We start from the raw sequence: 131,023 nt of genomic DNA, 5'->3' as shown, positions 1-131,023 counted from the left end.
GCGATCACAGTTTAACACATCTGCAAAAATAATTCATCAAAAACACAAAAATAAAAACTTTTGCGCACTTATCTCACTACTATTGATAGGATTGTAGGAGCTCCTACTTACATAATAAGGAAGTATTCTCCTTTTATTCATGATGTGTGCCATTTTGGCTTAAAGACTTGTTCTATTTGGGGCTTCTACTATAGTTGTTACACGTCATTTTCAACAGCTATTAGATCTCCTATAAGACAACCTCACCACCATCCATGACCATGGCTTCTTTTTTTCCTTAATGAACTTTGGACCAAATGTGGTTCGACCGACTTCATTATCATGATTTATATAGTATGGTCTACCTGCCTCAGTCTGATGAAAAGTTAGATCCCATTTAGAAAATTGCACGACATCCACCTATGAATTTGTTCACATGCCAAGAAAACAAGAGGTATAGATAAGTCTTGCATTTAAATTACTTTTAACTTTTGGAAGATTCTGGTATGACTTGACTAAGATTCTTGGCTTTGGATTCAATAGCATGACTTGGAGACCATGCTCTGGTCCAGCATTTGATTCCTTTATAGCTACGACATGCAATGTTGGGATGACCAATAAAGTTTGATGGGCGACATTTACTCTTTTCAACCCCATTTTTTTAAAATGCTGATGGTAGTTGTGCCTAAAGTCTCACTCAATTTTTATTATTTTCTTTTGCTCATAAGTTTATTCATAGCTTGTTGATGTGTGATATAGATTGCTAATCCTGCCATAGTCTTAGATTTAGGTCACTTTCCATGCCATCACCCTTCTCTTCAACGATACACTTAATCTTTCAAAGGGAGGAAAAGTTGGAAGCTCATCTAGAATGGAGTAGTACATCTATTTCTCTCTCTCTCTCTCTCTCTCTCTCTCTCTCTCTCTCTCTCTCTCTCTCTCTCTACATATGTGTGTGTGTGTGTTTTTAAAAATAGCCATCCCATATGGACAATCTTTTACAAGTTCCCATATGTTGTCACCATTATTCCTAATATGTTTGCAAATAGCGTTAAGAAGATGATTTTAAATTCAACTTCAAATGTAGTAGGTGGTTGAACCCTATAATTTATAAGTATCTTTTCCTATCAATTTGATTAAGTAAAAAAGTTTACTTAATTGCATCAAGATTTGAACTTTAACACAACTCCTTAACTCCAATCCCTTCAATATAAGCGAAAACAAGAAAACCCCACCATTCCCTTTACTTTGGACCATATCTTGAAGAATTCAATACCTCTCCCTTTCTCTCCAACTCAAGAACCCATTAAAGTTCATTTGGCCATCTTTTGGGTTTGTCTTGGCAATTAAGAATTTGAAGTTTAAGGGTTTAAAAGAAAAGGGAAAAGGAAGTGAGATGATTGATCTGCTGCACTAATTAGGTTTGATGTTGCAATCTTGGAAAACGCATAAATGGGATCATGGGATGAAAGAGAGGTTGTGGCCTTGTAGACTTTAGCATATGCGATTTCTGTCGGTGGGATAAGATTATGTGCTTCCAAGGGCATCTTTCTAACTCAATGAAAAAAGAATGGCTAGCAAAAGGATCCCCCTTTATGCATATGTTGTTTTTACCTTCCTGGATACTTCAGCTTTATTGGGTTTTGATTCAATTCAAATATGGAATTAATAATCCAACCCCTAGATATTATGCCCGACCTTTACTTCTACTCCACCATCTCTTTATATCCTACCAAATCCATCTTCCTAAAGCAAAACCAATGGCACTCCTCAAAATTCCCACTTAAAGGATGAGCTATTTGGAAGACTATCATAAACTCTCTCTCTCTCTCTCTCTCTCTCTCTCTCTCTCTCTCTCTCTCTCTCTCTCTCTCTCATGTTGTCATATGAGTGGGTGCAATGTTATAAAGGGAAAATGTGGTGTTGAGAGAGAGCAAAGGGAGGCAACAACATCAAAATTTTAAGGTGATGAGCATAGCTGGTAGCTGGATTGTGTCCCCTCAGGGCCCCACCTTAAATTCAGACTTGCTTGGCCCACAACTTTTGATGTAGATCCATATTTTATGCCAGGCTTTGTCCACTCCATCACCATCAAATTCCACCCCCACCTATGTGCATGGAATATGGATATATCTGCAAAGTGGACTTGCCTTCTTTATGACACACCTTTCCATTTCTTTACATTTTTACACTACTGGGGACCAATCCTTAATCAAACATTCAAAGACTAACTTGAGAGAGAGAGAGAGAGAGAGAGTAGATAGATACTAAGATCCTCCAATTTAGGTCAGCTTTCTTAGGCCCACTCTCACAAAACTATAATTAAAAAAAAGAAATGAATGGGGCTGTTGTCTGTGTGTGTCATTTTCATACTTGCTTGACAATACAGAGAGAGTAGATCCAACAAGCATACCATGTGGTATGAACTTAGAGCTTGTCCTCTTAACTTGTCTTTTCAATATGGACACACACGCATATATACATATGCTGTCAACCCATCAATTTCTTCTTTTCAATTTTTCTTGGGGAGCTCAGAAAATCATCTTATTGTTTCTTGTGTGTTTTCTGAAATTCAAAATTAGATTAGTATTCAAGTTCCTCTTTGACCAGGCCAGAAAAGAATATCAGCTTTATCTTTGTCTATATTTATTAATTTTTAATTAATTTTTTTTGGGTTTTCCTATGCCATACATGTTGCAGTGTTGCACGTTACCTCCAATTTATATAATTTTTGTGCAGAGTTAGTAGAAACGCATGAGTTTTGGAGATGATAAAGATGTGACATAGAAACAAAATTATTGATTTGATATTGTTTTGGTCAAGAACGGCACGTATGGAAAGCAACAAAGTTCGGTTTGCTATCTTTTATTTTTATCAATCGAATCGAAGGTGACAAATTGGGTGGTTAGTTTCTCTGAATTGCTACATCACATCTAGGAAAGACAACCCTAAATTATATATATTCAATCAAAACCAATTACTATAAGAACATCTCACAAGTCAAAAAACGCCAATAATCTTCACGTCTACAAGCAAGAAAAACAAGATAACTTGAGACCAAAAAAAAAAAAAAGAGTGAAATATTCTTCTTTAACCAAAATGGTGCACCACGTAAGTGGACATTATTTGTTTATTGGATGCGTGCCGATATATATGTATATATATATATATATGTAAAATTCATCACAAATATATTTAATATATTTTGGATGACAATGAGGAGATGGGTGATGGGTCGAGGCCACAACTTGTTCATGTCATCTAGTACATACATAAACAGCTGGTCATGGCCAAAAATTCCCACGCAACAAAGAAAGGCCAAAGATTCATTGCAGTTTTCAGTGGTCCGCGCCTTGAATGATTGTGCAGAATAATAGACCAACACAGAAAGTGAGCGATGCCTCTACGGAAAATTTTAAGGTCAATTTTGAGGGATTAAAGGTTAATTTCTTGCCCACAAGTTGAGGTTCCAAATTCCATTTACACGTTTATTTGCTTGGGGGATACTTCTAAGCTCTGAAGGCCCAATAATATCGAGTTCAAGTATTTCTTTGGCAGAGCGATAATTGTCAGAGAGATTAGTTTAGTTGGTTGTTAATGTGAGCAAAGTATTTTAGGGGTTACTTTATTGTTTAACTAGTGCACTTTGTGTTTTTTGTTCAAGTGATAATAAATAAGTAGAGATTTAAACACAGTATCTCGAGTGCAAAAATAACTACTCTTAACTACTTGAGCTACAAAATATTAAAAATTAAGAGAGCATTTACCGACATCTAATATTTTATACTTTAACAAGCCACGTAGGTTGGTCGATTTGATGTGTGACAATTCTTGAGTGATAAAATAAATAAATTTGTCACTGCACATTTAGAATCGAGTAAAAAGAAAAGAAAAATATTAAAAAGAAGAAGACGATTCAAAATATTAAACGGCCGGCCAACACAATCAAATCCAATTGCATGTGAAAGCAATGCGACCTTTTTATTAATATATTTTTTTTTCTTTTTCAACAGAAAATTAAATCATTGATCAAACTTGTCAAACATTCGTGATAATTAGAAAAAACGTGAGTGAAAAGGACTAATAATTTATCCGTTTTGGTTAGAGCTAGTATCATTTCAATTGAAATTCACTATACGACTTTTAAAACATTTCAAATCTCAATTTGGACTTTTCTTTTTGTTCTACTTTTTTTTTAAACATAAAATTCAACACCTATAGAAACCTCCCAAACATGCCCAATAATTATTATTAAAAGTAAATTTAGGTTTTAGCCATAAAAAAAATTTCACTTTTGAAAAAAGCCAAAGTTTTTTTAAAAAAGACAGAAAAACCTCTCAACTTTCAAATAAAAAACATGCAAGTGTAAATGATTTCTTAGGAAATCCAAAAATAAATAAGGGCAAATTGAAAATGACTAATATCATTCAAATTGAATCATCAATTGCCAATGACTAAGAATACAACATTGGGGCCTTTTTTTCTCGATGATACGACGGAGTGTCTTAGGATTCCCAAGCCGTCGACAATTCCAACAATGAATACTCATGGCTCGGAAACATACATGGTGGTCGAGACCGAAAAAAAGTTTATGCATGTTGTATTTCAGTTAAAATCTTAGGCCTCCTACTTCTATACATTTTGTCTTAATCCTTATGTTGTAGGGTTCTTTTCGAGGTTGTTTAATGAAAGTTCTTCTTATCGTAAACAAAAAACAAAAAAGCTAGAATAATTTTATCCTAACTTAATATGAAAACAACATAATGAATAAATTTCCATCATTACGTCAATCAAACAGCTTGTGATGTGATTTTTTTGATACATAATACGTGTAATGATGATAACAAATCATATCATAGGACCCATGTTAATTTTCAAATTAAATTACTGAATCCAATATTATATATAAGTTTAAATGTAATTAACTACATTTCTCTTATGGGTACATCCTAACTAAATTCAAGAGGGTTTTTGCACAATTTGGACTGATTTTTTTTTTTTTTTTTTTTCAACTTGATGACACATTAATTGCATGACATGTTATGGTCATGTTAATTAGGTCGACTTTCGCTTTCAATCCTTAACAAAAACAAAAAGAAAACACAAAACACAAGTGAAGGAAGCTTCTGTTTCAATTTCTTGTGAATAATAATCGTCCTTAGATGATAGCTTCATATCACGCCTTAATTAATGGAGGACGAGAGCAACATTTGGGCTTCAATGGCGTGGGAAGACCGTAATCTATACAAACATGTTTTTGTTTCGTTCTTTTGTTTTTGTTTTTGTCTGTCTCTCTGCTCTGCATGTCGCAATGAGTTCTCCACCTCACCATCCAATAAATAAATAATAAAACGAAAATTCATTTTTTTAATCACAAGGCTCACAAGCTCTGTGATATTATAAGATTCCGACGAGTCGGAGGAGCACTATTATTTTTATTTGGTTTTCAAATAAAAAAGAAATGGTGACAGTCACCATCCAAACATGCATGCTTTGGATAAACATGGTCATTCTAATTATATTTTAAATCCCTAAACAGAAAGGTTTAAAATATAATTAACTTGTTCTGAGTTTCCAATTAGTCTCATGCTGGTCACGGAGGGACAAAAGATCCCAAATAATGGGTCCAAATCCAGTTTTGGCAAAATCCACAGCAAATCTGCATCATCAAATTTTGCTTTCGAGTAGACCGTCCACCATTATTTATTAATTATTTTATATGAGGAATTTTATTCCCCCTTCTTACACCAAATTGGATAAGCAAGTGCTCCGGCTATAATAATCTATAGCAAAAACAAAAACAAAACAAAAAATCATTACCTTTGATTGAGGGTTTTCGCTTGATTGCGCAAAACTATCAATCGACAAAGCGTATCTAGCTAAACGATGAGTCACCCCATTACATTGACGAGACACATGAGAGATGATCACCTCCGATAGTTGACGACTCAAGAGATATAATATGACCAAAAGCTGAGAAGTCTAAGCTCCAGACACCACAACAAGCCTTCACATACGGCCAGCACCTCAACCTGTTCAGCCAAAAACACATCTTTGGACCTCCTAATATAGGCTGCAAAATTTCCACACCAAGCTCAAACCACGACATCCGCACCTCCCAAACTAAGGACTTGATTAAGAGCAAGGAATAATTATATAGTAAATTTGGCTTATACCCTTCAAATTCAATTTGCCGTACCTAAAACCCTTCACTTTTTGTTCCTATAAATAATACCCAATTTGTATAAGTAAAAACCCATGACTAGGATCCAACTCAGCAAGTTACCTAATTAAGCATAAAATCTGATTTATTGTACTTTTCAGATTTCAAAAATACCCCCAACTAAGCCATTATTGCATTTTGTATATTAATGTAGGAATCAATATGAAAACAGTTTTTAATTGGATTATATATAATGACAGATGTTGAATTTGGAAAGATCTCCAAATGGTTGTAATGGATGTAGGAATTAATTTTGAAACATTTTTTAAAAAAATTAACAATAAATTCAAATTTGGGTAATCGGTTTGTTTAATAAAATGTTTATGTTATTTTCTTTTTATGAATTATACATGACTAATAATCCACTTTATAATTGTTTCTGAATAAAACTGTACATACTAATTATGTTGAAAAAATAATGTACCTATTACTTGTTTGTTTTATGAAAAATTTAATTTACCTAGTATGAAAAGTGCACATAATTATCTATTCCAATATACCTACATTATACCACATCCAATATATCTACATTAATTTTAATGTACTTACAATTAGGATTTAGGTATTATATGTCATCCAATGTACCTAGCATTTGATTAATATACCTACTACGAATAAAGTACCTATTATTTATCTAAATAATGTACCTATTTTTTTCTATAAATAATATAGCCTTTTTTCTCTGAATAAAGTACCTATTATTTGTTTTATTAAAAGTAATTTTTTTTAAAATGAACCTATTTTCTCTCTCCAAATAATTTACCTATTTTTTTCCTCTAATAATGTACCTATCTTTCCTCTCCTAATAATGTACCTATACACATTTACAGGTATATTGTAAAATAATTTACTTGTGGGTAAATGATGTACCTATTTTTAATTATGAAAAATATACGCAATTACAAAGTAACTGAATTTTTTTTTGGGTAAATAATATACCTATATTTTATATGTATATATTTATATTATATTTTTCATAGGTACATTATTGGATATGTAATTTACAGATTTTTTTTTTTTTGTTTGCAATTTTAGGGGGTGAGATGTGAGAGGGAATGACAACTAAAAGAAATGGGGTGATTGATATGCTATTAATATGGAGTATATTAATTACAATTATGACAGTTAATGAAATGCTTGAAATAAATTATAAATAAAATATGAAGTTTAGTGGCAACAATGTAAAAACATAGAAATACTACGACCTCTTATATCCTACTAGTCATTTAAATTTGAAATTGGGTTTTACACGTAGATTTATAGAGTGATGGGTATATGTCTAGAAAATAGAAAATGTAGGGATCTGTAATGGACAAGCCCATAATTATATATCCACATTAGTTTATTAACTTATCTAACAAAAATGTCCACGCTTAAACCTATCTCCGACAATTTGAAAGAAATTAGCAAGGAATAATTAATCATATCCCGGACGTCACATGCTTTAAGTAATAAAATACATGTTTAATATGATTAATTCTCGAACGTTATGCTAGCTCCATGTTAAATCTCAAAAGTCTCTAGCTATTAGAACAGAGTTTCATTTGTTCATATTTCAAACATTGGTTATTTCATAAGCTTTTGTAGTAGGTAAAAAAATTCATTTATTTTCAACGAGTAAGATGCTATTAGGCAACAAATCATCGTATTATTCAATCGTTATTGACAATAATGCGATTGTTGGATCTTTGAACGTATTTGATTAGGGACATGCATGCTCGAAAGCAACAATATATTTAGTTTCCTCCTAAGTTAAGGGCATGTGCAATGTACGGAGGTTTGAAATATTGGGATTTGATTTAGAGTCAAGTAACTAGGCAGACGGTGCATGTGATTAGGTTTTTCCTGGAGCATATATAGTACTGAATTTATGTAAGCAGACAGACGTGAACTGACAGCTTGCTGTTCATGAGGCATGCATATCATTTTCTCAACTAATTCCATGATACACGAATTAGTTATGTCCTGCAAATTATGCTTTCCGCAATCATATACAGTGGAAACCAAGCTTCTAGCGTCATTCAATCCCAATGAAGATTTCGGAATTCACATTTCTTCTACACGGGAAATCTTGCACATCGCTTTATTTATAAACTTTGTTGTGTTATAGGAGAACGGGTATCTTCTTAATAAAGTAGACAATTATATATCCAAATTTCGGGCTAAATGCGTAGTCCGCTACTACAGTCGTTTATTCATGTATGGACAACGCAAAGTATATAGATTTTTCATGCATATTTGGAGAATTGTAATAATAGTACTAGCCTTTTGCAAAATGTAAAACCTAGTGCTATGTTTGCTATGGTTTTATCTGTCTCAAGAGAGCTCTGCGTTTCAACAAGTGACTCATTCCATTAGCTACACACATATTTTTAGAAATTGGTAAAAACTGTTTGTCCCGTTTACACCGCTCAAATCAAATTAATATGAGGCGAACCAAGCTGCAATTAATTTAGTTTTGGTTGGTTTGGAAAAGCTGATCCCTACTCTATTTGAACTTGACGTTTAAATCTGTCCGTGCTCATCCCACCTGTTTCTAACAAACCGAATGTATTATTCTTTTTATTTTGGGGGTGGGTTATTAATTTTGTTAATTAATTATTGTTGAGTACATTCTGATATTTAAATCAAAATATAAAATTAACTACAAAAATACTCTATCATACAACACCGAACTCATTCGAGAGCCCACTGCCGAACACTCCATCAGACCACAAACTCGTTGCCGAACTTGATGCTTCATCTGACAAACCTAAATTTTAATTATTTTTTTTCAACCTAAACCAAAAATACCAAAGTTAATACCTCTTTTGATGACTTCCTCGATATGTCTGAAGCATCCATGAGACTTGTTTGCATCAATCAATTACTAAATAACGATGAAACAAATTGTTTCAGTTAATTCTAAGGTTTTTGGAAGTAGGGCTTTTGGCTTACATGTTTGATTATGGTTGAATATGGTAAGTATGGTGTACTTATTAAAATTACATTTATTTCACAATTCAATATGTCATTTTTGGTCATCTTATATTAGAGTAAATTAGTAATTCAATAAATAATTTATTAGTAAAGTGCCCTCGGTTAATTTTAGGATTCGTTTGACAACACCCTTAATCATAAATTCAAAAGATTCAAATTTGGCACCGCTTTTTCGACTCTTATCATGTATAATATTTGTTAGTACAAAATTCAATAACAAGTCATTAGTTAGTCGTGCCCTAATTAACAATAATGTAGGCGTTCTATTTCAACCTCAAACACAAACATTACTTTTCCATCTTATTGCATGAAATGCATTTATATATATTAACAATTATTTGTTAAAGAAATGGGTATGAGCACGACCACATTGACTTGACATTCGGGATCCATCTTGGGCCGACAATTTTGTTTTCTGTTGGTCTTCAACTTGTGCCAAAGTAATAAATCTTTGAACTCGATGTATGGACGCAGACTAAATATATTGCATCTACTTTTTTCTCATCTTGTTGTCAAACATTAATAGCACCCACGTCTTCTCCACTTCAATTCTGAAATGCCCAACAAACAATTTATAAAATATAAAAATATAGTAACGTAAAAAGAGGACAAATTATAGAAAATTGGTCCAATTTCTCGTCATCTTGTTTTGTTTCGTTTCTTCTGTGATTTCTACGAATGCATATTTAGGTAATGTAGAAAGCACGGTGTGATATAAAAAATAATTGAAATAAATATAATAAAAAAGTTCGTTTTGTGAGTACGACTTTGTTTTGTTTTTATGTTGCACACCTCATCAAAAGCCAAAATCAACTTTGTGATTATTGTGGCATCGAAGGCGTCATAAAGGAGAATATATATACACATACCACTTCACCAAGAAGAGCCCGTGATTAAAAGCTTAATAATGTATCAATTTCTATATTTAAGTAGGTAATCTCTGACACCTGCTTATCAATAACTTAAGTAGATGTGAGTTATGTCAGTTGAACACGGAAAGTGTGTCTGTCCTTTTACGCTCGAGTTCGATCCCCCTCCTTTTACATTATAATAATTTATCGTGTTGTAAAAAAAATCTAATAAATTAGAATAAGTCATCCTCTTGCTTTATTAACAGCAAGGTTGTGCAGCTTTTAATTTTACCGTTGGTGTGTCACAAGAATCATAATGGATAGGTAGACCCAATCCATCAAAGTGGACATAGAAAAGGATGATAAGCCATGGTCGCTTTCTCCAGCAGCATACATATCTCTATGCATCATTCCTGACGTGCCTCACGCCTTCAAAAGTCATCAAATCCAAAGTGGGGGTACGTGAAATTGCTTTCAGCTTTATCTCTCAAAAACTCAACCCTACACAATGGTAATTTTTGTAATATATATGCTCTATTAGTAAATAAATATATTCATTTCTCATTTAGTATAATATCATCTTAATTAACAAGCTCCTCCTTGTGTCATAATGGGGAGAAACACTTGTATGCAACGGGATATCACTGTTTTACAATTCTCGTTGAATCACGCTATGTCACGAGTGATAATTTTTTCACTTAGCATAGCGTGATTAGCAGGGAATAATAAGTAAAACAATGTTATCCCCTCCTCATTTCATATAAGTTTTTCTGTATAATGGGGTGCAGGTGACATTCGTAGAAGAAACAAAATTGCATACTTTTTTTTTCTAGGTTTTTGATGCGTAGCAGAATGTGGTTGGAAGTTGAATTATAAAGGGATAATGCTGTGCTTTGGCTTTAAATAGCAAAGGCATGGGGACCCATTAGGCACATTCGTTTAAACAAACAAAAAATTGCTTGTCATTACAAGTTAAGGCTTTCTTAGTCAAAGAAAGAGACATTTAGATTGAGTTTTTGCTTGAAAAATACCAATATAAATAAACAAAAACTTCATAATATAATATTTCGAGGCTTTTCATTTGGACAAGACAGAGAGACATCAATTTTTGACTAGACCCCAAGATGGAATCAACCCTATTCAAAAAGGAACATAACCCCATTATTCAATCATATCATTGAGAGATTGAAAGCAAAAGATTTTGGCCCACAATTTCAGGGCAGCATATAATTTTGATAAAAGTACGTGACCAGTGACCACACTGTGGCCCTATATAATATATGCACAAATTTTCTCTATCCATCCCTGTTGTTTTGTCCTGCAGCCTCCAATGGAGAGAAATTCCAAGAAAACGACCTCCCCTCCTCACGTCTCCATCAGTTTGGTTCCATTTTGGTGTGTGTTTGTGTTGTCAAAGAGAATTCAATTTATTTTACTTAGCTGCGTTGTTTGTCAATTAGGCAGAAATCCAAGAATAGATTTGAGTGGAAGCCTGCGGTGCACGAAGTTGCGGCCAAGAATAATATTGAACCTATTAATGCCAAATGCAAAGTCGATTACTCGGAGGAGGAAAAAGATGGCAAAATATGGACTGTCGATGTCCTTTTCTTTATATAGACTTCATCTCATCTTGTGAAGGGAACAAGGATGAGTGGGAGATTTCAACTATTTCTTTGACAAAACATGTTATGGTGCGTCTAAAGTTGGGAATCAAATTCGTTGGATACAATGATTTTTCAACTAATTTTTTCTTGCATTCTAGACTGATCAATTCAAACAAACCATCATTATGGGAATCATGATTAAACAGTCTAACCAAATCTAATTATTTAAAACATGGGTAGAATTAGTTCTTTATTTCAACAGGTTGAAAGTGCCTTTAGGTGAGAACATAGGAATCTTCGTCCGGACTAATTTCCAATTTTTCTCTATAATAAAGTAATTCGCGAATTCGATAGCACGAGAGAAACTTTAACAATCCAAGAATGAGATATTTATAATTAAAATGTATAAATTGTGGTTTTACTTGTTTGTATTATTACATCAATGCTTGAAAAGTGCGTGTTGTATTGGCCATGCATATGCATATCATCTGGAACATCCGAGGATATTAAATTGAGCTAATTTAGGGAAAGTTCCACATTAAGCATTTGATTAACAATTGAGGCGGCGGCATTCATGAACACGACATAGTGGTGTCGAATCATCTGATCTCAATGACTGACCTAATTTTCACTAATTGGGTTGGTTTCATTGTCAATTAAATCAATAATCACATTTAATTAAGCATATGTCCTCAAATTACGGATCTTTGGACTTTTGGAGGGACCAAGTGCTCGTTTTTGCTTTAGCATAAAAGCATGATGACTTTATCATGACTTCCATTTCACTAGCTTTGATCATTTAGCTACCCACTTCAGAAAAGCTCCCCAATCCTACTTCACCTCTTCCTTGCAAAGGTTATATTTACTTCATTAAGTTAAGGAAAATACTCTCAAATATCACTTACTATTACATAATTCTCAAATAACATCATTACTCTGTCAAATCGACAGCACCAACAAAATATTGATACTTTATTTATATACCCTTTAAAAATGTTAGATGTCAACATAATACTTTAATATCGACAATATCGACATAATATGGAGATGATATCGATATAATGGAACTACATGCTATAGTGATAGTGTTATTTGAAAACTTTGCTATAGTAATAATGGTATTCGAGAGTATTTTTCTATAATAATTACGTTTTTTTTACGGGGCAATCTTACACATCATATTGTCCAATTATGAATCCAAACACATGGCATTCGAACAAGAGTTACTATATCCAATAGTTCAAATTCATAGTCACAATGCAAAATTATCAAGAAATAACATATTAAACAAGAATCTACTTAATTATTAATTTAAATTATTGTTTAGTTTTTGTCGAAATAATTCAAATTCATATGTGAAAGCCATCATATTTTCCATACAAAGCCAAATGAAAACGTCAATTCATTGTTATTCTTACTTTTATCATTTAGTTTTTAGCTTTTCGAACAAGATGATCCAAGTGGAAAGTAATCATAGTGCTTATAACATTAAACAAGGAGATATGCTTCTTGGTTATCAGAACCACCATACATATCTAGATGCTTTTGCATCATGACATATATTTTTTCTACTTGTGTGGTTCCCACATTTGAAAACTTTTAGAATCATCATGGGATCTTCCAAGTGGTTGGCATATAAAACCGACCTCTGCGGATATAAAAGGAGAAATAAAGGGCCGGCATGGCTGGCTAGTGGCCATTGATGCTTGCAACACTAGATGTGAAGTGAAAAGGTGATGCAATTCTAGGAACTTCATTGGAAACTTCTAAAATAAATCTAAATTTGAACCAGCTATAAATCAACTAAGGAAAATAAACAGTGGGTTTTAAGCCACTATTAAGACTCCGCGTAGGGCAAAGGACCCAATAGTGTAGTAATTTGGATCAAATGCTATTCCTAAGAAAGGTCATGGGTTCGAGTCCTAGCATCCGTATAGTGTGTGTGAGTTTAGTATGTTATCATCCTGCTCAATAGCTCAATAGAAAATGTCATTAAAAAAAACTCCACCTAGGAATCATAATTTGTGGAACAAACACAAAGCTAGAATATGCCATTATGTTCCATATTTTACAAAAAACTATATTATGTACGTTAAGCTTTTTCCGTCATGTGCTAGGAGGGTTTATTATTAGTATGTTTTGTATTTGTCAAATCGAAAACAAATCTGATAAGATAAGCATAACCACAAACTTTATCTTTATTTTTATTTTTAGTGCCTTTCATTTTTCACAGATTCAATTCCAAGCCAATGTATACATTCAAAGATTCTGTATTCGAATTTCCCCTCTCTCAATATCGTTTATATAAAGAAAAAATTCCGAACCGATATTTTACTAGTAATATATGCAAGCATTCTTAACAGTGCAGCATGCAATAGTCAATGCATGATTTGATTTTCCGTCCATCTCCTTGTTTCGTGTTTGCATGCCTTTTTCTTTGGTTTGTATTTTACCCTTATTTTCTTTTGAGGTGGTTAAAGTGAAGCATACGTTATGAGCCCAAATGGGATGATGAATGCAAAGCAATAATACAAGGAAGGAAAAAGAGGAGAGAGAGAGAGAGAGAGAGAGAGAGATGAGATAGTGGATATGGGAATCCATCTGTCTACATTTACATTTGCTATCTTTTTTCTGGTGGCAAATGCTTTTCTTTTCCTTCCTTTTCTTTATGCTCTCCTTTTCTTTCCTATTCGATTGTGCGTGTTTGTGAGGGAATTAAAGAAGATGTTAGATAGTTTCAGACAAGGTGGGGTTACTGTTCTCTCAAATTCAATTTGGTCAATACCCCATAATTTGGTTGCACATTTTGGCCCCCCAAATTCAATTTTGGTGCCTCAGAAATTTAGATGCCAATAATTTCACTTCATGCTGCAACTTTACCATTGACTTTGACTCTAAGTTAATGTTCTCTATATTTTTGGTACTGCAGGTTGTGAAAATTGGTAGGACTTTAATATTTCTTGTACCTGTTAGGAAAGAACTTAATGGGAGGATTAAAAACATATACGTGATTTTGACTATAAAAAAAATAAAGTAATGCTGTGAAATTATTTGTGAGTAATTAGAAAATTACTCCATATGATGCATTCCTTACGAGTGACCTGAATTCCAAAAATTGGAGAAGAGTTTGCATTTCATGTAAAATTGAAGATAGACAATGTGATTTGTATATGCATTATTTGTCAAACGGTAGGGAGATTGCATTCATAAAAAATTTCATACCATTAGCAGTCGGATTGTTCGGAGATTAAAATTAATTACGAGTTATATTAATGGCATGTTTGATTCATGTTTTACTCTTAATTTGAGGGAATCTTAGAAGGTATAACCTACTCAATATAAACTGAATTTGATGCTTGTTTAATGGGAAAGAAGAAGCCAAACTTTTATTGAATCCATTTTAGGAAGAGTTTAGTTTTCTTCTAATCACTGGTTTGGATCTACACCCCTCAAAAACACAAAAACAAAAAAGAAAAGTACTCACATGGCATGGGACAAGTTGTGTTTTACAATACAAGAGATAAGCATACAACTCAGAATGGTCTCATCATCTCATTGCATGGAATCTTTTTATGGCAAGTTTAATTTCTTCTTTCTCTCTTTCGGTTAATAAAAATTAACCCATAATTAGAAAATAAAAACAAAAACTAACCCAACCCATGAGTTTTGGCTCAAGTTACTTTCACTTCAACAAATGGTTCAAATCATAATGGAAGTTTTTTTTTATAAATAAATATATTAACCCTAATTGGCAATTGGGGAAATTAAAAAAAGTCTATGGAGTGTTACATACCTTAACCACCCTAAGGATTTGGTATCTCAGAGGGTAATAAAACAGCTAGGAAAAAGATTATAGGGCCCTTAAGCCAAAAGAAATCACATGTGCTTATGGGTTAAGCAATAATTAATTTCAATTGGCATGCACTTAATTCAACCTAATTTGTTCATCCATAGCTGTACTTCTTAATTAAGTGGTTCATGGGCGATCTAATTTCCTATTAATACGCAAATGTTTATGAATTAATTATTTTACTAATCAAAGATTATTATTGTGTGCACAGTTTGACTAAGAGACAGACAAATCACAAAACACCGCCCCAACACCACACTTGAAAAAAGTTTGGAAGCGATCATTAGTTTGTTGACAGTGAATGAAGGCGCACAGTACTGGTGGACCCGTGCCGCACCGGATCACTCACCCTCCACCCTTGATTTGTCCGTACACGGAGACCGCCAGTTAAAGGAAGGGGACAAGGTAGCAAAACGGGGAAACCGCTGCGAAACGGAAATGTTGACCCCACAATGTCTGTCCCCACCTCCATTCCAAAGGACAGAGTGGGGGCCCCATCCAGACGTGGCTAGTGGGTCAGCTTTATTGTCCTCACACGCACACACCGTCACACGTGGGACAGTGCCCAATGGGCCCCACTCTTCTCAAAATCCCATAATAAAAAGTCACGTACACAACGAGTGCCCTGCTGCTGTGCTGGTTTCAGGAAAAGTCCTTTGGCTCCATTTTGGTGACGTGGCAGCCTTCTGCGGAGGGCACCACGCCATCGGATACGTGGCGGATATGCTGCAACGCCATTAACTGCAGAAAATCACAGCGTTTTGGTATTAAAAAAAAAAACCCAGTCAGCTTCCAGAAGTTCCGTTACTATCCCTGGAAGTTTGGTCTAATTACGGAAAGACCAGATGAAATCCATGAGTAAATGCAATGTGAAGGGAGGTTTTTTCTCTGGATAAGGAAAAATCAACAAAACTTAAATTGGACCAAATCTGACAAAATCTGTCACTTCCATGTTTTACAATTAATTTTTTTTTTGGGATTCTTTTTTAAGTTTTATTTCTTTTTTCAAATTAAAAAAAAGTTTAAATTTTTTTATTGTATAAAAATGGGATTTTTCTTTGTTGGGAACACCTTTAACTTTTGCTCTCTCTCTCTCTCTCTCTCTCTCTGCCTCAGCCTAATAAATTGATTCAGGCTCTCTAGTCGCCACCTCTATTGCGTGCTTTCTGCCTCATTTCATCTTCATTCTCTTGAAGCTCTCATTCCATTTCTCTTTATATTTTCTCTCGAACAGCAACAACAACAACAGAGCAAGAAGAGCTAGAAGAATCACAAGAAAAGCATAGCAGAACCAACCAACCTTTCTTCTTCATGGCAGTTGAAGCTCAGCACCACCACCATGCGGGTCTTATCCCATCTCAGTTAATCCCAAATAGGTACATGCCAGCCCTTCAAATCACCTTCTTCTACATGGGTTTTCTCTGGTATTCAATTTTCTTACGTGGGTTGTGTTTGATTTTTGCAGAGATTTCATCAAAACCAACCAAGGAACCGCCAATATTTACAGTACACAGATGGACTCTGGCCTGCTTTTGTCCACAACAATGCCTGAAAATCTGCTTCCCATGTACCAATCGCCTTTCTGTGAAGCAAATAAAGCTTCAATGAACAAGCAGGCGGAGAGTGGTCTCACATACAACAACATATCTGCTCCTAGAAAGCGGCCTAGAGACCAATTAATCAACGACTTCAACAATTTCTCAGTCCCTCAGAAGAGCAAAATGTCCGTTGGTGCCTCGTCTTTTATCGACCAAGACATTGCCTTTCAGATCCAACAACAGCAATCTGAGATCGATCGCTTCATCGCCCAACATGTAAGTTTGATTCCTCTACCATCTTTTATATCTTCCCCTTCTTTTTTCTCTTTGTTCAATATTCCTCTGTTTCTCTCCCCTGTTTTAGGCCAAGTAAATTTTCACTCATGCTTTCTATAAAGCCTTGTGCCATTCACCATAATGAATGAAAAATCCAAAAACCTGGGTTTTCATTTTTTCTTATCTCCTTCAGTTTTCTTGGCCATGAGACAGAGCATTGTCATGAAATTTAGAAAATTTATTTTATTCCTCTGAGCTGATTTTGGTTTCTATGGCTATTTTGACAGACTGAGAAAGTGAGAATGGAACTCGAAGAGCAAAGAAAGCAGCAATCGAGATTGTTAGTGTCGGCAATCCAGGAGAGAATCGTGAAGAAACTGAAGGAGAAAGACGAGGAGATACAGAGGATGGGGAAGCTCAATTGGGTCCTTCAAGAGCGAGTCAAAAGCCTATTCCTTGAGAATCAAATATGGAGGGACATGGCGCAGACAAACGAAGCCGCAGCCAATTCTCTACGCACCAATTTAGAGCAAGTCCTGGCGCACGTTAGCGAGGAGCACCAAGCTGGTGGCGGCCCCGCAGCCGCCGCGGTGGCAGACGATGCGCAATCGAGCTGCGGCAGCAACGATTACGGGCGGGATGAAGATGCGGTTGATGGTGGTGATGCGGTGGTTGGAGGCGGCGGAAACGGTGGTTGTGGTGGTGGCGATAGGATGTGTAAGAGGTGTGGGGTGAGGGAGTCAAGGGTGTTGTTACTGCCATGCAGGCATTTGTGCCTGTGTACAATGTGTGGGTCCACCCTTCTCAATTGCCCTGTATGCAACTCTGTCATGAATGCCAGTGTGCATGTTAATTTCTCTTAGGATTTTTTTAGTCCTCAGAAATTGAACAGAAAAATATTGTCAAATACTTTTTGGACAAAAAGGAAAAAGAAGAGTAGGATTACAAATTTTGTTTCTATTGGGTATATTTAAATTTCCATAATTTTTTTTTACTTTTTATTTTCTTTCCATTTGAGCAATGTGCATGATGAGTTTCATACCTAATTGGTCTCACTGCTTTAAGAAAAGCAATTTAAGGGAAATCGCTTTTTTTTTTTTTTTTGGGCTGCATTGAGAGATACTGAGTTGTTAACCAAAAGCAAAGGCAAAAATAAATTGTCAAACACTTCACAATTGCGGTATACCTACCCCCAATTTTTTTTAAACTTGGATCCTCCTTTTCTTTTTAATCAGAATTTAACTTTTCCCATCTGGTGTGGCAAGGCATCCATCCACAGCTTTGGAAAGTTTCTTGGGCGGTGGGTTGAATTTTGTGCAGAACAAGATGCATATGGTGGGCATCTCTTATCTCTTCTTGTTGGGGTCTTGTTCATGCATTATGCAGCAATGCCAAAGCCTTTCGAGTTGTTGGGTTTGGACAGAGAGCTCAAAATGTCATAAAAAAAAGCAGCAGGTTAAAAATGTGTATGCCAACAATCGTGAGACGTCAAAATTAGCATCATATCGTCTTCTCCAATGTGGGGACCTCCATTATTATTATTTCAATTGCTCTCCTTCCTTTGTAGCTTTCCCAATTTTTCGTAGGGTAACTTTTACCAGTGTTTCATTTCTTTCTTGGGGAGAGAGTTCAATACTTTTATGAGCGTTTTTCGTTCTTTTTTCTTGGGGACCTCCATATTCAACTAGTACATCATAACCTTTGGTTTTTGTTCCACGTTGTTAATCGGTTTCACATGCACGTTTATGCCTCTAATTAAATGATTTAATTTGGGTTGGTTTACAATGATCTACTTCGAAGTTCACTCGAAATTTGAATTCATTTATATCAGTAGTGACAGTGGATTTGGTTAGAAGTCAAGTTAAGTATGTATTTACCATCTCTTAACTTGATCGAGATTGCGTTTAACACGAATTGAGACTGTTGGCAAACCGAACTCAATCCGAATCACTCAATCCTAATCTACAATTAACCCAACTTTGCTTAAACCAAGCTATATGTCACCTTGCATATTTGCCAAGTTTGAATCCTTTGCTTGATAAGAGAGAACTTTGTGCAATCATTCATCCCATAAAACCTATAGCTTTTATGGATTTGTTTACTCATGCGTCTTAGTGGCAAAATCCAGACCTCACTTATGGAATGCTTATGGGAACACCACAAACCACATTATTGTTTGCTTTTCTTCTTTCTGCTTAAAAAGCAGTGTAAGTAATTAGACAATCATCAAACATGCGCAATAGGATATGGAAAAAAGCATGATATTGTTGTACTTGTCAATCGAGATGAAATGAAATGATAATGTTTGATCAGATCCTCTACCCCTTTCCTTTTTAACTTTTTCCATGTTTGCTTTTGATTCTTTATATGTGACTTCTTTCTTTCCATTCAATGTCTCAGATTTCTCGCAAAGCAAAGGAACTATACTTAAAAAGCGACCCGTATCCACCATATTACTCATTTGTCTAATCAATTGTCACCAACCTCTCTCTCTCTCTCTCTCTCTCTCTCTCTCTCTCTCTCTCTCTCCAACTTTATTGTATTGTGGTCACTATGTCATCCGGAAGGTATTTTATACGTTTAATGTGAACCCAAATATTAAAATCGGGGAAGCAGGAGCAGGAACCTAGACTCATAAAAGTAATGGTTTGGTATCTCAAAATTTTATGACCAGTAGTATTCAGAAATGTTTTTGGTGATGCCATTAAGATTATGTCTGGATGCAATCAGAGGGCAAGTCAAACAGTTTGAATGATACTTACTTCAAATATAAAAATCTATAAGTACATTATCATATTTTGCGTTCTTCTGGCCCCTAAACAAAGGATCTAATATGGAACAGTTTGCATGTGATTCTGTGCAGTTTCATCTTTCTCTGTGTATAAACAATTGGAGAGTCGCACATTAATGGCAAATAAAGATGAATTTGATTGACAATGGAGGGGGACATATAATGCATATCAGTTTGTACATAAGAAAAAGTTAATGGTAAAATGACTAGTGAGTATTTATATTAGATCACGTAATTAATTGCGGAGTCTATATAATTTTAAAAAAGAAAATATTACGTCAAAACAATTTATGTATTGTTGCAACTACTTTATTTTTTCATAACAATAAATACGGATCTCAGTTCACAGCCACGCGTAACTCATGCTTAAAGCACGCATTCATTCTTTGACTACTTACAATAATAAAAATTAAATGATGTCATTCAATTCAATTCAAATGACCATAATTTTGACAATTAAAATAACGTCATTCATGCCGGGAAACTTCGCTTTTTGAAACACTCCATACCATTAAAAGAAAGTGTTCAATAGCAAACAACAAATCCATCAATAACTAGTTTTGAAGTTTTGAAATGACCATGAACCTTACAACTCAAGTGGCATGGCATGGCATGGCAGATGAGACTAGGTGAGATGAAAGGTAAATCATAATTCAAATTTTTTTGAATTACTTCCTAAACAAGCTGTAGAAGAAAAGTGCTTTCTCATAATTCAAAATCCATGCACCAAGAGCAAATTCATTCTCTATCTACTTACAACAACAAATTTGAATGATCGCATTCAATTGAATTCGCAAAAATGCTGACATTATGAGTAAGTGGTGTGAGATGAAAGGTAGATCTTACTTTTGATTCTCCATCAACCCAAAAGCACAAAAACAAAAACAAGATTTAGATCCTCTTTAATGATAATGTTTTTACCTAGTTACTTTTCTCTTTCTTTTTCTACAGAGAAATAATAATTTGTCCCGAATTTTACAGTGTGTCTATTTTTTACCACCACCATCACTCCATGCACGAAGAAAAAACAAGAAAAAGAGACGTGGATAAATAGTGGGCTTCTTCGGTCACTCAGAATTCACAAGTGTCCAAAATTAGTGGTGGGTGGGGAGTGTTGTTTAGCAATGACGTGGACATGTGGCAAGTGCAAATGCCCACCTGACACGTCAGACTGATGCTTACTAACATTAGTGGGACCCACAAAATGGACGGCCTCTATTATTTGTTAAATATTGCTTGGTTTCAGAGCAGCATCCATCATTCAGAAACAGCAGCTTCATCAGCAAATGGTGCAACTGCCTATCCATAAAGGATTTGACTATCCAAAGCATAAAACAAGAACAACCAAAGAGAAAATAAATTAAATAAATTAAATTTATATTATTTTTCTCTGTCTTGTAGCTATTGTAATACATTGTGGCACCGGCACGCCAACCCATGAATGAAAACTATACCAAAAATAAATCAGGTGTATTTAAAATGGTAGATAGTGAATGGCAGTCTACGAGTACGACTAGGTACCATATATATAATTTCAAAAAGTGTGACGTATTTCTAATTTTATTGATTATAGATAGGATCGAAAACCATATAAGCCTTTGTATTTAATTTTATACAATGTATAAGGAGAGGGATCGAAAACTACTATAATGTATGAGGAGAGAAATCGAACTGAAATTTAAAGCAACGAGCACGTTGAAACTCCATCTTCTTTATTGATTATAGATATTCCTTCTTTGTAATTTTATTGAGGCAGTAAATTTGGATGATTCACTTTCCAATTTGCATTGATCAGGTCACATCAGTGTTCTTTTTTACCTATACATCATTGAATGAATTCTTCTCTATTATTGTACTAACGTGTAGTACAAACAATAATAATGCATGCACCATGCACCCGATCTATCTATGTCGACGTACATAATTTATTTTCTTACTTTTGCAAACTCTGAGTTATTACCTTCTTGTTTTTTGTAACCTTTTTATTTTTTTTTATATATAAATATAATTGTTTCTTACTTTAATTTTACGAGAGTAATAATAATGTTTTATAAAGGGAAAAATGACAGTTATATAGGAAAATAACTTTAGACTTGAATATTAGGTATCTGCAACTCCACTTGGGCAACCACTTATGACATTTCCAGCAAATGGATCAGAAGAAACAAAAAACAGAAAAGATGATGTTATGTTAGGTTAGGTGCACAAAATAAAGCAAGAGCCTTGAGGTTGTAAATAACATGTGAGATTGCCCCCACCAGCTTTTACTCTCATGGGTCATGGGGTTCTGTGAACTCTCTCAGAAAAAGAAAGAAAGAAAAAAAAAAAAAAAAAGAGTGCAAAAGAAGAACCCTAAAAATACGCCAAAGAGAAGAGACTAGCAGAAAGCGTACGTTAATGGCTTTGTGTCAGGCTAGCTAGCATATATATATATATATATTATATTGATTTTTTTGTATGATAGGTCATTGCTTTAGTGAAAACGTGTACGAGCCATAGTTGGGCACCACTGGATTTTCTGATGATTTAGGGTTTGGATCAGATCAGATGAAGCAGAGGGTCCTGCAAAGCTGGAGGGTACAATACCGACAAAATTAGGGTTGGCAGTGCCACTGTGGTGTGGTCTAATTGGTAATCCAAACATAGTGAAATTTAGGAGTTATCGTCTGCCACCGACTGAGAGAGAGAGAGAGAGAGAGAGAACCTAGCTTTTCTTCTTTCTTTTCTTTTTCCTTTTTTCTGTTTTTTTTTTGTTGTTATTGTGACCACAGCAACAATATAACAATAATATAAACTATTGCGTTTAATTTCTGAGTGACACGTGATGGTTACGTTGGGTGATGCCAGATATATGTGTAGCTCCAAAAGCACAAGTGGCAGCGGACAAGGCCCCAACAAACGCAAGATTACAATAATGTGCCAAATCGGGAAGATTTGGGAAGGAAGTGGGGTATTTGTTTGGTTTAGGGTTGTCTCTTCCTCCTCGCAAAAAGATATTGTTCTTTGAAAACTTGCTCTCAATCTCAATCCCCGCGTTATATGAAGAAGAAGATGTGCATATATCTTGCTGTGGGGTCAAAAACTTGCTAATGTTAGATGTGGTTGTCTTTGCTTTTTCACACATGTACTCATGTTGGTCCTTTCACAATCCTGTCCCACAATAGCTAATGGTCAAAACAACATCAAAACCCAACTTGTATTTGAACCATTTCTAATGGTAAGCATGCTACCAAGTTTTCCTCGCTTGATGTTCCAAGTTTTGGTTGCTTTATAGAATATTTAGCCAATGTCATTGAAGGCTATCCATATATATTCTAAGAATCATGTTTATCGTTTTAATTTGTCGGTTAGGTCTGAAAGTTTTTACTCATGCATGTCATATTACTATTGAGATGACTCGCTTTACAATATCTACTTTGTACTCTTTTTTCTATTGAATGATTGAATTGAAAATTTGGAGAAGTTAATTATGCTGTTGTTTATTTACTTTCCAACAGGTTGCGGTGGATGCTATGCCAGCATCATCGTGACAATTATAATAAGCTCAATTCTAGGGCAACATGGCCACATCGACATAGACATGCCAACTGTGTATCTGACAGAGAACACACAACCTTAGGACCTATATGGTCCCTGTAAATTGCCAGTTAATGGGGTTTTTTTATAAAGATGGATGGAAATATGCTTCAATGTTTGATTTGATTTGATTTACTTAACCACCTAATTAATCTGTAGGTGGTATTAATTTTATGAAGTTAATTATTTTGTGGTGTTTGAAAGATGAGGCGGTGGACAAAACGATCTGCAATATTATTATAATATGTGGATCCAATGAGAGGGTTTTTGAATTGACTTTTTTGTCCACCTGCTAAATGTGGTCCATCGTCTTTAGATTTAATGGATGCTTCCTTTCTTCTCCAACACATTTTTCTTTATAGAAATGGGGCCAACAATTATGTATGCATGACAACTTTCAGAGAGAGATGAGAAAGGGGAGATTTTTTTTTATGCTTAATGACTCTGGCCATGTGTTCAATTTAAAAGGCTTAGTGGGAGAAACAGTATCCCTGCAATTCCTAAAGCCAACGGTAATATGCTAGTGATCATTTGCTTCACGCTTATCAAAACCCAATGACAATGTGAGCTGTTGGAAAAGGTATTAAAATAAACAAGCAAAGCAAGAGGAAACCCTCACTGTTGTTTGTGGGGTACTTGAATTATATGATATTTCGACAGAGAGAAAAGAAGAGTTGCATGTGATTAGGGTATATATAGTCAGTGCAGATGACCAAATCTCATCTTAACTTGAATGATTGTGTCTTTGGTGCCAGCACTCTTTGCTTTTGATTTGAACCTTCATGTTGGAAGTGCTCATAGCATAACTCAACTACCCTACATAGGAAAGATTTTAATATGCAAAAGAAAGAAAGAAAAACCACAACAACAAAAAAAGTAGGAAAATTTTAGTGGCACATAGTTTTTCCTTGGTGGGGAAGAGAGAGTTCAAAAAATGTAAACATTTTCTATTTGCTTTTGGTACAAGTAGGTGTTCTAACGTTTAGGTTAAGAATCATTTATTTCCCCGTAGGTTTTTTAGAGAATGAAAATACTTTCCTCCTCACTGTGTAAGTAGGAACTTTTACATTCATGTTAATAGCAGTATGACATGTGTGCATAAGTTTTTCATTTTGTGTTTTTGATGAATTATTTTTGCATATGTGTCAAACTATGATTCATAGGAAAGAAAAAATCTCTTTACAGCAGAGCCGGTCCATTGATTTTGGAGACCCTGTGCAAATATGGATGTCGAGGCCCTATATATACAAGTAGGAAAAAAAAAATCCATATAGAAACAAAAATTTCTGACACGGGAAGAACACATTCGGAAAGAGTTTGCCAGAAAAATTTCTTTAGTCACCATTCCAAATCACAGAGCTGATAAATTGATTTTCCAATTTCAATGCTTTGTGAATTCTCATGTGATAAGGGAGGGAGAAAAGAACTGTGATTTTGGGAAAGGGCTAAAGCTTGGGTTTTGAAAATCCAAAATTTGATGGAAGAGGGTGGTACACTGGTACTGAAGAGAAATGGCTTTATTTTGATGGAGGAGAGTGAGAAAAACTTACTGAAAGAGAAAAAAATATTAGAATGGTTTTGCAGCTTGAGAGTTGAGAAGAGGAAAACACAGGTTTCAAACCATAATAAATAAATAAAAAGAAGAAGTTGCAGTGTGAGAGTTGGGAAGAGGAAAATGAATTAAATTAAGGCCTCTACTCTCTAAGTCGTAGAATTTGTTGATAATTAATATTCAATTCAATTTTGATTTTGGTGCCTTACATGTGGTGTTGTGGGGTGATATTTAATATTTCATTTTTATTTTCATGTTTTAGTTAATTTAATGGGTTGACTTGGAAAAATTTGAAAGCCCCTAGATTTTGGGGGCCCTGTGCGGTGGCACACCTCGCACACCCTATGGGGCACCTCTGTTTACAGGAAAAGAAGCAAGCAGTATCCCTTAGAGAATGGTTACAATGTAATGTGAAAATAACTCCATGGATTTTGAAGAAGAAAAGAATTTAGCTTCACCTAGTTTATGAACATGCGTTGAAATGAAAAGTAAGGGGATATTTTAAACTCAAGTTGCCGGCCCGGTCCACCCCCAACAAAGCCTTTGCAGTTTGGACCAATTTGGGCTGAGCCTGCTTCATCCGATTTCATGAGGCCCCAGTTGCATGTCAGCGTCAAACTTCAGATGTGGGCTTATGTGGCAGTCCTCTCAAGTGACATAGGCACGTCCTTGTGGGCTTATGCTGCAGCCTGCTTGGTTTTTTTGTTTTGTTTTTTTATCGACACTGAATCGGGATTCAAATTTCAAACATTTTCCAACATTGTGAAGAGCTATTGAATTAGAACTTCTTTAGTATAAAAATCAAACTAATTAGTGTCAATTGACATCACTTTTACCATATTTGTTTCCTATTAGTCTTACTTTTGAACTTGATTCAACGGTTTGATATCACCTTTTTATTTTTGGCCATGTACGTTACAGTACGGTTCATTTCAATACAATAATTTAATATATTTGTGAAGATGATTGATGGTTTACTTTGCATTATCTCTATCTATCTATCAAGATAAACATTGGCTATTAGTTTAATTACTAAGTTAATTACATTTGTTAGAGAGAATGAATAAATTACAGTCTTTGCAGACCACATATATTTGACTTTCCAAGTCACAGATTATTATTTAAAGATGAAGAAAGCGATCGGAGTTTACTAAAGAAAAAAAAATTCGGCATTACTAATGCCTCTAATCAAACTATTTCTCATAGAAAAGGACTTACTAACTAATCATTTCCAGACGGTACGAAGAAGTACAGCTATTAAACAATGAGGATGTCTAAAATATATCTCACTGATAGAACTTTAAATTGTACAAAAGTCGACACTAGCTATTTAGCTCGATACCTAACATATTTTTTTATAAAGCAATATTAGGTAAGGGGGAATCGAACCTATGATTTCAGGTGTAGGAGTAAATATTTTTAATCACTTAAGCTATGCAAATTCCTTGTGCTCAATACCTATCATTTTAATTGTCCAGATGAAATATTTGATTTAAAAAGCGTAAATGTACATCAAGATATCCTTTTACAACATAAAACAAGAGTGTTAAATCACATCCCTCAATACTTGAGCTTATGAGAATAATGATAAACCAACAAATCTTATCAGAAAACTAACTTCAAAAATGATACATCTTAATGAACTTTGGCATTTTTATTTTCATGAAAGTATTATGAAATTTGTAATTAGGTGGCCTTAGCCACGTGTACTTGAAGAAGCTTAGCAAAACACAAGCCCCCACGAGCTCTACTCATTCACTGACAAACTCGAGCATGCAGCATGCCTCCTTCGTTTACTTAACACACAATCCTAAATATTTATATGCGACTTACAACGGAATCTATGCATAATATGCTTCGTTTACTTCTGGATTAGATATCCTACAAATCCTCCTTCTGTATCTTTTGACTTTTTATTTTGTTTTTTTTTTCTCAATATAAGCCCATACAACTTATATCCCCTAGACACAAACCCATCATCTATATAACTACGTTGAGGATTAATTTTGTGTTGCCACATCATTAATAGCACTAATTAAGAGTGAGAAATTTGCAAATGCAAATTTTATATAAAATATAGGTACTCATTATTAGATTTGGAGAGAGAAAATAGGTTCATTTAAAAATTACATTTGATAAAACAAATAATAGTACTTTATTCAGAGAAAAAGTTTGTAAAAATAGGTACATTATTTAGATAAATAATAGGTACTTTATTCGCAAATGGTAGGTGGATGACATGTAAGTACATTAAAATTAATGTAGGTCGAAATCATAAAACAAATAGGTACAGTATGTACGATACATATTTAAAGGTTATTAGTATGTAAATTCTCAAAACATTTTATTAAACAAACCAATTACCCAAATTTGTTCACACATCTATTACAACCATTTGGGTTGAATGAAGAGAAAATAAAAGTAGGAGTGAGTTGGATCCTAGTTTTTTTACTTATACAAATTGGGTAGAAAAAAAGTGAAGGGTTTTAGGTATGGCAAATTGAATTTAAAGAGTGTAAGCCAAATTTACTATTTTTTTTTCTCAGTCATCATATTCGAGTCTGTAAAAAGGAGGTCTCACATACATATTTGAACTGATTGAAAAGCCTATCTATTAATTCGATCTGGATGATGAAAGCCTAATTATGGAAAATTATGCTTGGAAATCAATATCACATATATAATCCTTGGCATCTCACAGAATTGGTTGACCTGAGAAATTAAACTGAAATATTCTTTATCTGGAATATTGGAAGCCTTATCCAACAGTACTAGCTCCATGTACGGCTGCTTGCATAATATATTCATGAAGAATAAAACTATTACGTACGTCAATTCTCCAAACCTGACTCTTCTTTTTAGAATGTAGCAAAACCTTTATCGTTGAACACATCAACAGAGCTTTTTCTTTTGACAAGTTGGTATAAAACAATATTAATCACCTTATTTATTTATTCTGTTCGCATCATGCCACTATTGATTGCTCAATCTCAGACCCCTCTATATAAACAAGATCCAAGATCACTCCAAATCATTGAGCCCAAAACTTATTTGAGTGAGCTGAAGTCAGAGTAAAAAAATGGCCACCAAGTCACATTTGAAGCTCACCCCAATTATCTTCATCATCTTCATCTCCATTCTCACTCCCCAAGTCCATTCACAGTCTGATGAATGCGGCTCAGAAACCAACTCCTGCAATGACAAGTCTGGAGCTGTGCCGCTCAAAGTCATAGCCATAACCTCAATTTTGGTCACGAGCATGATCGGGGTGTCCTTGCCTCTTGTTACTCGTTCGATACCCGCGTTGCACCCTGATCGAAACCTTTTGTGATTGTCAAGTGCTTTGCAGCCGGCATCATCCTTGCCACGGGGTTCATGCACGTCTTGCCTGATTCTTTTGACATGTTATCATCCAACTGTTTGAAAGAAAACCCGTGGCACAAGTTCCCTTTCTCAGGGTTTGTGGCTATGCTCTCTGCAATTGTGACTTTGATGGTGGATTCTATGGCCACTAGTATTTATAGCAAGAGATGCAGAACTGGAGTTATCCCAGATAATGGGACGGTTGCAGCCGTTGAGGTGGACCAAGAGATGGCTGCGGTGGGTGCTGGGCATGCTCATTTTCATGCTCACAGTCATGACATAGTCAAGGGAGGAAATGAAGACTCACAGCTTCCCCGTTATCGCGTTGTTGCCATGGTGAGAAATAAATTTTCATCTTATTATCTAACAGTTTGACGCGTCATATATATTGTTAACTTAAATCATTAGTGAAGTGAAATTTTTTTTTCCTGAATTTTGTTATGCATAGTTTGTTATAACCAATAGTGTCAGAAAATGTTAATCAGAACTATAGATGAGGTGAATTTTCGATTCAACGTGTAGTTGACCAGATTGACAGTTTGATAACATAGTACATGTATAAATATAATTACTTGTGTATTGTTGCAGGTATTAGAACTGGGTATCATTGTTCACTCAGTTGTTATTGGGCTTTCTCTTGGAGCATCAAACAACACTTGCACAATTAAGGGTCTTGTAGCTGCCCTTTGCTTCCATCAAATGTTTGAAGGCATGGGTCTTGGTGGTTGCATTCTCCAGGTATATATATATATATATCCATTTAATATATAAACAAAATATATACTTAATGACTTCAAACTTCAATTAGCTCATGAACAAATATAATTTAATGCAGGCTGAGTACAAGTTCATGAAGAAGGCCATCATGGTGTTCTTCTTCTCAACAACAACCCCATTCGGAATTGCTATCGGAATGGCCCTTACAAAATCGTACAAGGAAAATAGTCCAAGGTCGCTAATCACAGTAGGGCTGCTCAATGCATCCTCAGCTGGCCTTCTTATCTACATGGCTCTGGTTGATCTTCTTGCTGCTGACTTCATGGGTCCAAAGTTGCAGCGTAGCATCAAGCTCCAGATCAAATCTTACATGGCGGTCCTTTTGGGTGCAGGTGGCATGTCTGTATTGGCAAAATGGGCTTAATTATAAGACCAATAAATTATTCATGCCATGATCTGAAAAGCGATGTTATATATTGTACTCATATCTGTGTTTTGATTTCCTGAAGTTTTAGGTTTATGATCGTTATATGTTTCCACAGGTCGACCTTTTTGTGTTGTCCACTTCGTATTGTGATTCCCTCAAGTGCTATAAATAGCCAAACAAACTTGTTTCAAGTTTCATGAGCAAATAAAGAAACAAAAGGAAATTGAAATTATAAGAAATATGAAAGACAAGGAGAAGTTTATTCAAACTTTTTGCTTTCTCAATTTCTCATGGGTTTTCAATGGATTAGGAAATTAGGCCCAAATCCACAGCCTAAAGGATGCTAAAGAAAAGCCCTAGAATTGCAGGAGCAGTAGATTTTGGGTTCTAGAAGATAACCCAACACCCTTAAATTCAGGCTCAATAGAAATGACGTAAAATCGTGTAAATGCTATGCATAATTCATAAAGATAAACTTCTATCTTTTTGTTGAAGTATTTTATAAATTTAAAATTAAAAAAATAAAATAAAATACTGCTTTGACAATAGAGAGGATTAAGAAACTTTTTTTTTTTTTTTTTGGTAGCATTCTTCTTTGAACCATTTTAAAAAAATATATATATAAGGGAAAAGATGTTAAATTTTCCTGTTATCATTTTCCCTGTGCCTTCCTGGTACTTATCTAAACTCTTGACACATGTTCCTATATTGTTAACTTTTGATACAATTACAAACAAAAACAAAAACTAATTGTTAAAGAAAAATCAAACGATGCAATAGAACAGCTACCCAAGCCCCCAACCCTTGAATGTGCATATTATATGACGGCTCTTCCCTTGGTTGAGATTGACTCTAAGTTGGAAAATGGAATTATGGGGTTTTGGATTTGGAAGACATGTTCACAACTATTCTATTCTAAACCCGATCTTAACTATGTTGTTGGGGTTTTGGGTTTGGGAAGCAAAATGATAAAAGTGGCGACAGAGAAGGAAAAAGATGTGTTTCCGGCAAGCATGACGAGGGTTTCTGGCGAGTAAGGGTGGAGCTAGAATTGTAAAGTTAGGAGGGCCGAATTAGAAAATATAAGTATATAAAATACCTAAGTATTCAATAATTACATATTTAGAGCTAAATATTTCTAATTTAGTTATGTCTAATTTATTTTAGATGGAACTTTAACTTAAATTATAAGTGGTTTATTATAAATTCTATATGTTATATATAATATAATAGAGGAGAGATTTTAAAAAAAAAATTAGGGGGCCAAGGCCACTCCAAGCCTAAAAGTGGCTCTGCCACTGCCGGCGAGAAGGTGAGGAGTTGTCGGCGACGACAAGGGTTGAGTGGGTGCAGAGCTTTGGTAGCTGTTTAATAATTTGTTTTTGTTTTTGTCTTTAGTTTTAATTTTATTAAAAGTTAACATTGTTAACTTAGAGGTTAAGTGTAGGTATAGGTGCTAGAGTTTAGATAAGTAACAGGGGGCCACATGGAAAATGGTAATAGAAAAATTGGACTCATCCAAAAGAATGTGTTTGAGAATGTACATGAAAAAAAATCAAAATAATTTTTTTTAGTATAAGCAATAGTTTTAATTAAAGAGGAGGGAGATTTCTCACACACACAAATGATATCATAAGGATTCGAACCTGAGACCTCTAAGCTAAACTTCATTTAAGAAAAAAAAAACCAAAATAATAAAAGCTAATAAGTCAACTAGCACATAGTGCCACGTTTGGAACACCGAAAGTTCCAGTCTCTACCAGCTACTTGTCGTTTTGTTGCACCAGTCAAAACTTAAAGGACCCATTTTTGACAGAATAAAATTGCAGGACAAATGATGAGCATAGAATGGATGAACATTAACCCTAAAGACAAGTCATACACTATGCACCGCAGTTGACTGCTTTGATTCCTCTTCCTCATAGACGCGACTACTACCTACTTCACGGAACTTTTATTAACAAAAGGGTTTGTCATTTTGGAACTAATATTTTCCAAAAAGAGAAAACAAAATTGAACCGTCCATAATTTAATCCAACTTGAGTATTATATTTCATTTGATGTCTTCTTAGAGCATATTCTATTAATATTCTCTTATATAAAAAATCCAAAAATGTTACGTAACCAAATTAAACTTTCGATCTTAAATATGTATACTTTTTATTGATGAAAAATACATGTACATTTAAACAATAATTACCTTCATTTCTTCAAATTAACAGTTTGACAACATTTTATTATACGATAAATCACCAATGTCATAATTTGTGAATATTTCTCTATCATAAATTAGTTAGTTTCTTCTTTTACTTTTTTTCATAACCCTAAACCCTTAAATGCAACGACACATCGTTGTTGAGCAAGTCACTATTTGAAGGCAATCATAGAGTCAAGTCCCTTTCCTCTATAAGTAAAGAGTACCCCACCTTAAACCAAACTCTATAAGCAACATGATGATTTTTTTAATAGCATGATTGATGATTGATTGTCAACCTGTAAAGTGTAAAGCTGTACAAGAAAAGCGATTAGGTACAAACTGCAAAGAGGTACATTGCATTCACATTGCCACCATTTGAATTTTGTGGTAAATAGTTTCCACATTTGTTAAATTAGTCATTAAACATTTGTTAATTAACTCCTGGATTTTTAAGGTTAAGTCATATATGGATCTAGTTTTCAGATTTGAGCTGGCTGCAGACTGATGATGACTGGGAAAGGGTTTAAATTTCCAACCTCAGTCGTAAGAAATGGGTGAAACAGAAAAACATGCTTGGAACTTGGAAGTCAATTTCAGTAATTAAATATAAGAAGATAGGGTTTGGTAATCATTAATTCTCATTTTTTTAATCCATATATATATATATATATATATATATAATTGTCAGGAAGCTGAAAAAAGTCAAGAACAAAGTCACATTTTCTTCAGCAAAATAGACAAACACCATGTGCATACTGCATAGGTTTCTCCAACTCCAACCCAGCTTTCTGGCTGAGAATCTTAGGGGTTTTGTCTTAATGCGTTTATTTTTCTTCCAAGTTCCATTCAGTCATATTTCATACAGTAATGCTCTGAACAATTAGTGAAATATATGCAACGCTTGAACATTCCAGCCAAATGATGCTGTACTGTTTTAATTCTACGACTATAAACTGTTGAATAAGAAGAAGGATGGGAAAATGGAAGGAAAGAGAGGTCTAAACGTGAGAAAACGATCAAGGGAAAAGAAAGGTGTAAGATGTCCATCAATCAATCCAAAAGAAGACAAATTGGACTTTGTGATCCTGGTTTGGAGGGGTCTCATCTCCCTCCATTTTATTTACTCTCCTCTATCATCTGCTCTCTATGTGTTTTTTTTCCTCCCATTCTCACCGTTCTACTTTCCCTAATCACACGGCACATTTTGTCAAATATGCTACATACACAAAACCTTCGGGATTGGGCGTAGCTCAAGTGGCGAAGGAGGTTGGAGTGGCGTGTTAGATGGAAAGAGGGTTTTCGTTATGTTTTTGCATGTTAATACTTGTGTTTATGATAAAATGACGTTATTTTTAGTGTTTAAGATTTATATATACGTATCCTGTGAGTTAAATTTGAGACTTTCTCTAACCAATTGAAGATAAATATCACTAGATTATATTGAGAAAATTAAGTAAAAACTTAAATAATGTAATTTTATCATATGAAAAAAGGGAATCTTGATTTAATAAGTGTAATGCAAATATAATAAATTCAAGGATATATTTTGTATCATCTTGGGCATTGGAACCGCAAAACCGTAAAACCGAACCAAACCAATCCGGAAAAAACCGAAAAAACCGTGTTGACCGAAAAGTCAAAAGAAAAAATGTAGAGAATTGAACGGTCCAATAAAATTAATATATATATTTTTATATTATATTTGAAATTATATAAATATTTTTATACTTGGCTAAGTTTGATTGGGTGTCTACGCTACTATGACGCTGTGTTGAATTTCTTCTTCGTTCGTTCCTTCATTGAGACTGAGCCTCTTCCAAACCTTTATTTCTCAATTAACTGAAGACTTCCAATCTCATAATTTGGTTTTGATTATATCTGTATGTTTTGATTATATATGTATGTTATTATATCTGAAATTTGGATGTTTGCAGCTGATTTTGATGTTTTGCAATTGAAATTTGGATGTTTATATCTGAAATTTGGATGTTTGCAGCTGAAATTGGTTTTGATTATATCTGTATGTTTTGATTATATCTGAAATTTGGATGTTTGCTTTTGATGTTTTGCAATTGAAATTTGGATGTTTATATCTGAAATTTGGATGTTTGCAGCTGATTGGTTTTGATTATATCTGAAATTAGGTCATATTTTATCAACTGACAGAATTGAAAAAAATAAAAGGAAATTGTTTCAAGTTGAAAAGATTTAAGGTGGTGTGGATGAATGATCTTCATGGTTTATTTGTTATTCACAGTAATTGTGGTTTTGATAGTTATTAATATGTATAACTTGTATGATAATTGGTTTGTTAGTTCGATTGTATAATATTTAATTTTCTGTTTTTTTTTAAATTGAGGGCTTGTTTTTTGTTAGTATCTTGTTTAAGTTGCTTTTTTTTTTTGTTTCTTAAAGAAATCATGAATGAGTCAAACCCATTTGGAGAGGTACATGCCAACAATTCAAGAGATGGAGTTCTATGAATCGATTGAATTAGGTATGTCTTTGTAATTTTATATGCTTTATTAATGTATTATATAATGTGTATGTTTGACTAATGTTTTAATGGGTTTATGTTTTTTTTATGTAGATATTATGAGTTCATCCACACCTAGCACCATAGCTCCAACTACTTTTCAATGTTAGGAGGAATTTAATGAAGTTGGATTGAATTTGGGTTGTAATGTATATTTGAATTGAATTTGAGTTGTATTTGGCTAGTAATTTATTTTGGAACTTATTTTGTTGAAGTTTGATTGAATTTGGGTTGTAATTTATATGTTGAAGTTGGATTGAATTTGGATTGCATTTTTTGAAGTTTGATTGAATTTGGGTTGTAATTTATATGTTAAAGTTGGATTGAATTTGGAATGCATTTTTGTTAAAGTTAGATTCATTTTGATGCGTTGAAAGCTTGATAGAACCTCAAATTTGAGGTATGTTAGTATATAAATTCATTTTGGGCAGGTTTGTTTATTAGGCTTCATGTGTGTTGAAATTGAGACTTCATCCAATTAACTGAAGACAAATACCGATAAATTATATTGAGAAAATTAAGAACAAACTAAAAAAAAAAAAGTAATTTTACTAATTAAAAGAAGGGAATCTTGCATTTAATAAGTATGCAAATATATAAAAAAAAAATAAAGGATATTTTGTATTTTTTGGGTAAATATGGAGAAAATAAAAGGGCAAGTAGAGAATTGAAGAAATCCAAAGTGCATGTGTTTAGGAAGGAGAGAGAATGCCAACAAAGCAAAAGGCCAAAGGCATTCTAACTTTCCTCTCACGCCAATAACTGCAATAGTAAGTCTAAGGATTCTCTTCTCAGCTCTCACCATCCTAATTAGTAATAAAATCTTTCATCTTTCATCTAATCCCAGTAAAAGAACAGAATAAAAACAGCATCTTGTAAGTGGGTGAGGCACCAAAGGTTGAAATTTGTCAGATTAGGGTTTTTATTATTCTACCATTTTGCTACAATTACAAGACACCATTTCAGATTTCAGACCCCAACAGGAATCTGATTCCGGAGACTTTAGTTCCCTCCGGATAAGGTAATGGAACCTGTACTTCGTTCTTGCCCAGTCACCCTTCCAATATGATACCCTTTCCTATTTCTGTATCTTATCCTTTTCTTTTCTTCTTTGTGGTTTTCAAAAAATTGCTTTGAAATTTTGTACAGTTTTGGAGGGATGAAAATTAGCCCTCTCTCTTTCTATTTTGGGTTGATTTTTGTTTATGTGGAAGAGCTAACAATTATGTATCTTTTGGGATTTGGGGAATATATAAGGTAAAGCACGGATTTTTGGCTCATTTGGATGAATTCGTTGATGGGTTTTTCTTGTTTATCGATTTGGATTTAGTAGCTGAATGATTACTGTCTGAGATCAGTATTTCTTTGTGGTATTTATAGGTGGAGGTGATGCTACAATTGGCTGCAGTTCTGGATCGATTCCTTGGAGGGTGTTTTTTGTATGATGATTTGGAGATAGGCTCTGAAAGATCAGTGATTGAAATGAATTGTTGTTTGTGATTTTGAGAGATTTGACTGCTGAAAGTACAGAGCTTCAGATTGTTTGGTTGACGAGTTGTAGTTGGATTTTGGTAACAATCACAGCTTCAAGTTTTAGAAATCCAGAGCTGTTGTGTAAATGGAGGGTCAGGCAAGTTTTGGTGATGAGGTTTCTGTAAATTTACTAAGAGAGGAAGATGAAGAAGAGTTTCGTAGTTGTTGCGAAGATGATGAAGTTTGGAAGGAGACCGAAGAACCGGTGAAGGTGGATCCAAAAGATGATCTCGATGAATTTTCAGTGAAGATGTTCTTCAAAGGCATGTCCATAGCTGGGTATGGGGACTCAGGTTTCGGGCTTTCTGGAATTGGAGTTGTCATGGAAAGGTCAACCAATGTTCCTGCAATTCAGGTGCAGAAAAGGCTTGATTTTTATGTGGAGGAGCCTGTGGCTGACTATTTAGCCCTGATGGATGGCCTAATGGAAGCTGTGCAAAATAAAGTCCGCCGGGTTTATGCATTCACAGATTCTGAGCTGCTATATGATCAGGTGAGTCCTTATCTGTGAAAGAGTTAACTTTCTTTGTTCATTTTGGTTACCACTTTAGAAGACGTATTAAATATGAAGCCAATAATTTTGCTAGCCTTGATTTTTGGTGGCTGATTTTCATAAGTTCCTTGCCAAATTATCCATTGCAATTTCAGCGTTTGTGACCGCATGAATTTATTGACGAAAAAAGGGGTCAACATTATTTTTAACAACACAATTTTATAGGTTGAGTGATGGATAAAACCTTTTAACTTTCAGCAACACACTTTGAGTGATTGCTACTGAGGATTATTTCACCTTACTTGATTTGAGTTGTAGCACTAGCATTAAATTATTCAAATTGTCTTCTTTCATGTCAAGTTTGCTTTAATGACATGAGTTTTTGACAGGTATCACATGAGCAGAAACTTGAAATTCCACTCCTAGTAGCGCTGAGGCAAAGGATCCTAGAGCATGCCAGTCATCTCGATGCTTTTGTTCTGAAACTTGTCCCCACTGTAGATCTTGAGCGGCCATCAAAATTAGCCCAAGTGGCAATTGGAGTTGTCTCTTTTCCTGATAAGGGTGTTGAATCACTTGAAAACTGTTCCATCTGTTGCGACGATAAACCATCCCTAATGATGATCACCATGAAATGTTCTCATAAGTTCTGTTCGCATTGCATGAGGACATACGTTGATGGGAAGGTACAGTCCTCACAAGTCCCCATCAGATGTCCTCAGCCGAGATGCAAGTATTACATCTCCACTGCTGAGTGCAAATCTTTTCTTCCACTCACTTCTTATGAATCATTGGAGAAAGCCCTCGCAGAAGCAAATATTCTCCACTCAGATAGAATTTACTGCCCATATCCAAATTGTTCTGTCCTGCTTGATCCTCTTGAATGTTTGTCAGCTAGGGCAAGTTCATCAAGTCAGTCAGATAACAGCTGCATTGACTGTCCAGTTTGTCAGAGATTCATCTGTGTAGATTGTGGCGTTCCTTGGCATTCATCTATGAGCTGTGAGGAGTTCCAAAACCTCCCATTGGAAGAGAGAGATGCTGCAGACATTACCTTACATCGCCTAGCACAAAATAAAAGCTGGAGACGTTGCCAGCAGTGTCGTAGGATGATCGAGCTCACTCAAGGTTGCTACCACATGACATGCTGGTAAGATCACTTTCATTGCACATACTGTTGTATTATTGAAAACATTGACTGAGTGGGTTGAGAACCCCATATGGACTCAATTGACTATGAATTGTAACTCATACTTATGGTTAAAGTGTTAAACTCAAATACTGTGACAGTTGAACTAAATGGAAACTACTTAATCATTTCAGATCTCAGGCTTCTTTTTTGTTTGAGAAATTTTTTTCAAAATACAATTTTTTATACTCGCTTGGACAAAATGGTGTCACCCTATGCAGAGGGCAAAATGTGTGTAGCAGAACCTCTAGTAGTACCTGACTATGATTAAAGCTGATTGAATTAAGACAGCTTTAGTTGGTTTTATTGAATCATAACCTGACTATTTGAATACGAAAAATGTTCTGTAGTTTCACCTTTGGTTGTGATGCTTTCATCCGTTATGCATATGCACATGTAAACAAGGAGCATATGATGTTCTATGAATAAAATTTAAGTTTAATCACCTTTGTTTGTAATGCTTATGTCTGTTATACATTTGCACATGTTCAATACAGAAGAATGTTATGTTCACCATGTTAAGTCTACTTTTCATTAGCAGCTCTTGAATCTTTACTGAGCTTTTCATGTTGCTCATTTTCAGGTGTAGGCATGAGTTCTGTTATTCATGTGGTGCTGAATATAGGAATGGCCAACAGACTTGTCAATGTGCCTTTTGGGATGAAGACAACAACAACACAGAAGACTTGGTTACTCAGTCTATGCAAGAATCTGAGCAATGGGCATGGGAAACATTCAATTCGCTTCCCATGATAATGGACGCATACTCAGACCAAGAGAGATCACAGTTGGCACTGATCCAGAGGTTCCTAGCTGGGGGTTTCAGTTTAAGTGACCACCCCCCTTACCAATCCCCACCCCGCTGTACAGATTCCTACGTAGATGCAATGAAAGATCTTCATCAGCTTCCTTGGCTCGAGAGGTTCGTTTCTGTGATAAGTGATAACTACTATGAAGAATACATCCAATGAATTATAGGACTCCTGAAGTTGGAAAATAATCTGCATAGCTTCCCACCAATACTTTTCGTATAAGAAAGAGTAAAGAGTTCCTCGCTCTATTCACTCCAATTTCATGGTCATGAAGATAATGTACCTCTTTTCCTTTGTAGTTTCATGATCATTGTGTTAAGATAAAACTTGTGACCATCAAGGTCCCTTGTGTGTACCATAGAAGGGGAAGCATCTATTCTTGATGATCGCTTTCTTCTTGAAAGACAGGAAAAGAAAAAAAAAGATAGTGAATTGAATTGAAAGAACATTTATCATGTTAGTGAATTAAAATGCCATAAATGTATTTCCATTTTATATGCTCTCTCTCTCTCTCTCTCTCTCTGTGAGATGGGAAACACTGTAAATACTCATCAAAGTAAGAGTTGATTCTTCCCTTCAATTATTTGAAAGTCGCCAAAAATATGGTTGTTTTTCATGACAATATGCATTGAGCTTAGTTGTCCCATCTTGCTTCTTGCTTCCCATTATAAGAAAATGGGAAAGATACCAAACTCACCCACCACCATTAACAACAGGAACAAGTCATTATTGTGATTGTTGTAGTGGTGAATGTGTTGTTTGGTTTTGTGTAGTGTTTACAGGACACGTCTCAATTTGGATAAGGGGTAGCTATTAGTAGGGTGGCTTCAATCAAACCCTTTCCAGATGTTAAATGGAAATTTCGTGCAAGAGTGAGTGGCTTCAATTATATCAAACCTATAAGTTGGCATGAAAATGAGTTTGTTGGGTATGTTTGGGACCCATCTGCAACTTTTTCTCCCAAATATATTTTCACCGCAACATCTAGAGAAATTTTGAATCCCTACCAATGTTCAAGCACTTCATAAATTTTGGATCATTGTGGGCATTGGGAGTTTCTTTACTCACTTTGGTTGGACCAACTTCAACCCACAGGCCGACTCATATCTTGCTCCAATAATTGGGTTTGGCCCATTTTGGCCCATGCCAAACACCTTTTGCTTTTCGTTTCACCATTGGATATTTATAGATAAAATTCAGAAAGGTCCTTAATTAATTTTGGAGAAGATCATCTGTTCTGTTGTGTTTTTCTGCAATAGAAATAGAAACGAGTACCATGCAGCAGACAAGTTGTCCAATTTTAGCTTTCCAATGGCCAGTTAGCCAATTAATGCATAAAGATTACAACTTTGATCCAGAGTCCCTAAACTTTTTTCTCAAAGCCTCACAGGGTCTCAAGTTTTTGGCATTTAAAGCCAAAATTTGAACTTTGAAGTTGCCCTGTATAAAGCAATAGTGCCTAAAATGCCCAAAAACTTGACTAATTCAAAGCAAATTGCAAATTAGATTGACCCTTTACAGATCTTGATGTCTGAAGTTTGAGGGCTAATCAACAAAGAAAAAACAGCCAAAACCCAGCATTGAGGTCCCACTGGGGAAGCAAAGAAACATAATGAGCAAGAATTTTCAACAAGTCAAATAAATACACACAGATGATGGGCCAAAAAGGCTCAAAGTTGAGAGCTAAGGACATGACCCACCACAAAAAATAAAAAATCAAGTACCAAATAACTTAATTCCTTGCTTGTGCTAAAGACTGTCCCATTCCATTTCCTTCTGTCTTTATCTGTTTGTTTTGGTCATCTGTTCCATCATCCTTCAATTATGGAAAGAAAACAGGTGCAGAGAGACACAGAGAAGGAAAAAGTGGTTAGAAAGCTTGTAAAAAAACCCCATTTCCTGTTAAAATTTTATGAGGGCATGCTCTTGTTTTACTACAAACTCAATAAAATCAATATCCTACAAGAATTCATGCCAAGAGAATAGCAACATTCATTAACACATAGTGAGAAATCCAACCCGGAGAGGAAAAAAATATATGCCATCAAGATATAAAAAAAACCAATAGAATGGAACTTACATTTGAAATATAAAAAAAAGAAATTTACATCCATTCAACAGCAATTTTAACGTTCACTATAAAGGGGAAAAAGAACTTTGTAACTATACCGAAAATATTGCGCAGGAGGGGCTGGATGATGTAGAGTACAAGAAGTGGTGGAGCCTTGAACATGTCCACCAATAGAAAAACTAAGGATCAACACAACACGAAATGTCATTGGAGCCATAGCTAATTGCTTGAAGACTTGAGCCAGACATGTTTGTCATCCATCTTTGAGGGCCTTTTGCTTCCCCTAATATGTTGTATGCATAAGAAGGCCACCTTACATCCACACCACATGAGCTTGTGACGCCCATTCTAATGAGCTTCTGCGTTCGATCGAGAACTATAAGGTTCGAAAATGTGGAGAAACTGTTTCCCACAAAGACATCGGCCCTTAAACACACTTCATAGTCAATTGCAGACTGAATGAGATAAGGGAACTTCTTGTAAGTCCCTTCAAGCCCCAATTTCTTCTTCTCATAAGGAATCAAGCCTTCCTTCCAGCCACTCAAAATAGATGGATCATGAAGAAGACTGTCAGCCACAGCTAAATAAACAACGACTGGTGTTTTCAGGCCAGCAATGTTGCCCACTCTCTCCATGATCTCCTCCTTGCTGCTACAAATTTGAGTTATGTTTGATCTTTGCTCTAGCTTCTTACAATGAATCATCCAGTCTATCTCTATCCTCATATGTACAGCCACATAAGGCACTGGCTGCAAGAAAGGCTTCTCTGCCGGGTTAATGCCATTTGTGGAGACTCATTCTGGCTTCTTACTTGTGTTGCTCCTATATCTCTAATCCTGGACACAACTTTATCTGCTTCATTCATTATCTCATCAACCAGAACCAAGCACTCAAACACCTTCGCATAGTCCTTCACAGGCCAATGATCGTGCCACAGAAACGGGTTCTTTCCAATGATTCGAATCACGTCAAACTCATTATATGGATCCTCATTGTGCTGTTTCAACTGATCCAAATCTCTCTCAGGTGTCCACCTCCTTCCACTTCCTTTCTGAAGCTCAAAGGCTCCCGTTTGGTTTCTAAGATCCGAGAACTCGCCCAGTTGAACAAAGCCATTACAGAGAGAATTAAACGTCTTGAACTGGAACACCTTATCAAAGGAAATAGGCTCCAAGAGCTCGACTTCTTTGTAGAACAGGGAAGCACTCAAGCTAGGCATCAAAAGAGTCCGGCTCAGAAACTTTGCAGTTAAACAAGCTCTTGCAAACGCAATCTTTTGATTGTTTAAGCCCCATACAATTTGAGGAACCTCCAAAAACTTATCTTTTCTAATTCCGAATTTATGACCGAGTGACAAAGAGAGGTTACTGATGAAGACCAACTTGCTCTGTTCAGCTCCACCAAAACTATGGAACGTAGGAAGCAGAACAGCTCTGAGAATCAGAGCAATGAAAGCTAAAACAACACATTTGCATGCAAAGGAATTCAAGTGGCAACCGTGTACTTTGAAGTGCTTACAATAAGGAGGCACGTCCATTTAAGATTCAACCCACAAAATCCAGAATTTTAAATCATCCCAAGCACATAAAACTCATCTGACATAATCATCATGATCAATTTGCACAAAACCAGAGCAGCAATTTTTGTAGCGTATGAAATTCCAAGGTTTCTTATCAAGAATTGTTGCACCAGTTGAATTCAAAGATGACTGCGAGACATGAAAATCTACAGGATCCAATAAATATACAGAAATTAGAAGGAAAGAAGGAAACTCAGCAGAAATCAAATTCAATAAGGATTGCAGATAAAATTTTGAAAAGAGAAGTTACCTGTTTTTCACAAAATTAATCCTGAATTGGTTGAAGAAGCAATTTTTCACTCTGGCCCAATTGCCAAATTCAAAAACAGAAGGCTCCGAGAAAAGCACGCATGTGAACGGCAATCCAAATTCAATCAGGAAACCATTAAAGTCGTCTCTTTTTGACCCCACAATTCGATAGAAGAAAACAACATGTAATTCCAAAGCCTGCAGATGACCTGCAGATGATGCTATAAAACAAAGAAGAGAGAGAGAGAGAGAGTTTTCATAAATGAGCCAAAAATTGCATAAACTCACCTTGGGGAATTGAATTCCTGACAGAATCCCTACAAACAAATAATTCCACAGAAAAAAAATAATCAATAAGAGCTCAATTGTGACTCTGAATCCAAATTGGTTTATGATAAACTGTAACTGTCTGAATTCTGAGGACAACCCAGAAAGCAAAAGACACCTCACAGGAAGAAGATGAACATGTGTCAAAGAAATCTAGAAAAGCCAGAGTTCCTGCGAGCATGCCAACCCATCACAATCATGACAACAAAGAATATCATTTTTAATAAATAAAACTAATGAGTTTGTAAAGGTGATAATAACAACAAATTTATCAACAACAAAAAAAGGAAAAAATAAGAGGAAGAGGAAGATGATTCAAGAAGGGCAATAAAATAATGTAGAAAAAAGAGCAAGAATCTTGTGTGAATGATGTTATTGGGAATTTGCAAAATAGAAAAGGGTAGTGAAAAGGACCTCAGAGATGTGTGAGCCATGCAACTGTCCAATCAGCCAAGGCAAAGGACATAAAAAATCTTATTCCTCTGCCATACCTTATTCCTCTGCCATACATTGTACAAGAGAGTGCATCAGAAAATTCTATATCAGGTATAATAGTAAATCTCCTTAAATAAATATAAAAAAAATAACCTATAAATTCAAATATCAGAAGTTGAAATTACAAAACATTATCTTAAATTGGATTTGTGCATGTACAAAATTCGACTTTGTATAATAAGTATGTGATCCGCATGTGATTTATTTCATAACTTTTGACATGAGTAGTGAGATTTTCTTCCTACCATGGAAAAAAGTATGGAAAAAGGAAAAATAATGATTGAATATACAATTTATATATGTTCTTTAGGGTTACGGTTATCTATGTATATAGTTAGTTTTTCTTTGTACGTATATATAAGCCAATTACAATCAGAAATCACTCACACATAGAAAATAAATGTGTGACTAACCTAGACAAAATCCCAAAAAACAAAAACGTGGAGAGGGAGACCTTTGTCAGCTGGGATCTGAGGAAGGTATGTATGTTTATGATGTGACTTATGAGTCATTGTATGGCGTGTGGATGTGGAGGTATTTTTTTCTTCAACTTTTCTTTATAGTGGCCCTTCTTCTACATTCTTACTCCAAAACTTGAGACTCTTGACTGATCCACAAAATTAAACAAGTTGAAAGAAATCGGTAGCCGTTTCCAAATCTCAAGCAAAGTCGTTGCCAACAACAAAGCAACCATACATTATTATTATTATTAAATCTTTCTGGTGGCAATTTGCGATGTTCCCACATGACATGAGATAAGTTAGCTCAGCTGTCATCTATTTGTCAAATTGCTAGTGGGGGGCTTTGGTATATAATCATGGACGAAGATCATGATTAACTACAATAAAAACAACCAATCCGATGTTCTTAATTATTAATGAGATTGTTAAAAGCCAAAGTGGGCGGGGAAAAGTGCTGCAATTTGAGTAAAATACAAGTTCAATCAATCACTTCTTTGATTTAGTATGTACTTTTGGCTGCATGTCTTATGGCGGGTGAGAAATACTATGAACAACTCATTAAAAATATATAAAATACATATGCACTTTTTTATCCCTAAATATGCCAAGTAAACCAAGTACTTTTTAGAGAGTTTCACTAAAACACCTAAAATGGGGGTTGAAATTATAAAAAAATCCAAGCACTATTTAAACATATAAACACACCTAAAACCCATCATTATACACACTCAAAACCCATTTATAAACACACCCAAAAAGTTGACTTTGGAGTTGATTTTGGGTGTGTTTCTATGTTTAAATAGTGCTTGGTTTTTTTTTATAAATACATGTCTAGGATTGGGTTTATTTATAAATTTGTATACTTGTTATTATTGAAACTTCATTTGTAAATTCGCATTTGAACAACACATCATATACATACCATTAAATACTTTAACAAGGCAATAATAACACCGTTGAATAGTTGTGTGTTAGCATCATTGTAATGATATGTGTGGTATTTTTTTTTTTATCTTGAAGTTTTTTTAATTGGATTTTCTTTAAGAAAGCTTTAACGAGGCCATTTTTGTATATCGGTTTTGTAACTGTATTGTTTGATGAAAAATAATTTAACAAAAGACATATGAAATTCTAAATATTTGATCAAAATAAAATAACGAATAACAAACGTATTTCGCCAACTAATTATTTGTTTAGTGACATTTCTTTTAAGCAAGATTGAAAAAAGAAGAAGGAAAAGATAGATATGTCACATCACAAAACATGTATTCATGGTGCAGCTACCACTTCTTTATCACTATCATTTTCTCAACTGCCCTTCAAAACCTCCTAGTCTGTCCTCTTTAACTTTTGAGCGTCCACAAATTTAAAAGCTCTTACCCCAATAAATACCCAAAAAAGAGAGGAAAATTTCGGCTCTTCTACTTTCTCGTGACTTGTTTGTTTTCTCTTCATCCTTGGTGAAGGTTAAAGGGAAGGAGGATGCTTCAGTTATACAACCAAAACACAAATGGTATGAGTCTATGAGAAGGAAAGGTAGTTCTTGCCTATCCCGTGAAACTTGCCATTCGCAATGAACGTGGGATTTGATACCCTAGATAGGAAGCTAGCTTAGCTTATTTGAAAAAGTCAAGAAGATTTTTTCAAATAAAATAGCTGCACTTGCGCTCTACTACATCTTATGCAAATTTAGTCAAAACCAAAAGTTACAAGAGTAAATGACTTGATTAAAATTTGGTTTCTGAATTTTCATACAAAAATTAGTTTTGCTAGTTAATGATTAAGAAGATCATTCCCGTTTGAACGTTAGTTGTAGAACATTATTTTCATTTTATCAGTTCCGTTCTCTTGAACCACAGGGGTCCAAAAGACATGGTCACCCACCTTTGGATTCAATCCAAGGACTGAGAAAAATTTACTATAAAATATCTTTTTTCTTTTACTTTTTAAATTTCACTTAACAAAAAAAGGTAAAGTGATATTTAAAAGAAAAGAAAAAAGATATTTTAAAGTAAATTTTTCTTAGCCCTTTGATTAAATCTAAGGGTGGATAACCACAAGTCTCTTAGACCCATGTGGTCCAAGAAAACGGGACTATTCATTTTAGAGTTTTTCTATTTAAACCCCACACTTTTCTTTACTCATCATAATACTTAAATCATTAAGCTCTTAGAGCATCCACAATGGGCTATTTAAACCACCTCCTTAGACAAATTTGAAGGAGGAATTGTAAAAATGTAACTCCAACCATGCTCCCTATCCACCTCCTAAAATAGGGAGTCCTCTAGGAGCTCCTAAATCTGAGGAGAGAGAAAGGACTCCTAGTAGCTCCCTATAATTTAATGCTGCTTTATTTAATGAGTATTTCAAACTTTTATTTAATGCTAGCTTTTTTTTTTTTTTTAATAGAGAGGGACCAATCAAAAAAGAGTTATAGCATTTATAACTCTCCAAATTATGGAGTATGATTGGAGTTGAAATTTTTTAGAGAGCTCCTAAAATAGCTTTCTTATATTTTTAGCTAAGAAATAGAGAGCATCATTGTGGATGCTCTTAGAGCATTTACAATGGACTCCTTAAACCACCTCCTTAGACAAAATTTAGGGAGGAATTGTAAAAATGTAACTCCAACCATGCTTCCTATCCACCTCCTAAAATAGGGAGTCCTCTAGGAGCTCCTAAATCTGAGGAGAGAGAAAGAACTCCTAGTGGCTCCTTATAATTTAATGCTACTTTATTTAATGAGTATTTCAAACATTTATTTAATGCTAACTATTTGTATTTTTATTTTTTTAATAGAGATGGACCAATCAAAAAAGAGTTATAGTATTTATGACTCTCCAAATTAGGGAGTATAGTTGGAGTTGAAATTTTTTAGAGAGCTCCTAAAATAGCTTTATTATATTTTTAGCTAAATTTTAGCTAAGAAATAGAGAGCATCATTATGGATGCTCTTAAGTTTTAGTATTGTGTAAAAAGACAAAAAAGGTCATCCAATTTAATACTTAACCCAAGTACGTCTATAAACACACCTCACTACTCTTCCTATTAAATTTTAAAAAAACACAAACTCCTCTACACCTTTATTTTTTCGAAGATTATTAAAGAGAAGTTTGTTTTATCAAAAGATGTTAAGACCTTATTTTGGAAGAGATTTTCTATTTAAACCCCACACTTCTCTTAGTTCATCCCAATTTTTAATTTAAATTTTTACAATTTCTATCTTCCCAAACTGCCCTTGAATTCACCTCAAACTAAAAAAATAAGAACTAAAAGAGATTTTATATGTAAACCCCCACAATTTTCTTAGTTCCTAGCAAAAAAAAAAACACAAACAAATGAAACCCCAAATCTGAAATTTAATACTTTCTAGAGAAAGAAAACAACTTTATCTCTCCCCAAGAACTGTAACTGAAATTCTAACACTTGGGTCTTGTTGAGTTGAGAACTTGAGAGAGAGAGAGAGAGAGAGAGAGAGAGAGAGAGAGAGAGTTTGTAAACAGGAAGATGAAAGGAGGTTTCTAAAACTTAATATGAAGAGTGGTGAGTTGTGTATATAGATGTACTAAGGTTAATTATTAAGTTGGATGACCTTTTTTTGTCTTTGTACACAATAATAAAACTTACAGCTTAATGATTTAATTATTAGGGTGAACAAAGAAGAGTGCAGGGTTTAAATAGAAAATCTCTTTTGGAATTTAATAATAAAAAAAAAGAGTAAAGTATGACCACCACCCTTTTTTCCCATTTTGAAATATAGAATTGGAATATGAAATTATATTGTATAAATATCGAATTAGACAGTAGAAATATTAATTTGTTAGGTGGATCAAATTGACACATAATTTTTATTTTTTGAAGTAGCAAGATGCTCTTGTTACCTCTTGTTCATGCGTTTACTAATACCATCTCCAGTAGGGTATTTATCCATCTTTCGTCCTAATTCACTCTAATTTTTTTTAAAATAATAATAATAATAATAATAATAATAATAATAATAATGTTGCTACACATTTGACAACATTGTTTTTATCTCTTTAAGTAATGTGAGGTTGAGGTGAACTTAGAGTGGTAAGAGATAAGATAGCGAGGGTGTGGGGTGTGAGGTTAATGAAGTTTTTATTTTTATTTTTTCTGCTTTGTGTGTATTTAGGAGTAGTTTAGGAAGAAAGTGAGGTTTTCTCAGAAATTGTGAAAATTTGAATTAGAAGTTAAGGTAAACTTAGAATATGGAGTGAACAAAGAGAAGTGCGTGATTTAAATAGAACAACTCTTCATTTTATTATTTAGGAGAAAAATGTCGTTACTTCTAACACCACATAGCATGTTAATAACTTTAAATTAAACTCCCAAAAGTTACTATTTGAGTAAATTTGTTACACTAAGTGAGTATACTATGTCATCCTATGGTCAGTACCGTCATACAAAGGAAACCAGAACCCTTGGACTCTAACTTCCATTATCTTTAAATAAATAAGAAATTAACTTAACCTAGTAGACAAAAAGAAAAGATGATGTACCTTGGAGAAAACAAAACCCCAAAAAAAATAAGTGGAGATGATCATGTCAGTGATGGCTGTGGTCCATGTGTAAATTGTGATTGAATTGACATGCTCTCTCTAAACATAAATAAACAAATATGATCAGATCACCTCCTTCATCTGTCTCTTTATATGTTGTCGCATTTTGGCTCACATGACAAGGAGGAAATGCAGTGCAAGCCGGATATATGTGCAGTGAGAGACAGAAAAAGAGATAAGAGCGTGTGTGGTGTGGTCCACAATCACAATCACAACCAGCAATGCAGCATGGGCATCTCCACCCCCGCGGCTTGGAAGTTGGAATTTACTCTGCCTTAAATGGCAATGCTATGTTGTCTCACAAGTTGTTGCATGCGCTCATAAAATTTACAGAAAACACAAATCTCCTCCCCACGAGTCACAACTTCACAACACCATCAAACTTGAACTCACAAAGAACTAGAATAGAGTTTACGTTCACAAACTGAGGTATGAAGAAAATGTGTTCACCACGCTTTTGTACTCGATGTCTTCATCGACCACTATATCGACACCAACCTGGTGAAAGTCCTTTCCTTCTTTGGAGGCGGTGTCATTCATTCATCTACTAATACTTAATGACTCGATAATATGCACATACATAACAATATTTAATTGAGTCTGTTGATCATCATTTTGCTGAGTTAAACTTAATTATCTCTAAAAATCATTCCAAAATATTGTAATTTTTCCTAATGTAGGATATTGAGTCCTAACAGGCATGCAGTTGAAAAATAATCCTACATGTTAAACCCTTAAATGTGGTTTCAAATTAATACAATTTTTCAATCCCAAAAGGTTAGTTGTGTTGTGAATAAAATATGACCAAGTGACAGATCATGGTGTGGTAGAAGATTGGATTTGCAAACCCTAGCTGGTTTATTGGGGTTTGGACATTGTTGGCTTGGGTTGGGCTTATAAAAGTGAGATAGAAGATTGATCTGGGTCATCAAGCTCACCGCCCATATATATCTGTAAAGGGCATGAAAATCATATGCATGACCTAAGGCCATGACAGCAACATCACCGACGTCAACCATGATTATGTATACAAAACAAATTTTTTAATATTTATATTCGGGAAGTTGAATAAAACAAGGTAAATTGATATTGTAATTGAGTGGAGCTGTTCCAAACCCCCAGGATATTGTGTTTGCATTGCACCTACCTTTTTGCAAAACAGAAGGCCTAAGTTAAAGAATTAAATAAAAATATTTGAGTCGTATTTCTTTTTCAAATATTGAAAGAGATCCTAAATTCGAATTACCGATATTCAATTAATTAAAAAAACAAAAAACCACACAACACGCTAAATCCTAAAAAAAAAACCCTAAATCATAGTCTTGGCTTATGAATTTCCTGAGGGAAAAAATACAAAGAAAGGCATGCACGAGCTCGAAAATTCATATGCAGAAATATATAAAATTAACGTACCTTGTAATGGATGGATGCCAAAGGAGTATGAATATGATTTATGGGGGAAGAAGATGGTGCAAGAAGAAACACATACGGGTGCGTTGATAGTATTGGAGGGTGGAAAAAGAGTTTAGTGGTGTTTGAATTTAGTGAATGCTTTGGATATAATATACGGAGGGTAAGTGGGAAAATATTTTAGTATAAAAGCACTTTTATATTGGCATTCAAACAATAAAATGATTCTATGTAAAAGCGCTCCTAGCATAAAGTGATTATGCTAAAATTACTTCTACATAAACACTTCCAAACCAACTCTAAATTACGATAGCGTTTTACGTAATCTTTTTATAGCGATAATTAGTTATTAATTGAGAATAATATTTATGAAAGACTATAGGAAGAATTGCTCTTTCCTTGGATGAGGGATATAGGTTAATTGAATATTGATATAAAAAAAGAAGTTCTATTCTATGTAAAGTGTACTAAAGTTTTTATAATAATTTTGATTAAAAAAAGGTTTTTTTAATATATATATATATATATATATATATATATATATAAAGCAAAAGGTAGAGAATGTTGAAACATTCAAATACTAGAAAATGCCATTGGTTAATGTAAATATTAAAAAAATTGAAATTATTAATTAAATTAGGATAATATGGTAAATTCATATTTTTATATTAAAAATTAAAATTAAGAGAAAAATCAGATAATAGATCCTATTATTATAGAACACAACTACCCATTATCTTTTTTAATTCTAAAATAAATTTTTGAATTTTTCTAAAAAAGCTTTTAACAGGTGCGGAAGTGCGTGTTGAGAGTGTTAGAACCAAGTGCAACGACAAAGAACTTTACTGAAACAAAACACGATAACTTACAAATGCAGGGAGAACTTCACTACATTAATAAAGGAACCAACACAGCTATATATAATAGCTTTACATCAAACAGGAAGGGAAATAACAACCCACGACTTTACAGTCCTAGAGTCGTGGTACATGACTAAGTCTAAACAGAAAATAACTTGTCCCTTAAGAGTAGGGATTATTATGCATGACTTCAAACCACTACAATCCTAGAAACAAGGAAACCCAAACTCTATCAGCTAGAGAATCCTAACAATTTAACATCCTCCCTTCAATTGAATGCTATCAACATTCAGTTTATCCCTGGATATTCGCAGACACCCATAAGACCACGCATCTTCACGAACACCTCGAGCTTTAGTGGCTTTGTCAGAATATCTGCAATTTGCTCATGTGTAGAACACTGCACCAATTCAACAACTTCATCTTTGATGAGATTTTGAAGAAAGTGAAAACGCACATCAATATGTTTGCTACGACCATGCATGACTGGATTCTTTGACAGTTTAATGGCTGAGATGTTATCACAGTGAACCACCGTTGGTTTGCATTGACCATGATTAAGCTGCTCCAAGATCCTCCTTAGCCACACAGCTTGGCAAGCACTAGACGCAGCAGCGATGAACTCTGCTTCGGTAGTTGAAAGGGTGACTACTGGCTGTTTCTTTGAAGACCAAGAAACTGCACTTGAGCTCAGAATAAAAGCATAACCAGAGGTGCTCTTCCTGTCGTTTTGATCACCAGCGTAGTCGCTATCTGTGTAGCCAACAAGTTCCTTAGTTCCTCCCTTCTTGTAAAACAATCCAAAACTGATTGTACCCTTCACATACCTTAACACTCTCTTTGCTGTTTGCAAATGAGTTTCAGTGGGTCGTTCCATGTATCTACTAATTAAACTTACTACAAACATCAAATCGGGCCGAGTCGCAGTCAAATACATAAGGCTTCCCACGATCTGTTTGTAAAATGTCCCATCAATCCTTACTCCATTTTCATCCCTAGTAAGTTTAATGCCAGGAACTATTGGATTGAGCACTGGATTGCACTGGTACATATTGAATCTCTCCAAAACCTCTTGAGCATACTTCCGTTGACTGATGAATATACCATCCACCCTTTGCGAAACTTCAATTCCAAGAAAATATCTCATCTTACCAAGATCAGTCATGTCAAATTCAACCATCATGGATTTCTTAAAGTGTTCAAACATAGTCTCATCATTACCAGTAAATATAAGATCATCAACATAAATGCACACAATCAAAAGTTTACCTCCATCTGCCGTTTTTATGAACAAAGTGTGCTCATAAGGGCACTTCTCAAAGCCTTCTCGATCAAAATAGGTCTCTATTCGACTGTACCAAGCTCGGGGAGCTTGTTTAAGTCCGTACAAAGCCTTCTTCAGTCGATATACCTTATATTCCTCTCCCTTTTGTTCATAACCTGGTGGTTGATCCACGAACACTTCTTCATCTATCTTTCCATGGAGAAACGCAGATTTGACGTCTAGCTGGTAGATAATCCAGCTTTTCTGGGCAGCAAGTGAGATGACCATTCGAATAGTATCCAAACGAGCTACTGGTGCAAACACCTCGGCATAATCCACTCCATACCGTTGGCTGTACCCTTTCGCGACGAGCCGAGCCTTGTATTTGTCCACTTCCCCATGTTCATTGAGTTTTGTTTTAAAAACCCATTTTACTCCAATTGTCTTCACTCCAGATGGCAACTCGATGAGTTCCCATGTATCATTCTTCACAATAGCTTCGATTTCAGCGTCCATGGCATGTCTCCATTTGCTACTCTTCACTGCATCCTCGTATGTCAAAGGGTCACGGTCAGAGAATAAGGCTAGATGAGCCATATCGACATTTTCTTCATCAGAGAGGCCCTGCCCACTTTCATAATCTTGCATCCACCCTGGTGGTCTTCGAACTCGTTCTCCATGAAGAGGATTGCCATCACTTGAAGACTCTCCCCCTTCGAGACTTTGAACAGACCCTATGTTTTCAAGTTCATTTTCAGGAGTGATGTTTGCTGTAGTTTCCTCCCCAAAGCTTGCATTGGTACCTGTATTTTCATTTTCCTCCCATTCCAAATCAGCCAAAATAGTTTCCTTGTGACTGTCATCCCAGTTCCACCTTTGGTCTTCTTCAAAGACCACATCTCGACTCACAATTATTTTTTGAGAAATAGGATCAAATAATCTGTAAGCCTTGGATTCTTCACTTACCCCAAGTAATATGCATTTCGGACTTTTGGCATCAAGCTTTACTCTCTTGCTATCAGGTACATGAACATGGGAGATGCATCCAAAAACCCTAAAGTGATTAACTGAAGGCTTGAACCCACTCCAGGCTTCTTCTGGTGTCTTGCTTCTCACAGCAAGTGTCGGGCTTCGCTTCAAGACATGCACTGTCCAATTCACGCTTGGCCAAAAATTCTTTGGGATTTGTTTCTCTGACAGCATGTTGCGCACCATATTCATGATAGTGCGATTCTTTCTCTCTGCGACCCCGTTCTGCTGAGGTGTGTATGCAGCTGTTAATTGCCTTTGAATGCCATTCTCATCACAGAAGTGGGTGAACTCTTGTGATGTGAACTCTCCCCCACGATCAGTTCGAAGTCTCTTTATAAATGCACCGGTTTCTTTCTCAACTTTAGTTTTGTAGGATTTAAAGGTAGCAAACGCTTCTGATTTTTCAACCAAAAAATAAGCCCAAGTTTTTCTGCTAAAATCATCAATAAAGGTAATGAAATACCTTTTTTTGCTATTCGATATTGGATTTATTGGCCCACATATGTCTGCATGCACTAACTGAAGAACTCCAGATGCCCTCCATGTGCTTTCCCTTGGAAAAGGATCGCGATGTTGTTTTCCTATCAAGCAGTCTTCGCAGATCTTTAATGGAGCTTTCAACTGAGGCAATCCATCCACCATATTCTTTTGTTGGATCACCTTGAGACCATTCCAACTGAGATGACCATAACGGCAATGCCAGAGTTGAGTTTGATCTGTGGTCATAGAGGAGAAACAGTTTTCCTCCTTTGGTGGACAGCGACCAAGCACAGCGAACATTCTGTTGCATGCCATCTCGGTTTCCATGATTAAACCTTTTTCAGGATGATAAATCTTGCACTTTCTGTGTTGCATGAGCACTGTAAGACCCTTCTCTTGCAATTGACCAATGCTTAGTAAATTGTTAGTCAACGCTGGCACAAAGAAAACTTCAGTAATCACCTGCATGATCCCATTTATCTCCATTCGAATGTTGCCCTTCCCTTGCACAGTGAGACTCATATCATTGCCCAGCTTCACTTTTTCTCTGAAATTATTATCAAATTGTGAAAATAACTCTCTTTTCCCACACATGTGATTACTACACCCAGAATCAAGAAACCACAAGTGATCTCTTCCAGCCTGGATGCCATCCACATACGCCATTAAAAGCATCTCTTCACCGGTCTCGGCAAAGTTCACCTTTGTATCTCTTGCTCTTTTGGGACATTCCCATTGAAAATGACCCAACTCATGACAGTTATAACACTCTAGGGTAGATTTATCAAACCTACCCCTACCTCTTCCTCTTCCTCGGAAAGAACCACCACCTCTTCCTCCTGGTTGTCCGTGAGTGATCTGAAGGGCTTGTTCATCCACAGTGTGACGGCTGATCCGTTGTTCATGCACCAAAAGACTGCTTTGAAGCTCATCTATGGATAAAATATCCAAATCATTTGATTCCTCGATCGAGCATACAACATAGTCATACTTAGGAGTCATGGATCTCAAGATCTTCTCGATGATCACCACATCCTCCATCCTTTCACCGTGAATTCTCATCTTATTGGCTATGATGAGAGTTCTTCCAAAATAGTCATTCACCGATTCCCCAACTTTCATGTGCAGCACTTCAAACTCCTTGCGAAGAGCTTGGAGTTGTGCACGTTTAACTCGTGATGTCCCTTGGTACTTCTGCTTCAAAGAATCCCATATATCCTTTGCTGTGTCTTTTTTTAATATCGTCTCTAAAATGGATCGATCAATAGCTTGGAACAGATAGTTCTTAGTCTTCAGGTCCTTCAACTTTTGATCCTCAATCACCTTCTTCTGTCCATCAGTAAGATCTGTCCCTTCCGCTGCTGCAGAGATCCCAGTTTCTACCAAACTCCAATACTCCTTTGAACGCAGAAAATTCTCCATAAGCATGCTCCAGTGATCGTAGTGTCCATCGAACCGTGGGATAGCAGGCTGCACAAAGTTGCTCTCGCTTGTCATGTTATTTCTTCACGTTGATGTCTGTGGTACAAGCTGTTGGTCAGGCCCCGTGATGGAGCTCTGATACCAGATGTTAGAACCAAGTGCAACGACAAAGAACTTTACTGAAACAAAACACGATAACTTACAAATGCAGGGAGAACTTCACTACATTAATAAAGGAACCAACACAGCTATATATAATAGCTTTACATCAAACAGGAAGGGAAATAACAACCCACGACTTTACAGTCCTAGAGTCGTGGTACATGACTAAGTCTAAACAGAAAATAACTTGTCCCTTAAGAGTAGGGATTATTATGCATGACTTCAAACCACTACAATCCTAGAAACAAGGAAACCCAAACTCTATCAGCTAGAGAATCCTAATAATTTAACAGAGAGGCTACTAATAATTTAAGGAATGTGTCAATTACTTGATTAGATATAATATTCATTTCATACAACGAATAATAAGAATAAAACCTGAAATCGAATCTATCGTTTTTTTTTTGGTAGAAATCGGAATCGTAATAATAGGAAGAAATCAGTCCCAAAAAACATAATTGAAAAAAAAGGAAAAAAGAAAGATGAGATAGAAAGAGAATGTCATTAAATCCTCCGTCCTAAGGCAAGCATTCCTTTCCTTTGTCCGATTTCACAGCAAGTGCCAAAGCGGGACCCACCCACGCTCTCTGTTCCATCGAAGCTTCTGGACTTTACACCAAAAATCCAAGACCATTTTCCAACCGCTCCCACTCACACGTCTCCTTCCTGGTTGACTCCTTCGTGACTAAGACAATCGCGCAGGGACAAGATCGTCATTTCTCCCAACACCCTTTATAAAGGAACAACTCCCCCCCTTTACAGTCCCTACATTTTTGGTTTATGTGAATTCAGAGAGTACCGATTTGAGGCAAGTTTTCTCTTCGATTGTTTTTGAGTTTGCTCCCGATTCTCCAATGGAAAGAGGTGGCGGTGGAAACAGAGGTAGAGGAAGAGGAAGAGGTAGAGGCAGCAGTAATGGTGGTGGTGGTGGTGACATAGGTGATTATGGTGGCTACGGCAGAGGAAGTGGAAATAGAGGTGGAGGAGGAGGAGGAGAGAGAGGAAGAGGTGTTTATGGCGGTCATGGTGGTGGGTCCCAGTATCACCATCAACAACCACCTCCGCCGCAGCAGCAGTATCATCAACAACAACAACCGAATCAGACTTGGGGCCCGTCAGGGAGGCCATCTCCATGGAGCACTTCCGCTCCCAACAGAGCGTGGGGGCCCAGAGCGGCTTCTCCATCTCCGGCACCGATCAGCTCTCCTACTCCTCCTGGTATGGCTGCGTGGGGGCCCAGAGAGGCTTCTCCGGCATCTCCAGCATCGATCAACTCTCCTACTCCTCGTGTGGCTGCGTGGGGGCCCAGAGTGGCTGCTCCTGCATCTCCAGCCCCGATCAATTCTCCTACTCCTGGTACGCTTTTTTCTTGTTCATTCTGGGCCCTTTTTGAGATACAATTGGAACTTGTGCAACTGATAATATCGTAGACTGTGAGGCAATGTTTACTTTGGAGAGTAAGCCGTTGCATTTTGAATCTCTAATTTTGATTTGATCAAGTTTTATTGTTTTGAATTCATGATTTTTTTATCATGTGTTGTGTATTGGATGTAGATAATGAGATTGTGGTGATAAATCATGTGTTTATTGCTTACACTACTTTGCTTTAACTAAGAGATTATTTTGGTGATAAATCATGTGCTTATTGCTTACACTACTTTGCTTTAACTAAGAGATTATTGTGGTGATAAATCAAGCATTTGGTTGATTTTACTAAGAGACTGTTTACCTTCGATAAACAATTTGATTTCGAGTCTCATTATGTGAAAAACCTAAGAGTTCTGCATAAATGTGTTGAGTGGAATTTCTTTTTTTGGGTTACTATTTAATGTTAGCTTGTTGCTACAGAGAGTCTAACCATTTGAATTTACATAAATAATGAGGCTTGGTGATTATAACACATTTTGTTTGTTCTTTTTTCTTCACAGATACTCTTGTTCCCAGAGTGCAAGCTCTGGAAATTTTGAAACAGACACCTCCTTCATCTTCTTTGGACAATACAGACAAAAAACTCCCAGTGAAACGGCCTGATGATGGAGGCACAAAAGCTATCCGAACTACTAGGCTTCGTGCCAACCATTTTAATCTCTCATACAATCCTGAGAGTATTATAAGGCACTATGATGTTGATGTCAAGCCAGAGAACCCTGCTAAGAATGGCCGTCCTGTGAAAATGTCGAAGTACGAACTCTCTGCAATCAGGAAGAAGTTATCCTCTGATAATCCTTCGAATTTTCCCTTGTTAAGAACAGCATATGATGGTGAAAAAAACATCTTCAGTGCAGTGCCGTTGCCCACTGGATCATTTAAGGTGGAGGTTCCTGCGGAAGAAGACACACGGTTCAGTTCATACATATTTACCATAAAGTTTGTAAATGAGCTCAAGCTTTGCAAGTTGAAGGAGTACTTGAGTGGCCACGTGCTGTCTATCCCTCGTGATATATTGCAGGGTATGGATTTGGTGATGAAAGAAAATCCAACTAGGTGCTTGGTTTCTGTTGGGCGAAACTTTTACCCTGCTGAATCTAATGAAAACGATGACCTTGGACATGGTATTGCTGCATTTAGAGGGTTTCAGCATAGCTTAAGGCTGACTTCCCAGGGTCCTGCTTTGTGTCTTGACTACTCAGTCTTGGCATTTCATAAGCGCATGCCAGTTATAGATTTTCTCCAACAGCAGATAAGGGGTTTTACTTTAAAAGATTTCACTAGGTTCAGGAGAGAGGTTGTGGATGTATTGAGGGGATTGAAAGTTACTGTGACTCACCGGAAAACCAAGCAAAAGTACATCATCAAGGGGCTGACTGATAAGAATGCAGGAGATATTACATTTGATGCTGTAGATATAGATGGCCAGTGTCCACCTAGGAAACTTAGACTTCTTGATTATTTCAGTGAAAAATACAAGGAGATCCAGTACAAAAACATTCCCTGCTTGGATTTGGGGAAAAATGGTAGGAAGAACGATACACCGATGGAGTTCTGTGTCTTAGTTGAGGGGCAAAGGTATCCAAAGGAGAATTTGGACAGAAATGCAGCTATCAAGCTGAAGGACATGTCATTGGCTTCACCAGAGATTAGAGAGAACATGATACGTGGCATGGTACAATCTGAGGATGGACCTTGTGGGTAAGTAAATTTATGTCCTTTATTTTTTGTTTATTTTTGCCTAGTGAAGTTTGACTGTTATTGGACTTCCGCTGTTGTTTACTTGAGCTTTCATGACTTCATTGTTCCTTTTGCATGGAACACAATTAGTGTGTATGATATCAGTTAGCAGGCAGTTCACTTGTCTGAAGGCTGAGAACTAGTATTCTGCTCTAATACTATTTATGAACATGCTCGTGATAGTGGAATTGTTTCCCATGTAATTGTATTAACTTAATTAATGATAGTTTATATGTTTCTGTAGCTTGCACAAGTAAATGGGTTGTAGATAAACTCAGTGGTTGCAGTGAATCTAAGCATTTTGAATATCAACATCTTGTATGCACAAAAGATGCTTATTAATAGGGTGATGTTATTACCATTTTTAGTAGCTTAATTCTGCATAAGACTGCAGTGATTAATTATGAATTTTATTCTTTTGTTATTGGCAGTGGTGGCATCATTGGGAATTTTGGAATTGTAGTCAACAAGAATATGACACCAGTAACAGGGCGTGTCATTGTCCCACCTGAGTTGAAGTTGGGTCCTTCTTCTGATGGCAGGATGACTAAGGTAACAGTTGACCGGGAGAAATGCCATTGGAATCTTGTTGGGAAGTCTCTAGTGGAAGGAAAACCAATCAGTCACTGGGCTGTACTTGACTTCAGCAGTTATGATCGATTCTGTCTGGATCCTAATCAATTCATCCCAAAGCTCATTGCAAAGTGCAACAAACTGGGAATCAGAATGGGAGAGCCTGTTTTGTACGAAGCCACTTCCATGAGACCATTCGCTAGTGTTCAAATGCTTCGTCAGCTGCTTGAAAGCATTAATGAACAGGCATACAAAAAAAGCAAAGGCCATTTACAATTACTTGTTTGTGTAATGGCTCGAAGAGATCCTGGTTACAAGTATCTGAAGTGGATCTCTGAGACTCAAATTGGTATAGTGACGCAGTGCTGCTTGTCAAATATGGCTAACAAAGCAAATGACCAGTATCTTTCAAATCTTGCACTTAAGATCAATGCCAAGCTTGGAGGCAGTAATGTTGAGCTAAGTGATCGGCTTCCCCCCTTTGGGGGTGCAGGCCATGTTATGTTTGTGGGGGCTGATGTGAATCATCCTGCTGCACGGAACACGACAAGTCCATCAATTGCAGCTGTTGTTGCCACTGTAAACTGGCCTGCCGCGAATCGTTATGCTGCACGAGTCCGACCCCAGTACCATCGCACTGAGAAGATATTGAATTTTGGAGACATGTGTCTGGAGCTTGTTGAAACTTATGAGCGATTGAATAAAGTCAAGCCGGACAAAATTGTTGTCTTCCGTGATGGAGTCAGTGAGGGCCAGTTTGATATGGTTCTCAATGAAGAGTTACTAGATCTGAAGAGGGCTTTGGGAGGTATAAAATACTATCCCACCATCACACTAATTGTTGCTCAGAAACGGCATCATACTCGTCTCTTTCCGGAGAGTATGAGGGATGGTAGTTCCACGGGCAATGTATTACCGGGAACTGTTGTGGACACAATAATCGTGCACCCATTTGAGTTTGACTTCTATCTCTGCAGTCATTATGGAGCCCTTGGAACAAGCAAACCCACACACTATCATGTTCTTTGGGATGAACACAGGTTTACTTCTGACCACTTGCAGAAGCTCATATATGACTTGTGCTTCACGTTTGCAAGGTGTACTAAACCGGTTTCGTTGGTCCCACCGGTGTACTATGCTGACCTTGTGGCATATAGAGGGCGATTATACTATGAGAGTATGGAGGGACAGTCTCCAGCTTCAGCATCCTCCTCATCATCATCCTCATCCTCAGCATCATCACCACTATTAGTGGCTTCTCTAGAGGAAAGGTTTTACAAACTGCATGCTGACCTGGAAAACATAATGTTTTTCGTATGAAGGTTGAAGCATGATCCCGTGATCTCTCTTTTGTGGAAAATGAAGGATATGGTTTTGTAACTTCGCAAACCCGGGCGCAACTCCAACCTCCTCAAAAGGAGTTTGTGCGTGAATCTAATGGGTGTTTATTTCTTATGTGTGAATTTAAGGAGGAACTCGTCCTTATCTAGTAATGTGGCGTAATTACAAATTAATAGTGTTTTTTAACCTCAAAATTGGTGATGAAGGGATATATTTTTTTCGTTCTTGACCGTGATTGTCACTTGTGGTCATAATGAGACTATTCTAATTTTGTGTTCAGAAATCTGTTGATGTTTTTCATTATGTGTTTTACTCTCTCTGTCACTCAAAATTTGCTTGATCCAAAAATGTTAATGCCCATTTGGTAACGTTTTCGGAGAATGTTTTCTGAGAATATTTTGAGAATGAAAACAAGAAAACAAATTTGCATTTTCAAGAAATGAAAATGCGTCTGGTAGATTAATTAGAAAATATCTTTAGAAAACAAAAACAATGAAAACGTGTCTGAGTACAATTGTTTTTCAGGTGTATTTTTGCTAATTTCAGTTCTAATTTTTTTTAATTATGATATTTTTAGAGGCTAAAATTATTGTAAACAATGAAAAAAATTTAAGCTCAAAAACTACCTTATCTCCTTTTTTTTTTTTTCTTTTTCTTCTTTTTCTCCTTTTCTCTCTTTCCTCCTTTTTTCTTCTTCTTTTCCTTCACATGGCTGCTTCTTTTTTCTCTTTTTCTTCCTCTTTCCTACTTTCTTCCCCTTTTCTTCTTCCTTTTCTTCCCCAGGCCATTTCTTTTTTCTCATTTTCTTCCTCTTTTCTTCTTCCTTTCCTTCCCAGGCCACACCCACTCCTCCTTCCTTCCATGGCATGAATCCCATACACCCACCCATCTCTCTCTCTCTCTCTTGATCCACTAATTAATGGTTGTGATGGTTTGATTGGGTGATGATGGTGGTTGAGTTGGGTTTGTGGTGGTTCTTCTTCTTGTCTCTGTTTTTTTCTTCTTCTTCCTCTGTATTTTTTTTTTCTTAATTTGCAGATTTGTTTATTTTGGGTCGGAGAAGATGGGTGTTGTTCCTGTTGGTGGGTTTATTGGTTGTCAAGAGAGAGAGCTAGAGTTGTTGATGGGATGCATTCTTGTGTCTTCGGAAAACACTGAAAATGAAATCACTGAAAACAACTTTTTTTCATTTTCAACTTTTGTTCACAAAGTCAGATTTGTTTTCAGAAAACGTTTTGTGAGGGAAAACGAAAACGATGCACCGAACGTGTTTTTGTGAAAAACAGGAAACAAAAACAGAAAACAAGCTCTAAAAACATTACCGAACGGGCCCTTAATATCCTAAAATAAAATTTTAAGAATCCATAAGGTGTTAGTTGAATAGCTTCTTTGTTGTGCTCTCAAGTGATCATGAATTCAAGCTTTCATGTTACTATGTGTGAATTTTTTCCTCGCTACTTATTTTTAGCAAAACAAAAAAATACAAAAAAATATATATATATATATATATCATAAAAAGGTTATGTTCCCTATTGTTTTGGCTGGAGGGGGATTGTAAGGAGTTGCAAAGGGTCGCAAAAGATTTCAAATTTTAACTTGGGTAAGAAATTAAAAAGAATTGAGAATTAAAAAAGACACGTGGTTGTGGTTGAGCTAGGCAAGAAGGGAACCATTTTTTTTGTATTTTTAAAGAAGGGAACTTGGAAGCATTATCTTAAAAAAGAAAGGGCGGGACAAAGAGTGAGCGAATACAAGCGAAACGTATCAAATACAGTTCCTCATGCAACCCTTTGGCAAAAAAGAAAGATGAAGCAGATTCCTCTCTGTTCCATGGAAGCTTCTGGACTTTCCACCAAAAATCCAAAACCATTTTCCAACCGCTCCCACTCCCGCGTCTCCTTCTTGGTTGATTCCTTCGTGACTAAGGCACTTCGTGACTAAGGCAATCGCGCAGGGACAAGATCGTCATTCCACCCACCACCCTTTATAAGGAACCAACTTCTCATCTTGATCACAGACTCATTTCTGATTTTTGTGAATTGAGAGAGTACGAATTTGAGGCAAGTTTTCTCTTCGATCGTTTTTGAGTTTGCTCCCGATTTCTCCAATGGAAAGAGGTGGTGGTGGAAACAGAGGAAGACGTAGAGGCAGCAGTAATGGTGGTGAAAGAGGTGATTATGGTGGCGACGGCAGAGGAAGTGGAGGAGGAGGAGGAGGAGAAAGAGGAAGAGGTGGTTATGGCGGTCATGGTGGTGGTGGGTCCCAGTACCACCATCAACAACAACAGCCGCAGCAGCAGCAGCAGCAGTATCAACAACAACCGAGTGAGAGTTGGGGCCAGCAAGGGAGGCCTTCTCCATGGAATAGTCCCGCTTCCACCAGAGCAGCCTCTCCTGCTGTATCTCCAGCCCCAATCAACTCTCCTACTCCTGGTATTTTTTTTTCCTTCTTCATTCTGGGTCCTTTTTGAGATACAATTGAAATTTGCACTACTGATCATATCATATAGGCTGTGAATGAAGCCGTTGCATTTTTATTCCTAAATGTCAGTTTTTAGCTACCGTTGGTCTAGCCATTTGGATTTACATAAATAATGAGGCTTGGTAATAACACCTTTTGTTTGTTCTTTTTTCTTCACAGATACTCTTGTTCCTAGAATGCAATCTCTGGAAATTTCGAAACAGGCACTTTCTTCGCCTTCTTTGGATGAAGCAGACAAAAAACTCCCTGTGAGACGGCCTGATAATGGAGGCACAAAATCTATCCGAACTACTAGGCTTCATGCTAATCATTTTAATCTCTCGTACAATCCTGAGAGTATTATAAGGCACTACGATGTTGATGTCAAGCCAGAGAAGCCTGCTAAAAATGGCCGTCCTGTGAAAATGTCCAAGTCTGAACTCTCTGCAATTAGGAAGAAGTTATCCTCTGATCATCCTTCGGATTTTCCCTTGTCAAGTACCGCATATGATGGTGGAAAGAACATCTTCAGTGCAGTGCCATTGCCCACCGGCTCATTTAAGGTGGAGGTTTCTGAGGAAGAAGGCACGCGGTTCAGTTCATACATAGTTACCATAAATTTGGTAAATGAGCTCAAGCTTTGCAAGTTGAAGGAGTACTATAGTGGCCACGTGTTGTCTATCCATCGTGATATATTGCAGGGTATGGATTTGCTGATGAAAGAAAATCCAACTAGGTGCTTGGTTTCTGTTGGGCGAAGCTTTTACCCCGCAACATCAAACCAAAACGATGACCTTGGACATGGTATTGCTGCATTTAGAGGGTTTCAGCAAAGCACAAGGCTGACTTCCCAGGGTCCTGACTTGTGTCTTGACTACTCAGTCTTGGCATTTTATAAGCGCCTGCCGGTTATAGATTTTCTGCAAGAGCGGATCAGGGGCTTTGATTTAAACAATCTCAAGAGGTTTAGGAGAGAGGTTGTGGATGTACTGATGGGATTGAAAGTTACTGTGACTCACCTTAGAACCAAGCAAAAGTACATCATCAAGGGGCTGACTGATGAGAATGCAGGAGACATTACATTTGATGCCGCAGACATAGATGGCCAGTGTCCACCTAATAAAGTTAGGCTGCTTGATTATTTCAGGGAAAAATACCAGGAGATCCAGTACAAAAACATTCCCTGCTTGGATTTGGGGAAAAATGGTAGGAAGAACTATACACCGCTGGAGTTCTGTGTCTTAGTTGAGGGGCAAAGGTATCCAAAGGAGAATTTGGACTGAAATGCAGCTATCAAGCTGAAGGACATGTCATTGGCTTCACCAAAGGTTAGAGAGAACATGATATGTGGCATGGTACAATCTGGTGATGGACCTTGTGGGTAAGCTATTTTATGTCCTTTATTTTTGCCTAGTGAAGTTTGATTGTTATCAAACTTCCACTGTTGTTTACTTGAGCTTTCATGACTTCATTGTTCCACTTGCACGGAACACAATTAATGTGTATGATTTTAGTTAGCAGGCAGTTCACTTCTCTGAAGGCTGAGAACTAGTATTCTGCTCTAATGCCATTTATGAACATGTAGTGGTGTTAACTTAATTAATGAAGTGTACAGATCTCTGTGGCATGCACATGTAAATTGGTTGTAGATAAACTCCGTGTTTGTAGTGTCTAAGCATATTGAATCATCAATATCTTTTTAAACTAAAGATGAATAGGGAGATAGTTTTACCATTTTCATTAACTTAATTCTACATAAAAAAACTGCATTATTAATTATGATCCTGATTCTTTTGTTATTGGCAGTGGTGGCATCATTGAGAATTTTGGAATTGAAGTCAACATGAATATGACACCAGTAACAGGGCGTGTCATTGTCCCACCTAAGTTGAAGTTGGGTCCTTCTTCTGATGGCAAGATGACTGCGGTAACAGTTGACCGAGAGAAATGCCATTGGAATCTGGTTGGGAAGTCTCTAGTGGAAGGAAAACCAATCGGTCGCTGGGCTGTACTTGACTTCAGCGGTTATGATCGATTCTGTCTGGACCCTAATCAATTCATCCCAAAGCTCATCACAAAGTGCAACAAACTGGGAATCAGAATGGGAGAGCCTGTTTTGTACGAAGCCACTTCCATGAGACCATTCACTAGTGTTCAGATGCTTCGTCAGCTGCTTGAAAGCATTAATGAACAGGCATACAAAAAAAGCAAAGGCCATTTACAGTTACTTGTTTGTGTAATGGCTCGAAGAGATCCTGGTCACATGTATCTGAAGTGGATCTCTGAGACTCAAATTGGTATAGTGACGCAGTGCTGCTTGTCAAATATGGCTAACAAAGCAAATGACCAGTATCTTTCAAATCTTGCCCTTAAGATCAATGCCAAGCTTGGAGGCAGTAATGTTGAGCTAAGTGATCGGCTTCCCCTCTTTGGGGGTGCAGGCCATGATATGTTTGTGGGGGCTGATGTGAATCATCCTGCTGCGCGGAACACGACAAGTCCATCAATTGCAGCTGTTGTTGCCACTGTAAACTGGCCTGCCGCGAATTGTTATGCTGCACGAGTCCGACCCCAGTACCATCGCACTGAGAAGATATTGAATTTTGGAGACATGTGTCTGGAGCTTGTTGAAACATATGAGCTATTGAATAAAGTCAAGCCGGACAAAATTGTTGTCTTCCGTGACGGAGTCAGTGAGGGCCAGTTTGATATGGTTCTCAATGAAGAGTTACTAGATCTGAAGATGGCTTTGGGAGGTATAAAATACTATCCAACCATCACACTAATTGTTGCCCAGAAACGGCACCATACTCGTCTCTTTCCGGAGAGTATGAGGGATGGTAGTTCCACAGGCAACGTATTACCGGGAACTGTTGTGGACACAATAATCGTGCACCCATTTGAGTTTGACTTCTATCTCTGCAGTCATTATGGAGCCCTTGGAACAAGCAAACCCACATGCTACCGTGTTCTTTGGGATGAACACAGGTTTACTTCTGACCAATTGCAGAAGCTCATATATGACTTGTGCTTCACGTTTGCAAGGTGTCCTAAACCGGTATCGTTGGTCCCACCGGTGTACTATGCTGACCTTGTGGCATATAGAGGGCGATTATACCATGAGAGTATAGAGGGACAGTCTCCAGCTTCAGCATCCTCCTCCTCCTCATCGTCATCCTCAGCATCGTCACCACTATCAGTGGCTTCTCTAGAGAAAAGGTTTTACAAACTGCATGCTGACCTGGAAAACACAATGTTTTTCATATGAAGGTGTAAGCATGATCCTGTGATCTCTCTTTTGTGGAACATGAAGGCGTAACTTGGCAAACCCTGGCGCAACTCCAATCTCCTGAAAAGGAGTTTGTGCGTGAATCTAATGGGTGTTTATTTCTTTTTTGTGTCGAAATGTTATGATCAGCATTTTCTCTACTGCGTAGTGTCTGTGTGTTATTTAAGTATTTTAATTTGACTGTTTGTGTGTTGAACATTCTGTGTGCCCAAGGGGTTCTCAATTACTCTGAGAGGATCTAGTCAGTTGTAAGTCTTTGTAGTGTTGGGTTTCTTTGTGTTTCTTTCTAGTGTGTGATGTACGAATTGAGAATTACAAAATACTGTAGTTTGATATCAGGCTTTTTATATCAGTTTGAATGTTATTTAATATTGTGGTTTGAATATCTGTTCGAACCTAGGCAATGCTTATTTGCATAACTTATGAAAGTGCCACATAGTGACGTGAAAGGTAAATATTTTGACACATAAATTTTTTTTATACAGATTTTATTTTTTTCTTGAGAAGTTGATAAATTTTTTATTACTTTACGTTGTTGGTTTTTTTAGTGTCGTGTTGTTTCTAGGGGTGACAATTCTGCACACGACAGTCAAACTTGAATACGATAATTCGCTAATGCAATAACCATTTTATAATTCATTTTTCAATTTTCTAATATGCATTATAGAGTAATTATATAATCATAAGATTAATCTTTTTTAAGTATTTGATAACTATATTTAGGATGAAGTGAATTTTTATTGTACAAATATTGAATAAGTAAGAACTTGTAAATAAGTGAATGTTGATGTTAAACTTTCCGTTCATTTCATCCATTTGGGTCAACCTGAACACGATGATCAACTCGAAAATCTTACGATTATAACTTAAACAAAACATGATTATAATGAGCTAATACCTTTGAATGTTTCATGAGGTCTTGGATCCAAAACACAATTAATTAAGAATGGATATTTTTGTTTCAAGCTGTTCTTCTCATCCCATTTTATTCATACGATTGCAGGCTTTGATTCAGAAGTAGGGTCCAGCCTCTATATTTTGTCTTCAGGGCTGTTGTTTTTGGATCAGAAAGAAATAAAGACCACGTATTGATTCTATTAGCTGGCTTATTTCAAGTTGCATTGATATTATTGTATTACTCATTCCATGAATGCAGGGTGGTGTTTCAGGCTAATGCAGAGTTTCTAACCAGGTTTGGTACTTACCTTTGAAACTATAATAGTATAATATTTTAGAGTTCGGTTCTTTTCATGGCTCTCCCTCTGTTTTTTTTGCTTGCAGATCTGTTGGATTGGAAGTGTCTGTACTTGTGGTCCTTTCCTTGGATTCTTGGGAGTTCAAAGATGATCTAATTGAAACTGTGGTGCAAGTTAATGCATATTTTTTCACTTGTTTTTGAGATTTGGCCAATATGTGAAATTAAATTCCTCTTGGGGCTGGGGGACCACTGAAATGTGCAGGTTATCTACCGACATATAAGCTTGGAAGATTGTTGTTTCTGTTAGTTGGCATTGCCTTTTATGCCGTTGGCTTTCAACTTGGAGATGCCCTTTGTTATAATATAAGGACAATGGCAGAAAGATATATGTGCCATAAATTCACAAACCAAAATTGAATTTGTTCTTTGGGTTGCTTTCAGAGCAACTTATCAAGAACTGCAGGATTTCACACATACTCCAGACTCCTGTCATTGGTTGCATTTGGGATAAAAGATTGGATTGGGGTGGGGGGGGAGGGCCCAATGATGAAATCATAGAGGAACCGCTCTAAAATCATAGCTGTATGGGCCAACTTGCTATTTGGACGGACAGGTTGAGAGTTGAGATTGGGTTGTTGGTAATTTTGGGGACTTGCATCTGGTGATGGTTTAGATTAGTGAATTGATTTTTCTACTTATGTAACTAATTTTGTGGTTTAGTTAATAATTTTGAAAGAATAATAATAGGAAAATGACAATTTATACCAGGCTGTAAAACACCCACTAGTATAGTGGTTTGGAACAATTGCTCCCCTAGGAAGGTCCTGAGTTCGAGTCCTAGCATCCATGTAGTGCGTGTGAGTTTAGTATACTAGTTAAGAAAGGTCCTAAAAAAAAAAAAAATTTATACCAGGCTCTGTTCTGTACTCATCATTCTTGGTTGGATAAATAATCTTTTTTACCGCAAATATGCTGCACCATACAAAAATAGCCATTTATGGAACAAAGAAAACCATAACAAAGAAATATGGGGAGTACATGCACACACTCAAAAAAAGAAAAAGGAAAAAGAAAAAGGGACCCAGTAGAGAGACACTCCAATCCCAGCACTGCTAAACTTGCCTCCAAGGAAGATTCAATTCATTTTCTGGTATTTCATTCATGTGGAGCAAATTCTAGGTCTCAAAGTGATTGATGCCTTGATTAATTGCTTGTGATGATTGAAATAAGCTCATTAGCTGTCCATGTCACTAAGGAGAGATTTTTAAGTTTGCTGAGCAATTCTTTGTCTACTGATGAGAGCATGGGGACATATTCATGAGCTGCAACAAACAAATTAATTAAATTCTTGATTTCAAAACAAGCAAGAAAAACAAAGCATTAAGCTTAGGATTGCAAGAAATTTGTATGATTGTATCTTCCCTTGTGGTTTTCTGTATGGAAAAATGTACCTGAACTTTTTGCAAGACTCAGTAATGAGTATGAAGCAAGTACTCTTTCCTCTACATCTCTGTCATAATTCAGTGATTCTAGCAACTGAGGCACAAGAATTGAGCATGCCATGGTCCTCAAATTGTCATCTCCAACTGTATTTAGAAAGCTACTCATCCATGAAACAGTGACAAGGCTTGCTCGGGCTAAACTTGGAACGCCATTTGCTATTGAATCTGAAAGAGCCACCAATAGTTTCTTATTGCCACTTTTGAATAGGACAATGGCTGCTTTCCTTTGCCAATTTTCTGTTGCTTCTCCATCTTCGTTCTAATTTTTGGATCACGTAAAATTATTGTCAGTATTTGTTTTTTTTCATAGATTGATAAATCTCAGCTGGTTTAGTGTAATAGAAAGCTTACTGAGTGTACAAAACCATCTATAACATTTTCTTTGAAGTGATATGAAGCCCTTGGCCAATAACTGAAACCTGCTTGTTGTAAAAGCCTATGTTCTGTTGATGCCTCTCCTGTGTAAGAAAACCAGCCTCCCAACATTAAGAGAGCACTTGCTGATCTTTCCTGGACTTTTTCATGACATGTTTGACAATTTAAAGCTGCTATAATTGCTTCAATGGCTTCTTCTCTATATACACTGCTCCTGAAGGGGTCTCCCTGCAACAAAACTGCTACTCCATATGGGAACTATTCAAGATATAAATTAAAAGTCCAGAGCAAAGATTGATTTACTTAGGTGAACATTTTGGTTGCCAAAAGTTGAAAAAAGTTTAAATTTTAAGCAACCATTTCTATGAGAAGGATGCATAAACACTAACAATGGATTTACCATAAGATCAAGCTGTAGTAAAATGGCTGCAATTAGTGGACGTTCTTCAGGTGCAGCTCTTTGGAGATGGACCAACAAAATTTGCATTGTGTTAAACCCACCATATCCTTCTTTCAGTCCATCAAGGATTTCATTGATCTTCTTTCGTCTGAGAAGAATCATTTAGTTGATCAAAATGTAAATAGAACATGAAAATATAACCAGAAGACTCAAAAAGGTAAAAAGATAAAAAGATAAATCCATACCTACTAAGGCAGAGTATTTCGATCAATAAAGCAACTGCGGAGCCAGCAGAGTTACTGCCATTTCCAAGTATAATGAGTTCAAGAAGAGAAGCCTTGTTGAGAAAATCAGCTAAGTAGTTTCGACAGCTTCCATCAGCTCGAACACAACGCGAAATGATGGAAGCAGTATTGTTCCTCTCATGAGTATCCCCTCTCTCAATTTGTGTCACTAGAAGGCTCAACCCCCCTAGAGAAACCACCTGTCTAGCATTCTCTAAGTTTCTGTCTTTATCAAAACCAGTAAGAAGCTGGTCCAAGAGGTACAATGCTGCCACTTGAGGACTGCATTGAACCGTGAATAGGGTCTGCAACTGATCTCCGAACTCTAGCACTCGAAGGACTAGTGCCACCCAATCAATTGATATCATCTGTTTTGCCTTTGGCTTTAACAGGTAAAGCAGAATGGCAGCTTTCAAAAATAGACCACTACTTCTTAGAAGTCTCATGAAAATTTCAAGCTGTGGATCTGAAGTCAGTATAATATGTCTGTTCATCTCATTTCTTGCTACAAATTCAGCTAACACTGATATGACTAATTCCAAAATTTCATCGTCGGTGGAAGCAAACAACACCTCCAGCATTCCCTGGATAACAGGTGCCTTTGCTAACTCAGCTTCAATGACAGGATCACCATGTGAGTCCAACCAAGCTTTAGTAATTACACGAATTGCAATTTCGCAATCCATTAGATTATCCGAGGAGTAAATAGTGCTAATAGCACTGCTTAAATTGCTTGAAGGAAGATGGGAATTGTCTTCTTTCCGGATTGAATTACTTTTGACAATAAGGTTCCTGTTCACCAAGCATTCGGTTGGTCCATTCTGGCACCTAAAGAATCCAAAATAGTCTGATTTCTGCGTCTCAGGCTCAGGCCAAAACTCAGTTTTTGGATTTCTATGATTTTGGCTGGATGACCTTCGTCCAGTCCTGCCCCCTCTCTGCCAAAGTCAGAAATAATGTGAATTCTCCACTGCAACATTCAATTATTGCAAAAATGAAGGGTGGAGAATTGAGATGAAGACAGAGTTACCCACATGAACATAACTGAGATTGTTGTAATTATCTTCATCTGCCCACAGATTTCCCTCCTCCTCATGCAAACCCCAAGTAGCATTAGAAACTCCATTTCGATCATAAAGGAGGTCTAGTGATCTTCGTTCAAGCGTGGGGCCAAATACGGCTCGGTATCTTTAGTGATTTTAGAAATCATGAAACAAGATACACAATTACAACACAAACTGCAAGTTAAATATACTTTCTGAATGTTTTGCAAGAAATGATTAAAATGTATCCATGGATTAGTGTTACTTACAAATTTTTGTTTAATGAGGAATGTGAAGTGTAAGAATCAGATGATCTCCTTCTTGATGATCTGCAACTGGATATTGAAGGTATAGGTATATTAGGAGGAACAGGAGGAGGGGCCTCAACCCCAACTTTAAGCCACTCTTTGTAGTACAGAGCAAACTGTGTAGTTCCCATATCCATTTGGTCATTATAGACCTTGGTTATGGCTTTCATTTTCTTCTCCCTCTCAGGGTCCTCTGAGTTTGAAAGACCATCAGCTTCCTTGGCATACCAAATCTTCACATGAAGAAGATGTGGAAGAAAGAAATGCTCCCAAAGATCAGGAAGCAAATGGGTTCGAGCTAAAACCGGTGAATCACAGAACACTTGAAGTAAATGCCTAGCCGAAACCGGGTCATTTTTCTCAATCTTGTAAGCAATTGCCAAGTAGAGCTGAGCACAAGCAGAGAGATGTGAATTGGGTGTTCCACATGTTGAACCATTTTTGGACTTGCTAGAGTTTAAGGAAGCAACAATGCTCAAAACCCGAATCGAATTCCTTATTGTTTTCTTCCTTAATTCCTTATTTGATGACCATTGATCTTCCACCAACTTGTTAATGCTTTCAATACCCAATTCCAAGTTTGCAAACATCTCATTGTCCTCATCCTTTTTCTTTCTCTCCAAACAACAACTGCATTTTTCCCAGATTGTTTCCCGGAAAGCTTCATCCTTTATATACCGGCCTGCACAACCACTAAGTATAGAAATCACAGCTCTGGTGGCAACTTCATCAATGGCACGCTCATTAGTTCTGGAACTCTCTGAAACCAGTGACTTGGAATTTGATCTCTCTGAAGTAGAACTCACCCTTCTAGACGACCCTTTTCTCATGGCAGGCTTCTGAGCCTCGTGGTTGGAAAAGTCGTAACTTTTTCGACCATGGCAGATGTATATAGGCAGCAGACCTATAGATTCGTCTGGTGCAACTCTTTCTCTGTGTTTCACTGGTTTTGGGCTTTTTGGGTACTTTTTTCCAAGTTCAAGTCTTTCATCTGTGAGCAATTCTTGTAAGGAGGACATTTTTTGGTGGATAATTGGATTTGGGTTTGAAGCAAAGACGAGTTTGTGAAAAGCTTCACTGACATTCTCCCAAAACCAGAAAGTATACAAAAGACAGCTATTGCCATAGAAGATAAACAAGACAGAAATGAGGACAAAGACTGGTGTCGGCTGATTCTTTTTAGACGTTTACCGTCGACCTGCCTTTTAATTTAAGGGTGGGCACTGAACCGGTTTGAAATTGGACCGGGTTTTAGTTGTTCCATGAAAAATGTTTTATTTTAAGATCAAAATATCAAACAAGAATTCACCAAAAAAGAAATCCAACAAGAAAGAGCAGCATATTTTGAATTTTGGAATCTGTGAGCTGCTTAATTGAGTTGGAACACACAATTCAAATTCCAGCTGTTCAAATAAGTTATTTGTAAAGTACATAATTTAGGTACATTTTTAGTAATCAAACATCAAAATCAGAAAGGTTTAGATGAGATGAGAGTTGAGCTATTATAGATTGATATGTTGAGTCTGGACGAGAGCTTATAGTATTCTGTGTTGATGTTGCTTATATCCAATATTATTGCGTTAAAATTTTCATTTTACTCTAAGCTCAAAATGAAACACAGTATTAGTATAGAAAAATGTCACGTCTGATCTATTTTAATAAATACCCCATTTGATACGTTTATTTTCACAACAAATCCAATAATCTTGGTTACCTTAACCCAAATTTAGATTTTGAATCATTCGTGTTTTCTTGTCCCCCACAAATGAGATTTTAGGTGCTATAATCAAACTTAAACAAAGCCTCCTCATAAGATGAAAATGGATGTGCCTCATTATTTGGTGAAAATCTAACCATTCATATGTGTTTGACCTTGGAACATTGATAACATAATTGCAATGCATGACATGCTGCACAGTAGCTTAATGGAGTCATGGTCAATGTCACATGCAAAAGTTAATGTAAATAGACTAAGAAAAAACCATATAATATAATAAAAATGGAAGAAACAAAATAGAAAAGACAAAAATGGAGGCCAATAATGCTCATGATGAGTCATGGGGAGGAGGCTTAATGGTTTCACAGTCTTTTCTTCTCCTCCTTTCATTTCTCGATGTGCTTCCACTCTCTTACTCTCTACCATTGTCTTGTTCTTTGGCTTAGCTCTTTTGCCATGTCTTCATCTTTGCCCAACTTTGCCAATTCACTATTGTTAATTCTCCAACTTTTTACTTTATCTGAACCGGTTTAGTCCAACGGTTTTCCGGTTCATTCAGACCGTTTAAGCTTTTGGTTTGGGCCAAGCAAATAATAGCCGTTATTCAGACAATGTTCAAAGTCTTTAAATTATTTGAGGACATTTAAAAATAATAATAATAAGACACTAGAAATGTGACCAAACCGAATTTTCTTATAAAAACAATCGAGAATTCTTTAGAAGTCTATAGGAGAAATTAATTTACCCTATTTTTACTCCTATTTTGTTGTAAAGAATTTCGAGTCAATATTTCTTCTACTTGATTTATCTCCATTTGAGTCCCTTTTACTTTATTTTATTAAAAATCACACTGATTCAGGATTTTTACTCTACTCTACTTTGGGTCCCTAGTTATTTTGACAGTAGAAATTAAAAGTCAAGTGAAATAAACAAAATAAACATAATTTTTTTCTGAAGTATCTCCAATATCGCTTAAGTTTGAAATTAAAAACTTTGTGGGATATATGGGAGTGCTATGAAATATGGGAGAAGAGTCCTAGTCAACCGAAATTAAAACAACAGGTTGGAATAGCAAATAAAAGATGCATTGATGCCTAAAAATGGATAATCACTTTCGGTCTTGTGAGGCCTTTCGGCAGATGTGGATGATCTGCAAGATAAAGAGCAATGATAAGACCTTGAGTATTGGTGGAGTACCGGTGTGATACCGACTGAATGCTCTCAAATGTTTAAGTTAGCTTAAATACAAAGTGAATAGTAATTTAGACAGCATAAGAACTAAGTAGCCGAATATTATTGTTACCTTTTTTTGGGACTTGTGCCCTATTTATAGAGGTCCAAGGTGAGTGACCTTTAGTTATAGTTTTAATGTGCGACTGTGGGCATCGCTTGAGATGCCGCCACTTGTCCATATCGAGCTTGGTTCAACATGAGCCTTCTATAACCGGATCGACATTTTAGTTTGCCAAAGGCTAACCTATTGTTGATGATTGTTTTATGGGCCTCAGTGGGCTCCTTTTATAAATTCCATATAACCACATGTTGTGAAATAATTGGTCGGTCAAATATGATATAAAAAAGATGCTTCATAAAGCTAAACATTTAGCCAAGCAAGTCATGGAGGTGGTGTTTGTTGATGATGACCAAATGATGAAGATTTACATGCAAGTCACACAGATGCCTTTCACACTAGCCATTCATCACTCTTAATACCTATCTTCCACAAATAATTGTACTAATATCTCTTTTGCTAGACAAAGAAGTGATATTACTTAAAGTACATGTTGACTTGGTAGCTCTATAATTATGTAGCATTTCCCCAGTGTGCATGCAAATATATGTGAGAAAACTAAACCCCAACAAACTAATGGGTGAAAAGTTATATATATATATATACATATATATAATGTTCTTCTTTTTGTTCTTTTTTCCAGGGTGCCAACGTAATTTTTGTTGAGTCGTAGATTTGTATCATGCCTTTAGACAATAGTCAACTTAATTCATAATTCAAATTTATAGTCTAATAAGATAATATTTCTATATATATGAGCAGCAAACTCATGAATTTTTTAGCGGAGGTGCAATTTTGAAAGATTAAAAACTCTTTGTGGATTGTACATCTAAGGCTTTTTATTTAGATTGACCTTAGATCCCTTCATGCATTCATATCCTACATGAAAAATTGTTTTATATAGAAATATTGACTAAGAATAAAAATTAGTTTTTCGAAATAATCATTTTCTCAAGATAATTTTTTACGGCTTTTATTCCTTACACATCAAATAAGAAAACTTGATTTTATGGGATTTTATTATGAAATATATATTGACTTCATGAGCCATCATTTTTAGTCTAAATCGATTTTCCATATTTTGATTTGGTGGGAATTTGATTTTCTAGTATTTTTATTTGAATCCAAATAGGGGATACTTCCTTATTTACATTGTAAATTTATGTAATGGAGTAACATAAAAATAAATGAAAGTTTCAACGGAAATAAAGTAATCTGTACACCTAAAGTGCATCACCATTAACTGAAAATGGGCAATTTGAAACACTGTATGGTTTTTCTAGAAAGGAATGTGATCTGCACCTCCTTTTAATAGGTCCGTCACTGTATGTAAAAGTACTTTATATTATGAGATAACGTAGCCCCATGAAATAAGCGATAGATAGTGATTTCATAGAGAACATTTCTATGTGAGATATTTTATGGGATAACGTAGCAATGATAGTAATTTCATGACTTACTCCATTCAAAACTTGGAAAAGAAAAAGAGATGCAATGCTTGGGTATTGACTAGATAAGATTCTCTCATCTTTTGCAGCTTAATGTGGCCCAATAACATCATTACATACACTTACACATGTGCAATTTAATTGTACATGTTTATTTTTTGGTAAACAAGAAATAAAACTGGAAAGTTCTCAAAATTGGGATGCTTAAGCCCAAGGCACCATGCTTTCAAGAGTTTTCACACTATTTTCATGGAAGCAGTCAAGAATTGCTGTGGCTTTTCCTTTGCTATTTTAAATAGAACTGTGACATCTTTGCTTTTGATTCATTGGTCTGGCGCCGACAACCAAATCTGTCTTTGGCCTCTTGTCCCTCTCTCTTTCTCGTTCTCACCCAATTTATAAAAGAAGCAATAAACTACTGTATCGGGATGATGGTTTTCCCATTTTCCCACAGTGCAAATTGCAGAGAAAAAGAAAACAACTTCACTAATTTACAAGTTACAACAACTGGCTGACGACATCGTCTGCGTCACCCTAGCCCAGCTGGGATCGCTGATGCCATCTCAATCGTCACCAAAGCGACTTCATCTCCTCTAACGAAATTTCTCTCCTTCTTCTTACTCTCAAACCTCTCTCTCTGTTCTCTGACGCTGTTGCTTTGAAAACGAAAAATGAAATTTCGGACCCTCATTCGGACTTGGATATGACTCGTACCCTTTTGCATCCCATCTCTCTGTTGTTGTCCTCTTTCCTCTTTGTCGTCAATCTTGGGATGTGGTATTTCTGAGTGGTTGATATGGTTGAAAGTTTGCTTCTTTTTCTTGTGGGAAATTTTGGGTTTTTGTCACAATTGTCCTAAGATACGTCCTTCTTTGGTTTTAACTTGTTATCTTCATCTGGGTTTTGAAAATCAGGTGAGATTTGATTAATTTTCATACATCTCTTTTGTTGAATCTGTAGTATGTTCTGTTAGACAGTATTAAAAATACAACATAGAATATAGTGGATGCCCAATTTGGTTTTTACTGTTATTAGTAGATCTTTACCTTCCTTAATCTAGTTCTGTAGATTTTGTCTGTAATTCCACTTTGGAAGCTTGAGCATAGCAATTTTGAACCAACTTTTTTTTTAGTGGTATTGTGGTCAGTCAGTGTTTAGGCATTTGTCATAACAAACTTATCTCAGTTTGAGATAGTAGGTCTTGCTATTCAGCTCAAATTCGTGTATTATGTTTATGTCATTTCAATGATTCCAACCTTTCAAAATTGAAGAGTAAAAGTCCCAATTTGTGATAGTTTTATATTTCTTGAGTGTTAAAAATTGTAAATTTATAATTTGTCATCATATTGGATCTTCCCCTTTTATTTAGTTTATTTTTAGTACTCTGTTTCTCTTACTTTTTCCCTTCTTCAAAACACTTCATCTTATAGGTCTTTACCATATCAATCATCAGGATCACAAGAGCTTGTGTTCTTAGAATTAGAAAGCGTTTGGGGTCTTATTCTTCAAGGGCTATAGCTAGTTTAGATGTTAATATCTTCAATCAATGGGTTATGTGATTAAGCTTGACGCTGATACATCCTAGGCTCCACCTATAGGTCTGAAGTAGATTAATGGCTAATTCATCTGAACCATCATCCTCTTTAAGCTTTACTTCATCATCCCATATATCTAATGGTTCAATAAGCCACAACTTTTCTTCCTCTGGTTCTGAATCCGTGCCTAGTCTTGAAGTCATCAGTTTGAGCAAGCTTAGTTCTAATTTGGAGCAGCTCTTGGTTGATTCTGGCTGTGATTATAGTGATGCTGATATCATAGTTGAGGGGATTTCTGTTGGCGTTCACCGATGTATATTGGCTTCTAGGAGTAGTTTTTTCTGCGATCTATTCAAGCAAAAAAAGGGGTCTTCTGGGAAGGAAAGCAGACCAAAGTACTGTATGAGTGATTTGCTGCCTTATGGCGATGTTGGATATGAAGCCTTCTTGGTTTTTTTGAGCTATGTGTATACTGGAAAGTTGAAGCCTTCTCCCATGGAGGTGTCAACCTGTGTTCACAATGTATGTGCCCATGACGCGTGTAGACCTGCTATTAATTTCGTCGTGGAGTTGATGTACGCTTCTTCCATTTTCCAAATGCCTGATCTGGTTTCGATATTCCAGGTTGGTGTTCTGTTATTTTGAATTTCTGATCAAGATTGTTATCACATTATGCCATCAGTCAACTCTAGAGTTCATGATTTCTGTGGAGCTGGGCATGAGTGAAGGTCACTTTCTTTTTATTGATTTCTGTTGTTACTAATGGTTGAACCATTGTAGTGGATGAGGTGATTGAAGTCACCCCACAAATTTCTAATGGTTTAAACTGCTTGACTTTATTTTTTGAGTTCTTGGCTACAAAAGTGTAGAGCAGTTTTGAAAAGAATTAATCTTCTTTTTTACCTCGATTTTCTGGGGCATGCTAGTTAAACTAAAGTAATTGATGTCACCCCACGAATTGTTATCATCTCATGTACCTGGTACCATTAATCCTTCAATATCTATATATCACTTAATAAACCAATTTTTCCCTTCAAGCTTACATTAATGTAGTGGTAGGGGTATAATGTTGTTTTGGTGGCTTTTTATGAAACATGGTTTTGTAAATTTAGTCCTATTTTTTCTATCCAACTTGTTTATAGAATGTTAAGATAGATTGCTCATTTATTTGATAAGAAAAATGGAATTGTTCTGATTTGGTTATCTATGTATTGGCAGCGACGCCTTCTTAATTTTGTTGGGAAAGCTCTGGCAGACGATGTTATCCCAATCCTTGTAGTTGCTTTCCATTGTCAGTTGAGTCAGCTCATCGCTCAGTGTATAGAGAGAGTGGCACGATCGGATATTGATAGCATCTCGCTTGAGAAGGGACTTCCTGATGAGGTTATTGAGAAAATTAAAATTCTTCGCCGCAATTCTCAGCAAGACTGTGACCCAAACATGCCAGCAGTGGACCCTTTGCATGAAAAGAGAATCAGGAGAATACATAAGGCGTTGGACTCAGATGATGTTGAACTTGTGAAACTTCTTTTAAAGGAGTCTGCTATAACCTTAGATGAAGCCAATGCTCTCCATTATGCTGCGGCTTACTGCGATCCTAAGGTTGTGACTGAAGTGCTTGGTCTGGGTCTAGCTGATGTTAACCTCCGGAATTCTCGGGGTTACACAGTACTTCACATTGCTGTGATGCGCAAAGAGCCATCAATTATAGTATTGCTTCTGACTAAAGGAGCTCGTGCATCAGAGCTGACATCAGATGGTCAGAGTGCTGTTAGTATTTGCCGGAGGTTGACAAGGCCAAAGGATTATCATTCAAAAACAGAGCAGGGGCAAGAAGCAAACAAGGACCGAATATGCATTGATGTTCTAGAGAGGGAAATGCGTAGGAATCCAATGGCTGGAGTTACATCAATATCTTCCCAAATAATGCCTGATGATCTGCACATGAAATTGCTGAACCTGGAGAATAGAGGTAACATTTCTAAGGCCTTCCCAATTGATTAGTAAAGGCATAGTGGTGGCAGGTGATAGTCACTAGGTTTTTCCTCCAGAAACTCTTCTGTTTTTTTTTCTCCCAGGAAGGAAACATAATATTTGCTTTGAGATCTTAAACCAATGAATTTTTTCTTTTATCTTTTATTAACTCTCTTGTTGCAAGTTATATTTTTCCTGCACCCGGAGTGCTATCTACCAAAATGAGGTATTTATCCTCTTGTTATCTTCATAGTACAAGTTAATTATTGAGCCTCGTGTCAAGGGCACATATTGATATTTTTGCTTCGGTCCATTACCCTTCCTATGGCATATATCAATGCGTGGTTGACATAAAACATATAGCTTTATCCAGGCTATTATATTCTTTCCATTCTAGTTTGCAATGTCATCTCTTTTAGACTTTGGGTGTAGACATGTAGCCTTCTGAATTTCAACCTTTTTCCTTTCGTATTTCTTCTTTTGATTGGTTTAGTGTGCCTCTGAGTCTATGACATGATATCTTTCACTTGTTAGATAAGACCTAAATTGAATTATTTATTGCAGTGGCATTTGCACGATTGTTATTCCCGGCTGAAGCCAAGCTAGCTATGGTCATTGCCCATGCTGAGACAACCTCTGAGTTTGCTGGGCGCTCTTCATCGAAAGGCTCAAGTGGGAATTTGATGGAGGTTGATTTAAATGAGACTCCCACTGTGCAGAACAAAAGACTCCATTCTAGGTTGGAAGCCCTAATGAAAACAGGTAAATGCATGCTTTTATCTATATTCTGGTTGAATTGCAGAGTGTTGGTTGATTCTTCTTTTTTTCAGTGAACTTATGGTTATTAGAATTCATATCCAAGTTAGCAAGACTTAAAATTAGCCACGTCTTGGTCGAAAGAATAAAAAGTTCATACTATCATAGTTATTCTCTTCTGAGCCTTCTTGTCATATTGTGGCAGTCGATTTGGGTAGATTCTATTTCCCTCATTGCTCGGAAGTCCTGGATAAGTTCATTGAGGACGACCTTCCTGATTTGTTCTACCTTGAGATGGGCACCTCTGACGAGCAGAAAATAAAGAGGGTGCGTTTCATGGAGCTTAAGGAGGAAGTACACAAGGCCTTTAACAAGGACAAGGCTGAGTTGAACCTTTCTGGGTTGTCTTCATCATCCTCCACGTCGTCTCCGAAAAAACTTGGTGCAACTCAAAAAGTTAGGAAATTGTGAGGGCATGTAAATTGTATCTATTAAGCCTTCTGAGTACGAACAAATTTTTTTTGTTTGTTTCAAGGTTACTGACAGAAGCTTAGTAAGTTTTGGCTATTCTTATCAGTAAAATCTTGGCAGATGCGAATTGCCCTGTTAACTACACGAACTAGTATCTTAGTTTTGTAATTCTGTAGAGGATGTGGTTCTGGATGGTTGGGATATTTGATCAATGAAATTCGCCTTTGCCTTTCTTGTATGTAGTATTTGATAGCCGCAGATTAGTCGATTTGGGTAAGTGACACGTGTTTAGAAGGTATGTAAAAGTTTCTTTGTACATGAAAACCAACTCGCTATTGGAAAATGAAAGATTATCACCAAACAAAGCAGAATACGAACAGAAGTTCACATTAATGAATTTACAGAGAAATGCTTAATACAGAGTCAAGTGAGCATGGAGGCGTCAGCCTGTGTTCATTCAAACACTTCACCTACAAGTTGATGTAGGGATGCGCATAAGGGTCTTTTGGATGAATTATTTTTTAATTTTTATAATTTTTATAATTTTTATAATACAAACGATAGTTTGATTGGATGAATTTTTTAATTTAGACTGTATATTATAACATTCGTGTTACATTAGATGAAATCAAGTTTTTATTTATTTCTAATACAAGCAGTGGCGGACCTAGAAATTTTATAGCGGAGGTGCAATATTGACTAAGTATCAAAAATGGTTTTTCGGAATAATCATTTTCTCAAGATAATTTTTGGCGGCTTTTATTCCTTACACATCAAATAAGAAAACTTGATTTTATGGGATTTTAGTATGAAGTATATATTGACTTAATGAGCCATCATTTTTAGCATAAATCGTATTTTGCACTAAAACCAAATTTTCATATTTTGATTTGGTGGGAATTTGATTTTCTAGTATTTTTATTTGAATCCAAATGGGGGGTACTTCCTTATTTACATTGTAAACTTAAGTAAATGTCTTTGTCCTTTTACTTTTAAAAGGACAAAGACATTTACTTAAATGTTGAAAATGGAAATAAGGTAATATGTACACCACTTGAAAAGCAATTTGAAGCCTACAATGATTTTTCATGAAGGGAGGTGCAACTGCACCTCCTTGCACCTTACTGGATCCGCCAGTGAATACAAGCCATAATGAATCTTGAATTTAGGCATTTATGCATATATACCAAAGTGCTTTCTATTCAAATAATTCCTACCGATTCATCGGCAACATTTTAAGATTTTTCTTTCTCAGACTCATAAAGCCTGCATGAAGGTTGCTCAATATTCTTCAATATCAATTCCAGTGGATACGAAGGAAAAGGCCTTGAAATATAATGTACAAGTTCAAACCAGTAAAGGGAGCTTTTGATCGATTGTCCCAAGTAAATCAAGATGATCATGTGACCACTTACAAATATTACTTTATAAAAACGAATATTTATATCTTAGAATAAAATCCCTTTTTTTTCTTCTTCTGCAGAATGGAATATATATATATATATATATATGTATGATAAAGAAACAGAAGTTTACCATATGGAATAAAGGTATTTTCTGATATTCCAAAGTATTTTCCACCCAGTGGTTGCTAATTCATGCTTGACATCAGCATGAGAAACTGACAACTAAAGAAAAAAAAAAAGTTCACAGGACATCTTTCTTGGGTAGCAAGCACCTTCATCCTCACACAATGATATGAAAATCATAGGTTTATATGCATGCCATGTAAATGACCAACCAAGCCTTGTTTTTCTCTCGGTATAAGTAAAAACTAAGCATTGGACGGAAGTAGTGTATTGAAGAGATGGGCGGTCGGTCCTCAAAACGACGGAGGAGTCCTTCCCCACCCCGGCCTCCTCCCCCACCACCACCACCTCCGCCGCCTCCTCCCCACCGCCTCCTCCTCCCCACCGCCTCCTCCTCCCCACCGCCTCCTCCTCCCCACCACCGCCTCCTCCCCACCGCCTCCTCCTCCCCCACCACCGCCTCCTCCCCCACCGCCGCTTCCACACAACTATGAAGCTATTTTGAGAGATGCTGACTCACCCATCAACAAATCCTCAGTGGAAAACCTCCTTGAAAAGCTCCGTGCCGGAATAACCTTAAACCAAAAGAGAAAGGTAAGCCCAGCATCTGAAATTCAAACACTATGCTCAGATGATTTAGTTTTGTGAAATGTGATATTCCAGTTCGTGCCGAAATGCAGCTCCAAATCAAAATATATGGGGCTTTAATTTGATTTAAAGAAGGGCAACTTGTAGTTGTAAGTGAACTTAGAAACCAACCATCTTTGGTTATGTCATTATTCTGTTATTGCAGAAGTATTGGGTTGACAAGAAGTCCAACAACTGCTTTATGGTGTATGCAAGGGATCTCTCGATCTCTTGGGCTGAAGACGATCGTAACTGGCTCTGGCCCTCCCTGCAAGAAACCAGGTACCAAAAACTTCAATACATAACTTATTGGTTTCTCAGTTTCTCCAGTCCTATTGAAGTTGAAACAGATAAACGCAAATATACAAAAAATAATAATAATAAAATAATTATCATAAAATGCTATCAGTACTCTCAATCCTAACTCAGGTTTCATTGCAGTGGTGTCGTCATTGATGCTGCCGAAATGATTAATGAATGTTGGCTAGAAGTGCATGGACAATTTGAGACTACAAAGCTGTCACCAGGAACTCTGTATGAAGTTGCGTTTGTGGTCAAGTTGAAAGCTTCAGCTGATGGATGGGATGTTCCAGTGAATGTCAGTCTCACTCTTCCAGATGGTAGCAAACAATGGCATGAAGTTAAGTTGAAGGAAATCCCAAGAGAGCAATGGAAAGAGATTTTGGTTGGCGAGTTTAGAGCATCACCCGAAATACCTGGGGACATGGAGTTTTCGATGTATGAATATGATAGTGGGAAATGGAATAGAGGACTTGTTATCAAGGGTGTTATCATTCGGCCTAAAAATTAAGTTGCAGAATACTCAGCTTTGCTTATGAGCAGAGATATGATTTTCTGGGTTTTTCATATGAAGACAGATCTGAGAGAATTGCCTATGTAAGAAATAATAAGAACAGAAAAATGAAACAATGATACAACTTACATTTCTACTTCAATTAGAACCAGGCCAAGTCGAATTTTAATGGCTGGTAATTTAAGACATAAGCAGGAGCAGCTGTCATCACATATCATCATCACTTAGCTTAATTTGGTTCCACCACTATTAGCCCATTTTCAGCTTCATTTTCATTTTCATTTCATTTGGTGAGAATATTTGATGGCATGGGCAACGTTCTTACCAAGCTTCTCAGGTTTTCATCACCAATATCATTCCCACAACCACATTCTAACAAGACTCCCTCAGCACCTGAAAGTTGAAACCTTCTCAAATTTTCTCAAGATTTCACAACACACGTACAAACTTACCAAAAGCCAGTTTTATTTTAAGAAAAACTGATGCTGCCCATGATGAGCAACATGGCTCAATTGACCAAGCTGCCAACAAATGGATGATCTCATTTATTTTCCTTTCCTTCGTAAGTTTAATGTGTCAAGCAATGTAATAGATACAAATAGCAAGAGTCCAACACACTCTTCATTACAAGCAAAGCATATATGAAAAAAGTGAAAATGATACTTTATTCAATGGGATTAGCGTCAACGTCAGATCGTAGTAGATGATTACCTAACTACAAGCCAACTGATAAAAAGTTTTCTTATTTTATGTAAATAAATAAAATCAGAAGTAGTGGACTTAGAATAAAAAAAGTTGAGCCACATTTACAGCATATGTGGTCTTTTTACATGGAATAAAGTAGCAGAAAAGCTTGTATGAAACGGGGATAACATTATTTTGCTATTCCCAACTAATTACAGATTATCACGTGAAAAAGTTATTACGTGTGGCATTGTCGTGACGGGCCGAAAATAACAAAATAATATTATCCATATTTCACACAAGTGTTTCTCATAAAATGGGCCATTTTGGAAAATCAATCAACATCCACATAAATAGAATCCGTACCTCATTGAATATGAGGAAGCCCCAAGACAAAGTCCATACTGACATGTACCCATGATTGATCAGGGACTGGCAATGGCATATACAATCTTGCATTAGTTCTTGCACCTTTAGACAACTTGCACACCCTATAACCTTCCATAAATCTAGTAATGTAGCACTGTAAAGTTGGCCAAAAATAAGATCATCGACTGCGCAATGTCTTGTCTCGCCCCATATCCCCTTAATTGTGCAATTCACTAATAATATTCAAACGCAAACTAGAATTTGGAATTCAAAACTGATTCCCTTTAAATAGAAAACCATCATGTATGATAAAATCAAAGCGTAGGCCTGCTTCCACATCACGCAAAATAGGAGCAAAGTATGGGTCATCATCAGTAGATAACAAATCACGTATAGAATCAAAATCCAAAACATGGTTCTTCATGGTGAAGAGAAAAGTTTGTTCTCCTGCTCAGAGCATCTGCTACTCGGTTCAAGGCAGGCTTGTACTTGAGAACAAAAATAAATTGTTGCATATATGATGCCACTTCCCATTATTTTTCCTCATAGAGATGAAAACTCTCCGTAACTTTATTCTTAAACCAAGATATAACTCCCACATGTGAAGACACACTTATTTAGTATAGGTTATTAAGACATTCCTCATGCTTAAATGCGATTCCAACGGTCCATGTAGGTAAATGCTAAATGGTTTGCATGAAGATATCTTCAATTTTGTTTCTGATATACTTTTTCCTATACAAATATATGAGAACAATTAACTCAAGTCAATCGAAGTTCAAAGTCTCACAGATAATATATTGCAACCAATTTATTAAGCCTTACTCTTCGGAATGTTCCACTGTGGTACTTGAGACGCTACAAGAACAGAGGAATTTAGTGACAACCTTTTCAACTGCAGGGAGAGAAAACTCACCTCCAAAAAGAGATTTTAGTCAGCAAACTTGTCTCCCCATGTAATGAATCTTGAATTTAGGCATTTATGCATTATACATATATACCAAAGTGCTTTCTATTCAAATAATTCCTACCGATTCATCCGCAACATTTTAAGATTTTTCTTTCTCAGACTCATAAAGCCTGCATGAAGGTTGCTTAATATTCCACAATATCAATTCCAGTGGATATGAAGGAAAAGGCCTTCAAATATAATGTTCATGTTCAAACCGGTAAAGGTAGCTTTTGATCGATTGTCCCAAGTAAATCAAGATGATCATGACCACTTACAAATATTACTTTACAAAAACGAATTTTTATATTGGAATATTTATATATTAGAATAAAAGTCCTTTCTTTTTTTTCGGCAGAATGGAATATATATATATATATATATATATATATATAGTGCTTTTATTGAGGATCCCAAATAATTTTTATTTGAGGAACGCCCTTTTCTATATGGAATAAAGGCATTTTCTGATATTCCAAAGTGTTTTCCAACCCACTGGTTTCTAATTCATGCTTGAACATCAGCATACATGAGAAACTGACAACCAAAGAAAAACTAAAATAAAAGTTCACACGACATATTTCTTGGTAACAAGCTAAAACTTTCATCCTCATCCAAACCTTTAGTGAGGTACACAATGATATGAAAATCATAGGTTTATATGCATGCCATGTAAATGACCAACCAAGCCTTGTTTTTCTATCTATATAAGTAAAAACTAAGCATTGTATGGAAGAAGTGTATTGAAAACATGGGGGGTGGGTATGGGTCAGAGACCGAGACCCCACGGCCGCCTCCTCCCAAACCTGAGCCTCCTCCCAAACCGGAGCCCCCTCCCAAACCTGAGCCTCCTCCCAAACCGGAGCCCCCTCCCAAACCTGAGCCTCCTCCCAAACCGGAGCCTCCTCCCAAACCGGCGCTTCCACCCAACTATGAAGCTATTTTGAGAGATGCTGACTCACCCATCAACAAATCCTCAGTGGAAAACCTCCATGAACAGCTCCGTGCTGGAATAACCTTAAACAAAAACAGAAAGGTAAGCCCAGCATCTGAAATTCAAACACTATGCTCAGATGATTTAGTTTTGTCTCGTGAAATGTGAAATATTCCAGTTCGTGTCAAAATTAAGCTCCAAATCAAAATATATGGGGCTTTTAATTTGATTTAAAGAAGGCCAACTTGTAAGTGAACTTAGAAACCAACCATCTCGGTTATGTCATTATTTTGTTGACTATGAATTGTTAGCATTATCACTGTTATTGCAGAAGTATTGGATTGACAAGAAGTCCAACAACTGCTTTATGGTATATGCTAGGGATCTCTCCATCTCTTGGGCTGAAGACGATCGTAACTGGCTCTGGCCCTCCCTGCAAGAAACCAGGTACCAAAAATTTCAATACGTAACTTATTGGTTTCTCAGTTTCTCCAGTCCTATTGAAGTTGAAACAGATAAACGCAATATATACAAATAATAATAATAATAATAATAATAAAATAAATATCATAAAATGCTATCAGTACTCTCAATCCTAACTCAGGTTTCATTGCAGTGGTGTCGTCATTGATGCTGCTGAAATGATTAATGAATGTTGGCTAGAAGTGCACGGACAATTTGAGACTACAAAGCTGTCACCAGGAACTCTGTATGAAGTTGCGTTTGTGGTCAAGCTGAAAGATTCAGCTGAAGGATGGGATGTTCCGGTGAATGTCAGTCTCACTCTTCCAGATGGTAGCAAACAATGGAATGAAGTTAAGTTGAAGGAAATCCCAAGAGAGCAATGGATAGAGATTTCGGTTGGCGAGTTTAGAGCATCACCCGAAATACCTGGGGACATGGAGTTTTCGATGTATGAATATGATAGTGTGAAATGGAAGAGAGGACTTGTTATCAAGGGCGTTATCATTCGGCCTAAAAATTAAGTTGCAGAATACTCAACTTTGCTTATGAGCAGAGATATGATTTTCTGGGTTTTTCATATGAAGACAGAAATGAGAGAATTGCCTATGTAAGAAATAATAAGAACAGAATAATGAAACAATGATACAACTTACATTTCTGCTTCAATTCCCAGGCCAATTCGAATTTTAATGGCTGGCAATTTAAGAAATAAGCAGGAGAAGCTGTCATCACATATCATCATCAGCTTAATTAGGTTCCACCACTATTAGCCCATTTTCAGTTTCATTTTCATTTTCATTTCATTTGGTGAGAAATATTTGATGGCATTGGCAACGTTCTTACCTAAGAGTCTCAGGTTTTCATCACCAATATCATTCCCGCTAGCAGAGATCACCTCCTTCCCACAACCACATTCTAACAACAAGTTGATATATCTGATTCCCTCAGCACCTGAAAGTAAACCTTCTCAAATTTTATCAAGATTTCACAACACACGTACAAACTTACCAGAAGCCAGTTTTATTTTTAAAAGAAACTGATGCTGCCCATGATGAGCAACATGGCTCAATTGACCGAGCTGCCAACAAATGGACGATCTCATTTATTTTCCTTTCTTTCTTAAGTTTAATGTGTCAAGCAATATAATAAATACAAATAGCAAGAGTGCAACACACTTTTATTACAAGCAAAGCATGTGAAAAAAGTGAAAATGATACTTGGGATTAGCTTCAACGTCAGATCGTATTAGATGGTTACCTAGCTAAGCCTCTACTCATAATATTATTCAACTTGGTCCGGGGGAGGAGTCCATCGAGAGACTTTACGCTATCTATTAGAGCATCCACAGTTTTTTGGGGGGGGAGGTGAATAATGGGATGTATGTTAAATATACACCTCGGGTGATCGGAATCACCAATGGGGGGTGTAAATGAATGTATATTTATATCCATAAGATGTAAATATAGATGCAATTCTATATCTATTTTTACATCTCTTGAAGGTGGGATCCAACTGGGAAAAAGAGAGGAAAAATGGAGCAAATCAATTATACATCTTAGATTTACATCGTTTCTCATTGGAGAAAAAAATGTATTTACACCCCCCAAAGGTGTAAAGGGGATGTAAAAGTGACTTTACACCCCCCAAAATACACCCCCTCACTGTGGATGCTCTTATAAATTGCCTAACATCAATAATATTAGAGACGCCAACTGATTAATATTTTCTTATTTTATGTAAATAAATAAAATCAAAAGTGGACTTAGAATAAAAAAAGTTGAGCCACATTTACAGCATATATGGTCTTTTTACATGGAATAAAATGGCAGAAAAGCTTGTATGAAATGGGGATAACATTATTTTATTATTCCCAACTAATTACAGAATGTCACGTTGGAAAAGTTATCACGCGTGGCATGCCGCGATGGACCAAAGATAGCAAAATAATGTTATCACTATTTCAGACAAGTGTTTCTCATAAAATGGGCCATTTTGGAAAATCAACCAACGACCACATAAATAGAATCCATACAGCGTTGAATATGAGGAAGTCCCAAGACAAAGTCCATACTGACATGTACCCATGATTGATCAGGGACTGGCTATGGCATATACAATCTTACATTAGTTCATGCACCCTTAGACAACTTGCACACCCTGTAACCTTCGATAAATCTAGTAATCATGCTGTAAAGTTGGCCAAAAATAAGATCACCGACTGCTCAATGTCTTGTCTCGCTCCATATGCTTTCTTTGTGCAATTCACTAATAATATCCAATGAAGAGAGGGTGATATGCCTTATATGTATATGCCCACTTCCATCTAGCACGATGCCTTTTGGGAGCTCATTTGCTTCGGAGTCATGTGAACTCCTAAATTAAGCGAGTTGAGACTAGAGCAATCTCAGGATGAATGATCCACTAGGAAGTTGCTCGTGAGTTCCCAGAAACAAAACCGTGAGGGCAAGGGGGGCCAAAGTAGACAATATCGTGCTACGCAACCAATCTCGTGCTATGGCGGAGCTGATCCCAAGATGTGACAAATTAACTCAAGTCAATCGAAGTTCAAAGTCTCACATAATATATTGCAACTAATTTATTTAGTTAGTTTGAGTGAGACTAATTAAACAAACTAATTTTGAACATCTAAAACTTGGTTCATGAGTTGGGTTGATTAAGCCTCTCTCTTTGGAATGTTCCACTGTGGTATTTGAGACGCTTCAAGAACAGAGGAATTTAGTGACAACCTTTTCAACTGCAGCTGCAGGGATTTTAGTCAGCAGTAGAAACTTGTCTCCCCATGTAATGAATCTTGAATTTAGGCATTTATACATATATACCAAAGTGCTTTCCATTCAAATAATTCCTACCGATTCATCGGCAACATTTTAAATTTTTTCTTTCTCAGACTCATAAAGCCTGCATGAAGGTTGTTCAATATTCTTCAATATCAATTCCAGTGGATATGAACGAAAAGGCCTTCAAATATAATGTACAAGTTCAAACCAGTAAAGGGAGCTTTTGATCGATTGTCCCAAATCAAGATGATCATGTGACCACTTACAAATATTACTTTATAAAAAGGAATATTTATATCTTAGAATAAAATCCCTTTCCTTTTTTCTGCAGAATGGAATATATATATATATATATATATGATAAAGAAACAAAAGTTTACCATATGGAATAAAGGCATTTTCTGATATTCCAAAGTGTTTTCCAACCCAGTGGTTGCTAATTCATGCTTGACATCAGCATGCATGAGAAACTGACAACTAAAGAAAAAAATTAAAAGTTCACAGGACATCTTTCTTGGGTAGCAAGCACCTTCATCCTCATCCAAACCTTCAGCGGGGTACACAATGATATGAAAATCATAGGTTTATATGCATGCCATGTAAATGACCAACCAAGTCTTGTTTTTCTATCTATATAAGTAAAAACTAAGCATTGGATGGAAGAAGTGTATTGAAGAGATGGGCAATCTGTTCTCAAATCCTTCCCCATCGCCGTCTCCTTCCCCAAGTCCATCGCCGTCTCCTTCCCCATCGTCGTCTCCTTCCCCAAGTCCATCGCCGTCTCCTTCCCCAAGTCCGTCACCTCCCCCACCTCCGCCTCCTCCCCCACCTCCGCCTCCTCCCCCACCGCCGCTTCCACACAACTATGAAGCTATTTTGAGAGAAGCTGACTCACCCATCAACAAATTCTCAGTGGAAAAACTCCTTGAACAGCTCCGTGCTGGAATAACCTTAAACCAAAAGAGAAAGGTAAGCCCAGCATTAGAAATTCAAACACTATGCTCAGATGATTTAGTTTTGTGAAATGTGATATGCAGTTCGTGCCGAAATTCAGCTCCAAATCAAAATATATTGGGCTTTTAATTTGATTTAAAGAAGGGAAACTTGTAGTTGTAAGTGAACTTAGAAACCAACCATCTTTGGTTATGTCATTATTCTGTTATTGCAGAAGTATTGGGTTGACAAGAAGTCCAACAACTGCTTTATGGTGTATGCAAGGGATCTCTCGATCTCCTGGGCTGAAGACGATCGCAACTGGCTCTGGCCCTCCCTGCAAGAAACCAGGTACCAAAAACTTCAATACATAACTTTTTGGTTTTCTCATTTTCTCCAGTCCTATTGAAGTTGAAACAGATAAACGCAATATATACAATAAATAAATAATAAATAATAATAATAATAATAATCATAATCATAAAATGCTATCAGTACTCTCAATCCTAACTCAGGTTTCATTGCAGTGGTGTCGTCATTGATGCTGCTGAAATGATTAATGAATGTTGGCTAGAAGTGCACGGACAATTTGAGACTACAAAGCTGTCACCAGGAACTCTGTATGAAGTTGCGTTTGTGGTCAAGCTGAAAGCTTCAGCTGAAGGATGGGATGTTCCAGTGAATGTCAGTCTCACTCTGCCAGATGGTAGCAAACAATGGCATGAAGTTAAGTTGAAGGAAATCCCAAGAGAGCAATGGATAGAGATTTCGGTTGGCGAGTTTAGAGCATCACCGGGAATACCTGGGGACATGGAGTTTTCGATGTATGAATATGATAGTGTGAAATGGAAGAGAGGACTTGTTATCAAGGGCGCTATCATTCGACCTAAAAATTAAGTTGCAGAATACTCAACTTTGCTTATGAGCAGAGAGATGATTTTCTGGGTTCTTCATTTGAAGACGTACAGAAATGAGAGAATTGCCTATGTAAGAAATAATAAGAACAGAATAATGAAACAATGATACAACTTACATTTCTGCTTCAATCTTAATGCGATCGGAAGCATCACAAATTCTTTTTTAACATAGTTGTTAATTAGTTGTGTTCATGATTTCAGAAAAACTTCTCAGTACTTGGCTAATAAAAGCTGCATTTCACAAAAAATTAAATTATGTACAATCACTTCCTTAAAGCCAATAGTACATTTAATCTACGAAATCGCACATCTGGAACACCGAGATTTCTGCTGAGGGAAAGGAAAACCTAGTCTTCATGCATCAGTTTAAATATCTTGGCACATGAGATTCTCCTAAGCAACAGTTCGAAATACTTACCATAATCTTCAAACACTTTCCATGAAAACGTAAACGAATATGTCCAATTATAGAAAGCCTACTAATCTGATACATTCTGGAACTGAAGGTATGCTTTGAGGTTTCACAACTCTTTTTCCAAGTATAAATGGGAAAAGAAGGCATGTTGTGTTCAATCACTTGAGCTACAAGTTAACGTCAACATGCACACAATGATCTTTGGTTACTCTGATTGGATGATATTTTTTTTTTCCTAATATAATCGATAGTTTGATTGGATGAAAATTTTAATTTAGACTTTATAATATAACTTTTGTGTTACCTTAGAAGAAATGAAAATTTTATTAATTTTTAATACAAGCATAGAACTTTAATTTATTATAGTTATCACTTTTGTTTGCCATGAGCATGCTTTTTTTTTTTTCCCAGCGACAAAACAAAAGAGCATATTTATTTTTGAATAAAAAAATAGTGAAATCACGTGAGTCAAGTCGAAATATCACTAAAAAACAACGTTGACTGTTGGTGAAGCACTGGATTATTATGTGCTTCATGCTTGAAGTTGATCCATCTAGATTCTAGCTTAGCTTAATGGCTAATTATTCAGCTGAACCTTCATCCTCTTTGACCTTCACCTCATCTTCCCATATACCAAACGCTTCAAAAACCCACAACAACCCATCTTCCTCCTCTGGCTGCGAACCTGTGACTAGCCTCGAAGTCATCAGTTTGACCAAGCTCAGTTCCAATTTGGAGCAGCTGCTCTTGGTTGACTCTAGCTCTGATTACAGTGATGCCGATATCATCGTTGAGGGAAAATCTGTGGGTGTTTATAGATGCATATTGGCTTCCAGAAGTAGCTTTTTCGGCGAGCTATTCAAGCGAGCAAATGGGTCTTCCGAGAAAGAAGGTAAACCAAAGTACTGTATGAGTGATTTGCTGCCTTATGGAAATGTTGGGTATGAAGCTTTCTTGGTTTTCTTGAGCTATGTGTATACTGGAAAGCTGAAACCTTTTCCCATGGAGGTTTCAACTTGCTCACAGTGTATGTGCCCATGACGCATGCGGGCCTGCAATTAATTTTGCTGTGGAATTGATGTATGCATCTTCCGTTTTCCAAATGCCGGATTTGGTTTCAATTCTCCAGGTTGGTGTTCTGTTACTCAAAATTTCTGGTCAAAATTGATACCATATTAAGAAATTAGTCAAATTTCTGTTTTCTTTTGCGGTCAGCATGATCCATCCAACTTGTTTTTGGAATGTTAAGAAAGATTGTTCTGATTTTGTTATCTTTGTATCGGCAGCGACGGCTTATTAATTTTGTTGGGAAAGCCCTGGCAGATCATGTCATCCCAATCCTCGTGGTTGGTTTCCATTGTAAGTTGAGTCAGCTCATTGATCAGTGCATTGAGAGAGTGGCACGATCAGATCTTGATAGCATCTCTCTTGAGAAGGAACTTCCTGATGAGGTTGTGGAGAAAATTAAAATTATTCGCCACAATTCTCAGCAAGACTGTGACCCCAACATTGCAGCAGTGGACCCCTTGCGTGAAAAGAGAATCAGGAGAATACATAAGGCGTTGGACTCAGATGATGTTGAACTTGTGAAACTTCTTTTAAGTGAGTCTGATATAACCTTAGATGAAGCCAATGCTCTCCATTATGCTGCAGCTTACTGCGATCCTAAGGTTGTGACTGAAGTGATTGGTCTGGGTCTGGTTGATGTTAACCTCCGGAATTCTCGGGGTTATACAGTACTTCACATTGCTGTGATGCGCAAAGAGCCATCAATTATAGTATTGCTTCTGACTAAAGGAGCTCGTGTGTCAGAGCTGACATTAGATGGTGAGAGTGCTGTTAGCATTTGCCGGAGGTTGACGAGGGCAAAGGATTATCATTCAAAAACAGAGAGGGGAGAAGAAGCAAACAAAGACCGGATATGTATTGATGTTCTAGAGAGAGAAATGCAGAGGAATCCGATGGCTGTGGATGCGTCTATATCTTCTCAAATAATGCCTGATGACCTGCACATGCAATTGCTGAACCTGGAGAACAGAGGTAACATTTCTAAGATCATTTCTAAGACATTCTCAACTCATAAACTCTTTAGGGTTCTTTTCCCCGAGAGGGAAACTGAAATATTGGATTATGAGCTTAAATCAATGAAATACTTTCTGCCTTTTATATGGTCGTAATTACTCTCTCGTTCCTGGTTATACGTCTTAGTGATTGCTTTCATCTATGAAGAAATTGGAGAACAAATTTTCCTGGACCAAAGTGTTATCTATCGAAAGGAGATATATATATTCGTACAAGTTAATTTTTGAGCTCATATCAGTGGTGAATACTTTTGGTCCTTTGACATTTTTGTTTTGATCCACTACTCTTCCTATGTCATATATCAATGAGTTTCTTGCAAAATGAATAGCTTGTTTGCAAACGCATCTTTTTACACTTGGTAATTTCTGGGTGTAGATATGTAGTCTTCTTATATTAACACATGAACTTCAACCTTTTTTGCCTTTCATATTTCTTCTTTTCATTGGTTGTGTACCTTGAGTCTCTGACATGATATCTTTGACTTTTACTGATTAGATATCTGAATTGCATATTTATTGCAGTGGCATTTGCCCGATTGTTATTCCCTACTGAAGCCAAGGTAGCCATGGCCATTGCTCATGCTGAAACAACATCTCAATTTTCTGGGCTCTCTTCATTAAAAGGCTCAACTGGGAATTTGATGGATGTTGATTTGAATGAGACTCCTACCGTGCAGAACAAAAGACTCCGTTCTAGGTTAGAAGCTCTTATGAAAACAGGTAAATGCAGCATGCTTTTAGTCTCTTAGATAGACATATGATCTTTTATCTGTTATTGTGACTCTTGGCTTCTCAAAGGAAGCACGACCTCTGGAAGGATGTCACAAATCACGAGCTAGTATATAGTATTTAGAATCTGCTTGGTAAAATTATCATCGATTTTCTCCCTTTAAGCCTTCTTGTTCTGTTGTGGCAGTCAGTACGGGTAGATCCTATTTTCCTCATTGCTCGGAAGTCCTGGATAAGTTCATTAAGGATGACCTTCCTGATTTGTTTTTCCTTGAGACGGGCACCCCTGACGAGCAGAAAATAAAGAGGACGCGTTTCATGGAGCTTAAGGAGGAAGTACAAAAGGCATTTAGCAAGGACAAGGCTGCTAAGAACCTCTTTAGGTTGTCTTCATCATCCTCCTCATCGTCTCTGAAAAATGTTGGTGAAAATCTGAAGGTTGGGAAAGTATGAAGGCTTGTAAATTGTATCCAATTTTTAAGCCTCCCAATTATGAACACATTTTTCCAAGGATGCTGATGAGAGCTTAGTAAGCAATCTTAGCAGATGCGGATTGCCATTTTAACTGCATGAACTAGCTAGTGTCCTAGTTTTGTAACTCTGTAGAGAACCTTGCAATGGAAATCAATCTTTGATTCTGATTTTAACAACATATTGGTTCCCCTAATCATTTTGAGTCCTTAGTTCTGTTGATGACAAACTTTGAGCGATGCGTTCTTGGATTCTCAGAGTTGATGGAAAGTATCATGTCGTTGGGGCTGTTTCTGGTAAACATGGAATTCAAAGCTAAAGAAAGGTAAGAAAGAGCAGAAAAAAACAGAGTAGAAGTTTGTAATTGGTCCAAGTTCAGTTATAAGCACGCGAAAGTCTACTTGAACATAATTTTACCTGCCCATCAATTCCAAACTTGTAAAATGGATCCTATCATCTACAATTCTTTGATCGATTACAATTGCCTTTTATGAGAGCACTAAACATCAAGCCAAACAGTCTCATTCTATTGCAATTACCTATAAAACCAACTCAGCAAAGCAATGCACGATAAGCCACAAGAGCACAATGCGAACCAAATGGTTGTCACCAAATACAGTAGAACATGAACATAATTTCACATCAACGAATTTATATATTTTTGTTCAATAAATCAAGCACTGAGCACGATGCGAACAAAATTGTTGTCACCAAATAAAGTAGAACATGAACAGAATTTCTCATCAAAGAATTTATTTATTTCTGTTCAACAAACCAAGTATGAATCAATTAGTAAAGTCTTCTTATACAAAATGGTAGTTTAACCAAAATAATAGACAGGAGATTAGAAGGATCTAATTCTTAGCTCTTTTGCATTTTAAAACTTTCCCACATGGCTGGACCTTCTGGATGAACATCCACATAATATTTTACAAATCGTGCATCTGAACATGCAAGGAGAGTGCTCAAGGACAACATAGGCTTTGCTGCACCTTTCTCCCTTAGCCACGCATACATTGAGAATCTAAGATTAATCCTGTCCATATCGTAACATAAGTATGCTGGGAATGCCACCACAGAATCCAGTGGATAACGTAAACAGTTTGTTAAGCAACTGATCTTCATTTCAATCACATCTTTGCTCTGATTAAGAACATGAGGAGCTTGTTTAACTATGTTTGACACCACGTTGCAGTCCAAGCCAGCTTGTACGAGGCAATCAAACCTCTCTTGTAATTGGTCTCCTCTACCTCTGAATTTTTTCAAAGCTTTCACCATCTCATCTGAGTTTTCGATATATCCCAATCTCACCAAGAATAACGTTTTCTCCAGATGTTTACTGGGGAGTGGGGATATTAATTGATTTTTACCTTTGGACTTTGAAGCCAATGTCAACACCATGTGTGGATCTTCCTTTATCATTTGGAGCAGGCCATCTCTCTTGACTTTTAAGTCTTTACAAACAGTTTTGGGTCTTTTAAAAATAGATGAACTCAGAAATTCCATGTCATTGGCTACAATGTCTGCCATCTCTTCTGTTCCCATTCCAATCTCAAACAGAAAATCTACTGCCAGCAAGAGATTTTTCATGCACTTAACTGACAAGACCTGTGGATTTTGCATAAAAAGTGAATAAACCTCATTCATCTCGAGACCCAATTTGAGTAACCGGCCAAACAATACATACACATTCTTTCCAGACCCTTCTAATAGTAATGCAGGATTTAATTCAAACAAAGCACACATTTGCTCCTCCGTATAACCCACTTTATCAAGAAAATCCATTGTATCAAACATTCTGTCCCAGCTGTATGTGCTGTTACCTGATGCATACCCTCCAATCCAATCCATTCCAAGGCCTAAACGCTTCAATTTTTCATGAACCTTGACAAAGTCACTATTAACACCCCCAACCAGAAGCAACGGGCAACAACTAACAAGCTTAATAACTGTTGCTTTGCTTATCCCCAAATTTTCATAAGCTTGAAGTTTTAGAGCCAACACTCCATAGTCATATCCAAATATCTCCTTTGCCTCCTTATACATCTTACCGATGTTACTACGGGGGATTCCATAATTACATAAAGCATGAACGTTATCAGTCAGCACACAATCATCACTCAGATACATCAAGTGCCGTGGCAGAAACGATAGGAGCTCAGATGGACTCAAACCCAAGCTCTCAAAGAACGGTTCAAACTCATTAATGGGATTGTAGCGAAGAAATCGGGTTAAAGAACGTGCAACATCTTTCTCAGTATCAATGTTGGAGAGCAAATTTTGAAGAAAAATTGGGGAGTTTTTGCTAATATGCTCTGCATCCGTGAAGCTGAAGCTTCGAGTGCAATGCAGGTAATCAAAAAGGGTTGCCTGAGCCTCAGTTCTAGCATTTCGAGAAACCCGGTTAGCAAAAGGAGAATTGGGCGATTGTGCAGACTCGATGACAGAGACCTTCGACTGATGGGTAAGTCTAGAACTGCAAAAGCATTGGAATTTAAGCGAAACAGAAGATGGGTTCTGCACAAAAGTGGTTCTTTCAAAGACAGGCGAGAAGAGTACGAGGTGATTGAGTTGGGAAATCATTCTCGAAACCCTTCTGTGGATTCTATTCATTAACATGGAAAGTGGAGATGACAAAAGAGAGAAGCAGAAGATTCAGCGAGAGTTAAAGGAATGAGAAAAGCAGTAAAGACCAGAAATGCACAAAACCTTAAAATTTCTAAAAGCCATAGAACAGAGAGAGAGAGAGAGATTGTTGTACTGTATGGGAGCAGGGTCAATCACATTTTTTCATAAATAGTTGAAAGTTAGAGAGGATCAAGATTGAAAGAGCTTCAATTGAGAGGTTACCTTGGATGAATATCCTTTCAGGGTTTTAAGCCCCCATTGCTCCTTTTGTTATTTCCGCTCTGCGGTTTTTAGAGAGACCAAGATGAAGTGTGCCCCAGTTTCTGCCGTTGTCAAAAACCCTAAGAATTTGGGAGTTTAAGCCGCCGCCTCCTTCTTTCTTTTACTTTTTAAAAATATTTTATTTACTTAATTATCTATTTACTATTTAGCTACCTCTTATAAAAAGATCATATTTGATACGTGAGAGACCATCTTGGAATGAGAAAAATTATGTACAACCATTATTCAATCTCAATATCATTTTATTGATTTGATATAACTATTCAATTAATAAAAAGTTCGACCCAAAAAAAAAAAAAAAATTCAATTAATAAAAAGGTGTCATTTGGAGATTGCATGTTGTTGCCGAAACATGTTAGGGTTCGAGTTTGAGCTCCTTCAAATGTGATAAAGGCTTCTCTGGTCACAATTGAGCTGTCTATTGAGGATGATTAGGAGATTTGAGTAGGGGTGGGCATCAATTTAGTCGAACCAATTAAACCGGTCAATTCGAATTTTAATGGTTGGTAATTTAAGAAATAAGCAGGAGAAACTGTCATCACATATCATCATCACTTAGCTTAATTTGGTTCCACCACTATTAGCCCATTTTCAGTTTCATTTCATTTGGTGAGAAATATTTGATGGCATTGGCAACGTTCTTACCAAGCTTCTCAAGGTTGTCAACTTACTATTATGTGTCAAGCAATATAATATATACAAATAGCAAGAGTGCAACACACTCTTTATTACAAGTAAAGTATATGAAAAAAGTGAAAATGATACTTTTTTATTCAATGGGATTAGCTTCAGCGTCATATTGTATTAGACGGTTACATAGCTACAACTACAAGCCTCTACTTATAATATTATTCTACTTGGCCCTATCTATGATAACGGGCCTAAATTGACATAAATAATACTAGAGACGCCAACTGATTAATTTTTCTTTTTAAAATAAATAAAGCTAAAAGTGGACTTACCCTTACTTTTGATGTTATGGTAAGTTGATAACCCGTAAGATTTCATATAGTTTCCCAACCAAAAAACAAAAACAAAACAATTGGTTTGGCCTGTGATGACGAAATGGTATCTAAAATTACTATGTCATCATAGAAAATATAGCTAAGAAATGATAAGTGATGCAACAACCATAATGATTGGGGTAGGATCGGGTTGGTGGTGGAATATTAGGGATTCTAGCTGCAACAACATAAGAAATTAGTGAACATAACTTAGAATGAAATCAAGAAAAATAGTTATAAAGACCAAAAAATAATAAATAAACATCAAGATATGGAGATCCAAATGCTATCATTCAAACCTATCATTCTACCTATAAGTAAGGGTTAATAATAAGTACATAGTTTACCTTCACTTTGTACAAATCTCACATTTCTCAAAACAAACTCTAAAATCCAAATTCTTAGCAAAAATTTTAAAAACTCTAAAATCCAAATAGCTCATCATCCAATCACGTTATTTTCATTTCTTACTTCCCTATCTGATTGGACAACATGAAATGCAATCCACCCACACTCGGCTCCTGGTTCCCTTGGGCAATATCCAAGCACAAAGTCACACGTATCCACCCAAATTTCTTTGTCATTTTATTTTTTGGCTCTTTTCCCAGTTTCCAGTTTCTTTTAACTAATAACTCCTCCCCTTCCCTTTATTACCTGTTCGGTTGGAGATTCGAAGCACTCACATTTACATTGATTGCACCCCTTTGCTTCGTTTTTCCTCTTCACGGGTTGTTTGCATTCCATTTCTTTATTGTTGGTGACAAATTCGCCATACCCATTTGTTTTCTCAAATACCCATCTGCATCAGCTCCTCAAGTTTCCTTTTTTTTTTTAAATTGAGATTTGTAGATTTTGGCATTGGATTAGCTCTGGTTCCTCTGTGTCTGTTTTCCCAAATGCCCATCTGATTTGGCTGTTGATGTTGGAAGGATTTTGTTGGTTAAGTTATGGACTTCATGCTCATGGTAAGACCTCCATCTGATTTCTGAGCTTCTTAGCTTACATCCTCTGTTTTAGCTTGCTGGGTTTTCTCTAAAATTTTATCTGCGTTATGCTATTATATGGTCTCTGATCTAATGCTGAAGGTTGTTTTATATACCCCATTTGATTTCTCATGTGTTTTGGTCAGACTTTGGATCCGAGTTTGTTTTTCCCGTTTGATTGCATTTCCTGGTTTCCGGGTACTGCTTGCTTTCATTTACATTTGATAGTCTTTTTGAATCTCCTGCTTAGAGCTTCTCTTGATATTGCTCTGCAACCATTGTTAATATTGATGGGTTACTGCATTTTACATTGACTTCAGTGGCTCCACCACCACTTTTCAAATGACCACATCATCTCTATGGTTGGATCATTTGGTTTTTTATTCAAATGAAGAAACTGTTTGTGGCCAGTCCTAGGATGAAATATTGAGTTTTGTTGCTTGACCAATTTACAGCTACACTATCTAGTCCCTTTGATGAGTTTACTAGTGTACATTCATACATTTGTATTTAGTCAGTAGCTTAATTGGAGTTTGAGTCTTGCTTAATTTCTATTATTTATCAGTCTGGGTGTTACTTGATCTCATCTTTCTAATTCTGTGTTTGGATGGTTCCTGCCTTTTAGTTTGCATTTGTTGTTTTCATACAAAGGTTTTAGTTTCTGAATTCTTAATGTATGTACAGAATAAAATACAAATCCAATGGATTATGTGTATAGAGATGAGCAATGAGATATCACATTTCTTTTGCTTGCAGCTTACCCATCTGCTAATATAAGCTACTCTGGTTAAAATGTCATAATCAGATGCTGTCAATACTGACCACAGTAAAAAAAAGATGCTGATACGATGTGCATGTTTATGATTATGATTATTGTCCTGGTTGCTTACTTGCTCCTTGTGTCTGCTAATGGAAAGATGAAACAGGAAAATGAAGAGAGGAAGACAGTACGAAAAAGTAAAGAAGGGAAATAAGAACGGGTAATCTAACATATTGCAATGGAAGTGTCTACAAAGACAGTTATGGCTATCAAGTCTTACCAAAATCAAGCGGGAGTGCTGGTTAAAAACTATTTATTAGCGGATCCCTTCATACCATATACTTCCATTATTGGAGGCATAATTTTGTGCAAAATGGTATGCTCGTAATCTTTTAATGCCTTTAATGTTTAAAATGGTTCTTAAAGTTGAGCCCCGGTTGTAGATTTGGTCTTCCTTTTTCTTATTAACTCATTATATATTGCAGGTATATGATCTTACTCAGTTAATTAGTAGCTTTTACATCAAGACTTATGCTGGCCTTACAAAAATCCAACGAATTGAGTGGAACAGTCGGTGAGGATTCCCACTTTCCAACTGTTGAATTTCATCTGTAATTAACTTGTGCGTTTATTAATTTGAAAAAGTAACTTTTGCAGAGGTATCTCCAGTATTCATGCCATTTTTATCACAGCTCTATCCTTACACTTTGTGTTCTGGTCCGATCTCTTTTCTGACCAACCTCATGCTGGTCTTGTTACATTTCGAAGCTCACCACTGTCCGTTTTTGGATTAGGGGTATGTGCTTCCTATTATTACCTTATGAAATTGGCCACTCAATTAATATCAAGGTATCTGCACTCCCTACACATTGTAAGCAAATGCTTAAGTGAGCCAAAAATTAGTTTTAATTACTTATCAATACATTTATGATGTCATGATGAGATTATCATCTGACCATGCCTAGACTAGCAGTTAAATATTAACCCATGAGCCAATCTATCAAGGATTCACGAGTGATCTGGACCTTTTGTTTTTATGGGTTTGTCTAGATACACTTTTTTCTTTGGTATCTCCTAACATATTTTTAAAGGAACTTAACTAAGATGATTTATGACAGGTTTCTGTTGGGTACTTCTGTGCGGATCTAGGAATGCTATTATGGCTATACCCTTCTTTAGGTGGAATGGAATATGTAAGTAATTTCTCCATGGAAGACAGTTCTTATATTAGTCTAAAAGCACACGCAAATACATATATGTTTATATGTCTGTTCTAACCTTCTTGACATCTGGTCAGAAGCATAATTTACCAATGTTATAACAAGTCTCAACAAAAACCAAAAAAAAAAGGAAAAGAAAGGAAAAAGAACATTTGCATATAATTTAAGTTCATTCCTAGTCACATTTGATTAGACTCGGCGCTTCCCTATGGGCATCGGTTTCATTTTTGGCTATCTTTTATGAATGGGGAGTTGCTGTGTTTTCAGTTTAAAGTATGTTCTGTTTTATTTTTGTAGTGGTTGGCAGATGTGTTGTTAGACTTTTATGGTTGTACTTTTTTGGTGGACCAGTCCACCAATCTTGTACTCTTTTTGGTAGTAAAATGAAGTTGTTACCTTTCAAAATAAAAATAAAAATAATGAATAAATACTAGGCAACATATACACAAATCTTTGATTAGAAATGAGTAATGTTTGCCATGTTAAAAGCTGTATAACTCTTAATATGGTGGTGTTCAATTACAGGTTTTCCATCACTCACTTTCTGGAATTGCAGTAGCTTACTCCATGTTTTCTGGAGAAGGGCAACTTTATACATACATGATCCTCATCTCTGAGATCACTACTCCAGAGATCAATATGAGATGGTAAGTTTTAGAAGCAATATGGTGTTTAGGTTCTAGTATTCCATCTTTAATATAAACTTTGGGTTTCATGAAGGTATCTTGATACAGCTGGTATGAAGAGGTCCAGCGCATATCTCATAAACGGCATTGTGATATTTTTATCATGGCTGGTCAGTTGAAGTCCTCTTGAATTATTGTCATTTTGTTGTTAAACATGGTGGCTTGATGCTCAATATGTACTCATATCATATAGCGGATCGACTTAGTTGCAACTTACGACACTTTCCTACTACTTTCACTTATAAGATAAAGTGAATTTTTCCATCTCCAAGGAAAACCACTCTGATCCCAATTTTACCTTCAGAGCTTCAACTCTCACATAAAGTTCTTGTTTTGGCAATTCAAATGTAGGAGGACTAATTCATTTCTTAGCCATCTATCTTAATGTGAGCCAGCATCATGAGCATGCATTGTTGTTTTCGAAGTTGCCGGATTTTCCATTTGGTTATACAACTTTTATCTCTGTTAGATATGCTTTCTGAAAAGAATATATGGAATGCAGGCTGCAAGAATTCTGCTGTTTGGTTACATGTTTTACCATGTTTACTTGCACTATGATCAGGTAAGTTGCAATTCCCTGAAGATATTTACCTACCACCTACACTTGATTTTGCTTACTGTATACTTTCACTGTCTTGAAAAGTTGATTTATACTTCAGACCATGCTGACATAGTTCTCTGAGAAGGGGAATGAAATTTTGGATCTTTACATTCTGCTTTTTTCTTCCCTCTTTTGGGGTGCTTTTCTTGGGCAGGAGGATGGCAAGCATCAGTGTGCCCCTGATTATGCTTCCTATTGTCTATTCCTTAATAAAATTTTGAAAGTTGCATATATAGTGCAATAGTTTTCAACTGTTCTAGAAGATTTTACATTGCTCACTTCCTACTTATTGAAACGAAGAAAGAAAGAAAAAAGGCCAAAACATCTCTTCTTTTGCCTGTTCCCTTCAAAGCAATCTTTATGAACTTTTATGAATTATCAAGTGCTATACAATTGCAGAATTATGTGATTTGTCAGAAGTACTAAATTAATTTTAATTGGATGGGCAGGTCATCCAGATGCACACCTTTGGATATCTGCTGGTCTTTGTTGTGCCATCAGTGCTAGCAATAATGAACTTGATGTGGTTTGGAAAGATTATCAAGGGATTGATCAAGCAATTAGCCAAGATGCAATGATGGATATATATATATACGTTCCAATTGAGTCTAAAGTCCTCCCCTTAAGATGGGTCTGCGCTTGTGCATTCTTCTATTTTGCTCACTGTATAAATGATAGAGGCCTCGAGGGGTTAAAAAAGAAATCGAAACGGGAGGCATTTTGGTGGCCACAACTGTTGTAAATGGTTCTAAAGTTTGTTTGTTGTTAAATTACAAGGGGAATCCAATCTAAGATCTCTACTTTTTACCTCACTCCACTGTATGCCACTAGAGTTAAAGTTTAATGGATGTAAGTGATTCAAAGCTGGATACTTTATTGTTTTGACAATCTCTTTAATTTTTTAAATTAGTTTTAGAACAATGCTTGTTATGGATGAGTAGCAATTTCTCTTTACAGGTTGAGATGGGCAAAACATAATGTAGATTTGCCAACTTTTTTATTTTTTATTTATTTTGGGGTCCAAATAGATTATACAAAGGGGAATAATGCATGAGGAGCCAAGCATTTTTCTTTTTCTTATGCCATGAGCATGAGGAAAGCCTGATCTCAAGCATGACTTGTGATCTATTGATTGGTAAGAAAAGCAAAAACTAGGGTCTGTTTTTCCCCTTTATCTAACTTCAAAACTCTAATGGGTGGTTGATGGCGACAAAAGTAGGGGAAATCTTGAGGATCATCCTATTACTGCGCCTGCATAGTTTTTGTTGTTCTTAGTACTTTTAATTACTATCTAAAACAGAAAAGCCACTAGAAGTATCTACTTTCTATTCTGAGTGGACAGGGAAAATCTCTTAACTAATTTTATAATTACTTACCAAAAATACCCCAAGTTTAAAAAGAGTTGTGAAAGCATTTTGTACTTGCACATTTTGTGTACAACAGTGTTTGCAAGTGACCTTTTATATGCAAGAAGAGGAGGGTATTGAAAGGAAAACCAGTGTACCTAATAATGGCATAATGGACTTGATAGTGGAACTGTTGTTGATGTGTTTCCTTTCACCTTGAGCCCTTTTTTTTTATTGCTTTATTTATAATCAAATAACTTTGCAAATGGACATTCTCACTCAAATCTGGTCCACCGAGGTATCCAAAGTTTTGACTGAGTAGGTCTCTCTAGCTGGTGATGCAGCGCAGAGTCCATATCATACAATTGTGTGTGATTCAAATTTACGGTCTCACATTGATATATTTCAAACAATCTCACTGAAATCTGGCCCACTGAGGTATCCAAAGTAGTTTTGAAGCTCTTCCTCAAACTAATTTCATAGTGAGAAGAATAGTGAGGCCATGTGAGTCATGAGTGAGTAGTCTTTTTCCTGCTGATGATGTAGCCGCATGGTACATACAGATCATAACTGAATTTGGAGAAAGCTAATGTGACAAAAGAACTTTATAATTTTTAAGGTAAAGCATTCCAACTAAAAGTTGTATAGAACCATGTATCATTCATAGTAGTTAAGATCATAATATTCGACCAGCAGCCAATATCTCAGCACCAATGTTAATTGAAGCAGAGGTGGTGTCACTTCCCAATATCGTGCTTAATTTATTAACACTCCATCTAGTACTTTCTTAATCATCAGTTAAACAAATGCAGTCAAGTACACTAATTAGTAATTAGTGGCATGCTAATTGATGTTTTGATTCTAATCAAGTGAAAGTACAGCCTACAGCCTAGCGTTATTGTATATACAAATCCAAATCTTCCTGAAATAGTAGCAACTGCCATGTGAGAATCGAAATGGCAAGCAAACAGTTGATCAGTCCTCGTCAGTATGCCTGTATTTTGAGGAAGGCTCCAAACTTCCATGTATATATGACGTGGTCCAGATTAATTATATTGTTCTTGATTGTATTATATGTTGAAACCCCATAAATTCCGCGGATTTTAAGTTGAAGCTCACCCGATTCGCAGGGCCATGATCATGGGTGCCACTATCTTGCAGAGCTTTTTGTTATGAGCATGGTTTGTTCTTTTGGTTAGAGGAGCTGAGCTCGTTACTATATAAGCTAAGTTTTGAGCTCACTTAAGTTATCTCTATAGACTCTATTCTATTGATCCCAATGGCAGCCTTCACTAAAACCTGCACTCTCCTTTTCCTCCTAGCCATTGCAATATTCTTGAACTTCAACCAAACCCTAGCCAAGCACAAGCCAAGTTCTACTTCCCTGGTACTTGGTCTAACACATTCTTATACTTCCCTTCCCATTCCAAAAGCCTCTGCTAATTCGAAAAAGATGCCGTCACAAGTGTCAGATATGATGGAGCCCTTGAGGGGAGTTAGAGATGGGTACTTGATATCTCTTAACTTAGGGACACCCCCACAAGTCATTCAGGTTTACATGGATACTGGGAGTGATCTTACTTGGGTTCCTTGCGGGAATCTTTCTTTTGTTTGCATGGATTGTGATGACTATAGGAACAACAGACTAATGCCCACATTCTCTCCTTCTGCTTCCTCTTCATCACTTAGAGACCTCTGTGGTAGCTCCTTTTGCCTTGACATCCATAGCTCAGAAAATTCTATCGATCCGTGCACCATAGCCGGATGCTCACTCACTACCCTTCTTAAGGCCACATGTCCTAGACCATGCCCTTCATTTGCTTACACTTATGGGGGAGGTGGGGTTGTCACAGGGACACTTAGTAGAGACACACTTAGGGTTCATGGAATTAGTAGCACACCCAATAATGTTGTCACAAGGGAAATTCCCAAGTTTTGTTTTGGGTGCATTGGGTCTACTTATAGAGAGCCTATTGGGATTGCAGGGTTTGGTAGGGGATCACTTTCCGTCCCATCCCAATTAGGGTTCCTTAAAAAGGGCTTCTCTCATTGTTTCTTGCCTTTCAAGTATGCAAACAACCCTAATATTTCAAGTCCATTAGTTGTAGGAGATGTTGCTATTTCTTCTAAGGAAAACTTGCAATTCACTCCAATGTTGAAGAGTCCCATGTACCCTAACAACTACTACATAGGTCTGGAGGCTATCACAATAGATAATGCCAGTGCAATTACCCAAATGCCCTTAAGCTTGAGAGAGTTTGATGCTCAAGGCAATGGGGGAATGTTGATTGACTCAGGAACCACTTATACTCATTTGCCTGAACCACTTTACTCTAACCTTCTCTCACTTCTCCACTCAGTGATTTCATATCCTAGAGCCAAGGAAATGGAGACAAAGACTTCTTTTGATCTTTGTTATGTGGTCCCATACACAATCAGTACTCTCACAAAACCTGATGACCTATTTCCTTCAATCACTTTCCATTTCTTGAAAAATGTGAGTCTTGTTTTGCCCCAAGGCAATTACTTTTATGCCATGGGAGCTCCAGCCAACTCCACTGTGGTGAAATGCTTGTTGTTCCAAGCCATGGATGATGAAGATTATGGGCCAGCTGGGGTGTTTGGGAGCTTTCAGCAACAAAATGTAGAGGTTGTTTATGACCTTGAGAAAGAGAGAATTGGGTTTCAACCAATGGACTGCGCTTCAGCTGCGGCCTCTCAAGGACTGCACAAAAAATAAGTGATCCCAAGCTGTGGGGTAGTTGTGGGTGGTTCTTGCTGTTATGCCAGTTGTGATTTTCAGCAGACAAAATAATGAGGCTTGGCAGTTTGGATATTTTTGCTTGATGTTTTCTTTATTAGTTCCTTTTCTTTGATGAATTTAGTAATTGGTTGTTTTGTACTTGGCTAAATCTTTGTTAAATTGATCTCCATGCCTTAGATGGTCAAGAAAATGAGCTGGTTTTATTCCAATTGCTTGGTAAGGAGGGAACAAATTGAAGTGGAGAGCAGTAATCAGTAATATTCTCTATAATTAATGGCTGAAATGAAGCCTATATGTGGCCATGCACATGCAAAATAATTAGATATAAATAAACAAGTAGAGACATAAATATATGCCAAAAAGTGTTCAAGGAATCTCTGGCAACTATAATAACATTGCTTTTCCATTGTATATATTCAAATGTTATAAGTTTATATCATGATAGTGTAGTCAATATCATGATAAGCTTACTATGCGCACGTTATCAATGATAAGTTTAGAACTATGAGCATTAAATACTGACATAGATAATAGAGAAGGCTCAAGAACTAGTGGAAAACATGTAGATATGACTTAGCCAAGTTGGGGAGAGCGGTGTGCTAATCACTCTGCACCCAAGTTCGAATCTCCCTCTGCGTAGTTTAGATTAAATTGAAGTAAAATATCATTTGTATCGAAAAAGAAAAAAGAAAAACTAAGTTCCCTACAAAATGAGTCAATACTTTGAATAACTATTTCAGTGTCTTTAGCGATTTTCGGGTCTTTAAATGGTTGCAACTAGCTATGGGAGGACCATCAAGAAGTGGCATTTACTTATGTAAAATTATGTAAATATTCTTACAAGTATTGACCATCTTATAACTCTTCAATTTTGTGAAAAAGTTTAAGGAGCTTCTGATAGTCTAAACTACTCTAAACCACGAGATACCTCTTTATCCGCAAATGCTTCTGGCAATATGGAAGTATTACTTCAATAAACTGCAATAGAATTTCAACTGGTTTTTACTGCATAATTGTGTATGTGCTTGCTAAAAATTGCCTGAACTATGTTGGTTTCTCATTAAAGAATAAGAATTCTTATTACTCATTACCAAACCTGGGTATTTGCAAATCAGAGTTAGCATGCCAAACCATTTCATTACATGAAAAAAAATTCCTCATACGCTTCTCACACTTTGTGAAAGTATCTAAACAAACATGCATATACAAATCTGAATAAATGTACACATACATGGGAAACTCCGTAAAACGATACATCATTTCCACTGTGAGTTATGCAACTATTATGGAAATAACCAAGCACGCAGTGGCTGAAGGCACCATAGAACCTCTATGAGCAACAGGATGAGCTTGCTACCCTTTCAGAAGGTCTGTCCATAAGAACCATTCCTGCAGGGTTCTGCACAGGCTGCACTCGAGGTAATCTCTTTGCTGTACCCAAAACAGAAGGAAACCATAATGATTAGATCACTGGATCTCGATAAAACAAATACCACATGCAGAAAGACTCTTGCCTAAATCCACATTTTAACAGTTCAATTTCTTTGCTGGAATGCGTAGATGCTCTTTTTAATGGTTGGGAAATGGATAGATGCTATTGGCTTTTAGAAAGACCCTAAGATGCCCAGTAAAAGTATTTTGAAGAGAACTTCTGAATAAATTACCCAACGCCCAACAGCAATCTTGTGAAGTAAGCAGGAAATTAAAGACATAATCCTAACACAAACATATAGAACTTATGGAACTTTATGATTCAGATACCGACTAATGATTTGAAACTCATTTAAGTACCTATCTCATAGAAGATGTCATTCACATTGTCTGCAGTTTTTGCAGAGGTTTCCAAGAAGAAAAGGCCATTCTCTTGAGCATATGCCTGTGCATCCTGCAACAACAGCACCAATTATATGAGCAACACTCAAAATGGATAAACATATAACAAACAGATTCTAGTCAAATTAGTTCCACTAACCCATCACACTTTATTATCCAGTTCCTTTGGTTTGTCTATTTTCTAAAGCAACCTCTTATTGATCACAAGACAAGCATTGAAGGAAAAGAAATCCGAAAAGCTCTTAAAATTTCTTATGGATTTGATAGAGAATAGGTTTCTTTTTCTTTCTTTTTTCTAACCCTCCTGAAAGGTGACTTTGTCTTTTCAATTTCCAGATGTTGACATATTAGAACTCCAATAATTGTTGAATCACTTTTCCTTAATCCACAGGGAGCCTGAAGATGAGTTTGTTTAATGGCTTCCTAGATTTGAAAACTAAGTTGGTCTGTTTCCACTACAATCCATTATGTCTTTCTATGGATAAGAATACAAGTTATGTGTCAGTTGTTGGCTGGGATATATATCTCCATGTCTGGAGCTATTTGATTCTAACTGAAGTATGTCAAAATCTCTCCTTAATTTTTCAAGGAAACAACTAAAAACTTTAATTTTACTTTACTTATATCTTCTTCCCCATACATTGTCATATGTTGAAAACACTAATTTCCCAAACCAGATCCCTGTATCACAAATTGGGATACATGATCTGGATTACAATCCGCAGAGTAAGGAAATTGGTTACTTTGCTTCAAACTTTCAAAACTGAACATCGGAAACAAAGAAAAGAAGAAAATGATAGCTTGCAATCATCCATATCACAAGAACAAAGGATTGTTGACAGGAAAATGATGAGTGATATAGAAATTTAACCAATAAGAAACCAAAACAAAGCGGAAAAATAATAACTTACCTCTGCTGCTACAGTCCTTGCCTCTACCAAATCTGCTTTATTCCCAGCTAGTGCCATAACCATGTTTGGATTGCCTTGATAAGGTAAAAAATAAATTTATATATAATTAACATAATATTGGCAGAAACAAAGAAACCGGTACCACAATTAATATACACAAGTTACTATGCCCCATCAATGAATACATATATATATATATATATATATATAATCACAGTTACAGCCAGCAATCACCACCTGATGATGATTGTCCAAAATAGCCAAGAAATTGACAAGTATAAAACATAAATAGAAGGATATCTATAGGTGACAAGAAAGTGCAAGATACCTTGTGATTTGAGTTCCAGTACCCATTTTTTTGCTCGCTCAAATGAGGCCTACAAGAGAAGAAATAAATTTTAAATTTCTGTTTTAAGATGGATTTGACTAAACCCATCTAGCAAAAAAAATGAAACACAAAAACGATTCAGACAGAATCAAATCTGAAATCAGAAAGGCTAAATATCCTTTAATTTTAGTGAAGTAATGCAAGACAAGACAAAAGGCCAACTACTGACAATGTCGAAGAACTGAACAGAGAAGGCCCTAGATCATTAGAAAGAACTTTATAACTTTACTGCACTTCCTAGTGAAATTCATTATCTTACTACTTGACTCAGTTTTCTGCTATAACCTATACACTCCAATAATCTATCCGATTTTTTCAATATACTAATTATGGGTATTAAAAATATATGATGCATTCTATAAATCCAAATTTCAATGAAAATGGGGCAAGTGGGGAAAGCAGCAGCTTTAGCCCCAGACCTCAATGATCAAACCACTTGCTTCAAAAAGTCCAATGCCTCATCCTCAACTTCACCATCAACAACAAAATAAATTTCAGGAAAATCTAAAATTTAAAACAATGGAGAAGAGATCTTGTCTTAATATACTCACTTGATTTGTTAAATCATACACAATTATTGCAGCAGCAGCTCCTCTATAATACATTGGAGCCAAACTATGGTACCTCTCTTGACCTGCTGTATCCCAAATCTCAAATTTTACAGTTGCGTCATTTACAGCCAATGTTTGTGAGAAGAAGGCAGCACCTATGGTTGATTCCTACAATATCATACAACAAAAGTAAAGGTCTGGATAAAAAAGACAAAGCTTCATTTCAAAGTTGTAGAAATCCCTAAAATTTACAACAGAACCAACCTGGAATTCAATAAATTGTCCTTTCACAAAGCGCAACACCAGACTAGACTTCCCAGCTCCAACATCCCCAAGAAGCACCTGAAGCAGAATATCAAACATCACTCTGATGATCACTAAAGGCAATAACCAAAGAAAAACAATAAACAGATAAATAAAAGATTTCGTCACATAATGCTAAACTACATATGCCTACGTAGAAAGAAATTAGTAATTTCGTATATTCAAGAAACAACTTTAAAATAAATGACAACCTTTAAACCAAACATTCTGTTTTCTGGTACACATCACAGACCAAGATAGCCATGCAACTTGCGCAGTCACAGTATGTTTATCATTCTCAGAGACCCTCGGGTTTGAATATCAGAACCGGACCAAGATAAACAAGAGCACAGAAGAGTAATACTTCAGTCTAAACAGCTACGAAACATAACAAACTTTTGTTGCAGCCAGAATGCTAACAAGCACAAATACAAATATAAAAACAAGAGCAAAATTTACATGTTAAAGATAATAGCATCTGATTTCCATTTCCAGGGTTTAAAAGTACAAGTAAAGAACTATTCTTAGCCTACATCATTGTAATTAATGAAAGAAAACCCACAAAAAAAATAGAGGCAAGCATCTGAATATTATGCACAATCATGTAGACCAACAAAAGCGATAAGGAAGGTTGGCAATCCAAAATTCACAGCCGAAAATCCAATCATACCCATCTCAAATTATCACAAAAATATGACAGTAATGGATTATCGAAACAATTTCCGTGAGAAACAAACCAAACCCACATCATAATTCTCATTCAATCATACACAGACCGATCAGAACTACAAAATTAACTAAAACCTAATTGAAATTACAGAGACAGGACCATATCAAGACAAATCAGAATCATAGAGTTGTATAAAATTAAACAGAAAGAAAGCTAAAAAAAAAGGGGCTTTTTGTACAGAAGAAAAAAAACAGACCAATTTGGCATTGATGTTCTTGTTCCCAGTGGTGGCCATGAGAGTGACGGATTGCAGAGACAAATATTTGAAGAATCGAGCAGAATTGAGGGAGAACGCAGACGTTGACGAAGAAGAAAGAGGGGTTTTTTGGGTTGAAAGAGAGAGGGGTTTGTTTGTTGATGCAAGCAGAAGCAGAAGAAGGCAATAGAGGAAGGATCCTAAAAGCCGAAGCCAAGTCTACAAAGACCCGAACTTTTACTGAAGCTCCATGTTTTTTACGGTGACTTACGTAGATTTTTTTTACTTTGTTTATTGCAATGTTTTCCACGTGGCGAGCATAACGGACAAAATATTCTTCTTGCTTTTAGGTCCACCCAGCCCAGCCCAGCCTGTCTACTCAGCTCCCACTTGGACGCGTTTTCGCTTCACTACAACCAAAAAAAAAAAAAAAAAGAAGCCTATGGGGTCATTGGACGGGCTTCAACAATAATATTAGGCCCAATATACACTAGAAGCAATATTGAGAAAGGGGTGCTAGACCTCGAACGCAGAAGTATCACTTAAGCTACAAGTCCTTTTAATGCCTAACCAATTTATATTATTTTTTATCTTATTTTTTAATCATTGGGGATGAAGGTTTTGATTTTGATACCTTTTACACTATTGAGAAGAGAAATACCATTAAGAGCTAGTTGATATTATTAGGGAGGAGAAATCGAACCTACGATCTCGGGTGCATGAGTAACTACTTGAGCTACAAGCCTCTTTGCAAAATATTTATTTATTTGTAAGGCTTGGTTTGGGGTGCCAGCTCAAACTTGCTATTTACAATTAAATTAGACCACAGTCTAAGATTGGTGTTTGATAACCTAAAAAATACACCGACTTACAATGAAACAACGGACCAATGTTATGGCTAACATGGGCTATAGTCCCGGTGAAATTTTTCTTCTTCTTATAATTAGTATATATGTTTTAAAGTTAGCCCATCTCAAAATTGAACAGTTCATTTTTAGGTAAATTTAACCCATCTTACTTTGAAATTTTAGGTGTGTCCTGAATGAAATTGAGTAATAATTCAAGTGGTTATTGACAGAGGTTGATTGAAAAGCAAATTGTAAAGTCGTTTAAACGTACACTCTTCTTTATATCATATGTGAACAAATTAAACTCTAAATAACATATATTAAAAGAAAAGTATTGACTTTGAAAAACCAGTGTTGTTTTGGAATAAGGACTCTGTTGAAAGTGCAGAGGATTATTCATCAAAGAAAAAGTGGAAATGAGATGATTGAATTAAGCACAAGGAAAATAAAATAAAATAAAAAGAAAAAGAAAAAGAAAAAGAAAGGGGGTTAATATAATGTGTGTGTTGTTTTTATATGAAAAGGGTAAAAAGGCTGAAAAAAGCGATTATATATCGAGGCTCCCTGTGATGCCCTCCAAGGGAAAAAGTTGAACTTTTGTCAGAAGCACACAGCGAGGCTACCAAATTAGCCAATAATGACCCTCTCTCCTCTCACACTCACGCACAGATACCTACTTTTGTTTTTGCAACAGCCTTTCTTCTTCTCACTCACTCACTCACTCACTCACTCACTCACTAACAGGAGGAGCAACAAAGAGAAGAGAAAGAATACAAAGAAACCAATAATACCAACAAAAGATGGCATTTTGGTCATTGTCCAGCAAAGTCCAAAGGCATCCCCTCTCTATCTCTCTCTCCCCTCAGAGAGATCATTGACTGGTCGCCCTTTGACCAGTCTTTTGGGAAGCACTTGTCTCTGTGTTTTTGCAGTACTGCTTCTCAGTACTCTCTCTCTCTCTCTCTCTCTCTCTCTCTCTCTCTCTCTCATCTGTGCCTCATAAATGATACATGAAGAACTCAGCTCAATCCCCACTTGATTTTACACTGCGTGAAATACACTATCCAATTATGATATATAGAAATACCATATTGTGCTTAATCTCTATTAAGTTGATTTTCATATAATGAGACTGTGCAGGGGATCCAATTTCTCTTCTATGCAAGACTGAGAGAAACTTTTGAATGACTATAGGGGATCAAAGATAATGATATGACAAGCTACTTTTACTGTGTGGAAGGAAATTGAAATGTACCAAAGTTATGTGGCATGATGTGCAGCTGGAGATGAAGATTATATATATCCAACTACTTTACTTTGATGACGATATTGTAAACACCATGGTTTGCAGATTTTATTGGAAAGTCCATGGTGATATCAAACTAATTTGCTTCTTAATTAACATATTAATTAAAATATATATATATATATATATATATATAACCCAACATATAATTAGAAATATTAGCAAGTGAATCCAATAACTTGAACTAAATTACACAATTTAAATGTGGGATTCTCTAATGATCAGAAGGAAAATAGAACAAATTAATGGGGTTTATAAATTATTTACAACCAACCAAATGGGATCAATGAAATGCCATATTTCTCTCTATCTTATCTTATAAATAAATGGAAATTATTTGTACTATTAATTAAGATGATGATAAAGATGATGATGAGATTACTTTGGAGGTGATTGGTTCTTGTTGGAAGCCAAGGAATGGATAGAATCTGCTAGCTTGTTTATGGCATCGATGAGACCATTAATGCCTTGCCTGTTGATCTCAGTTTTAGTTTCCTCAATCTGTAGCCTTCTCTCATGCAAACTCAAAAGATCTCTGTGCCTTCTCTCTTCTCTCTCCTCACAACCCTGAAGTGCTTCTGCAATCATGGAAGCACCTCTGGAGATGGCAGTGCCCACTTCACTTGAGGTGCTTGCACTCACAGTTCCACTGGTTCCTTGATCTCCACCTCCTCCTCCACCTCCACTTGCCCTTCTCCTCCTTTTGGCTGGTGAGTCTGAATGTTCATGGCTTGTCTCAGAATCTGAGCTTTCACACGTCTCCAAAAGGTAAATATGTGGCACCAAATCAACCAATCAATATATACTAATTTATCAGACCATTAATTATTACCATGCACACAATAATTACTAGTACCAATCAACTTTTTTTAATTCTCCATGGGATAATCAATATGATGGAAAAGATTATTAATGTGCTAGCTAGTGCACTTGTCATTTGGTGCATTACATTCCATTATCTTTTGATTGGAAGAATAATTTTTATTTAAAAAAAATGTATCAGTGGGCAAATTGGCTTCAAAGATACACATAATTCACACCTACCAAATTAGAGAGAAAGAGAGAGAGAGAGAGAGAGAGAGAGAGAGTACCTACTGTGGGCATAGGTTGTGAGTATGGAAGAGTAGGTGGTGGTTGAACTGCCAATGGAGCTGGGGGTAGAAGAGGCAATGCTGCAATTGGTGGAACTGAGATGTGATGTTGCAAAACTGGAGGAGGCAGTGAAGCCTGATGAACACTAGTGCTTATAATAGGCCTCTCCACAACATATCCAATGGTGGGATTGGGAACATTGGAACCAGAAACAGAAGCTCCACCTACCACTCTGATCTGATGATGGCCCGCTTCTCTCTTCTCCACCACATCAACCAAAGCCTCATATATCTGAGGCACCATGTTGGTAGGTAAGTTCCTATCTTTCCTCTCACTCTTCTCAAGCTTCCAATAAGATGCTGCTTCTTCCTTCCCTTCCCTCCTCTCATATTCCCTCACCTTCTTGTAATCCCTCATGAGATTGTCCCATTTGTCATTGCACTGGTTTTGGCTTCTCAAACACCCTTTCTTCCAACAGTAGTCTTCTACCCATTTCCATCTGAGCTCAGCTGGTTTGCTTGATCTTGTTTCACTACCTGCAGCATCCCCGCTTCTCTTCATTCTTCTCTCATCGTCCATCTTCTTTGCCTCAATCAGAATCATTGTCTCCCCCACTGTCCAGTTCCCTTTCCTATAATCCCTCATAATAACACTACTAGTACCATTACCTCCTTGATCAGCCATCACTAAAATGCATGCAGCATCACCCCCTAAAGAATACTAAAGCACATACAATATTATATACAGAGAGAGAGAGAGAGAGTCTTTAAAGAACAGGAGGGAAAAAAAGGGTCTAATAGGTCTTTTATGGAGAGCTTGATTTGATGGAGGTTGCTGTGGTGTTCAAACCAGTCAAATCTCTATAAGATTGCTAATTTAGGCAAAAGGGTCATTAATGAGTATACCTTAAAAAGGATCTATGTCTCTTAAACATCTCTGTTAAGGGGTCTTGATGTTGACTTGATGTGTATGTGGTTTTGTGGGTGCAGTAGAGGGGTTGGCTTAATGGCTTTCGCATCTAAAAGGGTGAGAAGAAATATGGGAAGTAAAGATTTTTTTGGGTCAAAATATGGGAAGTAAAGATGAGCTACCTGCTTTCACCACATATGTGTATATGCAGCATATGCTTTTTTTATTTCTCTATTTATTATTGTCTTAAAAATTTCAACCTTTTTGAGGTTAAGGATTGATTTTGCACCATATAAAATCTTCAAAGATTAAAGTTTCAAATCTGAATCTACTTATTCAAACCACTGCTCCCCACAGTGAGGGAGAGAGAGAGAGAGAGAGAGAGAGAGACTGAAAGAGAGTACCATTATAAGAAAAGGCCAAGTAAATCCATTCAAACTGACATCAACAAACCCCAAAAAATTTCAGAGAGAGATTTTCAGAGAAAAAGATGCAGTGCCTGCTGGCATTAGAGAGAGAGTCAATGCATGACTACCACTTACCCCTACACGTGGTGTAGCCTCTCATCATCATATCACACCCGTTCTTTTTTTTTTGATCGGACATATCACGCCCGTTCAAATTGCAGAATTTAGATTCTTTTCTTTTTAACCCTAACCGCAGCTAGAAGAGAAGATATATAATACAATTCTCCAAGTATATATTAAAGAAATAAAGGACTTCTAAACATCTTGTTACGCATTGCATCTTTTGAGTACAAACGATAATCTAAATAAGAAGGAAGAGAAATTTTATATACACAACTAAAATGTCATTGAAATTCGAACCTGAGAACATCACTTAAATGAACATAAAATCAACCTTGACAAAGTTGCCAAATGAATTGGTAATATGTAACTTAATTACACTTGCTGTCGAACTTAAGCTAGCGCATTATGTTTAATTGCATATTAAAAACTAATATCTTGAAAATTGACTTACTTGAACCTCTTTTTTTGGGTCGAAATTAAGAACTAATTTCTTGCAATGATGGGTTGAGCATTGTTGTGCATGGTGATGCGCAAAAAGACCCTTTTTTATTCTTTTGTTGGGGGAAGATCTAGCAGGATAAATCTACATCAAAAGCCTACAAATGACTAAGAATCCTAATCATTTAGATTTAGTTAGTTCCCTTAATCCCATGCTACCATGCAAGAATGTTAAAATAATATTTTGCCCATTATGTCGCATGAAACCTATTAGCTTAAGCTAGTTTACCACACAACCCCAAAATTTGGAGCTTTAGAAGAGGACAGTTTTGTTCTTTATGTGAAATTAAGGTGTCAATTTCGTCTTTTGAGGAACTAAGTTCCATTTAAATTTATTATGAGACACTTCAGCAAATTAATAATCATCCCAAGCTAGGACATGGGGTGGGGGTACATATGTGGTATACATGACAGAGTTGCTTTGACTAGGGTTTTGACCAAAGGACGGGTCCATGGGGTCATGAAACCCCCGACTAGTCCCTTTCGTTCTTAGTTTTTGGACTCTAGCCTGCACTTATTAGGGTACAAAAACTTATGGGCAATATGGTCATTTCGATAGTTTGGCTACTTGGCTCTTGCATTTATGTGTGAATGTGATCTCTCTATATTGGCTATGATTTTAATCGGGTCCCCTATCTGCCATCAATTTAATTTGGACTGTGATGAAAAAGATGGTGGCAATGGTTGTGAGTGAGATGTCCATATACATATACCATATATCAGAACCAGACATCCCCAAAGAAAGAAGAAAAAAACAGTTTCCATGACTTGCACAGTTGCACTAAAGAAAACTATATATAGTATTTATTGTACATTAATTCAGAGGCCATGGCCTAAAGGTATGGGCATTAATCCCTGATGGGTGATGGAAATTTAATAGCTTTCATCACATGCCCAAATAGGTTGCATGTGGAGTATCTGTAGTGGCAATGACATGGGTTCATTATGTGATTTTCATATATAGTGTATCCTTAGTGCCCAACCTAGCCTTTCTTAACTATCATGTGATGTGATGAGAGTAGATAGAATGAGTTTATAGACTAAATTTCATTTATTACTTATTTAAATACAAGCGATAGTATAAAGGGGAATGTGAGATTCTCTCTCACACATACTATCAAAATGACATAAGCTCGAACTTGAGACTACTGCTATGCAATTCATTGCTTTTTTCTACCAGAACTAGTGGGTATGTAAGTTTATTCTTAAGAATGCAGCACGAGTGGGTATATTTAGATTGAGCAAATGATAAGATTGGACCTGAGCTTGACCTGAAATGGAGCTTGAAACTCCAAGGCTGAGCCCAATACCCTTTAGATCGGACACCGAGCCCATCTCTACCTAATAGGCTTGCCCAACAAGACTTCATGTGGGCTGTAAACAAATAAAAGGAATACTAGGAATGAAATTTGAAAAAGCCTTTTCTTATTTTCTTTTAATCATATGCATACATGAACGTTACTGTGCTTTCTGGACCCCTTTCCGTGCGGACCTTTTCACAAAAGTAATTCCTACTACATTACTAATGCATGAACATCCGTGCTCTTCAAGCAAGAAGCTTCACTTTTCTTTTCTTTTTTCTTTTTTGTCAAAAAGCAAGAAGCTTTGCTTACTAGGGTTTAGGGCTTGAGTTCAAAGGAAGCATAGAATAAGCTTTGCTCAGAAGAATAAGGCTTGAGTTCAAAGGAAGCATAGAATTTGGGTCGTCCAGCTCTTCAACTTTATATAAGTCGATCCGCGCTTGAAAGTTAGAACCTTGAAGGGTAGAGTTGGGCTCTCAGAGTTGGAGAATTTGAGAGAGTATTGCATTGATGGAGGAAGATTGCTGTGCCACGCAACTCATCTATGGAGATGGTGAGTTTAATGCTGATGGGCTCGACAAGTTCGTCAAGGAAGTGAAGCTTGCTGAGTGCGGACTCTCCTATGCTGTTGTTGCCATTATGGGTCAGAGCAGCGGTAAAGGAAGCTTTGTTTTTATTATTTTATTATTTTATTTATTTACTTTAATTAATTTAATTGGTTTAGCTTGAGCAACATTAGGGTAATTAATTGCCTATGAAAACACAGGGAGAAGCACTTTAATGAACCATCTGTTCCACACTAAGTTTAGGGAGATGGACGCAAACAGTGGAAGGTTAGTTTCTGAGCTTTTCAGTTGATCATATACTCAATTTGTTTTTTGTTGTTGTTTTCAGAATAGATACTATATATGTGTGTATCTATATACTTCAGGAACCAAACAACGAAGGGTATTTGGATAGCCAAGTGTGTTGGCATTGAGCCTTGCACGATTGCCATGGATTTGGATTTGGAGGGTACTGATGGCAAGGAGAGAGGCGAGGTAATCAGCTTTTTGTTAAATACCACCCTTTAAATTCAATTTGCCATACCTTTCACTTTTTGTTCCTATAAATAATACCCAATTTGTATAAGTAAAAACCCATGACTAGGATCAGATTTAATCATAAAATTTGATTTATTGTACTCTTCCAAAAATACCCCCCTAAGCCATTCATTTTGTATATTAATGTAGAATCTCTGGATTGTATATAATGACAGATGTTGAATAAATATCTCCAAATGGTTGTAATAGATGTAGGAATTAATTTTGGAACATTTTAAAAAAATTAACAATAAATTCAAATTTGGGTAATTGGTTTGTTTAATAAAATGTTTATGTTATTTTCTGCATGACTAATAATCCACTTTATAATTGTTTATGAAGTACATACTAATTATGTTGAAAAATAATGTACCTATTTGTTTTATGAAAATATAATTTACCTAGTATGAAAAGTTTAATTATCTATTCCAATATACCTACATTAATTTTAATGTACTTACAATTAGGATTTAGGTATTATATGTCATCCAATGTAGCTACCATTTGAATAATATACCTAGATAAAGTACCTATTATTTATCTAAATAATGTACCTATTTTCTACTATAAATAATATAGCCTGAATAAAGTACCTATTATTTGTTTTATCAAACGCTTTTTTTAAATGAACTTATTTTCTCTCTCAAATAACTTACCAATTTTTTCCTCTAATAATGTACCTATCTTTCCTCTTCAAATAATGTTATATTTTATATAAATTATTGTGTACTATTTTTAATTATGAAAATATACCAAAGTAACTACTTTGTAAATAATATACCTATATTTTATATGTATATATTTATATTATATTTTCATAGGTACATTATTGACCAATTTTAGGGGAGAGGGAATGACAACTAAAAGAAATGGGGTGATTGATATGCTATTAATAGAGTATATTAATTACAATTATGACAAATGAAATGCTTGAAATAAATTATAAATAAAATATGAAGTTTAGTGGCAACGATGTAAAAACATAGAAATACTACGACCTCTTATATCGATTTAAATTTGAATTTGGGTTTTCAACGTAGTTATATAGATAGATGAGTTTGTGTCTATGGGATATCAGTTGTATGAGCTTATATTGTCTCTCTTTGTTAAAACCCCATTTGATTTGTTTTTTGTTTGTTCAGATTTAATCGCTCTTTATGCTTCCTCTGCAATTTTATTCTTTTCCAGGATGATACTGCATTCGAGAAGCAAAGCGCCATGTTTGCCCTGACAGTTTCAGACATTGTGCTGATAAATATGTAAGCTTGTTTCTTGGTTTATCTACCTTACTTTGTATAGTTGCTGACCGCATATGTAGTTGTTAATCCAATGTGTTATGTACATTGAACTTGTTCCAGTAAGTGTTATATCAAATCAGTAATTTGATATTAAATTAATATATTAATTGGTGATTGGATTATATATATAGGTGTCAAGAATCAGATAAAGGTCTCGAGCAAGCTGCAATGAACCCTTCACTGGAAATGGTTTTTCAGGTACTCTAGAGCTATGTCTATATCTCTACTGTTTATTCAGCATTTAATGTCGGTTACTGAAATTCTGGTTTCGAATGTATATAGGTTGTGATGCACTCATTCGTCCCCCGTAAAATGACGTTACTGTTTCTTATACACACAAAGGTCTGGGGCATACTTTTTGAGCTTTTTAATGAGATATGTCCAATTATGTTGTCCTCGTGAAATAATATTCTTGTTCCATATTAACTTTTTCTTGTTTGTGGCTGTTTGTTTAGACCCCGTTTGAAAATCTGGAGCCTGTTTTGAGGGAAGATATACAGAAGGTAATTTAGTCTTCAGAGCAATGTTGTTTTTAAACCTTAGTTGTTTTTTTCCATATCTCTCAGATATTGTAAATTCTACAGCTATGGGATGGAGTTCCGAAGCCCGAAGCCCATAACAGTAACCCCTTCAGTGATTTCTTTAGTGTGAGATCTCTGACAGCTTGTGTTCTTTTTAATGTCTTGATCATTAGTCAAAGCTAATTGTCACTGATTACAAAATTCTTTGACGTGAAGTTAGAAGTAGTTACTTTGTCCAGTTATGAAGAGGAGGAGGAGAAGTTTAAGGAGGAGGTAATCTCTCTACTATCAGAAGCAATTCGTTATGTCCAAAATCGTATTGGCCATTACATTTTCTCTTTTTGGGGTTTCGATACATGGGGCGTGTTGTAGCATCCACTCAAGGGTTGAATATGTATATTTATATATATGAAGAGTTGCTTAATGTCTTTCGTATCAGGGGAAACATAATTGTTTGCTTTATGTCCTGTATCATGCAGGTTGCTCAACTTAGGCAGCGCTTTTTCCATTCTATTTCTCCAGGAGGGCTTGCTGGTGATAGACGGGGTGTTGTTCCTGCCTCAGGATTTTCCTTTAGTGCACAACAGATTTGGAAAGTAATCAAAGAGAACAAGGACCTGGATCTTCCCGCTCACAAGGTTTTGTTAGTTTATTTTCTTCCCATTAGAAAATGATTTGTGGTGTTCACTTCTCATATGCATTGATCATATACATAATATTGTTTATAATTTAATTAGGTTATGGTTGCTACTGTTCGATGTGAAGAGATCGCCAACCGGAAATTCAATCAGTTGATCTATGATGGGGTATGTACTCATAATCTCCTTTTCTGAGATGCTTGTACTTCTAATATGATCGAGAAGGTTTTATTGGTCATTATTCTTGGGATATAATAAACATGATTTAGGGTTGGTTGGCATTGAAAGAAGCTGTCCAAACTGGTCCCGTACAAGGTTTTGGTAAAAGGCTCAGCTCCATTTTAAGCACCAATCTTTCAGAGTAAGTTTCACTCTGGTTTAAATATGTGAGTTTAAAATTCCAAAGGTGAATCTCTCTCTCTCTCTCTCTCTCTCTCTCTCTCTCTATATATATATATATATATGTATTGAAATTTTTATTGTTAGTGTTGGGCTTGTATTGTTTCTAGTTCTGTCTGACATTATTTGTATGATCTTGCCTGTGCATCATAGGTATGACATGGAGGCCATTTACTTTGACGAAGGTGTAAAGAACTCAAAACGACAACTGTTGGAGTCAAAAGCATTGGATGTATGGCTATTCTATTTGTCTTTCTAATTTAACAGAGATTTTGGTTAGGTTTTCAGTTGCTTAGACAATTCTTGGAAATGAGGATGTCGTGGGGGGTCTCCCGAACCTTAGACTTTAGGTCTGGGCCAAACACCTACTCTACCACCATGGTAGGACGGCACTAGCAATGATTGTTTTCTTTTAAACATGGAAAAAATGGGCTTGTATTTTTTTAAAAAGTGCCCAAACCCAAGAAATGAAACAGCCTAGAAAATAAAAAAGAACCAGGAAAAAAAGACCAAAAATGCTATAGTACTATGTATCTATAATTTAAAATATATATGTTGAGGCTTACGCTTTGCAAGGCTCTCGATGAAACGCATCAGTCTACGCCTTAACGTTTGCTTGATCTTTACAGTTCATATTGTCTTCAAAACCCAAAATGATTAAAGGGGGGGATGGATTCGGTGTGGTTGGTTTTGAGGATTCATTGCAGCCACTGATGCCAATTATCATAGTTCTAATCTCGCTTTGCTCTTAATTTTCCAGTTTGTTTACCCTGCGTACACAACCATGTTGGGACATGTACATTCTAAAGTGCTTGAAGATTTTAAAGTGAGGCTGGAAGAATTGTTAAACAAAAGAGAAGGATTTACTTCATCTCTTCGTACCTGTACTCAGTCTTCCATGCTTGAGTTTGACAAAGGATGTGCAGGTAATTAACATGTTTGTCCACCAAACAACCTTCGTTATTAGTAGTACTTAACATGTTGTTCCTTTCAGATGCTGCTATACAACAAGCTAATTGGGATGCTTCAAGAGTTGTTCGCGAAAAACTACAACGTGATATAGATGCACATGCATCATCCGTTTATAGTGCAAAGTTGTTAGAATTGAATGTCAACTATGAGGTAAGGATACTACTTGCCTCCTTATTAGTAAGGAGTACTCCTCCTTCTTGCGAATCATAGTTTGATATAAGTGCAAAAATAATTCATCAAAAATAACAAAAAGAAAAACTTCTGCACATATGTCACACTACTATTGGTAGGAATGTAGAAGCTCCTACCTAGTAAGGAGAGAAGTATTTTTCATGAGGTAACGTTATGATAATCTATTAAACTCTTGGTTATTATATGACTTAGAATACTTTTAAAGTTATGTTGATAATTTGTTGTTACTTAAAGTTCTTAATGAAAATACCCTTTAATTTTGCAGAAACAACTGTCTGCATCTTTAATTGGACCAGTAGAGGCCTTACTTGAATCTGGTGAAAAAGACACTTGGGCTTCAATAAGAAAACTTCTTAATCGTGAAACTGAAGTTGTAGTATCTGAGTTTTCATCAACTGTAGTTGCTGATTTTGAGTTGGACAAAGAAACAATTGCCAAAATGTTGCAACATTTAAGGGATTACTCACGGAATGTGGTTGTGAAAAAAGCAAGAGAAGAGGCTGCAAAAATTATGATCCTCATGAAAGATCGGTAGAGGACTTGTTGTCCATATATTTCTTCTTCTTTTTTCATTGTGATTTTGGTTGCTTATCATTTCTGTTAACATTTCTCAGGTTTTCCAGAGTCTTTAATTATGACAGTGATTCAATGCCTCGGGTTTGGACTGAGAAAGAAGACATTAGAAGTATTACCAAAGATGCTCACTCTGCGGTAATGATTTTGAACTTTTATGGAAGAGTAGTTATATGTCTTTTTGTGTTAAAGTGATATTTTAGTGTCTTTTATTATATCTTTCTTGTAGTCTATGAAGCTTTTGTCGGTCATGGCTGCCATCCGCTTGGAGGAGAAGCCAGATAATATTGAAAAAATTCTCTTTTCTTCTCTGATGGATGGAACTGTTACTGGTTCATCTTCACAAGATAGGAGAATAGAAGCTTCTGCATACCCTCTTGCCTCAAACACTTGGGAAGAGGTACCATTAATGGGTTTTGGTTTATCTGTCTACTTTTTCTATCATCAAACCGGTTCCTTATTAAAGGTTAACTCTGAACTAGGTTTCTTCAGAGGATACCTTAATTACTCCCGTGCAGTGCAAGTCCTTGTGGAGACAGTTCAAAACAGAGACTCAGTATAGTATCACTCAAGCTATTTCAGCACAAGTATATAATTTATAATTTCTCTTAACTTACGTTTGCTTAACTTCAGTAGTTTAATTGTTTTCATTGTCATTTAAGCACTGCTGCATACATAATAAATGAATTTTGCAGTTCCTAAAACTTTTGTATGGATTTGAATTCTGGAGATCTAAATAGTGATGCATATTCTTGCAAATGTAATGGGCAAGTAGTAGTAGAAACTTTGAAATATGAAGTGTGCCTTGTGTATGACATTTTGGGATGGAGTTCTTATTCATGTAGACTGGATTTGGTTTAGCAGTGAAAAAAGAAACGTATGGAAACACTTAATATTGAAAAATGAGCTAACTCTTGACTCGGTAACGAAAAGTTTATGTATCCTTGTTTTCCTACAAAGAAAACCTTACATCCTAATATTTTCAACAAACTGCCTATCTTTATGCTTAGAAGCTCAATCTAATCTTGCAAACGTATGTATGATGCTGTTTGCTTTTGTATTTTCAGGAGGCTTACAAGCGGAGTAACAACTGGTTGCCTCCTCCGTGGGCTATTATGGCAATGGCCGTTCTTGCTTTCAACCAATTTATGCTCCCACGACTACAAAAAAAGAAATAGGCGACGGGAATCTACCGTCGTTGTGATACTTTAAAAATTGTCGTTAAATTGACTGACATCTTTTGAATGTCAAACTAAGACAGTTTTTCACCGTTATGATTTTAATGGAAAGACGACTGTGAAGTATTAATTTTACATTTTTTTTTTGTTTCCTATGATTTAACAATAAATTGAGGTCCAAATATGCAATATTATTACCCACACCATGACAGGACCCGCCCGAATTTCCCGGGCGGACCCATCTTAGTGCCGACATCACTGATGCGGGCCCACTTACTAAAAGTCCAAGACATCCTACCAAAATTTTGGCAGAGTCTCCCCTGTAAAGTGCTCAAACCCAACAATAAACAACCTGCAATAATTACATCAATAAACAACCCAACTGCCAGCATGCTTTTAACATACTACAATCCAACACAAAATGGCCTCCGGCCTCAAGTAAAAGCCTAACATGGGCAGTAACAGAGCGTCTATAGAATTTGTTTACAACAAACAGGGGAGTAGAAAGAATTTATATAGACCCTATCAACTGACGACAAGCTTGGAGCTCGTGACTTGCTCGAATGCCTTCAGGAGCAACTACATGCTGGGGGGCGCAAAACAGAAAGATGTGAGTGGACAGAAATAAAGTTTCACTTTAAATCAACATAGTAACCCCACCATGTAAAAATAATGCTCTAGCATGCAGTTTCACAATTCAGAAACCAAAAACTCAAACACAAAATCCCAAAGTCCAAAACATCTCCACATCTCAAGCCCACAACTCATTTCCCAAAATATATGCAACTCTCAACAACCCGTAAATACCCATATATAAAAATATATATATATATATATAGCTAGGACTCTAATATAAAATATACTCCTCTCCAAACTAATGTACCGGGGAGACAATCCAACTGGGGGATTGTTAGCTGGTACGCAGGATTTCCGAACACTAACCCGCGTCCAGGGATGAGTAGTCCAACCGGGGGACGGAACTCCATAGCTCACACGCCGGCACTGCCAACGACACGTGTAGCTCACAAATCTCATATCAAGTCCTACGCGCGCAGACAGTATCATCACCCCACCGGCACTGCCAGCGACGTGTGTGATGATACTCAAGCAATATACATACTCTCCCCATCGCCGGCACTGCCAACGACACGTATGGAAAGTGTCTCACACACCGGCACTGCCAACGCCATGTGTGAGACCCGTAATCTCATGGCCTTCCCACCCCACCGGCACTGCCAACGACGTGTGTGGGAAGCCTAGTAACTAGGGAATGGTACTCACCTACCATACTCATACATCTCACAACCATCCATCAAACTCCTATCTTTCCACAATCTCACCACAACAACCTCTCATACTCTATACATAGACAATATAGATAGCCATCCCAAAATCCATATCAACATAATCATCGTACTCAAATATATATGTCTATACTCAAAATATATAGCCAAGATATATAAACATATTCAAATCATCAACCAAAGGCTTATTAAATCAAAGTCACCATCATTTAAAGTATATGCACAAAACTTTCATAATTAAAAACCATGCATATGCTTAAAACAAAGTCCACTCACAAGTAATCCCAAGCTGCCCGGCCCCGTGAGGGTCCCGCCTGCTGCGAGTGATCAACCGAAGTACCTATTCCAAGATACAAATCCTTGATTAACATCACGTACTTCCAAAACGGAAATTCACGAAAGGAAATACTTAAATCCCCAAGTTCCCGGTGCGCTCACGTCCAAAGGAACATCCTAAGGTCCGGTTACAGATTGGAATTCGCTTCCCAATCGCACGGTGATCGCGATTTCCCTAAACTTCACATTATTGAATCGGAACATCCGGGGCTCCAATTCACGATCCGCGAATTCCTACAGGTTTCTAAGAGTACCTAGATCAACATACTTCAATTTGGAAACGATCCAACGGTCAGAACTTATCGAACCCGGATAACGCACAATATGCGAAATCCGTTCGATAGTCAAACGATATCCAAATTGAGATCCGCGAAATCCTACGCACTCGTGACAACCTAAGGATCTCAACAGGACGAAAAACAACTTCACCCACCTTCCTTGCCCACGCGCCGCCACACGCGCGCGGCGCGGGTGTGTAGAGAAGTTTCGGCGACGGAAAATCTCCACACCAACGCTCACCCTTCCAATCCTAGATACTACTCGAAGAATGGAGCAACTTTTTCAACTACGGCAACGTCCAATTCGGACGGCAAGTGGCCGGAATTTCAAATTGAAATCCGGCCAAAACCTAAGTTTCCAATTCGAGAATTAACCTGCAAATCTATCAAAACCTATCCCACAGCCAGCTAGAACACATAAAATGGATGAGAAACCTCACCTTACCCGTCGGAAATGGTGGCTGGAGGAGAGAGATCGAGCGGCTGGAAGTTCCAGTCAATTCCCGCCACGTTTCGCAATTTCCGGCGAGTCCCGAAGGTTTCGGGGCTGTGCTGGCGGGAAGAGAGAGGGAGAGGCTGCGGTTCGAACGCAGGACCGGTCTCGTCGGACGGGGTGGTCGGAGGTGGCGGCTGTGTGGTGGTTTCTGTTCCGATGAACAGTAACTCGGGAGGGGAAAAATCGCAAGGAGAAGAAGAAGACGCGGGAGGAAGAGAGAGAAAGTGAGGGGTAAATGTGAAAAATCAGATTTTACCCCAAACTTACTTCGAAATAATTACGGTTCTGCCACCGAACAAGTTCTGATCGCCAAAGCCGTTAAATCTCCGATTCAAGCCTACCGCCTGTCTTACGGTTTCGTCTCAGTACCACCTACGCAACCACACCACTCACGGTCCCAAAATCTTCCCGGATATGAAAGTGACCAAAATTACCCTTAACCCAAGAGTAATTTAATGTTTTCCCTTAATTAAATTAAAATAGGAAAATAACGGAGTCGGGGTGTTACACACCATGCTTAAACTTAAAAGTCGCTTATCTCATAAAACTTGAAGATTTAATATTCATTACATTACCAATCTTGATTTCTTTCACATCGATACAAAGTACCACATCTAACCAAGGAATTCCCAAGGATTTACAGCTCCTAATTTATTTGATTGATCACTAGTTAAAAGATCAAAGAAAGTTGTCAGTACGTTAAGAAGGTAAAAAATATCCTAATGTCTACAGGATAAATTAGGAAACAAATATGTAATTATCCGTTGTAAAATATTTCTTTTTTTATTGTAATTTTGATTCCTAGAATAGCTTAGCACAATTATAGGTAATCTCTTGTATAAAGTTACACTTTATTTCAATGAAATTCATTCTGGCAAATTATATCTTTTAGCCTATTTTATATGGTATCAGGGCAGGGGAAACCCCAGCCCTTTTTTTTCCTTCTCCGCTGCACACAATCAAGTAGCTTTTTTTTCTTTGCTGTCGACTTCCATCATGGTCAATGAGCAGACTTCTTCCGATGGAAGCAAGCTAGATGCTTCCAATCCTTTCTTCATCCATCATTTCAATCACCCAGAAATGATGTTGGTTTCGAAGCCCCTTCATGGGGATAATTACACGACTTGGCATCGCTCCATGACCGTTTCCTTGAGTGCCAAAAACAAGTTGGGTTTTGTTGATGGCACTGTCAAAGCTCCTTCCGCCAAAACCCAACCAGACGATTATGCATCATGGAGACATGATTCTTTCATGGCTCATTAATTCTCTTGAACTACAGTGCAATTTATTCCACCACCGCTCACGAAATTTGGGAGGATATCGGTGAGCGTTTTTCTCAAAGCAATGCTCCTCGTATTTTCCAGATCCAGCGGGATATTGCTTCTCTTACTCAGGACCAATTGTCCGTGGCAGCATATTATACTAAACTGAAAAGTTTATGGGATGAGTTGGCTTCTTATAGTGACTCCACTTCTTGGACATGTGGGGCTCAGAATGAGCGAAATAAACTGATGCAGTTTCTTATGTGGCTCCACGAGTCCTACAGTGCGATCCGTGGCAAGATATTGTTGATGAATCCGTTGCCCACAGTTCGACAAGCTTATGCCTCTATCTCTCAAGAAGAAAAACAATGCTCTTGGAGTGTTAGGCGTGGCATTCCCGAGGCAGCTGCTATGGCTGTCCATCATGATTAGAAACCAAGGACATCCAATCGTTCGCCACTTCATTGCTCCTATTGCGATCAATACCATCACACTCGAGACGCTATAAATTAAACGTCTATCCACCAGGCCATCGTCTCCACAAATCCCACACCCGTGATGGCAGCCAAAATCGTGGTGGCAATCGCTCCAAACGTAATGGGGGCTCTTCCTCTTCGGTGAACCTCGTTTCTGACGGTCCATCCCTTCACGATCTACGGTCTGCCTTGCCCAATCTCTCTGATACACAGCTCCAGCAGGTTCATTCCGTTGTGCATGACAATGGTGCTGAACCATGTACTTCTACTCCACAAGCCAATGTCGCTGGTAGTGTTCAAGGTTTGTTTACAGCTCCATTGCGCCTCCCTCGATGGATCATTGACAGCGGCGCTACTGACCACATCACTTCTTCATCCGATTTGCTTACTAATGGTGTCAAAAATCATACCTTACAACCGGTCCTTATGCCCAGTGGGGTACACGCCCCTATTGCCTACATTGGAAATTTATCTTTATCTTCAGGCACCTACATGACGTGCTTTGTGTTCCTACATTTAAAGTTGATTTATTATCTGTTAGCAGAATTACAAAGAGTTTGAACTGCTTAGTAACTTTTTTTCCTTCTTGGTGCTTTTTATAGGATCGGGTTAAGAAGACGATGATTGGTTTGGGTAAGCAACATGGAGGACTCTACTACTGGCATTGCACTCTCTTCCACCTGGCTCCGCCAGCCGATCCTGCCATCTTGCTGTTCCATCCACCGACCTGTGGCACCGATGTTTTACATAATTTCCAATTTCGAGAGGATTAACTTGACACAATTCGACCCAAATTCCAATTATCTAAGGCGGTTTGAGTTGTGTTCATGTAAAAACACCATCTAAACTAATTTAATAAAGACGAATCATCCTTCTTTTTAAATTCTTATATTAAAAATCAAATTTTTTTTTCCCATATTTGCTTAAGCAGACTTGACAGATTAAATTAGGTAACACAGAACTAGGAAATGTAGCTAGCATTTATCAGCATGTCAAAACTTTTATTTATTAAATTCTTTTAATCATGCATGCATCAACAATATTTTTTTTTTGTGTGAAGAGAAAAACAATAATTGTATTCATAAATTAAGCACAAAGATCATCAGCCACAAGGGCAAATACAAATGCCCACGAAGGGGTAATACACATATGGAAGCATAGTAACCACGAGGTTAATCCAAATATAGGCCACAAAAGACCAGAGAAATTTAGGCATAAAAGCCGCATGCCTGAACAAACCAGACATGAATTGCATTGCCCAAATATACCAATACAACTACAAATTTTAACTCTCACAAGTACAAAATACAAATTGAGACTAGAAACAATCAAACACCCAACTCACAAGGAGTTGATGCAATTATTACCAAAAAACAAAAAAAAACTGCAAACAAACAACCAAAAACTAACAGAGCCACTACTGCTGTCGTTGCCACCACCGCCATAACCATTGTCCCCACCTTGGAGACATAGATCTAACACTAAGATTGCAGCCAGTAACCCTACAACAAACCACCAACTAGCAAAGCCACAGATCCACAGATCTGGACACAAATAACCTCCCCACAAGTAAAATCCCAAATCTAGTAGATGGAGAATGGGGAAAAATAAGTAGGGAGGTA

General features: G+C 36.6%; 18 protein-coding genes and 2 pseudogenes across 27 annotated transcripts; 14 read left to right on the top strand and 6 right to left on the bottom strand.

Annotated features, from left to right (window-relative positions):
- The first annotated feature begins 16,545 nt into the window (after positions 1-16,545).
- Positions 16,546-18,258, top strand: LOC103325413 (BOI-related E3 ubiquitin-protein ligase 1). Its single transcript, XM_008227568.2, has 3 exons — positions 16,546-16,862; positions 16,952-17,300; positions 17,588-18,258. The coding sequence occupies exons 1-3, from the start codon at positions 16,798-16,800 to the stop codon at positions 18,161-18,163; spliced, it is 990 nt and encodes a 329-aa protein (XP_008225790.1). The 5' UTR covers positions 16,546-16,797; the 3' UTR covers positions 18,164-18,258.
- Positions 18,259-28,268: 10,010 nt separating this feature from the next.
- LOC103325412 (putative zinc transporter 10) lies at positions 28,269-29,917 on the top strand. The gene is made up of 3 exons (XM_008227567.2): positions 28,269-28,918; positions 29,171-29,320; positions 29,418-29,917. The coding sequence occupies exons 1-3, from the start codon at positions 28,595-28,597 to the stop codon at positions 29,721-29,723; spliced, it is 780 nt and encodes a 259-aa protein (XP_008225789.2). The 5' UTR covers positions 28,269-28,594; the 3' UTR covers positions 29,724-29,917.
- A 5,221-nt stretch (positions 29,918-35,138) lies between these two features.
- On the top strand, positions 35,139-38,983 carry LOC103325411 (RING/U-box superfamily protein). Of its 3 annotated transcripts, none has more exons than XM_008227565.3 (4): positions 35,139-35,480; positions 35,840-36,485; positions 36,875-37,635; positions 38,258-38,983. In XM_008227565.3, the coding sequence occupies exons 2-4, from the start codon at positions 36,078-36,080 to the stop codon at positions 38,643-38,645; spliced, it is 1,557 nt and encodes a 518-aa protein (XP_008225787.2). In that variant the 5' UTR covers positions 35,139-35,480; positions 35,840-36,077; the 3' UTR covers positions 38,646-38,983. The 3 variants fall into 3 exon arrangements, with proteins under 3 accessions (XP_008225787.2, XP_016648663.2, XP_008225788.2); XM_016793177.2 differs by having other exon boundaries at positions 35,144-35,229; XM_008227566.3 differs by having other exon boundaries at positions 35,340-35,716.
- A 1,525-nt stretch (positions 38,984-40,508) lies between these two features.
- LOC103325410 (O-fucosyltransferase family protein) lies at positions 40,509-43,066 on the bottom strand. The gene is given in 5 exon segments (XM_089048979.1): positions 40,509-40,840; positions 40,842-41,344; positions 41,347-42,282; positions 42,387-42,594; positions 42,674-43,066. Coding segments are annotated over 3 exon segments (1,281 nt in total). The 5' UTR covers positions 42,095-42,282; positions 42,387-42,594; positions 42,674-43,066; the 3' UTR covers positions 40,509-40,810.
- A 7,741-nt stretch (positions 43,067-50,807) lies between these two features.
- Positions 50,808-51,569, bottom strand: LOC148918593 (secreted RxLR effector protein 161 pseudogene; annotated as a pseudogene).
- Positions 51,570-55,640: 4,071 nt separating this feature from the next.
- Positions 55,641-60,243, top strand: LOC103325357 (protein argonaute 2). Its single transcript, XM_008227523.3, has 3 exons — positions 55,641-56,234; positions 56,807-58,007; positions 58,478-60,243. Exons 1-3 carry the CDS (start codon positions 55,733-55,735, stop codon positions 59,937-59,939), a joined length of 3,165 nt encoding a protein of 1,054 aa, XP_008225745.2. The 5' UTR covers positions 55,641-55,732; the 3' UTR covers positions 59,940-60,243.
- Positions 60,244-61,767: 1,524 nt separating this feature from the next.
- Positions 61,768-66,044, top strand: LOC103325409 (protein argonaute 2-like). The gene is given in 3 exon segments (XM_089049426.1): positions 61,768-62,392; positions 62,601-63,801; positions 64,227-66,044. Coding segments are annotated over 3 exon segments (2,988 nt in total). The 5' UTR covers positions 61,768-62,067; the 3' UTR covers positions 65,689-66,044.
- A 1,796-nt stretch (positions 66,045-67,840) lies between these two features.
- On the bottom strand, positions 67,841-71,975 carry LOC103325356 (putative E3 ubiquitin-protein ligase LIN). Of its 2 annotated transcripts, none has more exons than XM_008227520.2 (7): positions 70,781-71,975; positions 70,503-70,656; positions 69,430-70,406; positions 69,185-69,332; positions 68,761-69,042; positions 68,359-68,668; positions 67,841-68,229 (listed from the first exon to the last, which is right to left on the bottom strand). In XM_008227520.2, the coding sequence occupies exons 1-7, from the start codon at positions 71,836-71,838 to the stop codon at positions 68,111-68,113; spliced, it is 3,048 nt and encodes a 1,015-aa protein (XP_008225742.2). In that variant the 5' UTR covers positions 71,839-71,975; the 3' UTR covers positions 67,841-68,110. The 2 variants fall into 2 exon arrangements, with proteins under 2 accessions (XP_008225742.2, XP_008225743.2); XM_008227521.2 differs by having other exon boundaries at positions 68,761-69,012; positions 70,781-71,974.
- A 3,822-nt stretch (positions 71,976-75,797) lies between these two features.
- Positions 75,798-80,249, top strand: LOC103325355 (BTB/POZ domain and ankyrin repeat-containing protein NPR1). 2 transcript variants are annotated; one of them, XM_089048164.1, is made up of 5 exons: positions 75,871-76,189; positions 76,706-77,434; positions 78,029-78,782; positions 79,349-79,546; positions 79,746-80,249. In XM_089048164.1, the coding sequence occupies exons 2-5, from the start codon at positions 76,889-76,891 to the stop codon at positions 80,009-80,011; spliced, it is 1,764 nt and encodes a 587-aa protein (XP_088904290.1). In that variant the 5' UTR covers positions 75,871-76,189; positions 76,706-76,888; the 3' UTR covers positions 80,012-80,249. The 2 variants fall into 2 exon arrangements, with proteins under 2 accessions (XP_008225741.1, XP_088904290.1); XM_008227519.3 differs by having other exon boundaries at positions 75,798-77,434.
- A 1,099-nt stretch (positions 80,250-81,348) lies between these two features.
- On the top strand, positions 81,349-83,123 carry LOC103325354 (uncharacterized protein PHLOEM PROTEIN 2-LIKE A4-like). Its single transcript, XM_089048661.1, has 4 exons — positions 81,349-81,396; positions 81,817-82,134; positions 82,334-82,449; positions 82,609-83,123. The coding sequence occupies exons 1-4, from the start codon at positions 81,349-81,351 to the stop codon at positions 82,976-82,978; spliced, it is 852 nt and encodes a 283-aa protein (XP_088904787.1). The 3' UTR covers positions 82,979-83,123.
- Positions 83,124-85,572: 2,449 nt separating this feature from the next.
- LOC103325353 (uncharacterized protein PHLOEM PROTEIN 2-LIKE A4-like) lies at positions 85,573-87,048 on the top strand. The gene is made up of 3 exons (XM_008227517.3): positions 85,573-86,019; positions 86,249-86,364; positions 86,534-87,048. The coding sequence occupies exons 1-3, from the start codon at positions 85,735-85,737 to the stop codon at positions 86,901-86,903; spliced, it is 771 nt and encodes a 256-aa protein (XP_008225739.2). The 5' UTR covers positions 85,573-85,734; the 3' UTR covers positions 86,904-87,048.
- A 2,618-nt stretch (positions 87,049-89,666) lies between these two features.
- LOC103325407 (uncharacterized protein PHLOEM PROTEIN 2-LIKE A4-like) lies at positions 89,667-91,165 on the top strand. The gene is made up of 3 exons (XM_008227561.3): positions 89,667-90,149; positions 90,349-90,464; positions 90,641-91,165. The coding sequence occupies exons 1-3, from the start codon at positions 89,859-89,861 to the stop codon at positions 91,008-91,010; spliced, it is 777 nt and encodes a 258-aa protein (XP_008225783.2). The 5' UTR covers positions 89,667-89,858; the 3' UTR covers positions 91,011-91,165.
- Positions 91,166-91,961: 796 nt separating this feature from the next.
- LOC103325352 (BTB/POZ domain and ankyrin repeat-containing protein NPR1-like) lies at positions 91,962-94,907 on the top strand. Of its 2 annotated transcripts, XM_008227516.3 has the most exons (4): positions 91,962-92,574; positions 92,732-93,485; positions 94,049-94,246; positions 94,443-94,907. In XM_008227516.3, exons 1-4 carry the CDS (start codon positions 92,524-92,526, stop codon positions 94,706-94,708), a joined length of 1,269 nt encoding a protein of 422 aa, XP_008225738.2. In that variant the 5' UTR covers positions 91,962-92,523; the 3' UTR covers positions 94,709-94,907. The 2 variants fall into 2 exon arrangements, with proteins under 2 accessions (XP_008225738.2, XP_088904218.1); XM_089048092.1 differs by lacking the exon at positions 91,962-92,574.
- Positions 94,908-95,462: 555 nt separating this feature from the next.
- Positions 95,463-97,695, bottom strand: LOC103325351 (transcription termination factor MTEF18, mitochondrial). Its single transcript, XM_008227514.3, has 2 exons — positions 97,577-97,695; positions 95,463-97,331 (listed from the first exon to the last, which is right to left on the bottom strand). Exon 2 carries the CDS (start codon positions 97,307-97,309, stop codon positions 95,588-95,590), a length of 1,722 nt encoding a protein of 573 aa, XP_008225736.3. The 5' UTR covers positions 97,310-97,331; positions 97,577-97,695; the 3' UTR covers positions 95,463-95,587.
- A 1,504-nt stretch (positions 97,696-99,199) lies between these two features.
- LOC103325348 (uncharacterized) lies at positions 99,200-103,811 on the top strand. Of its 3 annotated transcripts, XM_089048093.1 has the most exons (10): positions 99,492-99,605; positions 99,770-99,821; positions 100,550-100,759; positions 100,869-100,957; positions 101,041-101,179; positions 101,502-101,576; positions 102,129-102,250; positions 102,324-102,399; positions 102,792-102,851; positions 103,340-103,811. In XM_089048093.1, exons 3-10 carry the CDS (start codon positions 100,622-100,624, stop codon positions 103,466-103,468), a joined length of 828 nt encoding a protein of 275 aa, XP_088904219.1. In that variant the 5' UTR covers positions 99,492-99,605; positions 99,770-99,821; positions 100,550-100,621; the 3' UTR covers positions 103,469-103,811. The 3 variants fall into 3 exon arrangements, with proteins under 3 accessions (XP_008225733.1, XP_008225734.1, XP_088904219.1); XM_008227511.3 differs by lacking the exon at positions 99,770-99,821 and having other exon boundaries at positions 99,200-99,605; positions 100,541-100,759; XM_008227512.3 differs by lacking the exon at positions 99,770-99,821 and having other exon boundaries at positions 99,206-99,605.
- Positions 103,812-105,014: 1,203 nt separating this feature from the next.
- LOC103325350 (Eukaryotic aspartyl protease family protein) lies at positions 105,015-107,190 on the top strand. The gene has a single exon (XM_008227513.2). It carries the CDS (start codon positions 105,516-105,518, stop codon positions 106,974-106,976), a length of 1,461 nt encoding a protein of 486 aa, XP_008225735.2. The 5' UTR covers positions 105,015-105,515; the 3' UTR covers positions 106,977-107,190.
- Positions 107,191-108,117: 927 nt separating this feature from the next.
- On the bottom strand, positions 108,118-112,154 carry LOC103325347 (ras-related protein RABF2b). Of its 2 annotated transcripts, none has more exons than XM_008227509.3 (7): positions 111,913-112,154; positions 110,948-111,025; positions 110,684-110,851; positions 110,073-110,121; positions 109,745-109,818; positions 108,792-108,885; positions 108,118-108,431 (listed from the first exon to the last, which is right to left on the bottom strand). In XM_008227509.3, exons 1-7 carry the CDS (start codon positions 111,949-111,951, stop codon positions 108,331-108,333), a joined length of 603 nt encoding a protein of 200 aa, XP_008225731.1. In that variant the 5' UTR covers positions 111,952-112,154; the 3' UTR covers positions 108,118-108,330. The 2 variants fall into 2 exon arrangements, with proteins under 2 accessions (XP_008225731.1, XP_008225732.1); XM_008227510.3 differs by lacking the exon at positions 111,913-112,154 and adding an exon at positions 111,199-111,346.
- A 2,101-nt stretch (positions 112,155-114,255) lies between these two features.
- On the bottom strand, positions 114,256-116,315 carry LOC103325346 (uncharacterized). 2 transcript variants are annotated; one of them, XM_089049473.1, is made up of 2 exons: positions 115,162-116,315; positions 114,256-114,825 (listed from the first exon to the last, which is right to left on the bottom strand). In XM_089049473.1, exons 1-2 carry the CDS (start codon positions 115,840-115,842, stop codon positions 114,445-114,447), a joined length of 1,062 nt encoding a protein of 353 aa, XP_088905599.1. In that variant the 5' UTR covers positions 115,843-116,315; the 3' UTR covers positions 114,256-114,444. The 2 variants fall into 2 exon arrangements, with proteins under 2 accessions (XP_088905599.1, XP_008225730.1); XM_008227508.2 differs by having other exon boundaries at positions 114,256-114,809; positions 115,158-116,303.
- Positions 116,316-118,841: 2,526 nt separating this feature from the next.
- LOC103325345 (protein ROOT HAIR DEFECTIVE 3 homolog 2-like) lies at positions 118,842-125,399 on the top strand. The gene is made up of 20 exons (XM_008227507.3): positions 118,842-119,051; positions 119,163-119,229; positions 119,328-119,436; positions 120,667-120,737; positions 120,908-120,974; positions 121,059-121,118; positions 121,232-121,279; positions 121,361-121,423; positions 121,514-121,570; positions 121,777-121,935; positions 122,035-122,103; positions 122,205-122,296; positions 122,488-122,566; positions 123,095-123,260; positions 123,329-123,456; positions 123,764-124,029; positions 124,113-124,209; positions 124,301-124,471; positions 124,554-124,658; positions 125,139-125,399. Exons 1-20 carry the CDS (start codon positions 118,907-118,909, stop codon positions 125,247-125,249), a joined length of 2,130 nt encoding a protein of 709 aa, XP_008225729.2. The 5' UTR covers positions 118,842-118,906; the 3' UTR covers positions 125,250-125,399.
- A 3,260-nt stretch (positions 125,400-128,659) lies between these two features.
- LOC103325406 (uncharacterized) lies at positions 128,660-130,174 on the top strand (annotated as a pseudogene).
- Positions 130,175-131,023: the final 849 nt, after the last annotated feature.

Source organism: Prunus mume, linkage group LG3 (genome assembly GCF_029339155.1).
Source record: "Prunus mume cultivar Tortuosa linkage group LG3, ASM2933915v1, whole genome shotgun sequence".
Classification (NCBI taxonomy): domain Eukaryota; kingdom Viridiplantae; phylum Streptophyta; class Magnoliopsida; order Rosales; family Rosaceae; genus Prunus; species Prunus mume.
Note: the sequence above shows the minus strand (reverse complement) of the source record. Positions and strands in the feature narration are given on the sequence as shown.

What these genes read in the sequence shown, in the direction of transcription:
- LOC103325350 (XM_008227513.2), top strand. Translation starts at nt 105,516, where the DNA reads ATGGCAGCCTTCACTAAAACCTGCACTCTCCTTTTCCTCCTAGCCATT.
- LOC103325411 (XM_008227565.3), top strand. Translation starts at nt 36,078, where the DNA reads ATGGAGGGTCAGGCAAGTTTTGGTGATGAGGTTTCTGTAAATTTACTA. An exon ending in CTGAGCTGCTATATGATCAG is followed by an intron (nt 36,486 to 36,874) that starts GTGAGTCCTTAT and finishes AGTTTTTGACAG; the next exon opens with GTATCACATGAGCAGAAACT. An exon ending in TGCTACCACATGACATGCTG is followed by an intron (nt 37,636 to 38,257) that starts GTAAGATCACTT and finishes GCTCATTTTCAG; the next exon opens with GTGTAGGCATGAGTTCTGTT.
- LOC103325357 (XM_008227523.3), top strand. Translation starts at nt 55,733, where the DNA reads ATGGAAAGAGGTGGCGGTGGAAACAGAGGTAGAGGAAGAGGAAGAGGT. An exon ending in GATCAATTCTCCTACTCCTG is followed by an intron (nt 56,235 to 56,806) that starts GTACGCTTTTTT and finishes TTTTCTTCACAG; the next exon opens with ATACTCTTGTTCCCAGAGTG. An exon ending in TCTGAGGATGGACCTTGTGG is followed by an intron (nt 58,008 to 58,477) that starts GTAAGTAAATTT and finishes TGTTATTGGCAG; the next exon opens with TGGTGGCATCATTGGGAATT.
- LOC103325353 (XM_008227517.3), top strand. Translation starts at nt 85,735, where the DNA reads ATGGGGGGTGGGTATGGGTCAGAGACCGAGACCCCACGGCCGCCTCCT. An exon ending in CCTTAAACAAAAACAGAAAG is followed by an intron (nt 86,020 to 86,248) that starts GTAAGCCCAGCA and finishes CTGTTATTGCAG; the next exon opens with AAGTATTGGATTGACAAGAA. An exon ending in CCCTCCCTGCAAGAAACCAG is followed by an intron (nt 86,365 to 86,533) that starts GTACCAAAAATT and finishes GTTTCATTGCAG; the next exon opens with TGGTGTCGTCATTGATGCTG.
- LOC103325355 (XM_008227519.3), top strand. Translation starts at nt 76,889, where the DNA reads ATGGCTAATTCATCTGAACCATCATCCTCTTTAAGCTTTACTTCATCA. An exon ending in ATCTGGTTTCGATATTCCAG is followed by an intron (nt 77,435 to 78,028) that starts GTTGGTGTTCTG and finishes ATGTATTGGCAG; the next exon opens with CGACGCCTTCTTAATTTTGT. An exon ending in GCTGAACCTGGAGAATAGAG is followed by an intron (nt 78,783 to 79,348) that starts GTAACATTTCTA and finishes TATTTATTGCAG; the next exon opens with TGGCATTTGCACGATTGTTA.
- LOC103325356 (XM_008227520.2), bottom strand. Translation starts at nt 71,838, where the DNA reads ATGTCCTCCTTACAAGAATTGCTCACAGATGAAAGACTTGAACTTGGA. An exon ending in TCCTCATTAAACAAAAATTT is followed by an intron (nt 70,657 to 70,780) that starts GTAAGTAACACT and finishes AAATCACTAAAG; the next exon opens with ATACCGAGCCGTATTTGGCC. An exon ending in TACTACAGCTTGATCTTATG is followed by an intron (nt 69,043 to 69,184) that starts GTAAATCCATTG and finishes TATCTTGAATAG; the next exon opens with TTCCCATATGGAGTAGCAGT.
- LOC103325345 (XM_008227507.3), top strand. Translation starts at nt 118,907, where the DNA reads ATGGAGGAAGATTGCTGTGCCACGCAACTCATCTATGGAGATGGTGAG. An exon ending in TGTTTCTTATACACACAAAG is followed by an intron (nt 121,119 to 121,231) that starts GTCTGGGGCATA and finishes CTGTTTGTTTAG; the next exon opens with ACCCCGTTTGAAAATCTGGA. An exon ending in TGAGGGAAGATATACAGAAG is followed by an intron (nt 121,280 to 121,360) that starts GTAATTTAGTCT and finishes TAAATTCTACAG; the next exon opens with CTATGGGATGGAGTTCCGAA.
- LOC103325413 (XM_008227568.2), top strand. Translation starts at nt 16,798, where the DNA reads ATGGCAGTTGAAGCTCAGCACCACCACCATGCGGGTCTTATCCCATCT. An exon ending in TCTCAGTTAATCCCAAATAG is followed by an intron (nt 16,863 to 16,951) that starts GTACATGCCAGC and finishes TGATTTTTGCAG; the next exon opens with AGATTTCATCAAAACCAACC. An exon ending in ATCGCTTCATCGCCCAACAT is followed by an intron (nt 17,301 to 17,587) that starts GTAAGTTTGATT and finishes CTATTTTGACAG; the next exon opens with ACTGAGAAAGTGAGAATGGA.
- LOC103325407 (XM_008227561.3), top strand. Translation starts at nt 89,859, where the DNA reads ATGGGCAATCTGTTCTCAAATCCTTCCCCATCGCCGTCTCCTTCCCCA. An exon ending in CCTTAAACCAAAAGAGAAAG is followed by an intron (nt 90,150 to 90,348) that starts GTAAGCCCAGCA and finishes CTGTTATTGCAG; the next exon opens with AAGTATTGGGTTGACAAGAA. An exon ending in CCCTCCCTGCAAGAAACCAG is followed by an intron (nt 90,465 to 90,640) that starts GTACCAAAAACT and finishes GTTTCATTGCAG; the next exon opens with TGGTGTCGTCATTGATGCTG.
- LOC103325352 (XM_008227516.3), top strand. Translation starts at nt 92,524, where the DNA reads ATGTATGCATCTTCCGTTTTCCAAATGCCGGATTTGGTTTCAATTCTC. An exon ending in ATTTGGTTTCAATTCTCCAG is followed by an intron (nt 92,575 to 92,731) that starts GTTGGTGTTCTG and finishes TTGTATCGGCAG; the next exon opens with CGACGGCTTATTAATTTTGT. An exon ending in GCTGAACCTGGAGAACAGAG is followed by an intron (nt 93,486 to 94,048) that starts GTAACATTTCTA and finishes TATTTATTGCAG; the next exon opens with TGGCATTTGCCCGATTGTTA.
- LOC103325348 (XM_008227511.3), top strand. Translation starts at nt 100,622, where the DNA reads ATGGAAGTGTCTACAAAGACAGTTATGGCTATCAAGTCTTACCAAAAT. An exon ending in GCATAATTTTGTGCAAAATG is followed by an intron (nt 100,760 to 100,868) that starts GTATGCTCGTAA and finishes TATATATTGCAG; the next exon opens with GTATATGATCTTACTCAGTT. An exon ending in TTTACTTGCACTATGATCAG is followed by an intron (nt 102,852 to 103,339) that starts GTAAGTTGCAAT and finishes TTGGATGGGCAG; the next exon opens with GTCATCCAGATGCACACCTT.
- LOC103325412 (XM_008227567.2), top strand. Translation starts at nt 28,595, where the DNA reads ATGCACGTCTTGCCTGATTCTTTTGACATGTTATCATCCAACTGTTTG. An exon ending in GTTATCGCGTTGTTGCCATG is followed by an intron (nt 28,919 to 29,170) that starts GTGAGAAATAAA and finishes GTATTGTTGCAG; the next exon opens with GTATTAGAACTGGGTATCAT. An exon ending in TTGGTGGTTGCATTCTCCAG is followed by an intron (nt 29,321 to 29,417) that starts GTATATATATAT and finishes AATTTAATGCAG; the next exon opens with GCTGAGTACAAGTTCATGAA.
- LOC103325346 (XM_089049473.1), bottom strand. Translation starts at nt 115,842, where the DNA reads ATGGCTGATCAAGGAGGTAATGGTACTAGTAGTGTTATTATGAGGGAT. An exon ending in ACTCACAACCTATGCCCACA is followed by an intron (nt 114,826 to 115,161) that starts GTAGGTACTCTC and finishes TACCTTTTGGAG; the next exon opens with ACGTGTGAAAGCTCAGATTC.
- LOC103325347 (XM_008227509.3), bottom strand. Translation starts at nt 111,951, where the DNA reads ATGGCCACCACTGGGAACAAGAACATCAATGCCAAATTG. An exon ending in GACAATTTATTGAATTCCAG is followed by an intron (nt 110,852 to 110,947) that starts GTTGGTTCTGTT and finishes ATGATATTGTAG; the next exon opens with GAATCAACCATAGGTGCTGC. An exon ending in TGACATCTTCTATGAGATAG is followed by an intron (nt 108,432 to 108,791) that starts GTACTTAAATGA and finishes TTTTGGGTACAG; the next exon opens with CAAAGAGATTACCTCGAGTG.
- LOC103325351 (XM_008227514.3), bottom strand. Translation starts at nt 97,309, where the DNA reads ATGATTTCCCAACTCAATCACCTCGTACTCTTCTCGCCTGTCTTTGAA.
- LOC103325354 (XM_089048661.1), top strand. Translation starts at nt 81,349, where the DNA reads ATGTACAAGTTCAAACCAGTAAAGGGAGCTTTTGATCGATTGTCCCAA. An exon ending in CTTTTGATCGATTGTCCCAA is followed by an intron (nt 81,397 to 81,816) that starts GTAAATCAAGAT and finishes AGTGTATTGAAG; the next exon opens with AGATGGGCGGTCGGTCCTCA. An exon ending in CCTTAAACCAAAAGAGAAAG is followed by an intron (nt 82,135 to 82,333) that starts GTAAGCCCAGCA and finishes CTGTTATTGCAG; the next exon opens with AAGTATTGGGTTGACAAGAA.